Below are 144,179 nucleotides of genomic sequence, written 5' to 3'. Positions count from 1 at the left end.
CTCCAACACCACAGTTCAAAAGCATCAATTCTTCAGCACTCAGCCTTCTTCACAGTCCAACTCTCACATCCATACATGACCACAGGAAAAGCCATAGCCTTGACTAGACGAACCTTTGTTGGCAAAGGAATGTCTCTGCTTTTGAATATGCTATCTAAGTTGGTCATAACTTTCCTTCCAAGGAGTAAGTGTCTTTTAATTTCATGGCTGCAGTCACCATCTGCAGTGATTTTGGAGCCCAGAAAAATAAAGTCTGACACTGTTTCCACTGTTTCCCCATCTATTTCCCATGTTGTGATTATTATCTAAGCTTAAGGCTTATGGTAAATTTTGGATATTTAAAATTTTTTTTCTCATGAGACAAAGTAATTATCTTTAAAAGTAGAAGTGAATCACTGGTTAAAGAATTAAATCTAATGAGAAAATAAGATTGTAAGTAAAATAAGATTGTCTCATGACGAAAGTGCCAATTTGGCACAAAGTGATAATCAAGAATCAAGCATACCACTGTAACAACACTGTATGAAAGGAAAGCAAATGTCTGTAAGTTTCACAGGAGAGCTTTTGAAGTCAAGAAAGTAACAATGAGAAATATCCATTACTGAAAGTCATTTCAGTGTATCTAAGACTGCTCAACTTCTTGTATTTCATTCAGTGAAGTTGTACCATCTCTAACCTTGCACAATTACAGGATTTGGAAACAAAACACAGAAGTTCAAAAGGTAAGGAACTCAGATGTTCCTGCCTGGTGTCAACAACACAAATTTTTTTGTGAACCAAATGTAAATCGGATAATGAAAACTAACTCCTTAACAGGAGAATCCAAAGCTGTAAGTGAGGAAAAGACAAATTCTATCAGAAAGAGCTTGTTTGAGGTTCAGCTGTGTTAAATAAACAGACATTTTTGCATTGTTTAGTGGACAAGTTGTATCCGACATTGTGACCCCATAGACTGTAGCCCACCAGGCTCCTATGTTCATGGATGTTCAGGCAAGAATATTGGAGTGGATTGCATTTCCTTCTTCAGGGGATCTTCCTGACCCAGGGGTCAAACCTGCATTTCCCACAATGGCAGGTGGATTCTTTACCACTGAGCCACCAAAAACCCCAAGCTGACACGTACAGAAACGTAATTACTCTCATTTTCTGCTAGCATTTCAGATGAGACAAGTACAAGTTACTTAGCAACCTTCGTTCAAGGAACCTTAGTGTCAAGCAAAATGCCCCCCCAGATTTGCAAATAAATATCCTTGAGGACCCATACCATGCTGGGTAGCACCACTGTTCTTACCTGAAAATACACATCAAAACACATCTGGTGAATTCCCTTAAAGCTTTTATAATTCAGCTGAATGAAAATATGAATTGGCCGATCTCTGCATTTTGCTTATTTTTTATATGAAGTAATCAAAATGAACCCAAGGAAGATGTATTAGATAAAACACAACAGAGGGAAAAAATGCTTTTAGATTATGATATTGAACAACTTATAAAAAATGAACCATGTATATACTGAGGCTATAGAAAGAGTTGTTCAGATAAAAGCAGTTACTGAAACATGCTGGTGGTCACTGCACTTGTGCTCAAAAGTTGTGCAGCAATTCTGGAAGAAGTTGGATAAAGCCATAAAAACTGTCAAATTTATTACAAGTCTTAAAATGTCCCCAGTCTTAAAACTGGGGACATTTCAGAGTTACTTTCATGATAAAGGTGGTAAGTTCCAGAATGCATGTTTTAACACTGAACATTTTAGTAGTTTCAAAACAAGGTTCTGGTACAGATATTTCCAATAAAAATATAAATTACTTATGTATTAGAAAAGTGTTGTTAGTCACACAGTCGTGTCTGACCCTTTGCGACCCCACAGACTGTAGCTTGCCAGGCTCCTCTGTCTATGGGGATTCTCCAGGCAAGATTACTGGAGTGGGTTGCCATTCTCTTCTCCAGGGGATCTTCCGACCCAGGGATTAAACCCGGGTCTCCTGCTTTGCAGGCAGATTCTTTACTGTCTGAAACACCAGGGAAGCCCTACACCTCCATTAAAGAAACATCTCCTGAATATAACCTAGTTGGACCAGCTGGAGTAGCTGGACACTGTTTTCAACCAGTTGAAAGGGTTCCTTTGGATTTCATGCTCCCTCCATTACGGCTCACAATAGCAGAAACAACACTATTTTCACTCTTTTGAAATTCTGAAGGAATGTGACAGGACACGTCACTAGTGAGATGTTTTCAAACGGTGCCATTAAACTCGGGGTATGATGACGTTGGAAAACAACGTCAGCCAAATATAATGATGATTTAAGCTTCCTCCAGAGTCCATTTATCAACTCCTTTAAAAAACTGAGCCCTCTCCAATAAGGAAGGTGAGTGTTATTCAAGAAATTGTCAGTAATTTAATGTTGATGCGTACATTTTCCCACGTGGCTCTTTCAGACCTTGGGATCAGTTTAACTGAAGGGATCAAGATTGAGACTGCAAAATGACATGTTTACATTAAAAAAAAAAGACCATTTATATTTACTGATTAGTGTGCACCAGTATTTTTCTCCACGTGGTATTACCAAAAAAACACAGAAGTGAATTGGTTACTAGTGTCAATACAACCTTGCAAGTGTCATCTGTCACTCTTATTACTGTTGAATTGATCCCCCCATATGATAGGTTGAAATCCTAAACCCCAGTTCCTGTTAATGTGACCTCATTTGTAAATAGGGTCTTTATATTAAAAAAAAAAAAAAAATAGGGTCTTTGCAAATATAATTAAGGTGAGGTCAGGTTCAGTTGGAATGGGCCCTCAACCCAATATGGGGTCCCCTGTTGGCTCAGATAGTAAAGAATCTGCCTGCAATGCAGGGGACTCAGGTTGGATCCCTGGGTCAGGAAGATTCCCTGGAGAAGGGATTGACTACCCACTTCAGTTTCTTGCCTAGAGAATTCCATGGATAGAAGAGCCTGGTGGGCTACAGTCTATGGGGTTGCAGAGAGTCGGACATGACTTAGCGACTAACACTTTCACTCAACCCAATAACTGATGTTCTTAGAAAACAAACACAGAAAAAAGTTCTCCATGTAAAGACAGAGACACAAACACAGAGGAAGGACAGCCATGGGAAGATGAGAAGACACTGGAATTATGTTGCTGGGAGTTGAGGAATGCCTGGGGTGGCCAGAAGGTGGAAGAGGAAAGGGAGCATCCTTCCCCAGACTTTGCTAGGAGCATGGCCCTGACCACCCCTTGATTTTGGACTTCAGCCTCCAGAACTGTGAGGTAATAAAATTTCTGTTGTTTAAAACCATAAGTTCGGGACTTTCCTGGTGGTTCAGAAGTAAAGAATCCACCTTACAATGCAGGGGACAGAGGTTTGATCCCTGGTCAGGGAACTAAGATCCCACATGCCTCAGAGCAAGTAAGACCCCTGCCACAACTAATAAGCCCATGTTTCTAGAGTTTGTGTGCCACAAGGAAGATTCTGCAAGTTGCAACTAAGACCAGATGCAGCCCAATAAATAAATATTAAAAAAAAAAAAAAGATACCAGCAGTTTGTGGTAATTTGTTACAGCAGCCTTAGGAAATTAATATGACTCCCATTTCAACTGTTAAGGCTCAAACAGCCTGTTTTCATGGCTTAACTCTCTAATTAAGATTAACTTAGAATTCATGTATTATCTTTTATCTAAATGATGTACTAGAGTTTATGTAAGTTTACAATTTGATAAGAGGACACTGCAATGGAAAAAAGAACCACAAAATTAAATCAAGTTTAAACTGATTTAAGCAGGCTCAGTTTTAACCATATCTTCATACTGATCAGTTCACCACAGGGTAAAGAGAAAGGAAAAGATTCGCCCAGAAAGACAAAACAAATTTGCAGTAGGTATTGAGGTCAGCTTTTACATCTCTTGATTTCTAATCCAGAGTTTCTCCCCTGCCCTTCTGCAATGAGGCTTCACTCCCCAGGGCAGGAAGCCAAAAGTGGTTTGGGAAAGCACAGAAATATTTAAATAGCATGGTTCCCACAAAATGCTCTCAAGAGATTGCCTTTCATATCGCAACAAGTGTACATTCTTTACCCTAGACCCATCTGAGATTTGTCATAAATTTTAAAAATAATTCTCACGTATTTGGGTAGAGAGCTAAATTCTGATTTTTATGACAACAAAAGCAAACTAAAAACAAACAAAAAATGCATCTATTGAGAGCAGAGGGAAAAAACAGCGGGGGGACTTACGATGGTTACCATTTCCAATATGAAGGAAAGAATTATCTTTTTTCACCCTAGGATATTACTGATTAAAAAGAAAAAAAGTAGTAATATTCTCATGTTTTTTTATTACATTTGTGTCGCTGAGAGACATGGCTTTCAGGGGTTATTTGGGTCCTTACTTGGGATGATAGAAGCCCTGATACTGTGTTTTGGATGCTGTTCAGAAGTTTGATCCGGTTAAATTTCTTGGCTGAGGTCTTGCCTTTGTTGAATTCTTGCCAAAGGCTGAGATCATAGGGCCCTCACTAACAGCACGCAGCCATCTCTCCAAACAGAGGAAAGACTCAAATTGGGAAAAGAATGCAGAGGCAGCGATGCCTATTTGATTTCTACAAATCATCAGTGATACAGAGGGTCAAGCTAGCAGGGCAGAGCTGGAAACAGTGTGTTTCCATTTAAAGAGGAATGTTAACAGCATGGGAAAAACTCGCAAATATGAAGGTGGGCGGACTTTTACTGAGACTCTAGGATTGAAGGCGGAAAGCTCCCAGCAGCATAAGATATTGATACCCTAAGCAAAATAGAACTTGTAAACGAGGCTGCTGCTTCAGGAAAATGTGAAAGAAAGTGAAAGTGTTAGTCACTCAGTCGTGTCCAACTTTTTGCGATCCTTTGGACTGTAGCCCACCAGGCTCCTCTGTCCGTGGAATTCTCCAGGCAAGAATACTGGAGTGGGCTGCCATTTCTTTCTCTAGGGGATATTCCCCACCCAGCGATCAAACCTGGGTCTCCTGCATTGCAGGCAGGTTCTTTACCACTGAGCCACCAGGGAAGCAAGGTATGGAGGAAAAGGTATGGAGCCCAATGTGATAAAGGAAAAATAGTTCAGTCCTTGGTTAGAGAGAAAAAAACCAAAATTCCCAAAACCTGCAAAGTAGCTTGTTTCCCTTGTTTTTGAACTGCCGACACTCACAGTTCTGAACTTGAACATGCCCCTGAGAGGCTGGTGGGTTACCCCCAGTCTGGAAGTCCTAACACCTCATTTTTTGAATCACGCTGTCTTCCAGCAGATCTAGATCTTGCTGTAGATCTAAACATCATCACTGCCACCTGGAAACTGGACAAGTTGCCCAGAGAAGCAGGCTTTCCACACCGTTTGGCTGTATAAGGGCTGCCGGCGCTGAATCTGAGTTTTCAGGCAGGCTTCACGCACTCCGAATGAAAGGCTGAGGGGGATGGCCATGAACACAGGTTAACATTGTTTCATCCTGGGCTTCTTCTGTGTCTCAGTGGTAAAGAACTTGCCTGCCAATGCAGGAGAGGGGGTTCAATCCCCGATCCAGGAAGATCCTACATGCCTCAGGGCAGCTAAGCTTGCGGATCACAACTACTGAGCCTGTCCACTAGGGCCCGGGGGCTGCAACGACTGAGCCCATGTGCCACGACTACTGAAGTCCACATGCTGTAGAGCCCATGCTCTGCAACAAGAGAAGCCACCACAGTGAGAAGCCACAACTAGAGCGGCCCTTGCTCATCGCAACCAGAGAAAAGCCTGCACAGCAATGCAGGCCCAGCACAGCCAAAAATAAATAACTTTTTTTTTTTTAACACAAAAGATTATCTCCTCTTTCTTTCAAGCTTTCAGAAAAAAGCTTGTCACCAGATTTGTTGAAGGAGATTCCATCTCACGTAAGGGATTCCTTGGCATGAAGAACCTTTTCTTTCATGTTCTATTAAGAGTGTGTGTGCCACATTTCTTCAAAGGGCAAGTTTTTCCTCTCAAATAGAAAGCAAGCTCACAGAACATATAACGATCCTAAGCAAAGCTACATGTGGGCATCCCAGTCCCCTAGCTTTAGAAAAACCTGAATTATTAATACATTTACATCAAACATCAAGGCTTCACCTGAATATGTCCATTTTTTTTTTTTTTTTTTTGGCTAATAAGAAACAGTCTTTGCTTTTTTCTTTTTCAGTCTTTGCTTCTTTTCACCTGAAGTCATCATTGGGCTTCTGAGGTAAAACCAAAGATGTGATGTAAAAAAACAGACACGCAGCTCCTGGGAAAAATTTTCAGATTTTTGTTTTGAAATTAATTTTACTCCTCCACAAAAAGACTGTGAGGAAAATGGGATATCATTCTACTACAACTGGTGCAGACAGAGCAGCCAAACATTTTATTTAGCAATTCCATGATCTAGGACTAGACCATTTATTTAGATACTCACGTAACACCAAAATATATTCTATCCAAATAAAAACTAAACACCAATTGGACACAATCAGTTTTTCCCACCACAGCAGCTAATACTGGATTCCTAACAGTACTGTCATTCTTGCTCAAGTGACCCAGGAAAGTGAAAAGTGTGTTAGTTGCTCAGTTGTGTCCGACTCTCTTGTGACCCTATGGGGATTTTCCTAGCAAGAATACTGGAGTGGGTAACCATTTCCCTTCTCCAGGGAATCTTCCCAACCCAGGGACTGAACCGGGTTCTCTTGCATTGCAGGCAGATTCTTTACTGTTTGAGCCACCAGGGAAGCCCAGCGATCAAGGAGTACAGCACCAAATACCTCATCAATGAACTAATCACATGCCATAAGCTCAGAATCAAACTGCAGCCCACACCTTCCCTGATGAGCTGCACCACACCTCTCTCCAGCTTTGTCTTGGGAGTCAGGAAATAGCCACCATTATTCATGGCAACTAGAAACTGAGTTTTAAATGTCTCCAATAACAAAAGCCAAGAATACACGAGCCAATAACATTTTTTGCAACTCCAGTTTGTTGTGTGCCCATTAGGTGCCAGATGACATAAACACCAGAAGGGGAGTGGGGAGGACAAGAGAAATAAAGCTCTTAGCTCCGTCGGACTTCTACTCCAGAGAAGACTGGAGCACTGATACAAAGGTGGACACAAATATGATCGGTATTTTGGCGCCGATCCCAACACAAGGCAGTCTCACCAAGAGAAGGGCACCAGAGAAGGCTGTGCTGAGGAAGTGGTGCTCAAGCCAAGATGAGAAGGATGGATGTATGATCAAGGCCAGGTAACCAGGAGGAAATGTATAGAAATGTCCCAGGAAGACGGAACAGCATGTTTACAGACACAGAAGCAGAAGACGGCAGGGAATGCTGGAATTAACAGAATTAAGTGCAATAGGGCTTCTCTCCATGAGCCAGATACTCACCTCGAAAGGACAAGAGAGCAGAGAATCCCCATGTAATCCATATGCCAAGATTCAAGATATTTATTGAGCTTCTATTTATAAGTGCTTAACTAGCTTTAGTTTCCCAGGGCCAGACATTCTGGAGTGTGAAGTCAAGTGGGCCTTAAGAAGCACTGCAGTTAATAAAGCTAGAGGATGCGATTAAATTCCAGCAGAACTATTTGAATCCTTTAGGGATGATGCCATCAAGGTTTTGCATTCATTATGCCAGCAAATCTGGAAGACCCAGCAGTGGCCACAGGACTGGAAAAGGTCAATCCTCATCCCAATTCCCAAGAAGGGTAGTACCAAAGAGTGTGCTAACCATCAGGCAATTGTACTCATCTCCCATGATAGTAAGGTCATGCTTAAAATCTTGCATGCTAAGGTTCAGCATTATGCCAACCAAGAACTTCCAAGATGTCCAAGCTCGGTTTAGAAAAGGAAGAGGAACTAGAGATCAAATTGCCAACATTTGCTGGATTTTAGAGAAAGCAAGGGAATTTCAGAAAAACATCCTGTTCCATCAACCATGCTAAAGCCTTTGACTGTGTGTATCATGACAAACCGTGGAAAGCTCTTAGAGAGCTGGGAATACCAGACCGTCTTACTGTCTCCTGAGAAACCTGTATGCAGGTCAAGAAGCATCAGATAGGACCCTGTATGGAACAGCTGATTGGTTCAAGATTGAAAAAGGAGTACAACAAGGCTGTCTGCTGTCACCCGGTTTAACCTATGCACTGAGCACATAATGAGAAATGCCGGGCTGGATGAGTTACAAGCTGGAATCAAGACAGGCAGGAGAAACATCAACAACCTCAGATATGCAGATGATACGACTCTAATGGCAGAAAGCGAAGAGGAAGAACTACAGAGCCTCTTGATGAGGGTGAAGGAGGAGAGTGAAAGAACCGGCTTAAGACTAAATACTAAAAAAAAACTATGATCAAGGCATCTGCCCCATTTCATCATGGCAAATGGAAGGGGAGGTGAAAGCAGTGACAGATTTCCTTTTCTTGGGCTCCAAAATCATGGCAGATGGTGACCGCAGCCATGAAATCAGAAGACGATTGCTTCTCGGCAGGAAAGCAACGACAAACACAGTGTGTTCTCCTCCAACAAAGGTCCCTATAGGCAAGGCCATGGTCTTCCCAGCTGTCACGTACAGTTGTGACAGCTGGATCTTAAAGACAGAACGCCTTCAAACTGTGGTGCTAGAGGAGACTCCTTAAGTCCCTTGGACAGCACGGAGATCAACCCAGTCAATCTTAAGGGAGATCAACCCTAAATACTCACTGGAAGGACTGATGCTGAAGCTGAAGCTCCAGTATTTGGTCAGCTGATGAGAAGAGCTGACGCATTGGAAAGGTCCCTGATGCTGGGAAAGATCGAGGGCAGAAGAGGGTGTCAGAGGATGAGATGGCGGGATGGCATCACTGACGCAATGACCATGAACTTGGGCAAACTTCAGATGTTGAAGGACAGGGAGGCCTGGGCAGTCTATGGGGTCACAAACAGTCAGACGTGACTGGGTGACTGAACAACAACTAGTTTTACAGGCTTCCCAGGTGGCACAGCAGTAAAGAATTTGCCTGCCAATGCAGGAGACTTAAGAGACATGGGTGCAATTTCTGAGTTGGGAAGATCCCCTGAAGAAGGACATGGCAACCCACTCCAGTAGTCCTCCTTGGAGAATCCCCTGGACAGCAGAGACTGGTGGGCTACAGTCCACAGGGTCGCAAAGAGTCAGACACGACTGGGCAACTAGCTTGCCCAACACACATACACAACTAGCTTTACGTAGCACGTAGTAAGTGCTGTGAACATAAGTGCTATGAAAGTACAAATAAGTAAATACATACCTAAATCCATAAATGCATCACTGGTCAGCACCTCAACGTAGACTATTCATTCACAGATGACTTTTTAGGAACTGCTTAAAGGAAAGAAGAAATATCCTTATCTGACACTATGACATCCTTGAGAAAGTAAAAATCAAATTGCAAACCTTACTGGAAATAGATTCATTTTCCTGCTTCCTTCTGACCTAATTAAGCTTTAAATAATTCCTGCTGCTGCTGCTGCTGCTGCTAAGTCGCTTCAGTCATGTCCAACTCTGTGCGACCCCATAGACAGCAGCCCACCAGGCTCCCCTGTCCCTGGGATTCTCCAGGCAAGAACACTGGAGTGGGTTGCCATTGCCTTCTCCTAAATAACTTCTATCTCATCATAAATATACTTTGGCTACTGAGACACACTGGTTGTTCAATGCTACACATTTAGAATCCTTGTTAATAGAAAGACTTTATACCCTTTAAAATTATTTACATACAAAAACTAGTAAATGTCTCAAATGTTAAGCAAAATATGCAGAAGTATAACCACTACTTTCTAATTTTTCATCATGCTGTATTGGTATAAAGGGTGAAAACTGCTTCTTAAAAACTGTTAATTTTAGGAAGTCTCTTATCTTCATTCATTAACAATTTATTAAAGACACTGTAGCATGTAAAACATTATGGTAGAGACTGAGAAATAGAGACATGAGATAAAAAGTCAGTTGTAATCACTGAAAGTATTTTGACTTTAGATTTTGGTGACAAATGTGTGGTTCTATCACTGACAAACACTCTGGATCAATGAAATCATTAACTGATGCTTCAAGAAAATAATGCTCAAAGACATCACTGCATTAAAAGGGAAATTCCATTCTTTACCTTTCCAGCCCTTTCTTGCTTCTTCCAACATGTATGATAATTGAGGTTTTCATATTTATAAAAATGCTTCTACGAGTAGAGGTTAGCAGTTGTAACAGAGACCATGATGTCCTCAACATTAAAAAAAAACAAACTATTTTTATACAAAAGAAGTTGCCTGATCCTTGTCCTTCATGATGTGCCCTTAGTCTCCCCTCACTTGCTGTACTACACTAGTACAAACAGAGGGGAACAGGTACCTCCGAGGTTAACTGACTGGCCAGAAGTCACAGAGCTGATTAAAACCAGCAATTAACCACCACCTTCCACTCACTCGTCACCATTCATGTTCACTCAAGAGTCTCACTGGCTTCCAAGCTTACTGCCTTGGTCTCCTTGACGACTCTGATGATCATTCTGACTCCAAAATGCACATAATGGCTCGCTCCAGCCTCTCAGTTCCTGGACTTCCTGACATCCAATTGCCACATCCTCAGTCATATCCATTACTCACTCTCACGGCCGTGTGAGAGTGGTAGCTCACACAGAGAGTGAGGGCTCTGTGGTAGCAATTAATGCCTCAAGAGCAAAATTTGACCGAACGCCTGCTTTTCTATTTCACTTCCTCCAGTAACAAGGAGTCCAACAATTCAACTCCACCAGGACCTATGACCTATTCATTTTTCACTCCCCACCCCAACTGGAGTCCACAGACCACATACTTTCCTAGGACTCACTCCCTTCATTCTACCTGCTTAACAAAATCCAAGTTCAAGTTCAACCCAACCCTCCAGTAACTCCACACCTGCACCCACCCAGCTCATCATGGCTGGGGGAGGACGTACATGGTAATGGCATCTACTCTCGCTACAGGCCTTGTGCTATTTCGGGGCTGTCTAGTATTTCTCTTTCCTTATTCCATTCACTCTCCCAGATGATTTGCACACCTCCTCCTCTCCCTGGAAGAGTAAGAGTGGAACACATCCAACTGCCTGTTCAATTCTAGCACCTGGATGTCTAACAGGTATCTCAAACTTAACCACACTTGGTTTCTCCACAAAATCCCATCCTGGTGAAGTCTTCTTGAACCTATCTTTTCATTAAGTTGCTCAAATAGTCTTAGAAGCCTCTACACACACACACACTCACTCAATCTCATTCGCTCTTCATCTAACACCCCTTCTTGACAATGCCACTGCTGCCGCTGCCTCAGTTCAAGCCACCATCTCAACTCACACAAAACCCCCAGTTGCTTTCCCTGCTTCATTCTTGGTTAGAGAAAATGTCTGTTCCCCATGAAGCAACCAGTAATCCTTTTAAAATTAATCCTCTCACTTCACTGGTCTGCTCCTAACACTCCAGTGTCTATGATTATATTTAGACTAAAACCCAAAGCGCTTTCCAATGGCCAATGAGACCCTATGGTGAGAGTTAGCAAAGTTCAGCCAACATGCAAAATCTGGTCCAGTGCCTGCTCCTATAAATAAAGTTTTCCTGGAACACAGCTGCCCGTTTGTCTATATAATACCTATGGCTGCTTTCTTGCTCCAACGGCAGGGACCTTAAAGCCCTCATAGTTAAAAAAAAGGTTTTTTTATTGTTTCTACAGTTTGCCGATTCCTATATGCCAGGCATCACCCACTGGGTTCCAGCTTCACCGACTGGCTTTCCATTAATAATTGGGCCAAGCCTCCTGCCCCTTCAGGCCTCTGCATTGAACCTTCTGCCCAGAACACCTCTTTCTACACACCCGCATGCCTTGACCCCTTGTCAGAAAGCTCTCTGGTCAAAGGTTACCACCACAAAGGGGCACTGCCTGGGCTGTGCTGACTTGAACTGCACCCTCCCTTTCTCATGGCCTCATCACTAACTCCATGTATTTGTTTAACATCTCCACCCTTTCCTCCCCATCAGCTTGTGGGTTCCAGGAAGACATGTTCAATCCTGTATCTCCGGAACACTGCGCATAGTAGGAAATCAGTAAGCACTGAATTGATGAATTTTTTCGATCCTCATTGGATCCCTCCTTTCCCTTCAGGTTCTTCCATTTCGGAGTGCAGTAGAGGGAAAACTTAAAAATCATGGAAAGAAAATAATGTTATTTTATCTGAGAATGCTTAATGTAAGATGGTATAAATCATATGACATACAGTCTGAAAACACAATCCTGATCCTTATACATGCGTAACTCTCATAGTAATGAAGCCAAAGCAATGGATGAATCATGAGCAAGATCAAACCAGTCGACCCTAAAGGAAACCAGTCCTGATTATTCATTGGAAAGACTGATGCTGAAGCTCCAATACTTTGTCCACCTAATGTGACCAGCTGACTCACTGGAAAAGACCCTGATGCTGGGAAAGATTGAGGGCAAAAGGAGAAAGGGGCAGAAAAGGATGAAATGGTTGGATGGCATCACCAACTCGATGGAAATGTTGACCAAACTCCAGGAGATGGCGGAGGACAGAGGAGCCCGGTGGACTACAGTCCATGGGGTTGCAAAGAGTCAGACACAACTTAAAGAGACAGAGTAATGATGACAAATTCATTTCTAATGAATTAAACTTCTCATTTCTGGTCTGGCATGTAAGGAAGTTGGAAGTCGTCATTCGGTCCTAACAAGTAAAAATCTGGATTGTCAAACAACTCTTCTTAGAACCATCAGAGAACTGTGATCACAGGGCGAACCACTGCCCCTGAAACTGGAGGGACAGGCAGATACAAAAAAATCACAACTCAATTGAAGCAGAAGCCTCCACAGACCAATACTGGGGTAGGAAAACCCAGACTGTAATTGGCAAACTGCTAGATGCTCAGTGTGGACAAGTTTGAGAGCTATAAACTCCAATGAGACCTAGTTTCAGTGGGCCTCTGTCACATTTTTGTTGAGTTTTACCTTCAGTTCTACTAGACTCTCCATAATGAAGACAGAGAAAAGCCCTCTCTTGCTTTTCACAGGAGAGGAAAGTAATCATTTTGAAATATAGTTGTCCCAGGAACCTGCAGATACCAAACTCATATAAATTTGCATGTAAGTACACATATCCTCCTCTATGTGTTATATCATCTTTAGATTACTTATATCTGCTGCTGCTTCTAAGTCGCTTCAGTTGTGTCCGACTCTTTGTGACCCCAGAGACGGCAGCCCACCAGGCTTCCCCATCCCTGGGATTCTCCAGGGAAGAACACTGGAGGGGGTTGCCATTTCCTTCTCCAATGCGTGAAAGTGAAGTCGCTCAGTCATGTCCGACTCTAGCGACCCCATGGACTGCAGTCTACCAGGCTCCTCCATCCATGGGATTTTCCAGGCAAAAGTACTGGAGTGGGGTGCCATTACAATGTAAAAGCTGCATGCATGTGTGCTAAGTCATATCTGACTCTTTTGCAACCCTATGGACTCCTACCAGGCTCCTCTTTCATGGGATTCTCCAGGCATGAATACTAGAGTGGGTTGCCATTTCTTTCTCCAGGGCATCTTCCCCAACCAGGGATCGAACCCATGTCTCCTGCATTAGCAGGTGGATCCTTTACCACTGAGCCTCCAGAGAAGCCTGCATAAAGGCTGCATAAATAGTTGCAAATGCAAGGCACATGCTGTGTAAATAGTTGTCCTGAGTATGGAAAGTTCACATCTTGTTTTTGGAACTTGCTGTAATTTTTTTTCTTCTGAAATATTTTGGACCCATGGTTGGTGGAATCCAAGAACGTGAAACACATACAGAGGGCGAAACTATACACCCAAAGCATGCTGCGATTCTTAACAAGGCCCGCCCTTGAGAGAAGAAACCACTTCACCAGAGTTTAACCCTCCTGGAGTTTGTTTTCAGACACTTATTATTTTTTGGCCATGCCATATGTGGCATCTTAGTTCCCTAACCAAGGCGTGAACCTGAGCTCCCTGCAGTGGAAATCCAGAGTATTAACCAGTGGACCACCAGAGAAGTCCCCCTCCTGGAGTTTTATCAGAGCCTTACTGACCTCGGAAAATCTTCCAGGTGGGAGAGGGAAATTCCCAACTCCAGCTTCCTCCAGGCACCCTGCCCTATTTAGGAAGAGAAAGAAACCCAGCAGCACTCCCAAAGGTCACAGCCTGGGGGCACAGGTTCACCCACTCAGAGGACAGGATCCAGGTCTTCGGTCATAAGAAGTTTGATGCAAGCAGTTTCACCAGACAACTGACCGTAAGACGATTTTGCAGTAAGAGACAGAATAACTGGCTGACAGTTTGGTTTGACAATTTGGTTTCGATGGTTTAACAGTTTGGTTTCAGCTCGTTAGCAGTTTGGTTTTGCTTCTCTATTGAGGCAGTACTCCATTTTTATATAACAGCAATCTTGGGCCTCAATGGTCTATACAGTGGCGAGTAGATATGGAAGTCTTAAGATGTGGACGATAACAGTGTACCAACTTGATTAGAAAACTTACTGGTGGTGTGAGATAAGACAGCGCAAAGCCCCAGACTGCACACTTTAGTACAAAATAACAAATTGGGTTTGCAGATGCTTTTGGTGAGCACCTCCACCCTCCCACTTGTCAAAACCAAAAGCTTACCAAGCTATGGCTAATAATTCACAAGTCTTCAAGCACATTCATTCTTGACTTTTTAGTTAATTGAGATCCAGGAGTTTGTTCTCTAACACCATCTTTACCAGATTTTTCATGTAACATTAGATGTTGGAGACAAGAGAGGAAATCAAGTTCCTCTGATTCCCCTGCAAAAGAAATGGTTACGTGACTCCTGTTAAGTTTAAGATTCTTCAAAATCATCAGTCTTTTGCTATTTGATAGTGAAAAACATGTGGCGGCTGGAATTTTGGTAGTTGGCACAGAATTCAACTTAGATGATTCAGTGAAGTATAAGGACTGAGCATGTGACAGAACTTTTAAAGGCAGTCCAGACAGGTAATACCACTTACATATGCTGTGCGTGCTCAGTCACTCAGTCATGTCCAACTCTTTTCAACCCAAGGACTGTAGCCTGCCAGGCTCCCCCATCCATGGGATTTTTCAGGCAAGAATACTCAAGTGGGTTGCCATTTCCTCCTCCAGAGGATCTTCTTGACCCAGGGATCAAACCCACATCTCCTGCCTTGACAGGCGGATTCTTTACCACAGAGCCACCTGGGAAGCCCTTGCATCCATCCCATGTATGAATAAGAAACAGCAGCATCCCTGTTTGTTTACTTCCAGGGAAATGTGAATCAACTCAAAAGTGGATTTCCTTATATCGTAAAGAATTTATGTCTACAGTAAGATTCTGCATCTTTATGACTGACTTTAAGAAAGACAGTGTAAGAAATTCCGTGGTACAGTGGTTAGGACTCCACATGTCCACTGCAGGGGGCTGGGGTCGATCCCTGGCCATGGAACTAAGATCCCACAAATCAGGCAGCATAGCCAAACACAGAGAATAATTTCTTTCCAAAAGATATACCCACATACAATCATAAGCATGAATCTGTGCACATTTTAAATGTATTCAAATATTTTGTTGTTTTTCACAATATTTTAAAATTTGCGGTTGATTTTTTCATGTTTTATTATATCCTTTTTAATGTGCCTCTTTTATTTTCAATTATTTTATCTTTCAGAGCATAACTGCCTTATGGCCAATGAGTGACATGGTGAAGCCACTTGCAGTTAAAGATGCTTGCAGTGAAAATACTGAACATGCACAGAGGACTAAAGAACACTTCACACTGCTAAAAGCCACAGTTCTTTATACCAGGTACATCCTGTCCAGCTTTCAACAAATACATGGATACTAAAATGCAAAAAAAAACCCCGACATTTTAAAACAGAGCAGGCATTTTGCAATTATCAGACTGAGAATTTAAAATAATTAAAGTTAATATATGAGAATAAGTATTCATATGCTATGAAGAAAGCAGACAATATTCAAGAATAGATGAGTAATGTAAGCAGAGATGGAAACTAAAACAATCAAAAAAAAAAAAAAAAGAAATGCTAGAAATGAAAAAAGACTGACGGGCTCAGGAAAGCACCTGTGAGCTAGGGGACAATCAATAGAAACCTCTAGAGCTGAAAAGCAAAGAGAAGAAAGGGAGCAAGCAAGGAAGGAACAGAATATCCAAGAGCTATGGGACAACTACAAAGGTATAATGTATCTGTAATGAGAATACTTCTAAGATAGAAAGGGCCAGAAGAAATAACTGAAGTGATCAAGATGGAGAACTTTCCAAAATTAATGTCAGACATAGGTATAGGAAACTCAAGAAAACAATAAGCAGGATAAATGCCCCCAAAAATCTGCCATAGAATATCATATTCAAACTGTAGAAAATCAAAGAAAAAATCTTGGTAGAAGCCAGAGGGAGCGAAAAATACCTTATCTTTTAAGGATCAAAGAAAAGAATAACATCAGATATCTCCTCAGAAACCATGCAATCAATGAAAATGGAATGCAATATTTAAAAGTGTTGAGACAACAACAAAAACCCCAACCAACTAAGAATTCTGTATCCTGTGAAATTATTCAAAAGTGAAGGAGAAACTTTTTCAAACAGAAGTTGGGTAAACTCATTGCCAGTAGACCTGCCTTGCAAAAAATAGTAAGAGTTCTTCAGAGAGAAGGAAATGTCACAAACTCAGACCTGCGTAAGTAAAGAACATTAAGGAAAAAATAAATGAAGATAAAATACTTCCAATGGTTTTATACAATACTTACCTTGCTGTTTGTCATAAATTAAAAGTAATTTCAATCCTTAGGCAGAGTTGCATTAAGTGGAAATTGTTTGCAAGAAGACAAGGAGAAAGATGAGCAAGACTTGGTTAAGATCTCCTTGACAGTAACTAAGATGTTTTCTTTCAGAGATACTTAATTCTTTTAACAGAGCCTTGCAAAATACATTCAAATATCAATAATAAACCACTTATCCAAAAGGCATAGTTGTAAAACCTTTAGGTTTAGAATCAGAAAAAAGTGGTTCAAACTCCAGGCTCAGCAACTTGCTGGCTGTATGTAGTTTTGGGTAAGTTGCCTGAGTAACTCATCTGTAAAACAAAAATGATGAAACCCGTATTTCATATATTAGTGTAAGGATTAAATACAAAGGATACGCAAATTCACCTAGCCCTCTGAACAGCTAATTCTAAATGACTGAGCTGTAAGCAGTATGAACCTAGACTTTCCCCTTACACTAGTTTCACAATGAGCTAACAAGTTTGTGGCCAATCTCTAACAAATGTACAAAATTTCAGAGCATGCATTTTGGGGACATCACTTGACCTGTATTTTGAAGTTTTTCCTATGTGTTATGTTTATTATTAATAGTTTTTGAAAACATTATCTTGCTTTGGAACAGTATGAAACCTTTTGAAACAATTAAGAGAAATAAAAAGATAAAAGACCAAGCCAACAGTTTCATATTTTCTCCAAGGAATGGATGAAATAATCCTCAGAAGTATCTTCTAGAAGCACCTCAACCGCCAACCTTCAAATATGGCATCCAAGGCAGGCCCGCTGGCCATGTTCCCAAACACAGGATGCCTACTGCACACATATATACTGGTCACTATGATTAACTTCTGTATTTTGCTCCCTTCCCCACTTTTTCCCTCTGGGAAGGATTAAACTTCAATTATTTGATGTTTACCAAATCAGCTTGAATATGTTTCATGTTCAAATTTCCTTACAAACATCAACAAACCTCTATATACAATAAATACCATTCCTTATTTTAGGAAACATTCCCTAAATTGCTAAGCTCCTAAGTGATTTGTACAATGTCACAAAAATTCAAGAAGAAGAAAAAAACCCCAAGTTAATTCTTGGCTCAGTTCAATGTTAATGAGACTATGCTTCCCCCTATTTGTAAATTTATCTAGGTAGGACTTGTCTGCCAGTTTGAATATGGTTTTCCATAAAGGCCAAGGCCAACTTTTAAGTGCTTTAAGGACATTTTTGATGTCTTACCTCTCACATAGATAAAATGGGCAATGTTCTGTACTCTGTACTTTATATCCCACTTTAAAAGAAAACATGTAATGGTATAATTAGAGCAACATATAGAGTTAAAAGGTCACTTAGTTCAGTCCCCACCTTACCCGAGACAAGTCTGAATTTAATAGATAAAACTGTTTAAGGACTGTAAGAACAGAACATATATTAACCACCCCAGTAATGAACTATTTTCAAATCTTGAAAAGGTACTTTTCAGGTACTTTCAATACATAAAAAATGCTTTGAAAACATACACTCCTTTGAATATTGTGATGTTCTTATCTCTCCCTCTGTGGAGAGTAAGGCACACCAGCAGCGTTTGGACTAGTTGTCCCCCACCAACCCACCAGGCCCAGCTTCTCATGTACTACTAGGCACAGTGACCAAAAAAAGATTCTGACCATTAACTTCCTTCCAGAAACCTTGAACAGTTTCTCACATCTTCCGTAGGAAACCCAAACCATGACGATGCATGGTAACAAGACCATTATCACCTCCACCACTCCCTACCTCCTCTTCACCACACTCAGGCTGTTCCAGGGATTGGGCACATGGAGCTTCCTCCATCCTAAACCACTCCATCTCACCCTCCACTCAACAGAGTCCCAAGTAATCTTTACAAGGTAATTCGGAGTTCTCTTCCAAGGGGAGCCTGCCCTGATGCTCCAGGGTGACCAAATGCTCTCAGTACTTTCACGATCGTCCAGGCAAGCCTCCAGCACAGCCCTCCACGCTGCACAGTGGTCATGTTAATGCCACTGTCATCTTCTTCCTCCTCTCAAGTCTGGAAAGTATGAACAGAACCCCTTATTCATTTTTATTCAAAGTACCAAGGACATGCTTGGCACTAAATAGTTGCACCACTGTTCAAAAAATTTTGGTCTTTTTTGCACATGCGATTTCCTCTGGCAAAGGTCACTACACCCTTCTAAGTCAAGTTTGAAAATCACTTCCTCTGGGATATTATTCACAAACTGCCCAACAGATCTGTCCAAATGATCACTATGTAATCTTGGAAACATCACTTAACCTCTCTGCACCTGCTTTCTCCACCATACAATGCATGATCCCAGCTTTTTAGAGCTATTTTTGAGGATTAAATTGATCAGTGCACCTAAGGAACTCAGAACAGAATCCAGCAGTTGGTGTCTCAAAAGATGTTCACCATTCCTGTTAGTACAAGTGATAATGCCCACTTAACCCACACTTTGCCAAAAACATTTAAGATAATTCATTTAAATCTGTGGAAGATCTAGTTCGGTTCAGTCGTTCAGTCGTGTCCGACTCTGCAACCCCATGGATTGCAGCACGCCAAGCCTGTCCATTACCAACTCCTGGAGTTTACTCAAACTCATGTCTATTGAGTTGGTGATGCCATCCAACCATCTCATGCTCTGTTGTCCCCTTCTCCTCCCACCTTCAATCTTTCCCAGCACCAGGGTCTTTTCCAATGAGTCAGCTCTTCCCATCAGGTGGCCAAAGTACTGGAGTTTCAGCTTCAACATCAGTCCTTTCAATGAATATTCAGGATTGATTTCCTTTAGGATGGACTGGTTGGATCTCCTTGCAGTCCAAGGGACTCTCAAGTGTCTTTTCCAACACCACAGTTCAAAAGCATCAACTCTTCGGCGTTCAGCTTTCTTTATAGTCCAATTCTCACATACATACATGACTACTGGAAAAACCATAGCCTTGTCTAGACGGACCTTTGTTGGCAAAATAATGTCTGCTTTTTAATATGCTGTCTAGGTTGGTCGTAACTTTTCTTCCAAGGAGTAAGCATCTTTTTATTTCATGGCAGCACTCACCATCTGCAGTGATTTTGGAGCCCCCAAAAATAAAGTCTGGCACTGTTTCCACTGTTTCCTCATCTATTTCCTATGAAGTGATGGGGCCAGATGCCATGACCTTAGTTTTCTGAATGTTGACGTTTAAGCCAACTTTTTCACTCTCACTTTCATCAAGAGGTTTTTTAGTCCTTCTTCACTTTCTGCCATAAAGGTGGTATCAACTGCATATCTGAGATTATTGATATTTCTCCCAGCAATCTTGATTTCACCTTGTGCTTCTTCCAGCCTAGTGTTTCTCATGATGTACACTGCAGAGAAGTTAAATAAGCAGGATGACAATATACAGCCTTCACATCCTCCTTTTCTTATTTGGAACCAGTCTGTTGTTCCATGTCCAGTTCTAACTGTTGCTTTCTGACCTGAATACAGATTTCTCAAGATGCAGGTCAGGTGGTCTGGTATTCCCATCTGTTTCAGAATTTTCCACAGTTTATTGTGATCCACACAGTCAAAGGCTTTGGCATAGTCAATGAAGCAGAAATAGATGTTTTTCTGGAACTCTCTTGCTTTTTCAATATAAAGCGTATGCAACTGTCTTTCTGTGCCTAGATTTTTCTTTTTTTTTTTTTTAATCACAAAGGAGGCTCAGCTGTAAAGAAACTGCCAGCAACACAGGAGATGAAGCTCAATCCCTGGGTAGGAAAGATCCCCTGGAATAGAAAATGGCTATCCAATCCAGTATTCTTGACTCAGAAACCCCATGGACAGAAGAGCCTGGCGGGCTACAGTCCATAGGGTCACAAGTGTCAGACACAACCCAGCAACTAAACAAGACTCAAAAGGAAGCTTTATAAACTCTTCACTGGAACTGAAATGATAAACTCACCCTGATGAATGTTTAACTTAACCTAGATGTCAATGGAAGTGTGTAAACTGCATTCATAGTCTTCGATTTTAAACCATTTCCACTGTACGTTCCTTTCTGACTCACACACTACTACTTGGATGTCTAATAAGCAATCCAAGTGTAAACCACTCAAAGCTTAATTCACCCTCCAAATGTGGAGTCATTCTAGAGTCACTCACACCTCATCCACTCTCAGCAAATCTAACTGCCAATTAATACCTAACTTTTTACCACCATTCACTCTGGTTCCAGCAGCTGCTTATTTTAATAGTCTTTTAACTGCTCTTCTCGCCTCCTCAAACATGAAGTCCTTTTGCATCAACCCCAGCCCAACAACACATTAAGCTTTATTAAAACACAGGCTCCAAGAAGCTGAAATAATTCTTTTAGCGCTTTGTTCAAGGTAGCATCACCAATGCTTGGGATTATGCTGGGATGAGGTCAAGTACTTGATATATGTATTTGAAATGACTGCTCTTGCCTCAAGGGTTTTTAGACTTGCTATTCTCTGCTAGAAACATTCTTCCCTGAGATACCTTAATCTATATTAAGGCTCTGAACTTAGTATCTTCAGGGATTTGCTCTCAAGTCACCTTATCAATAAGGTTTTATCAACTACCCCACTTACAATGCATCACAAATCCTCTTCCATCTTCGTTTTTCTTCACAGCGTTTACACCACATAACCCACTGTATATTTCATTCATTCATATACTGCCTTTCATCTCCCATCCACAGTTTTCAATCCCATGGGATCAACAGTGGCAAGCCCTTGCCCTTTACACATGCACTTAAGATTTTACTTTCTACTAACATTTTACTAATTTTGTATGTAAACTTCATGACATTCTAAGTGTGACAGCCCTATTTCTTTGCTAGAAATATTTATTCTCACATCTCCAATGTAAAGAAACAGCTAAGGACTTCGATCCTAAGTCACACAATACCTTACGTGTTAGTCGCTCAGTTGTGTGTGACTCTTTGTGATCCCATGGACTGCACCCCACCAGGCTCCTCTGTCCATGAGATTTTCCAGGCAATGATACTGCAGTGGGTTGCCATTTCCTTCTCCAGGGGATCTTCCCAACTCAGGGATCGAGCCCAGGTCTCCTGCATTGCAGGCGAATTCCTTACCTACTAAGCTACAAGGGAAGCCCCAACTACTTTAGAAACAGATATAAATTATGAAATTATAATTAAACCATTTGTTTTAATAAAAAACTGTCTTAATGTGTTTAATGCTACCCAATTATATTTAAGAAGTATATTGCATTTATTCACTATTAATAAATCTTAATTAATAATCTGGTCAGAAGCATTTAATTTTCAATGTTTCCAATGCCTACTTAGAATACAAAGACAAAACACGTGTTTAATGTCTCTAGATAAACAGAAAATGTAAATACTTAAAACAGTATTTGCTGATCCATTTCAAAGTCATTACACTGAAAGAAACCAGACACAAAGGAGTACGTGTGTGTGTGTATGATTCCATTTATACAAAATCTTAGAAAATGCAAACCAATCTGTATTAAAGAGAGAATACTGATCAGCAGTTGCCAGAGGCTGGAGCAAGGGGAAGGATGAACTGCACAGGAGGAAACCTACAGGAGGTGACTGACACGTTCTGTATCTTGATTGTGTTGGTAATTTCATAATTGTGAGTGTCTGTCAAAACACACCTAAGAGAACAGGAAAAATTGCCTAAGATAAATACTTCATGAAATCATTAAATGGCTAAAATGACTTTCTGAAATTTGGGGAGCTTTTTTTACCCAAGCATAATCAGAAAAACTAAGAAAACTAAATGAGATTTCTTCCAATGACAACAAAAGACTGCATCCAGAGTGGGCTTGAAGGGATCATAAGAAGATATAAAAATCCCATGGACAGAGGGGCCTGATGGACTACAGTCCATGGGGTTGCAGAAGCCTCAGACACGACTTAGCAACTAAACTGGAAAACAAAGACCTCTCATTACTCACCTACTGTCAGAATCAAAAAGCTTTGCCTGAAGAACATTATTCACTACTTCAAATGCATCAGAAAAGGAAATCAAACACAAGAAACCACAGTAACATAGTATCACAAGAAGAAAACAATTCTCCAAATACCGAACTTAAAGTCACAGAATACTGTAATCTGATTCAGAAGGGCTGTCATGAAGAAACACAATGAGCTACAAGAAAATTCAGAAAAAGTATTTTAAAAATTCATGAGCAGAAAGAACACTTTAACAAACAGATTGAAACTGTTGAAGAGAACCAAATGAATTCTGGAATTAAAGCACTCAATAACTGAGATGAAGAACACATTAGAAAGCACTGGATATAAAGCAGATGGTAGGGAAGAGAGAATTGCTCTTCAGGTGAGTCTGAAAAGAGAAATCTAGAAATGATACAGGTAGAAAAGGAAAGAATAAGATCTAAAAGGAGAAGAAATTCTACGAGAACTATCAAGTTATAAGAAAAATGGGTATCCCAGAAGAGAGGGAAAAGAGAATTTATTTAAAGAAGTAATTGCTGAGAAGTTCCCAAACCTGGAGAAAGAACTGGATGCACAAATCTATGAAACTAAGAGACACCTAATACCCTCAATGCAAAAAGACCTCTTTCCAGATACATCATATTAAAACTGTCAAAAGCCAGTGACAAAGAGTTTTAAAGACAGTCAAGGTAAAAAAAAAAAAAAAAAAAAAAAAAGAGTAACCTACGAAGAAACTCCCATTAGACTACCTACCAGCAGCATTCTCAGTATCAGCCTTCACCAGTGGCTCAGTGGTAAAGAATCTGCCTGCAATAATGCAGAGACCCAGGCTCAATCCCTAAGTTGAGATGATCTCTTTGAGAAGGAAATGGCAACCCACTCCAGGATTCTTTCCTGGGAAATCCCATGGACAGAGGAGCCTGGTGGGTTACAGTCCATAGGATTGCAAATCAGTTGGGACATGGTTGAGCTACTAAACAAGCAGTTTTCTCAATAGAAACACTACAGGACCGGAGAGAGTGGAATGACATACTCAAAATACTGAAAGACAAAAACTGTGAGCCAAGAATACCCTATCCAGCAAAGTTACTCTTTAGATATGAAGGAGAAATAAAGGTTTTCCCAAACAAAAGCTTGATGAGGTTCATGACCACTAGGCAGGTGGCACCAAATGAGGGTTGGATCCTTGGGTTAGGAAGATCCCCTGGAGCAGGAAATGGCAACCCGTCCCAGTATTCTTGTCTAGAAAATTCCATGGACAGAGTAGCCTGGTGGGCTACAGTCCATGGGGTCACAAAGAGTCAGACTATGATTCAGCACACACACAGACACAGGACTGCCTTACAAAAAGTGCTGAAAGATCTTCCTTCTGAAATGAAAAGACACAAAACTTTGAGTAAGGTAATAGAATTTCTAATTCTAAGAGAATCAGAAAACTGTAAATTCTGTACTAGAAGACGCTGTTAAACATTTAATTACAACATAAAGGTTAAAGAGGAAAAAGAAGTAAAAATAACTAAAGTGATGTCAATTTGCTAAATAAGAATAATTTGGGACCACAAAAATATTGCAGAAAATTCCTATAGGCAAAGGAAGATAAGATGCTATCAGCAGGAAAAGAACTACTTTATCTATGAGAAATTTATACACATCCCATGGTAACCATGCAATATAATTCTACCGCTAAGTCACTTCAGTTGTGTCCGACTCTGTGCAACCCCATAGACGGCAGCCCACCAGGCTCCCCCATCCCTGGGATTCTCCAGGCAAGAACACTGGAGTGGGTTGCCATTTCCTTCTCCAATGCATGAAAGTGAAAAGTGAAAGGGAAGTCGCTCAGTCGTATCCGACTCTTAGCGACCCCATGGACTGCAGCCAACCAGGCTCCTCTGTCCATGGGATTTTCCAGGCAGGAGTACTAGAGTGGGATGCCATTGCCTTCTCCGAATATAATTCTAGGTAAGATACAAAACACAACAAAAGAGGAACTAAGAAAAACATTACAGAAAACCACCAAGCTAAAATGGCAGACAGAAATAGACACACACAAAAGAAACACCAAAGATACAGAATAACCAGAAAATAAAAGATAAAATTAATAGTAAGTCCTTATTCATCAATTGTTAATACCACCCTAAATGTAAATGGATTGAATTCATCAATCAAAAAGATACAGGGTATGGGAGTTCCCCGGCACTCCGGTGCTTAGGACTTGGGTGCTTTCACTGCCGTGGCCCTGGTTCAATCCCTGGTCAGGGAACGAATACCCCACAAACCACAGGCTTCAGACCAAAAAAATAAGAAAGATACATACATGCTGGTTGAAAAGATTAAAATAACAAGACCCAACTATATGTTGCCTCCAGAAGACTCAGCTCTAAAGACAAACATAGGCTCAAAGTGAAAGAAAAGATGACGACATTCCAAGCAAACAGCAGACAAAACAGACCCCAAAAGGGTAATGAGAGACAAAGATGGACAGTATATGATGATAAAGGGGACAATTCATCAAGAAGGTATAACAGTTAATAATATATATGCAAATTACACAGGAGCACCAAAATACATTAAGGCAATTAACAGACCTACAGAAAGAAACTGAGAGCAACACAGTAATAGTACAGGACTTTAACACCCCACTTACATCAATGGACAGACCATCCAGATAGGAAGCCACAAGGAGACAGCAGTCTTCAGTGAAACAATACATCAGATTGGACTTGATAAACACATATATAGGACATTTCATCCAAATGTCACAAAACACACATTCTTCTCAAGATCACATAGAACATCCTGAAGAACAGACCATATTCTGGAATGTAATACCAAGACTCAATAAATTAATTAAGACACAGATCAAACATCTTTTCCAACCCACAGAAATGAACTATAAGAAAAAACTGGAAAATTCACCAAATATGTGGAGACTTAACAACATGTTACTGAACAACCACTGGGTCAACCAAAGAAGAAATGTTTTTATTACCTGAGGACAAATCAAAACGTAAATACGCCATTACCAAATCTACGGGATGCAGCCAAAATGGTATTAAGAGGGAAATTCATAGCAATACAGGCCTACCTCAAGAAACAAGAAAAATTTCAAATAAAAATTCAAATCTTACACCTGAAGGAATTAGAAAAAGAGCAAAGTCCAAAGTCAGTAGAAGGAAGGACATAAAGATCAAGAGAAATAAATCAATTAGAGGGTAAAAAAACAATAGATTTAAAAAAAAAGAAAACTGACAAACCTTTAGCTAAACTACGAAAAAAGTACCTGATAAATAAAACCTGAAAACGAAAATGAGAAATTACAACAGATACCACAGAAATACAACAGATTATAAGAGAATACTATGAAAATTATATGCCAACAAACTGGACAATGTAAGAGAAATGGATAAATACTTAGAATCATGGAACCTTCTAAGACTGAATCATAAAGAAACAGAAAACCTGAATGGGCCAATCATTAGACCAATTGCTAGCAGAGAAATTGAAATACTAATCAAAAACCTCCCAAAAAATAAATGTCTAGGACCAGATGGCTTCACATGTGAATTCTACCAAACATTCAAAGAAAAGCTAGACTCGGACTCTTCCAAAAAACTGAAAAGAGGAAATGCTTCTAAACTCATTTTACAAGGCTAGCACAAGGACAATACAAAAAAAAAAAAAAAATACAGACAGTGTCACTGATGAACACAGATGCAAAAGCACTCAACAAATATTAGCAAATCAAATACATGTGTGGAAGAACAAAACAGGTAAAGCAGGTCAACTGGTATTAGACTGAAACTCAACTTTTGATGATGAGCAAACTGCAGTGTGTCAAAATGTAATGTTATGGGAAATCTTCTGACCTACTGTTCTGCAATGCTCAATGATGTTAACACAAAACTACTTGCACTGGGCCCAGCAACCAAGAGTAAATGCTCACCATGCTCACATTTTACAATCTTAGCTATACACTAAATTTGTGTAACTTAGCTACAAAAATTTGCTTTTCTAAAAGTAAAAAATTCCCTCAAACATGTAATAATCTTATATGAGTCTTATTAGGCATTCCAATATAAATGAATTCCTGAAATGGCTTTCTTTAATAGGAACATAAAAACCTTTAGCAATTTCATAATAAATTTGTAAGACTTAAAAAATGTAGCTCTCTCACTAGCAGGGTCTTATAAATACTGAAAAGGAAAAAAGGTCCTTACAATGCTGTAAGATAAAAACATTAAGATAAATTAATCAAATACTAGGTAACTCCTTTAAAACAGTGTTATTACTTCAAAACATGTTACGCATACCATAAATGTAACTGAAGTCTTATTATTTTAAAAAGGGCTTCTACAAACATGTGTGTGTGTGTGTGTGTGTATATGAATCACTTTACAGTACACCAAAAACTAACAAAACATTATAAATCAACTGTGCTTCAATAAGGGGAGGGGCACTCTACAAAAATGAGATTGAGAACATTTTTCACAAAAGTAAACAAACTAAAAATACTATTACAACTGAGTATGCAAAAATATAACATCAATAATTCTTTTCATTGAGAATGTTCAGGCAAACTGTAGTTCCCTTTATAATAAGGTTCAAATATAAATATTACCACAGAGTATCATTTAAGACAGTGTGCTTCAGCCATACTCTCCAAAATACCTTTCTGTAACAAGTAATTCACCTATAACACTCATTCAATAAATATTTTAGAGACTAATTTTGTACCATGTATTATGTTAGAGACTGGCTATGGCTGAAACACTGAAAACAACTTTGTAGTGGTATTACAACACATTTATTTTCTCTTTCACACTGTGAAAAGCCATTTGGTATAGTAGAAAGACTATCGACCTAGAAAAAAAAATGGGTTGCAATTTCTGCTCTGTTTACAAGTCCTTTTTAATTTTCACAGTAATATAGAACCATGTGTTATATGCCATGCAAATCTGACTCAGAGAATGAACTGGACTATGTAAATATGTTTTAAAATGTTTAATTTAAAGTAATACAGCACTTGTTACATTCTCAAGGCTACTGAAGCTCATAACCATTAGTAATGACAAAATACTCTAAAACCATTAAAAAACAAAAAAACTCCTCAGACTTTATTGGTATTAAAGCTAGTGTTTGAATTGCAAAATGTCTTCTACTAGGTCAGATTCTTTTAAGAATTAAAAAATAAAAATATATAAGACATTTTATCTTAAAATCTTACCTTTTAAGAAACATTTCTTACATTTTAAAAGTAGAAAAATACTATTCATTAAAACAAACAAACAAAAAAAACCACTTCTCTCAAAAAACAAAAAACCCCCAAGACATTCAAATGACATATATGATTGTACTCTTTTTAATAAAGGCTTTATATATAAGCATTCCCTTGTAGGTGTGCAACCCCCAGCCTTGCTATACATATAAACGTATCAGTTTTTCCAATAGAGAATCTACCTAAATAAGAATTTCTCTTTGTCTTTTAGAGAACATATGAAAAGGTATTAGACTATAAAAAGAAAAGAAAAAAGTTGTAATCATATAGGAAGCCCCCATCAACTATTTTAAAGACTTCAACTATATTTACCCACTTTTATACTTTATTCAAATATCTAACACTTTTGCTAACCAACCATATGATATTTTTAAAAGAATTCAAACAGCAAACAATAAAAGATGTATTAAATAACTGTGGCAAATTCTATCCTTTTATGAGTACTTGCATATTTAAAATATTTTATTAAGGTGTAGAAGGAGAAGTTTCACAAAGATTTACTGATATGATTATCAATGCTTTCAATGAGAATAAAACAGATCTTAAAATACGCATTGAGAGTCAACTACTGTCCACCTTAATTTTCCTTCGTCTGAAGTTCAGAGGTAATGTGTGTCCACTTTAGGGAAGATTTATATTTGAAAAAGTTTATTAGAAAAATAAACATCTTTAAATTTTACAATACTTTCCACTTCCAAGAGTCTTTCAGATAGAGAAGATGAACCTTATGATTTAAACATGATCCGATTTACATAATCTCATTTAGTCCTATTGAGTAAAACAAAATACAATAACAAAGGGGGAAATATTAGTAACTATTAAGAACTCCAATGTAAGAGTTAAAAAAAAAAACACAAACACCATTTGTTGCATGTATCTTAGTCTGGCAGTATTTATACTCTCATGTATATTAAAAAGCTTCACCAAAATTTAATGTGCTGCTTTATTACCAAGATAATACTATCATATTAAAATATAATTTGTGCAATCTAGGTTTATTTTATAGAAAAATTTATCAGGGATTGATATAGAAAAATTAACCAGGGATTGACAAATTTTTCCTTAAAAGGTCAGATAGCAAACATTTTGTGCTTGCAGGTAATAAAGTGTCACTACTTAACTCTGTCACACAGGAAGAAAGCAGCCACAAGTAAATGAATGGGTATGTCTGTGAGCTGCTGTTTTGCCTGCTGCTGAAAAGACAATGTATATTTTATATATATATGGGTGAGGGGAAGAGATGCAGAAGGGTGGGGAATACAGGGATAGGGATAATATATATGGATAGCTATTACTAAAAAAACAGCATAAAGTAAAAATTTCCACACTTATTTCCCAATCATAATTGCATGTGTGTATATATGTATACATACAAGTTATAAAACTATTTCATTTTAATTCCATATTCTTTTTGGTGTGTGTAAATAGTATCAGAACAAAGTCAGATAAGCAGCAGAGTATCATGAGTGACTGAGTACTCAGAGGGTAATCAATAACCATGAAATTTGGTTTTGACCATCTTAGTATTTATTTCTACACAATGGGAAAACTAATTTATCTGCTGGGCCCCTGAAGAAAACATTAAGTGTATAATTCAGATGTCGTTTTAAAACTTAATTGAATTGTTACAATTCTGAAACTAAATGTGATTTGCTTTGTTTTATTAGAAAAAATACTCAGGCAAGGTCTACAATCATCGGTCAATTAAGAATGACTTACAAGAACATGAGGCAATAAAATAAAAATACAGGTACAAACTATATATCTGAAACACTATTTGGCAATTTTATAACAAATCAAAATTTAAAAAGAACAAAGGAGATTGCAGATTACTTCATAGATACAGAATAAAGCAACTGATGAAGTGCTTAAGCAAAAGAAAACAAAAAATAGTAAGAGAACACACTGCTTTTCTTTTCAAAAATAAAATCACATTTGCTACAGATCGTATGAATAATACCCTTATTAAACAACCATTCCAGAATGTCTTACAGAAGCAGTGCTTTTATTTGCACTTCATTTAACTTTATATGACTTACTTCATGTATATAGTTCTTTAACCCCATTGTTAACGAATAAAGCCTCCCATAATTTTTATCATTTTTTTAAATTTTTTTAAAGTAAATGAGAAATGATTTATGTATCATGGAACCTTTCCCATTTTGGAACCAAAAGGCTTATTAATTCTATATTTTTGTCTATTCTTTCTTTAAAAAATTTTAGTGTAAAAACTGCTGGTTTTTTTATATCACTGTAGTAAAGTGAAAACTCCTCAATCAGGAGTAGTTTCTGCAGTTTGACTGCATATAACCACATACTTTACAATATGTCCTTCCAACAGTAAGGAAATAATTGATTTCACGGTCACTGTCAGAAATGAGTGCCATAATTCTATTATGGGTAATAGGTCCTCCCTCAAAGACTTTCTGGAAGGATGTTCAATGTGTTTTGCTCTTATAGATATTAACAGTAGTACATAGTCCCTTAAGTCTGCAAAAGACATTTATTGTTAAAGAAGGTGCTTTATTAACAATTCCTCTGGCAGCACTAGTGAATTACAATATCCTTCAATATTATTTCTACCCATAATATATACATTTAACTTTTCATGCCTCTAGAAAAACATCTACAGTACATTTCATAATATAAAAATATATTACAAATCTGAATTATTTACAAGCAATGTTCTATTAACTCTATGCAACATTTGTTTGATACAATACTAACAAGTTACACATATTTCCATTTTTGTAAGTTAAAAAAAAAAAAATCCATATGGCTTCTTGCTTACCAAGCAAGAAAGTGATTTTATTTTCCTTTTCAAAACCAACTTTGGTGCATAAAGGATTCAGTTTGAAGATACTTGTAAAAAAAATATGATTTTTCTTATGTTAAGAAAAAAACAGCTCACAAACCAAATGCTTTCCTCAAAAAAAAAAAAAAAAAAAAGAGGCTTATTATATAGGTTAAAATGAAAATATGAGGATTATCCAAATAATTTGAAATAGAGGTTTTTCAAAAACCGTTAACAAATTAGTTATATAGGTAAATATTAACATACTGTACTCCATGAGAAAAAACCCTACTTCTGAAAGGGGAGCCACCAGACATTCTGCAACACTCTTTAACAGAAATTCTCAGCCCTAATTCGATAGACGAATTTTTAGTTGATTGCAAATGTCGTTCACTGTTTGCTTAAATACAAATTGAACACTTTTCTTATCAGAGTTCTGCAAAAGAACACAAATGGCAACCAATCACATCTATTTATCATAATTGAAAGGTAAATTATCTCTCGATAATTTTCATTGTCTAAATATTTCCTAATAAGACTTCAAATCAATAGACACTGTCAAGACAAATATCCTTACAGTGCTTTTGGTATTTGTAAGGGCACATGTTGTAATTGGTTTTCTTTCCAATATCAACTACTGTAATCACTAAAGGGTTTAAAAAAAAAAAAAGCAGCTTAAAGCAGCAAGCATGCAAAGCCTTTAAGAAGCTGTTCCACTAAGTTGCCAGAAGAGTGTTTGCTCAGTCTCCCACAGTACCACTCCATGAAAATGTGGATATACAGTAATATATTAATATATTCCACAGAAGAGCCTACTTCATTCACAGAATGTTTACACTAAGCATAAATATTCTAAATACTGGATTTAAGGGAAAAAAAGGAAGGGGGTTGATTCTAATGTGCAACTTTTACTAAAACCCATTGTCAGTGACTAAGACTGCAGGTGTCCCCGCTTGTTTGCTTTTTATGTATTTATTTATTTTTTACCTCTTCAACCTCTTCTGCGGCATTGTTCTAGAAAAACAGAAAAAGGGATAATCTTTTATTCAACTGAATGAAAAATACATGAAGTGCTTCAAAAATACAAATATGTATAAGAAATAGAAAATGTGACAATCACCATGAAAATTTATTTCCTAAGCATTCACATGGTGGATATAAATTTAGTTACATAATATACATCTTTTTAACAAATCCTTCTCATGTAACCTATTAATGTGTTTCTAAAAAAGAATCTCATGTTTAAATGTATATGAAATTTAAATTAGTGTTTAGTGTTTAAATTTCATATAAGTATGTCCTTTTTACTGCTACTTTTGAAGTTAATATATTTTTGGAATGTTTGTCATGCTTTCATTTTGAGATGTTCATAAGCTGCAAACTTTTTCTCCTAAAACAAATTAGAATAATTGCTTTCTTCCCCTCGTAATTTCACATGCTTTCCTACTCAAAGTCCAAGCATTGCCAAGCTGCTACAGCATGGCAAATGTAGGGGGTTCTGTAACTCCGCACCACTTTAGGGTAGATTTGATTCTAATTTCCAGAATCGTAGAACCATGAAAGTTTATAGACTCAAGATTAAATGTTAAGATGGCTGGAAGATGGTTTACAACTAAAGAAAATTAACTTCACAGAAGTACCAAATACATCTTAAGAATGTGTATGTTCATTACCCCAGAAATTAGTAACAATTGCAGAATTATACCCTGAGAACAGGCGATGCAAGTCCTATGCACTTCTGGACATCAGTTCTGAGCTTGAATGACTTTTTTGTCACTTTCACCAAAATATCTATATTGCTTCCTATATAGCATAAGAACAGCAAAAATAAGCTGATTCTGTGAAAAAGGAAGACTCTCATAGAGAGTGGGAAGTAGAATGCAGGGCAAAAACACAAAAGTTAGTCTCAACCTTTTATTTAAAATTCATGCCCCTTTATCAACTCACTGCTTAAGGCATGTTTAGGACCATTCTTGGTTCTCCCAAAATACCACTATTTTAGGATGCTAGTTTTAATCACTCCCTTCAAAGAATAAGCAGAAATAAGCCCTAAATTAGGAGCCAGTAAATAATGAATATCCAATTATTTTTCTTTAATCCAATTATTTTTCTTTAAAAAGAGAAAGGTAAATCATTTAAGGTTATTTCACTGTTCTCTCTGCTAGCTAGTTTCTTGATTAACCTAGTTCATTCCACAAGTTTTGGAAAAAACACAAGTTTTCATCAGACTTAGCACCTTCACCAAAAGATGCTTTTAAAGTCTGGAAGCATCTCAATGTCTCCTTGCAGCAAGGCCCATTATGTGAGAATCTCACTCTCAAAAGATGTCTCACATTCCAAGAAGTTGAGTCGTGGAATGAACAGAACATTCAAATTAAAGTCTTTGTTTCAAATTTTGGCACAAGACATAGTACTTTAGGACAGCTGAAATTCACATTTGGGATTATCAATCATTTTGTCACTTTATTCTTATCCAACCTACTACTATATAAAGTATATACTAAAATAGAATTCCTTTTTAAAATACAGAAAGTTCACTCATTAAGAGTGCCTTTTAACCATTTTCAACCCCTTTTTTCATCACCGTAGTATATGTCATTTGCACAGATGCAGGATGGAGTTCAGTCACACCCTAGCTGTGTCACTTTGGGCAAGCTATGTACCTCTTGCCTCAGATTTCTAACCTGTAAAATAAGACATAGGAACATCTACTTCACAGGCCTGCTGTGAGGAGGAAGTGTTATGTAAAGCACCCGCACAGTGACTCAGCAAATAGACAGAAATGGTGGTCTCTTCTCCTTTCCCCACTAAACATATTCCATATGCACGACACACAAAAACAAAGGTAAGATCAAAAAACTTAGAAATGTGAACACTCTAAGCTACCTCTTAAAAACAAGCACAGTAATATTTGAACTGCTCTTTTGAAAAGTCTGGGAAGAGCTTAAGTTTAAGAACTTCAACTATTAATGGTATTCAGTGAACATGTGATATATGAGCAGGTCTACATGTTTGGTATTATTAAAAAAGAATTACATACTTAAACAAAAGGCACTTATTTTCAAAACACTCTATATCACAGTCTAAGCTACTCAAGATAAATCTGGAATTAACCGGGCATATAAACTTGACCAAAATATTGCCCTTCTAGAGTTTACAATGTATGTATCACTGTGATGTTATTTCCATATACAAAGCTCCAGAAAGCAAGATGTGCTTGATACTGAAACTCAGTACTTATAAGTCCTGACCTTATATCCAAAATTTAAGATTTATGATTACAATTCAAAGTGAAACATCAAAACAAGGATTAAATTACCTGTATATGTTTGGGTCCAAAAGCAAGGCAGTATCTTTGGGTAGCTTTGATAAATGAACTACTTTAGTTTTTAATTGATGTCGTTCACTTTCATTCACCCACACATCAGGCAGACTGTGAATTTAAAAAACAAGTCAAATATGAAATAACATTAAGATTAAATTTATCCTTCACATTACTCACATTACCCAGCTTTTTCTGACTTGTCTGACTGGGTCACCTAGGTTAACAAGCTTATCAGACACCAAGGAAACTCAGTAATCTAAGTACGGGGATGTAAAGACCCAGCCAGAAAATGGTATGGTGAAATTTTAGACATAAGTCTGGAAATGAATTTTGATGGCAAAGTCATCCTACAACTTGGAAACACATATTAACACACTGTCTGTCTCTTAGCTTGCTAAGTGAAATTAGAGCATGATGTGATAAAAAGCTGAAATCTAGTTCTTTATAAAAAAAATAAGAACTAAAAACCCCACCAGATTTTCACTTCGAAAAAAATGAATTTCAGAATAAAAGCATTTTGATATTTGGATTGATCGATTTCTAAAATATTAAGACTACAGACATCCAAATATAATTTTTTTTAAGGAACAGTTATAACCTTACTATAAAAAGAGCTCTTACAAATCAGTATGAAAAAAGTGAACTCTCATTAGGGGAAAAAGAATAGGGGAGACAAAGGACATAAACCATTAATTCACTAAAGATGTAGTTGCCTTATAATCAAAGAAATGCAAAATGTAAAAACTCCAAGAGCCAGTGTTGATAGAAAGTCAGAAGTAAGCTCTCTAATGTCAGAGATGATATTAGAAGCTGACACAAACTTTCAGGAAGGCAATGCCTATCTCCATAACATCTTCCATTGTAAATAAAAACAAAGTTTAATGTTTTTTAAACAGTGGAGAAAAATGGGTAACTTTAAATGTTCAGTAAAAAGTTCATTAAATAAATTTTACATGGACATTTCAAAATATTTGAGTGGCATTTTTTAAAAACCTGGAAGGGAGGCGGTAAAAGGAAGTGGAAAGGATGTCCTACACTCACAGACATTTGATAATCACAGGATTTTTAAAAAGTTAAATAGATTGCTTTACTTCAATATGCTAATGTGCACTATAAACTCCCAAATCTATTTTTTAAATTTATTTTTAGCTGGAGGATAACTGCTTTACAATGTTGTACCAGTTTCTGCCATACAACGTGAATCAGCATGTACATGTGTCCCCTCCCTCCTGAACCTCCCTCACCCCTCACTCCATCCCAAATCTATTTTTAAAGCTCTTAATTCATATCATGTTTATTAACATCTCTTTGGACTGGAGTTTGGGAAATGATGCTGTAGAAAAATATATAACAACAAGAATAAGTATGGACCACATCTTATTAATTTTTAATGAGATTCCATTCATTTCAATTTATTATATTATTGGTGCTTTTCTATGATATACCTTCATTTACCTTTTGCAACAACTAAAAAAATTTTTAAGAATAAAAGGAATATTGAACATTAAATATCCAAATTAAGGAGCACATGGGTCAGAACCACTCTAATAAAAGGGTATTAAAACTCAAAGAAAAATGTTAACACTCCTAGAAAACTCAGCAATTGCTTTTTTCAATAAAATATCATTAATAATGTCCTGAAAAATGTTTAGAAATTGTTAAAAATAATTGTCTCAAAGGCATAACTAAGGTTGTTTATGCCCTATCCTACTTGAAGGTTATTAAAAGTTCTAAAAATAATCACATTCTAAAAATGATTAAAAATTGCTATGACAACTTACATTAAAAAAAACTATTTTAAAAGTTAATTTTAAAGCTTATACCTTGAGCCAGGTACTCTTAAGAGCCTTTACAGATTATCTTTTTCATGGTGACAACCTCAAAATGTTCTGTGATTTCATTCCTGTAAGTCTTCTATATTTGAACCCAATAGCTTAAGTGATTTTTGAGTAAAAGACTTTAATAAGAATAAGACATCAGTCTATTAGTTATATATGCGGTATTCCAAATACTTACATGTCTTCAGGCATCCAATGAAGCAAAAGTTTTATCTTTCCAGAATCCTCTTTTCTCTTAGCTATTACCTAGCAATGATATAAAATAAATTACAAAAACTATGAAACATCATTCTAATGTGCTTTTAAAAAGCTTTCGGTCCTAATCAAGAACTGAAGTGTTCATGTCTGGGACCAGATGTTACCACCACCACATCTTGTCCTGCCCTAGTTCACAGCAATTTCACCCTTGATCATCTATTTTCACAAAAGAAAAAGAAGAGAAAAAGTGAAGTAGCTTTATACAGCCAAAGAAAAAAACCATATTATCTCTTAAAATGCTTTTTATTTTACTAAGTTTTTAGCTGAGCCAGAATACCAACCAAGAATCCACATTGGCTAAAATGGGTATTTTGGGGGCGGGGGTGGGGGTGCTGGTGAAATGTGTTTGAGGAACAAATGAACAGTGAAGGAAAAAATAACACTGGGAAAGGACAAGTCTCCTTTTTATGATTAAGGTATTTGTCATTTGTGTGGAGGCTTTTTGTTTGTGGGTTGATTTGTGTTATTTTAAATGAAACATTAACCAATCAGTGTTTAGGTTTGATTTTAAGGAATTTGGTTTGATTTTAAGGTGTGATTTGATTAAGGAATCTAAGTTAAGGTGTGGATCAACTAGAACTATAAGGACCTATGTAAGTGTAAAAACAAACAAAATGCTTGTCTTCCATTACCAGATTCTAAAAACTGAAATAACGATTCTTAAAAATCGATCAAAATGGCATTTTATAACTCTGAGAACTTCCATATTAATGAAATTAGAACACTAGTGTTTTAATAATCTACATGTCAATATTTTTACCAAGTTTTTAAGTTTCAAATAGCCTCACAAAGTAATGTTACGTGTCATCCTCAAAATATATTAGAAGTAAAAGCAGTACTTCAAACAAATACAAAACACTTTCTAGCCTCATTATTTAAAACTCTATAGTTAAGTACTCTAATTCTAGACTTGGTAATGGGATTAATTAAAAAGCCCAAAGACAGATCTGAAGACATTAAAACAAACTATCTCTACAGACAAAGAAATAAGATATAAAAATAATACAATGCAACCAAGTATAGCAAGTCAACTGATTGGTAACTGGGATTCTGCTGACCTCTTCTGGAGAAGGCTCAAAGAAAATGTTTCAATTAAGGAAGACAAAGTAGGCAAACTGAACAGCTCAAGTACACCACGTAAATATTCTTATGTAAAATGCTTCACTATCAATACGGCTATCAAATTAACTATAAAAGCTAATTTGATACTAGAAAACTTCTATTTACAGTTAGTACTGAACACTGTCTACTAACAGAAATGATTCTGTTTAATACAAACCACCTTCATCAACCTTTCTCAGTCAGTCATGGAACTTACAAGGATTTCCTCACCTAGCCCCTTTCCTTTCTATTGTGTCCAAGGAAGACCATTACCCATCATGGATGCTTCTTCCTTCCAATTCCCCCAGGAAAAAGCATTCTTCAGATTATATTACACCTTTGTTACTTCTCCTCAGTCAAGGTACCTCTGCCACCACAATGTCGCTTGGGGTGCAACATCACTCTTATTTCTAGGTTTTTAAAAATTTATTGATAACAGCTATCAATCATGTTCTTAAACTCTCACAGATGTTTTCTACAAATGGAAACCTTTTCATTTTCATAGACTATGTTAACAGAGTAAATTTTAAGTTTTCTTCCAGACTCCTAATACACATTTTTAGTTCCTCCATTTTTTTATCATTTTACTTCTCCTGTGGTCAATTAAGGATTTCATCTCAAGGATTGGCTCTAATGAAATCATGTGAAAACCGATGCTACACTTTTTAAAACAGAACCTTAACTATCATCGTCGCCTCTATTCCCTAACAGGTAGAGGTCCCTGTTAAATATTAGACCATTATTTCATCAGATTTATTACCCTTTTAAGTCATTAAATGTTGATAGGTCCAAACCTCAGTCCTTCAATTTCTTCTCTTTTCTATTTAATATGTCCTAGGTGATCTTATCCAGTCTGGTATCTTTAAACACCCTAATACACGAGTAACTTCCATTCTTATCTGTAGTCACATCTCTCCTCTAAGCTCAGACTCATAACCACCTGCCTACATGACAAAAGCATTAGATTCTTCACAGAATGTGTTGAAATTACAGCTCTTGCTATTCCCCTCTCCTTCAACCTGGGCTTCCCTCGTGGCTCAGTGGTAAAGAATCCAGCAGCCAAGCAGAAGACACAGGTTTGATCCCTGGGTCAGGAGGATCCCCCCCGAGAAGGGAATGGCAACACACTTGAGTATTCTTGCCTGAAAAATCCCATGGCCACAGGAGCCTGGCGGGCTACAGTGGATAGGGTTGCACAAGAGTCAGACATGATTTAGCAACTAAATAACGACTCCCTCAACCTGCTCATCTCACAGACTGTTAAAAGGCAACTCCATCCTTTTGGCTAGCTGCCCAGGCGAAAAACATTGGAGTCATCTTATCCTCTTGTTACCATACCTGATCCATCCAAAATTCTCATCAATACTACTTTCAAAAGACATCCAGAGCCTAACAATTTTTAGAATCTCCACTGCAACCACTCTGGTCTTTTCTCACTTGAGATACTGAAAAGACTGACCCCTTCTCTCCCCCACACTGACCTACAATATGTTCTCAATACAGAAACTGAAGTGAGCACATTAAAACCTGCATGAGAGGCAAGAGACTGGTGAGTTCTCTAAGGCAGAGGGCAGAGACAAAGATGAACACACAAAGCTACACCAGGAAAGTTTAACTGTGGTGATGGTGGTGGTGGTTTCATTGGTAAGTAAAACTGTCAAAATTCAGAGAATTGTATACTTTTTTTTTTCCTCCTGGCCACACAGCTTGCAGGATCTTAGTTCCCAGACCAGGAACTAAACTCAGGCTCCAGCAGTGAAAGCACGAAGTCCTAACCACAGGACAGTAAGAAATTCCCCTGTATACTTAAAATGGGTGAGGTGAGTTTATATTTACTACACCTGAACAGAACTTTTATTTAAAAAATCACATCAGAGCATGGCTACTCAAACTCCTCCAATGGCTTCCCAACACATACAGAATAAAAAGCCAAGTGTCAGTCCAACCAGATTCTCCCATTACCTCTCTGACACTTCTACTCTCTCTGCCTCAATCATTTCCTCCAGCTACACCAGCCTTCTGAGTGGTTTCAAACCTACCTGGCATATTCCTACTCTAGGATTCTACACCTGCCTCTGGCCATGATGCCCCTCCCCTAGTAACTGAGTGGTTCATATCCTCACTTTCAAGCTTTTAATTCATTTACCCTGGTTATCATGTATCCCCTATTAGAGTGTAGGCATATCTGGTTTCTTGTTTTTCATCCATTTTGTTCACTTCTGTATCATTAGTACCTGGCACGTGTAGCTGCTTAATATTTAAGTAAATAAACAAATTAGCCCTAATGCCACACTCCTTTTGAGTCTGGGACCACATCTTACTAAGCTTTAAAAAAAATTATAATAAACTTAGAAGGTGGAAAGGGGGAACAAATTAGAAGTATGGGATTAACAGATACAAGCTACTATACATAAAATAGATTAGGAACTAGAATTTATTGTATAGTATGGTAAATAATCTGCCTGCAATGCAGGAAACCGGGGTTCCATCCCTGGGTCAGAAAGATCCCCTGGAAAAGGGAATGGCACCCCACTCCAGCATTCTTGCCTGGAGAATTCCATGGATAGAGAAGCCTGATAGGCTACAGCCCATGGGATCACCAAAGAGTAAGGACATGACTGAGCAACTAACACTTTCACAGGTAATTATATTCAATATCTTATAATCTATAAAGGAATATAACCAGGAAAATAACATATGTATATAACTGAATCACCTTGCTATATACCTCAAACTAACACAATATTGTAAATCAACTGTATTTCAAGAAAAGAAAAAGATCACATGGATAAAATTTAAGTAACTTATTTTCTATCTCACATGCTTTTTATTCAGCAAAACCCTTAAAAGTCTACTTTATCAAATCATTATGAAATATTTTTTATGATCAGTCAATCCTCAGGCTTCTTTTTTAATTTTTTTTGATGTGAACTTTTTAAAGTCTTTATTTAATTGATTACAATATTGTTTCTACTTTATCTTTTTTGGCTCTCTGGCCCTAAGGCATGTGAGATCTTAGCTTCCCAACCAGGGGTCAAACCCACACCCCACTGCACTGGAAGGCCAAGTCTTAATCCACAGGACAGTCAGCAAAGTCCCAATCCTCAGTTTATTTCAACTTGTAAAATGATTAATACTTTCTATCTCCTGTATGTTAATACATAAAAGTAAACCTGGATAATAAATGTTAATTTCAACTTAAAAAAAAAAAAGAACAATTATAGACCTACCAAATCATAAACCTATGTTATCAAATTCCAAAGGAGGACTTAAACCATCACTGCTGAGCAAGCTCTTAATCCTGCTGAATCCCAACAAAATTTCCAGCACAGCCATTTTAACTTTGTCTTCAAAGCCTCTAATTTTCCTTCTGACCCTTTCTTATTTAATAAATGTATTTCCAACATTCTTTAAAAGCACATACGTATGGCAAACCTTTCCTTAAACCCAACTCACACCTATTATGTACTCCAAGCTCAGAAAAGATTTCCTTTCCTTGTGTCTAATCTTCTACTTTCTTGTCTTTAACTTTGGGAATCAAAATCAGGGACTGTGAACTGAAGTAGTCATAGAAAAAAAAGTGAAAGTACAAGAAAACCTTATTAGTAGAGGAGTTGGGAAAAATAAAAGATTCAAACCAGTAGAAATATCCATACTGATCTTTTATATTTAAATTCTCATGCATTTTTATTAGAATATATAAAACATAAATTCTATTTCAACTGCCAAAATTAAAGAAACTCTCTTTCTAGGGATTCAAATCACTGAGTCTGATCTAAAGTTTATCTCTACTAACTCACCTACATCAAAATACAGCAATATAAAGATAACTGGATAATAAAATGGCAAGGTGAATGAGAAGAAAATAACTCTCTATTAACTTCTAGTTAACCAAACTAGTTATTTTTTTTAATTTGATATTTTGCTTTTTCCAACACTTATCCAACAAATATACACACAATTCTACATGCTTCAGATACATCCACAGGAAAAAAAAGAAAGATAAAAATTCCTTCTTTCATGAAGCTTTCATTTGATAACCATTATCTTATTTTCTGTTTAACACTAGCTTTAGATGTGCATTTTAGGGGAGACAGACAGCATACAGAAACACAGACAGGGATGTACCTTAAAGGAAGTCTAATGCTCTAACATTACACATAAGGAAACCGGGTCAGAAAACACACCTAGTTTACTTAAAGTCAGAGACGGATCTTCAAATGCTTAGTAACCCAAATACCATCCCAATTTTCCAAATAGCTCAAAGTAAAGGCTAAAAAACTTCATGTGATCTTTTAAACATAGAACTGTGGGCAATATTTGAAAAATAAAATAAAATCAGATACTTACAGTACTATGAAAAACAACACTGTGTCCCTTTCCTAAACTTTCTATATGAGCTGAGAGGTTAAAGCATATGGCTCGATGTCTTATCGCATCCAGTGTTTGTGCATCGAAGAAATCATGCGGTCGTGCTAAAAGTCAATACAAAAGCAGTAAAGAATATTTAGAAAAATGTAACTGTCTCAGAACAGCCATAATTAGTGATCCATTTTCCACAAAAATACATACTAAGTAGAAAAGATTGAAACAAAAAAAAAGAAAAGACTGAAACAATTAACTATCTATCTATCTAGTGTTTAAATGTCAAGATTTTCTTTGCTTTCAAAACAGAACCAAGCTGACAAGGTTAAGGGTGTAAGAAGCAGAACTCTAAGAAGCAAGTGTGGTTTAATTCTGCTCCTTGGTGTGTGAGATTTTAACCTTCAACCTCATGATTATACACGTTAGCTACTCTCTTTTTCATAGTTTTGCATTTTACTCCAGGATCCCTCCTGAGCACCAGTCCTGCGTTTCCAACAATATGACAAACGTCTTCATCTGTGCACTACAAGATCTCATTCATCTTGGCCCAACATATGAAATACATTTCATGAACAGTTTACATTAATATGTAATAAAAATTTCCTTCAGATTTGACAAAGTAGTAATACTAAAATTTAAAAATTTTTGACAAACAGTTTCCTGATTATGAGTAACTCTTCTAATGATAATCTAAGAAAATTATAAATACATTTAAATGCCATTGAGTCGTCCAAAATTCTTTCAAATACCCAATCCCATCAGTTATCACCTATGTGACTTTGCACAAACTGTCTGATCTTTCTTAGTCTGTTTCCTAATCTGAGAAATGGAAATGCAACAGCTATAGATGATGAGTAAAATAAATGCACAGGAAAAATGCCTTAAGCCATAATGCAATTACACTGATACGCTTAAGTCATTTTTTTAAAAAATGGACAAACCTAGAGTAAGCAATCTTTCAGTATGATCACAACAAAGTTATACACTAAAGATTTGATAGGATCATTTTTTAAATTTCTATTTTCATCCCATTAATAACTATAAATTGTATTGTTTCTATTCCTAATAACACTGTCCAAAGATAGGAAAGTGCATTTATTATTTTACAATTGTGGGGCTTTCTAATACATGTAAAATATCTCAATATCATCTGTAATTAAAAATTAAATTTTACTGACAATAAAAGAAACAGCCTAATTTCCTGGTACAGCATATTCTAAATTACATATATGCTAATTTACCACACTATTCTGACTTAACACATGGGCAGACTGAAATTGTCTCTACTACTCACGTACACCTACACATCTACCAGTTGGTATACTCAATAAAGCAATCTGAATAGCTCTTTTCTCATTGGATTTTTGCTCAAGAGGAAATAAACAGAACACCAGCTAGTAATAAACTAACAGAACCCACAAGATTAACAATGCAATGACAATGGGAAATCAGTTTTTAAAAACTCAATTTATGAGAGGGAAAAAGTCATGATTTTACCTAATGCTAAGAAACAAATCCCCTTCCTACTTCATCTGCTGCTACTGGGTGAAAAAATGCGTACTTTCTCCATACTCTCCAAATATGCTTTCTCTTGAGAAGAATAAGCTTATTAACAATGACTCACCCCTCTAAATCACTCAAATCTATCACTCCTCAACTCAAGATTAAACAAACACAGAGGTCATCACATGAATTAAATTTGGAATAATAAAAAGAGCCCTCAAATTTCAGATTCTATGCATCAGACCTTAACCTTTTTATGTCCACTACTAAAGGATCAAGAATACTAAACTAGAACAATCGTCTCCAAAGCAGGTGTGTGTCATGATCCACTATCATGAGGAAGAAAATAATACAACTTCTTTCTTTTTCCCATTTCTATGTTTTTCAGTATTCCTTCTTGTCAGTGTACACTAGCAGCATTATCTCTATACACCGTAAGTACACCAAGTTAAGACTGAATGGCCAATCATTTTTCTTAGTAAATTATATAATCAAAAACTTTTTGTTTGAAGACCACAAAAATAAAGACTATTTTCCTGTGGTTCAAAAGTACACAATCATCTAATTATGTTCTGTCCTAAATATGGAGGCTACATCTAATAATCTTGTAATTAAACACATAAACACTATACATATGCATCACAATAGACTGTTAAGCACCGAGACACAGACTACCCTGAGTTTCCCTATTCACACACACACCACTTTGGAACAGACAGGTTACTTTATTTTTACCTGATTTTTACATCTTTAAGAAGTTCAAATTTTCTAAAATATTGTTACAAACAGGAACACTGTCGTAATTTAAATTATCTTAATTCAGAATTACTGCTGCTGCTGCTGCTGCTAAGTCGCTTCAGTCGTGTCCGACTCTGTGCAACCCCATAGACGGCAGCCCACTAGGCTCCTCTGTCCCTGGGATTCTTCAGGCAAGAATACTGGAGTAGGTTGCCATTTCCTTCTCCAATGCATGAAAGTGAAAAGTGCAAGTGAAGTCACTCAGTCGTGCCCGACTCTTAGCAACCCCATGGACTGGAGCCTACCAGGCTCCTCCGTCCATGGGATTTTCCAGGCAAGAATACTGGAGTGGAGTGCCATTGCCTTCTCTGATTCAGAATTACAATAGTCCTCAAAATCTAGTTCTATAAAGTCTGTACTCTAAGTCCACATATACTGCTCCCTTAGCTACTGAAGGTAAAACATACATCTGAATTCTCACATGGACAGACCAAGATCCTATCTGTTCATTACTATTAACAAAAACAGATAAGCAGAGTTGAAGAATGGTAGAAGCTGAATTTGCATGAGAGTCTAAGATAAAAACTAAACCATCTGACACACACTGCCTTTCAATGTGTATTGAATACTTACGTAATGAGCGTCGTCTTTTGTTCTTTAATTTCCTCCTTTTGTTCATTCCAGCTTTAGAAGGAGATTCTTCTTTGGCCTTTGGCTGGCTAGAGACTTTTGAGGAGTTCTGCTGACTGAAGTGTGTGGGTACATGGCGAGCTAGCCCTCCCTGAGAAGCAAAGCTGGCATTGCAGCCACCGACGACACACTGAATAAAAAAATAATAATAATAATAGTCAGGGATGCACTACATAATGCAAGCAAAACAGAAGCGAGTATATATTTTGTATTTTCAGAAGTAAATCAGTAACACTACTGAAGTAATTCCAGAAAGGATCTATGATCCATGGACAGAGAAACCTGGTGGGCTATAGTCCATGGGGCAAACATGACTTAGCAACTAAATCTCACTACCACCAGTCTTCTGTACTTGCAAAACTGAGAAAACAAGGTCTACTTAACTGCCCAAGTCTCCTGGCAACTGCTATTCCAACAATGGATGCAGAGTGTTTGCAAATCACTAAAATTACAATTTAAGTCAGATTTCTAGTTAGATCTTAAAAAATAGTATTTTCAGGTCTTCTAAGAAATGAATGTTACTAACTAAAACATTTTCTAGAAGTGATCCTCAAACAGTGAAATCCACACTGGATTGCTGGGGGGTTTCCATCAGTGATTTACTCAAGTTGTTTCGTTTCTGACTTGACAACCAAACAACAAGTAGGCAAATTTGCCATGTATGTCACTAAATGTATCCAACACATTATTCCCAGATGGTTCAACTTACATTTCTCTAGATTAATACCACAAAAAACTCCCCATGTTTCCACAATACTGCCCTCTAGTGTGTGTATTCTTTCAGTTGAGATACCGCTACCATTTCAAACTTCTAAAAGCACAATACAGCCAGAGAGAGAAAGAGAGAGAGAATGTGTGTGTGCATGCGCGCGCACGCAGAAGCAACCGAGTCTTTGCAACCCCATGGACTGTAGCCCTCCAGGCTTCTCGGTCAATGGGATTTTCCAGGCAAGAATACTGGAGTAGGTTGCCATTTCCTCCTCCAGGGGATCTTTCAGACCAACAGCCCTCTATTAGTAAAAATCGTAACTTTATTCACAAAATCTCTTTAAATCTGACCACGTGAAAAGAGTTCACCCTCCTGTGAGGAACATCCTCACACTTTCAGATCATAATTAGATAATTTATCCCAGCCCATCTTTTGCACGCATTTTTAAGGCAAGAATATACTTTTATGAATATATACATTACCAGGAGCGTCCTACAAATCATAGCTATCTCTAAATATACTGGCTTACAGATTCTGATAAAAATCAGTGCTGGCTGAAACACTTCACAGCAAAATCCTTGCATAGTACCATTAAGAATTATTCTACTCATTTCACTATATATAGAGACATGTTAAGCACTCCAACGGTACTCAGTATTGCTAACAAAAACCTTTGACCATTCTAAAGTGCACACTAGGTTAAGAGAAGGCAATGGCCACCCACTCCAATACTCTCACCTAGAAAATCCCATGGACGGAGGAGCCTGCTGGGCTGCAGTCCATGGGGTCGCTAAGAGTCGGACACGACTGAGCGACTGCAACTTCACTTTCACTTTTCATTTTCATTCATTGGAGAAGGAAATGGCAACCCACTCCAGTGTTCTTGCCTTGAGAATCCCAGGGATGGGGGAGCCTGGTGGGCTGCCGTCTATGGGGTCACACAGAGTCGGACACAACTGAAATGACTTAGCAGCAGCAGCAGGTTGAGAGAAGAATGACCCAAGATTTTAGTTCAAATACTTATCTATTCCATATTCGGTACTATTAACGTTAGATGCTAGAAGTGTAAGGATGGATAAGAGATATACTTTTTGCAGTGAAAGTGCTTATATGTGATCAGCAAGACATATATATATATATATAAAGCGACAACTTCAAAGGACTGTGATCAAAGGTAAGGCACAAAGAGTTATGCAACCTTGAAAAGAAACAATCAGACATATTCAGGGCTTCACAATTCATTTAATTCTTACAACTCTTATCAGTAGTGTGGTCCTCGGATTGCCTACATCACAGAAGGCTCAGCTACAGATTCTGACCTTGAGAAAGAAGCTGGGCATCTGACGGTTGCTGAATTCTTAGAATCTAAAATCTTACTACACGTATTTTCAGCACCAAAAAAGAATGCTTTTTAAAGTTTCCATCTTCTGCAGATTACCACACTGCCAGAAAACACCACCATCTACTACAGGACCCACTAGTCAGATGCTGCTACTTACCACTATAAATAAACGCTACTAGAAGAAACTGAATTTTTATTTTTATTTAATTTTATTAATTTTTTGAGGTGAATTTCATATAACATACCATTTTAAAGTATATAATTCAGTGGTATTTAGTGTATTTACAACCTACAAACAAATACAAGGTTTATAAGGACAGTTCCACATCCTTGCCCAGACTTGTCATTTTTCTTTTATTTTATTAAAACCATCCTAGTGAGTATGAAGTGGAATCGCACTGTGGTTTTCACTTGAATTTCCTCAATAATCATTTTAATTTAAAACCTAATAATTCCTTCTAAATACCGAAAAAAAATTTTAAATGTGGTTGGAAAACATGAGTGTGTGAATCTACTTCTGCAACTGCAAATTTTATGAAATCTAAATATAGATGAAGATAGGGAGGGAGGGGCAAATTAGGAGGAGACTGGGATTAACATACACACACTACTATGCATAAAACAGATTAACAACAAAAACCTTCTGTTTATATTCAATGTCTTGTGATAACCTATAATGGAAAAGAATCTGAAAAAGAATATATGTATGTATGTATGTATAACTGAATCTGTTTGTATACCTATACCTAACGTAACAGTGCAAATTAACAATACTTCAATTAAAAATGGTTAAAAAAATAAAATAAATATAGATGCAAGTGTTCAGAGACTGAATTAAGAGTGCTGAAGGAGAATCACCCTGAAGAGTTAGTTTCGCACTGTTCAATACATGCCAGTCATTAGACACATAGAGCTACTGAGTCCTTAAAATGCGGCTAGTTCAAGTTTTTTAAAAAGTGTTAAGTATAAACTCCACACCAAATTTGGAAGATTTAGTACCAGAAAATGCAAAAGATCTTATTAACTATGTATACTGACAAGATGCTGAAATGATCAAATAGGTTAAGTCTAAGATGTTATTTAAATTATTTTCATTTGCACTTGTTTCAAGTATTTTAACACAGCATTGAAAAATTTTAAATATTAAATAACACATTCAGTTCACAAATCATTTCTGTTAAAGTGTACAGTACTGCCATAGACTAAGACATGCACTACTTATTTTTCTTGCTTTTCCATTTTAAAAGATATCACCCCTGTATTTCCTAACACCTATTCTAAAAACATACTTTATTGTTTATTTGGCTGCATTGAGTCTTAGTTGCGGCATACGGTATCCAGTTCCCTGACCAGGAAGAGAACCCAGGCCCCCTGCCTTAGGAGCTCAGAGTCTCAGCCACTGGCCCAACAGTGAAGTCCCAAAAAAACATACTTTGGGTCAATTACATATTTTGTGCCCCGTGTGACAGATACTTCAAGGAAAGCAATAAATAAAACAGTTTTCCCCTTAGATTCTTGCCTAAGTACTGGTTATTCAAACAAATTTATGGACAAATTCCACATTCCAAATTTTAGAATTGCTACTTGACTACAGTTAAGGCAGCAATGACAATAACTGTTCAGACCCAAGTCCCCAGGTTTAAATTTCTAGGGATTTTGTCATACAAATCCACCCAGGATTATCCTTAATTACAAGGATTCGAATAAGCTAACAGATTTATTTTGTCCTGGGTTCCTTCAAAACTGCAAAAAATAAGCCCTGGTAGTACCTAGAACTAAGAGAGTAAATATCTCAAGTTTATTTTAATCATCAATGATTCAATGCTCAGGAAATAAAATCAATAATGAGAATTCTAATAGAAAATTATTTTATCTTTGGTTTTGATTATTCATCAATCAAGAATCAAAAAATAAAGAATCAAAAACAAATCCTAAAAAGAAAACATAAAGTAAACGAGAATTTAGAATGACAGAAAAGAGCACTTTTAATGAAAACAAATACAAGAGAATCACACACCTTTCACTAAAACACAAATTCATTTACCCTAACAGAAAAATTTTAAATGTCACTAATCAATATTCCACTCATTTAGTGTTTATCACAGAGAACAAGGTCAAAGACAAACCTGCTGCCTCAAATGGTCTTAGTGCATTCACTCCTCTAAACACAAGCATTTCACGGTGTTGAGTGATTTTACTGTTCAAACAGTCAATGTTTCATCCACACATACAGCAATGACCACTGAACATAAGCTACCACACCCAGTGCTGATTAAAAAAAAAAAAGGGCAAACCCATTTGAACAATCAGGGGAAAAACTGGTGGGTGGATAAGTGTTTCAAATGTTCTATCTTCCGAATCCACGGAAACATCTGTTAGCTGCTATTGTGGGCAAGTAGCTGTTATAAAGTTTGAAACATGGAATGACAGTTTTTTCAAACAGATTTGTTCGACTGAAGCAGCACCAAGACTGTCATTCATAGTCATATTCCCATAAGTGCTATAGAAATCTACAAGAGGCTACTGAAACACAGAGCAGAAAACAGAAGACACAGGAGTATTTATTAGCAAGTAATCTAAAAGAAAACAAAAATTCCAGGTACAAATGTTGGTTTCTTAGTTTTGACAAATGCACCACAGTACGTGAGATGATAACATCAGGGAAACCAATGGGGTGAAGGTATATGAGTACTCTCTGTCCTATCTTTGCACATTTTCTGTAACTTTAAAAATTTTCTGAAAGTTTTTAACACTCTCTAGTAGAAAGCACAGCCTATACAAAAACCACAAGGAGGGCAAAAGGAGATCCATTTGAGATGTACAAGTAGTTCAGTATTTGGCTGGAACACAATTCCTATGAAGATATATAGTAAAGGAATGAATGAGAAGAGAGAAGCAGATAAGTATCAGATATGATATTATACATCATGCTAAGAAATATGGATGTTTTCATTTACAGAGACGGAGGAGTTACCAAGGATTTCAAATAGCAATAACTAAGTGATCCTTAGAAGATGAACTGGGAGATGAATAATAAAAGAGCAGAATGAGAAGTAGTAATGGTATTCAGAATACACCAAGAGGCAAGCAAATTGACAGGATTTGGGAATGCATGTGGGGGCAGTATACGAGAAGTTGAGAGAAGAATCAGGAATAATGCAGGACTCTTAAAGTCAGGGTAACTGGATCGAAGATATTACTATTCACTGAGTCTAAAATAGAACCATGGTTGAAATGGAAAACCAAGCTTCTGTACATATTAAGTTCGAAATGCTCCATAAGACATCCAAGCTGAATATTCTATTCTGGAATCCAAGAGGGAAAATTAGGGCTAGATGTAAACATCTGGAAGTAAGCAGAATATACAGAGTATTTAAAACCAAAGAACTTAATAAGATAAAAACACTTCGGGTGACAGTTTTTGACAGCACTCTCCAACATTCAGAAGTGAGACAGAACAGCAAAGCAGACTCCAGAAGGAACAGCCACTGAGTTTTGGCGGGGATGAAGAACAGGCAAGTGTGGTATCAAGGAGGCCCAGGGAAGAAAGAGTAAGTTAATAAAAACCAAGACCCCTATGCAGCATGCACAGAGTCAACAGAGCATACATCTTTCTTCCCTGTGCTTTTCCCCCTCCTTTCAAAGCGCTTTGAGTTGATATCCTCATTTACTAGAGAAATGTTTAATTATCAGTTTTTGTAACTAACCACGTTCACCCAGTGTTGTAATAAGTGGAACTTCTCTTACAGGGTCCACTCATAAGAGAAAAACTTTGTAAACAGAAGTTCTTGGATTTCCCTGGTGGTACAGTGGATAACAATCTGCCTGCCAATGCAGGGGACATGGGTTCAATCCCTGGTCCAAGAACATTCCATATACTGTGAAGCAACTAAGCCTATGAACCATAACTACTGAGCCTGCTCGCCTAGAGCCTGTGCTCTGCCTGCAACAAGAGAAGTCACCATAATGAGAAACCCATGCAATGCAACTAGAGTGGCCCCCGCTCGCCCCAACTAGAGAAAGCCCACATGCAGCACAAAGATCCATCGCAGCCACATAAAGAATTCTTAAGTGCGGGTGCACATCCAAATCACCAGGAAGATTTTTTAAAATAAAGGAGCGACCCGTAGCACATCAAAAAGATTCTAATTTAATTGGTCATGGGTGCAACTCAGGCACCAGAATTTGAATACCCAGTGGCACAGCTCATATAGTCAAGAAAGAATGACCTCAAGACTCTTCTTAGATTTCCAGATAACCAGATCCCTACCATTCCCCACCAGTGGACCATTTAGCTTCATGGGTGGGTGGGTGGGTAGGTGCGTGTGTGTTAAGGAATCATGTTTTGTTTTTCAGTATCATCATGTTCATTACACTTATTTTCCTTATTTATACTCAAATTGTACCATCTTTGGTCAGTGGAAACCTAAAATCTGGCTGCCAAGGCTAGGGAAAATGAGTGCTTCAAACACAGAGACACAAAAAGGCAAAGGAGAATTAAAGACAGAACAGGGTGCTAAAGTCTTAAATTATTACAGAGAATGTTGAAAAGTAAAATATTCTCACCCCCCCAAAATATACATACATATATAATTTAATATATATATAAAATATCTGTGAAGTGATGGATGTGTTAACTACATGGATGGAATCCTTTCACAATTGTAATGCATATCCAATCATCACAATGTGCACTTAAAATATCTTAGAATTTAATTTGTCAATTATATCTCAATAAAACTGGAGGGAAAAAGCAAAAAATTTTTTGAATTATCAGTATCAACTACCATTATCAAACACGTTACAAAGGAACTGAAGAAGGAACTTTTTCATCACCCGTCACAGTGAATGATGTAATACTGGCATCACTGTGTCTTGTAACAATGACTACAATTTGCTTGTATGCACAAGACACGCACAGTTAACGAGGATATTTAATAGTTTAATTCTGGTCTGATGAAATTTCTTTTTTCTTTATCACAATTTAGGCTACATTCTTGACTCCAAAACATTTAAAAGGACTGGCTATTTCGTATATCAGGTCTGAAAGAAAGTCTTAAGTTTTTCAAGCAATACTCTATCACAATGAGAAGTCATTCAGCTATGTCACTATTATGAAAGAACACAATCATATTGTGCTGTGGGAGACTAGCTGCTGAGGAAAAGCTTTAATAAATACTATAATAAATACACTGGCAGACGCTTTAACCTCTGAGCCACCAGGGAAGCCCAATAAACATATTAGCCCATGACAACTAAGTGACTACAAGTACTGTGTTCAAAGTACACAGAAATACTAGAGTAGAAGAGAAATGTGTAGGAAGAAAAAGGAAACTATGGAGACTATCTAAAAAGTACAACTATGTAATTTCTTCCACACTATACAAATTTGTCCAGACAAGTAACTGTCACACTGGCAAAATGGAAATCAAAATGATCACCAAACATGCTGTGTATAACTAATTTTTATTTTCTTCAGTTAAGTAAAATATTACTAAGCATGGTGAGCTGAGGTCCATTAGCCATGATAAAGCTTAATACCAAATGACCAAGGAGAATAAAAATCACCATTAAAAATAAAGACCAGAGAATAGCACAAAGAATTTCAAAATCCTAGTCCTATTAACACATGTAATGTTTTTCAAACTTTAATAATAAAAGGTTTCACTACATTTAACGAAATGGCAGCAGCAACTCCCCTCACACAAACTCTAAAGGCACATACAAAGCAGGGGTATATATACAAGACAAAGTGAATGTGGCAGGGAAGGGGGCTGCTTATTAAGGAATAACCTTTGCATTTTCATTATACAAGACAAACATTATTAAAAGATAAAAACCTATATCTGCATTTCAGGAGTATGATTTTATAAAACTAAAATGTGATAATGAGCTAACAAGATTATTTTCACATGACATTAACTTTTTTATTATCAAGCGCAAAACAAGTAAGTACAGGAAATATAAAATTCAGTTTAAACCTAAACGACACATCCGTGACTTTCATTGATTTCCCATATCAACTCAATTACGTCTTTCTGGACTTTTTGTTTCCAACCTTTGCCATTACCAAAACTCCAACAGACTTTCATCATCTGAATCTTTAATCTTCAGACAGTTGCCCCAGAAGCCACATGAGCAAAAACTGATAAAATTCAATATATAAAAATCTGTATTGGATGAGGATCAAAATGATAGCCATGTATTATAAGCTTAAGAATAACATAATACATGAGTCCATTCTGTAGCTACATGATAGAACAATGGGTAGAAAGCTCTGAAAATAAGAGTACCAACTAATAAATTCAGATGGGAATAAAGTTAGAAAAATACTCATTTTGTAACCACCCTCATAGTAATAAATGATTCAGGCAAGAAACATCAATGGATACTAAAACTAGTTCTAATGGGGAACAATATTATTTATATAGATTCAAAGTGTCCCTCCACAAATTGATTATTAATTGTAAAGGTACAAATGAAAAGTTTGTGGTAGAGAACCTGGAAATTCCACCTTAACCAAGTGATGCTAGGTAACCTCACCCATGATGGAACAAACTCTCATCAAGTATTCCCTGAAGTGATAATAGTGAGAATTTTTATTTTCTCCCAAGACATAAACTGAATTTGATCACATCAAATAACTCCCAAATAGGAAATATACTACAAAATAAAACATTTATACTCCTCAAAAATATTACTGCCATAAAACATAGAGAAAAGCTGAGGAAAGTAAGTTTCAAAGAGTCATGAAAACTAAATATAATGCATGATGCTCAACTGAATTCTAAACAAAGAGAAAAAAATAACTATGAGGGACATTATTGGGACAGTTAGTGAAATCTGAATAGCTAATAGCATCAATGTTAAATTTCTGGACTTTGGTAACTGTACTAAGGTTATGTAAATGAGTATTCCTAGGAAATACACAATTTAGGGCTACTGCTTCTCTTAAATGGCTCCTCAAAAACAGTGTAGTATGTAAAATGTGTTTGCAAGAAGCAAGGGAGGAAAGAAGAGAGAGAGATGGGAGGGAGGAAGACAGATGGAGAGATGGATATAGAGAAAGCAAATGTGGCAAAATAGTACCGGTGAATCTGGCTGAAGGCTATATGGGAGTTCTTTACACATACATGTGAGAGAGAGAAATATATGGGAGTTTTCCCATCTTTTTTGCAAGCTGAAATTGTAAGTTTAAAAAATTTTCATTTTAGAAAAAGGTCAAAATGGGGAAAATATTTAACTCCTATCACAGGAGGGAAATATTTTTCCTACTCTATAAAAAAGAATGAGTAAGCTCAATAAATTTTCCATCCTAAAAATACAAAAATAATTAACACGGGGGAAAAACAATGTGAATATACAGAAAAGTATTTATACTGTATTTACATTATACGTACCTGCATGGTATCTAAGTAGAAAGGTATTACCATACACTGGCAGACTGGCAAAATAAAATGGAATAAATAACAAGCCTCAAGAAGGCTATTGGGAAACAGGCACTACTATATTCTAACACTGCTGGTGAGAATATAAATTGGTACGTTTTTCTGCAGAGGGAATTTAACTATATCTTTCAAAAGCAAGCTTAGACATATACTATTTGACTTAGCAAAAGAGTTTCTAGGAATTTATATTAGTTCACCAAAGTAGTATATAAAAATGAGCTCATAGGTTATATTGTGAAAAACTGGACCAAAAAAGCCCATTAAGGAATGATTAAATAAAATATAGGGAAACTATTACACAGAAATATTGCATAACCTGAAATGATGTCCAATACAAAACTAAAAAGGTAGGCTAGGGAATTCCCTGGGGACAGTCCAGTGGTTAGAGAACACCATGGTTCCACTGCCTAGGGTATGGGCTCAACCTCTGGTGAAGGAACTAAGATTCTCCCAAGCATTGTAATCAATGTGCAAACTGACATACATATATGCTAAGAAGTCAAATATAATAAATGTTAGATTATATTTACACTATTTAAACTTTTCAAAATCAAATTCCTTAAAATGAAGCAAGCATGACTTTTGTAACACACTTATTTCCATCTGACAGTGCAGGAGAAGAGCAAGAGACAACTAGCAATTAAGAAAAAGCTTTGTTGGCTGTGTATGGCCACAGTCTGTTGTAGCCAGCAACGCTACACTAGCCCTTTCTTTTCCTATCTTCCATCTCTTCTCTCTCTTCAGGCTTCATTCTAAAGAATTAACCAGAATTGAAAGAGACACGTGTACCCCAATGTTCATCGTAGCACTGTTTACAATAGCTAGGACATGGAAGCAACCTACATGTCCGTCGGGAGATGAATGGGTAAGAAAGCTATAGTACATATACACAATGGAATATTATGCAGCTATTAAAAAGAATGTATTTGAATCAGTTCTAATGAGGTGGATGAAACTGGAGCCTATTATACAGAGTGAAGTAAGTCAGAAAGAAAAATAACAATACAGTATAATAACATACATATATGGAATTTAGAAAGATGGTAACGATGACCCTATATGCAAGACAGCAAAAGAGACACAGATGTAAAGAACAGATTTTTGGACTCTGTGGGAGAAGGCGAGGGTGGGATGATGTGAAAGAATAGCATTGAAACATGTATATTACCATATGTGAAATAGATCGCCAGTCCAGGTTTGATGCATGAGATAGGGCACTCAGGGCTGGTGCACTGGGACGACCCTGAGGGATACGATGGGGAGGGAGATGGGAGGGGGTTCAGGATGGGGGACACATGTACACCCCTGGCTGAATTCATGTGATGGTATGGCAAAACCCACAATACTATAAAGTAATCAGCCTCCAATTAAGTAATTAATTTACAAAAAAAATTAACAATTTAAAATGCTTTCAGTAAACACAGTGTCCATTTCTAAAAATCCTTCATCAAGATGATTCTATCAATTATCCCACACATAAACCACCAAACCAGAGCAGCCAACATCAAGGCTGCTTAAGATAGGAATAAAACTGAACTCCTTGGCAAATGCTTGAAGCATATGGTAAATATAAAAGACAAAATAAATAATGTAACTCCTTGTAATAACTGGATTCCAGACTAAAAGATAGTAAGATAATAAAAGTATGGAAAGACAACATTTTGCAACCAACTGCTTTTATACTTAGTTTCTAGACAGTCCAAGCTTACTAGTCAGAATTTTTTTAATGATTTCAAATTGCCACCATAAAGTATCACTGAATATATAAAACTGTATGTTATTCTTTAAATAGTTCACTTACTCTTCTATGCTTGTCTTTTTTTCAAAATCATGTATTTAAGTAGCAGTGATACTCGCAGAAACCTATGAATACACTAAAAACTACTTAATTATATACTTGTTAAGTATTAAGATAAGCAAATTATAAACTTCGACAGCATACTAAAAAGCAGAGACACTACTTTGCCAACAAAGGTCATGTATGGATGTGAGACTTGGACTATAAAGAAAGCTAGTGCCAAAGAACTGATGCTTTTGAACTGTGGTGTTGGAGAAGACTCTTGGGAGTCCCTTGGACTACAAGGAGTCGGACAGGACTGAGCGACTGAACTGAACTGATAATATATACACACACACTTCTTGAAATGATCCCCTCTATCACTATAAGACAAAACTCTTCTCTGTAAGATCCTCCTCGTCTTCATATACCGAGGATTGGCAAAGACTTTTTAAACACAATACAAGAAACACTAACCATAAAAATATTGATAGATTAGACTTCACTATAACTAGAAACGATTATTCAAAAAATCCTGTTAGGAAAAGGTAAAAAAGATAACCAAAGACAGACTGGCGTTCAAATACACATATCTGTCAAAGTACTTCTATCCAAAATACATATAAAATTTTATATAATAATAAAAACAGATCTTTCGGTAAAATAAAAAAGGGCTTGAATAGGCACTTCACCCAAAAGAGGAAATTCAGATAGCCAAAGCCTTTGAAAATGTGTTCAACCTATCATTACTCAGCAGGGAAGTAAAAATTAAAGTCACAATGAGATACCACTAAATAGACACCAGAGCGGCTAAAATTAATAAGATGGCAAATATCAAGATCTACTGCAACTAAAACTCGCATTCACTGCTGGTGGGAACACAGAATGTATGACCAATTTGGAAAAGAGTCTGTAGTTTCTAGAGCTAAATATATACTTATCTGTGACTCAGTAATTCCACTCCTAACTACACAACCAAGAGAACTGAGTACATGTCTGCCATCAGAAGACATGTGGAAGAGTATGTTTAAGACAGCTTGATTAGTAACAGCCAAAGACTAGAAACAACCAACTTGCCCATCAGCAGGAGAAAGAATAAACTGGTTTACTGTACAGTGGAATACTACACAGCAACTATTTATTTAAATGACTGGTACACAGGGAACTTCCCCGGTGGCTCAGCGGTAAAGAATTTGCCTGCAGTGCAGAAGACATGGGCTCAATCCCTGGGTCAGGAAGATTCCCTGGAGAAGGGAATGGCAATCCACTGCACTATTCTTGCCTGGAGAATCCCATGGACAGAGGGGCTGGCGGGCTACAGTCTATGGGGTCGCAAAGGAGTCAGACACAACTTAGACTAGGTAAGAGTAACAACCTACAACAGGACAAATCTCACTGTTATTCTGTTGAGTGAAAACAGCCAGACACAAAAGCTCATACAACTAAGTCAAGATGACAGAAATCATAATCTGGTCTAGGGGAAGGAGTGAAAATATTCCTCATCGGAATGGTGGTTACACAGGTACATACAAACATAGGAAATACTTAAGTATACTTTAAACACTTTAATGTACACTGTGATATGTTACAACTAAAAAAAAATTTTCCCAAGGAAGTTGTCTCAAGAATCAGCACATGATCCCCTTTCTGTAGTCAACTCCCACTCAACTTCTACTCCTATTTCCCAGTCCCATTAATTGGTTACTAATCCATGTTTCCAGAGAACCTTTTGACAGACATTTATTGGCACTTAACATTTTATTAGATAGTGGAGGACACAGGAGCCTGGCATGCTGCAGTCCATGGGGTTGCAAAGAGGCAGAGATGACTTAGCAACTGAATGACAACAAATCAATGATTTTGTTTATTTTCTAGGGCTCCAAAATCTCTGCAGATGGTGACAGCAGCCTCGAAATTAAAAGACACTTGCTCCTTGGAAGAAGAGCTATGACAAACCTAGACAGCATATTCAAAAAGCCGAGACATTACTTTGCCAACAAAGGTCTGTCTACTCAAAGCTATGGTTTTTCCAGTAGTCATGTATGGATGTGAGAGTTGGACTACAAAGAAAGCTGAGTGCCAAAGAATTGATGCTTTTGAAATGTGGTGTTGGAGAAGACTCTTGACAGTCCCTTGGACTGCAAGGAGATCTGACCAGTCAATCCTAAAGGAAATTAGTCCTGAATATTCACTGAAAGGACTGATGCTGAAGGTGAAACTCCAATATTCTGGCCACCTGGTGCAAAGAAATGACTCACTGGAAAAGACTCTTGATGCTGGGGAAGACTGAAGGCAGGAGAAGGGGACAACAGTGGATGAGATGGTTGGATGGCATCACCGACTCGATGGACATGAGCTTCAGCAAGCTGCGGGAGTTGGTGATGGACAGGGAAGCCTGGCGTCCATGGGGTCGCAGAGTCACAATTGCACTGAACTGAAGACATTTTATTACTAAAACCTACTTAGATCTGTAAAATCCTAAAGAAAAAAAGTTCTCTAAAGGGCAGAGGTCTCCATTCTTATTCACCCTGCTTTCCAAATGCCCAGCACTATGCTATGTAATGCAAACATCAACAAACGCTTTTTTGATTCAAATGGTTCCTACGATTTACAGAACAATGCCTCACTAAATCACAACCTTTAACTTCTGTCTTTTAAAGACAGTTTCTTTCCCCCTCTTCAATGAGACTCTTCTACAGCTTCTAAAAAGAGATTTTGGGGAAAAAATCCATTTCTATGAACTGTGAAATTAACTTGAACATCATAACCAACCAGCAAAAGAAAGGCTGCCTTAAAGAAAAATATATGGAAAGGAACACAATGGGAAAGTAAATGATTCTCTTACTTTTAACAATAAGCTCTTACATTTACTATATAGTGTACAGTTCTATGAGGTAACCACTATTACCAGCTGTAAGTTAGGGAGTTCAAAAAACTGTCCCAGGTCACGTGAGGGCCAGAGGCTGCAGTATGAGAAGAGGGAAGACTAGGAGGTTAACATTACAGGACACACATGACAACAGAAAGCTCAATGAGACTATTTTTAAGAGAATTAAGAAAAAGAAATCCAAATGGTTAAACATATGAAAAGATGCCCGACTTCACTGATAATAAAGGAAAACCAAATTAAAACTACATCAGGGGAGGGAATTAATTCCCTGGCAGTGCAGTGGTTAGAATTTGGCGCTTTTACTTTGGGGGCCCAGGTTCAATCTTTGGTCAGGGAACTAAGATCCCTGAAGCTGGGAACTTCCCTGGTGGTCTAGTGGCTAAGAATATGCCTGCCAATGCAGGGGACAAAGGTTTTATTCCTGGGCTGGGAAGAGCCCACATGCGGCGGAACAACTAAGCCTGTGCTCTAGAGCCGGGGCTCCACGAGAGAAGCCACATGAGCAGCTCAAGCACTGCAGCAATGCGCAGCCCCACCCCTGCACCTTCCCGCAACTAGAAAAAGTCCATGCGCACCTAGGAAGACCCAGAGTAGTCAGAAAAAGATAAATCAATCCTGTGCTGTGCTGTGTTAGGCTTAGTCGCTGAAATGAGTCTGACTCTTTCCCACCTCATGGACTGCAGCCTGCCAGGCTCCTCTGTCCTTGGGGATTCTCCAGGCGTGGGTTGCCACGCCCCCATCCAGGGGATCTTCCCAACCCAGGGATCAAACCCAGGGATCAAACCCAGGTCTCCTGCATTGCAGGTGGATTCTTTACCAACTGAGCCACCAGGGAAGACCAAAATAAATATTAACGGGAGGAGGGGGACGCAACTGATGGGACAACCACTACATCAGGATGCAATTTCTCATCTATTAGATTGGCAAAAATATAAAAGCTTGACAAAACCCTCTTAACAAAGCTGTGAAGAAGGCAGACACTCTAACATTGCTGATAAAGGCACAACCCCCAGTGAGGCAGTGTGGCAATATTTATGAAAAGTATTAATGGTTATATAGTTTTTGATCCAGCCACTCTCATTATTTTGGGAACTTTTCCTACATTTATAATTACACATGTACAAAATGATATATATCAAAGATCCATCACTGCAGCACTACTTGCAACAGCACAGGACTGAAATCAACCAAGGCAGCTATGCAAGTCCGGTTAAATGAACTGCTACAGCCACACGATGGAATACTAAGAAGCTGTTACAAAGAGAATATTCTTTATGAACAGATATGAAAAGATCTCTATTACAAAGCATGGTACACAAGCAACGTACACATACACACAATAAAATTCTTGGTAATGGGAGAAGCTTGGTACAGGACATAAGGGAGCTCTAATCTTCGTAATGTTTCTGTAAAACTAAAACTGCTCTAAAATATAAAGTTTATAAGAAATAAGATACAGAGAGTATGTATTTATTAGATGTTGTGTAAGCGGAAGGATAACGATACTACATATGAATCTACTTGTAGTTCCATAAAGAATTCACCAGTAATTAAAAAGAACAACAACAAAAAAAAGAACAGCTATATATTCAGGGGAGAGAAAATAAGAAAGGTAGAAAGATTTCTGAATATAAATTTTTTTCTTTATAATTTCTTAAAATTGTTAATGATTGTCTTTTCCAAGGAAATTAAGTAATTAAAAAAAAACTGCACACGAATTACTTCCTCCTCTAATGAAACCCAAAGTGAGTTTCTGGCACAACAGTGCTTATTAATACATACCAGTAGACATTGCATTTAACAACTACTAAACTTCTTTAAAGACAAACTTTTCATCTCTATGATATATGCTTTCCATAGTTACAAAGCAAAATATTTTAAATTTTTATGAGGATAAAAACGAAAAATGGTTTTTACATGAAATTCCTCAGAATTCCCCAAATACATCTATTTGAAACAGTAATTTATGACCAAGCTTAGTAACAAGATCTCAAAGTGAGGGAAAGAAATCAAATCCTTTAATTCTCCACAATTTCAAAATTTTTTCATGTAATAATCAGGACTGTTCGCTAATTAAAAAGGCTGAAACCTATGACACTGAGAAAACATAATTAGAGTACAAGGTACTAACCACAACCAAGCAATTTTAAAGACATCCATTCAAGGTGCTACTCTGTCTACTAGCTGTTTTCAAGACCCTACCTTCACACTGACTTTTTTCTGGTCTTCAAATTATAAAAGTCAGATTAAATTATCTTTACCTTCATCTACTTTATAAAATCGCATGCATCTACAGGAATATTAAAACAAATGGTTCTTTAAAAAATTTTTAGGAGGGCAAAAGTATGCCTATTAAGAAACATGTCAACTTGAACTTAAGAAAAATAACTCATATACACTTACTTACCTTAAAAGGCTTGTCTCCGCTGTGTGTCAGCATGTGCCTCTGTAACCAACTCTGGCTGGTTGATGGAGTGTTATATACTTTACAGCCTTTCCATAAGCAAACAAACACCTGTTAATAGAAGAGCCATAATTATTTTCATCACTTTTTTCAACAGGGACTTTTATTCCCTGTAAATTCAAGTAAACATGCTGCAAGTCTTCAATTGACAAAGAGATATTGAATGTACCAGTCAATCAAAATGCTTACTGTAAGTACTTTCTGAACCTCCCACATGAGGCACAGTTTTAACCGTTCCCCTTTAAGGCTGCTGTACACTCCCTCAATAAGGAACTGATATACCAATCCCAATGAACCATTCAGAAGGAAATATACAAAATATTAACAATATAGTCCTAAGAACTAGAATGATGGACCATAATTTAGTTTTTTTGTTTACTGCATGAAGGAACAAGCATGTACTAACTGTAAATATTAGGAATATATAAAGGTATAAAGAAATGACGACAATAAATCAAAACAGTCAACTGGCAGTTACTGATAGTTTCACCTTCAAAAAATGAGTGAACAAATTTTCCAATTATAATTTTGCTGCTCTTGATTTCCTATTCCCAAATGCATACCAATATGTTTAATTATATTTATATTGTTTTGATTTATTTAAAGTGATTTCCAATTGTCTTGATTATGAAGCAAAATCTAATACAGAATGCTAAAATTAATACAGTTGCAGAAGCTATAACAGCAGTTACTCTATAATGAGACCCATATTCTTGGGTTCAGGCAGCCGAGTATGACTGGGTTAACAACTACCATGATTTTTACCATCTTCCTACCACTGAGATACCAATTTTTTTTTGACTGATTCTATTTTTATCAAACTGAAAACTGCTCCCCATCATCGGTAAAAGTAGTATGAACCTACAGTAACCATTACATTCAAAGAACCATTTATAGGCTCTGTTCTTTTCTAAGTTTACAACAATTATAAATAGAGCCACACTTTGAAGATTATAATGTACTGCATATAGAACAAAACAAAGATACACACAGGACTGAGGGAACAATCATTAAACAGTAAGTTTAAAGGAAAATTTTAAGAAATCTAGAAAAACAGTCTAAAATAACTGAGATCAATTTTTACTCAAAACCATTTCACAACGAGACAACACTGTTATTGCTGTTGATGTGCTTAAAGCATTTGCTAATTTCTTTTAGTTAAGCAGATATCATATCACATTTCCTCCTGAATATTTAAAATTCCTTAAAAAAAAAAAATTCCTGACCCTAGTACATGTTTATAAAATGATTCCTAAAGTTCCCAAAATTAAAAGCCACTTTTTAATGAATGTAGAGAAGTCTTTAAAGGTACACCAATATGCTGTGAAGACTAATTCAGTCTTTCATAATCATATGTGGATATCAATCCTATCAACTTCCTAACTCACGACTACAAAGACTCAGTCTTAAATTTTCAATCCAAGTAATAAACAGACTGGTTTAAAACGCTTTCACAAGTCATACACAAACAGGTATGTCCTAAAGCAAGTATTTGGGAACAAAATTAATCTCAGTTATGCAAAAAAAAAATTTAACAGTAAAGAATTGTTGTAACACTTAAGAAACACCTGTGCTGAGTTACTCTCAAAGAAACAACAAGATAAATACTCACATTCTGTCCCTACTCAACAGCTACAGTTGGGAGAACCAACCATGTCTGATTTCTAATCCTTTTTCCTCTGAACAAGCACTACTAGGAGGCAACTGCCGGCCCTGTGACTCCATAAGGTAACAGCCTCTGGGGTGAGCAGGTATGGGCATCCTTCTAGATGGAGTAACGTCTAGTAATACTATTAGGGCACCAACACCTTCAGGTTCAAAGAAAAACCATAACCTTCAACCTAGTGAATTTTATAGGAAATGAGATAAGTGTAAAGAGATCAAAGCAAACTATGTTTAGCTATATTCGGGTAGAATATTAATACCTGAAAACTACTCTGAGGGGAAAGGGGAGAAGTAAACTTGCATAAGGATAATTTTGATACACAACATGGGCACTGAAAATCCATTATCAAGTATTCCCCAAAACCACAAATCTTTAAAAAGCTAAATTTCCTAAAGTCCAGTCCAAAATCTGACAAAGGGGTATTTGACCTGAGACTTTCTGTATGCACAACATATGAAAAACATTTTTATACTCCATTTTTAGAAACTTTCTCATTGTAAAAACTGACACTGAAAACATTACAGGAGTTCAATATGAATGGAATTATTCAAGAACAAAATCTAACATGGTTCCTTTAAACTATCTTAAAATGAATTAAGATCTAACTATGTTAATTAGAACACTGAGGTTCATAGTCCAGTCTTTCATGATAAACTGGCTTAGTTAAAACAGGTTGTATTAGAGATAACAAACAGAACAAAAGTAAACAACCTAAAATCTATCCAGCCCTTTCATATTTTGCAGCTACACAGTCTTCAAAGAACCACTAATTTAAGTCTCTATTTCCTTTGTCACCAAATAGATGCTATGAGCACACACCTGTTCTAAGTCCACAACACAATGAAAATACAAGATAATATTTTCTCTCAGGACTAGTTAACAGAAAACATGGGTTTATATTAGACACTGGAGGTCCCTTCTCAAAATAACTGCTGCACATTTTTTTTCTGCCAGACTGTCCAAGGAAAAAAACAGCACACGGCCATTAAAAGAGTATTTTTCCACTCCCAGCTTCAGGTTTATAACGACCTAACTTGTAAGATGAAGACGTCTAAAATTTCTATGTTAGAGGGACGCTCAGGCTTTCTGTTAAGAACTCCTTGCCCATTACCGTCAGAACAAGTCAGCTTTACCGTCAGGGGTCCCCTCCAAAAGGCCTAAAATGAAGAAGCTTGTACAAACCAAGGGTAGTCCTAGTCTTACTTTGGTCAATTTTCCTGAACTAGAGTATTTACCTGAATGTATGCATGGGCTTTCCTGGTAGCTAAGACGGTAAAGAATCTCCTGCAACGCAGGAGACCTGAGTTCAATCCCTGGGGTCAGGATGATCCCCTGGAGAAGGAAATGGCAACCTACTCCAGTATTCTCGCCTGGGAAATCCCACGGACAGAGGAGTGTGGCGGGCTACAGTCTACGGGGTCACAAAAGAGTCAAACACAACTAAGAGACTAAACAATAATAACAACACAAGTTCTACACCTATGATGGATTGTGTGACAGTAAAAATAAATGCACTTACACCTGATTATCAACATATCATACATGAAGTGCATAAATGAATCCATCAAGAAATTAAGTGAATTTTAAGACTCACTGCAAAATAATACAATGCAACCTAACAAAGTCTAATAAGCACGTATAAGGAAATTTCTGTTACTACTGGTAAAGTAAAATCAGCCTAATACTCTATAAATAGAGCCGGTAAGCAATATAATTTACATCCTCAAAGGGAGTGAAAAAAGCCTACTTTTACTAAATAATTAGATTCCTTCTGTAGTAAAATGATACAAGAAGATTTTATATTAAATAAGAGACAGACAATCTAAAATAAAGTCAGGAAGGGGTTGAATGGATGATCTCAGGGTTCCTTTAAGCTCTTAGAAAAAATTAGTTCAGTTTTTCACCAAATGTGAACATATAAAAGAGAAGTAAATGTTTTTTACATCTCATTATTTTGTCTCTAATCAGTCTACTCTTTCAAGATCTAAAATGAAGGCTATAACTTTGGATTCTGTAATTTTTAGCCACATTAAATGTGTTAACATTTTCAATTTCCTCTGTTAAAAGATATTTAATAAACAGAGGACAACTATTCAGTAAGCTCTCACAATACAAGGAAAAAACATCCCTCATTTATTGCAAAAGATATGCCCAATTTCATGTTATGTTCAGAATCTAGTAATATCAGACTGGCAATCAAAACTCAAACTGACCTCCTAAGATTGACCCCATTTCCTAGCAGCATTCAATGCAACCATGAAGAGTCTACAAGCCTAATTTTATGTAACATCAAGGTAACTCTTTCAACTCTCCAAATAGTAATACCCTGTCATCACCTCCCCCAAAATATCCCTCTGGCCCTCTTGCCTCAAGCGCACCAAAGAACATATACAAAAGTAAACTTAATAAAAATAAAACGTGTAAGAACACCCCTGATAAACAGATTTCTTTCTGGCAACTGTTTTTAAGGTGAGAAATAGTTAAGACAAGGGGGAAGAAAAAAAAAACAGTACACTAATGGATCTTACTGAACCACTGAAATCCTACAAGATGAAGTTCCCCTCCTACCAAGACTTACGTGTGTAATAAGAGGACACAGGCCTTTGAAATTTGACTAGCAAAATAGCTCGGTCTAGTTTCTGAAATCCAGTCATGCATGAAGTATGAACCCAAGAACACAATTCTGTTTTACTGAACAAAAAAAGATTAAGTTTTTCTTGCTTGTCTTTATTTTTTAAAGAAAGTACTTTCATGACTTAAAAAAAAAAAAAGGTATATTCCAAAAAAAAAAAGGTGCTTAAATGATAAGTTTAACTTTTACTACAGGATTAAGTATCCACCCACTTTGACATATGAAAAGGTCAGGAAACCTTAAAATTCCACTTGCCTTCAGCCTCTAAATACAATTAAAGTCCACATGACATGGCAACATAAATAGCTTAAGGCATGTAAAGAAGTTACTGAACTGTTATAGTTTTTGTTTTCCCTGGGTGAACAGCAGAGTGGGATGAGAAAAAGAACAGGAATTAATACAGGATGTAGCTCTTGCTACCTTACTGCTCCAGAAGAACTGTCATCTTTCACTAATTAGAAACATAAAATCCTCTAGAGTTGCCAATAATTTTCCTCGTTTCTGTTCCACTGTGACAGTTTCACATTTGGGATAGAAAGAAGAGAATTAAAAACTCTTTAAAAATGTCATCAAAATCAGCTGTTTTCCACTATACAGGAGAGCGAGCGAGAATAGTCAAATTTAAAGACAGAAAGTAGGACCATGGTTACTAGAGGTTAGCAGAAGGGAGGATTAGGGAGGTATTATTTAATAGGTAGATTTCAGTTTGGGACAATGAAAGAGTTATGGAGAGGGATAGTAGTCATTGAAGAGCAATGTGAATGTACTTAATAAATGCCACTGAAGTGCACACTTAAAAATAATTAAAATGATTTAAAAAAATTTCCCTTCAAAGAGGTCACTTAAAAAAAAAAAAAAAATTAACAACTACTCAATTGTAGCTGAAATCAGGCGTGTTCAGGGTGGTATGGCCATAACGTAACTACTCTATTTTAAAGCACAAACCAGACTGAGATTTCCTAAATTATCTAGTAGTAATCAAGTTTGGGGCTTCTCTGGTGGCTCAGTGGTAAAGAATCTGCCTGCAGTGCAGAAGACACAGATGTAGGTTCAATCCCCAGGTCAGGAAGATCTCCTAGAGGGCATGGCAACCCACTCCAGTAGCCCTGCTTGGAGAAGTTCATGGACAGAGGAGCCTGGCAGGCTACACTCCATGGGGTTGCAGAGAGTTGGACAACTCCATGGGGTTGCAGAGAGTTGGACACGACTGAAGCAACTGAGCACACAACACATCAAGTTTTCAAATTCTCATTCAAACTTTCATTCTGAAAGCTTAAGTCTATACATCAAAGACTGATATGCAAAAATAATGGGAATGTAACGAAATGTATTTTGTTCATTTAGCTGAGCCTTTAAGTCTGTAGTTTAGCAACTAATGTCCTTCAAAGATCAGAACTCCTTTCTCAAGTCAAAATAGAATTACTCTTAAAATTAGCCAGAGAATCTTATTATTTGTAATAAAGTAATTTTATGAATAAGCATTCAAGAAATGACATGGGGGGTTTCCGTTTCAACATGTTTAAAGTATAAATACCAAAACTTCATGCCTGGCTCTGTAGTATCAGTAAGATACATGCAGGTGCAGTGATTACATTACACATTCAGTCTGTAACTCCTTTTTTCCTACAAATCTGTAAAAGGCTGAAAACATTCTCATAAAGGCTGTGTGCCAACTCAACTTGTAGGATCAAGACTTAGAAATGTGAAAGTCCCCTATTACTACTAAGAGATCATGCCTGCAGAGCCTGGGATCCTGCATGTAGCTGCCAAGTCAAGTGACTATAAAGCATCATGCCATGGTTCACAGGACTGCCTTGGTGATATAACAAGTGATTCCAAGCACTGGTTTACAAAAAGCAACTCTGTAATGACCAAGAAACCAAGGGATATACATGAGGGGGAAATAAAGACTGTTACCAAAGCAGCTTAACCACTGAGCTGGATTATGCAGTGAAAATACCATATGACGGGCAGAGTTCATTAGCAACTTATTGACCAGAGATGTCTTTTGTTACCCAAATGTTACTGACCACAGTGTTTCAATATTCACTTACATAACACATTGCCAACCATACACATTAAGTTTCTGCAAAAATCCCCCAGTCAATAATATGTTAATACACCCTCTGATATCTACCCAGACCCCATATGTATTAAATCTAATAAAGAGACAAATGTTCACTTATATAAGTTTAAGTAATTGAAATACTACTGAAACATTATAACATATTGTGATAACAGTAAATATTTTTTTAAAGAAATTTCAAATGCAATACCAATGGTAAAAATATTAGGAGTCCCTATTATGGCTGCATGCTTTTAAAAAAAAGATCAGTAATACAATCTAAATATTAATACTACCTTGGAAACAGTTACCCACTTACTTAAGAAGATTTTAATCATGTTAGTATCAGTGTATCTCAATAGTGATACCATACTGACAGGCAGTGTGTGGCCTAATAAATTACCTGTACTTAAAAATGTGACATTGAATTTCTAAAAAACATACTAAGAATGGTTAACTATTCAAGACAAAAATCTAGATAAAGTTGAAAAGTATGTATTATGCTATCAATTTTACAAATATTTTGGCCCATTATGCTGTGACTTACCTAATTTGCTTTAGCTCTTTACTTACTATTCAATAAAAATTATATGAACTGACATGACTAAATGGATTCCTAAAAGTTTATAGGTCAATACTAAATGAGCTCTGACAAACCTGGGAAAGATGATCAGTAGTCACAAATAATGAGTACAGATAGCCATTTAACAGGATTGTATATACTAATTCTGATACCAATAGTTTCTCCAGTTAATGTCAGCATCAGGGACAATTTAAGACCACTCTAACAACGGAAATCCCTAAGAGTGCCAATTCCTAAAAGCCTTCAACTAGAAACATCAGAACCTTGAAATACACAGTATTCATTACAATACTCCCACCATATTTTAAAAGGTCTAATTTCTTCAAAGTAATATACCTAAGAGCAAATTAAAATCCAACACATAATATGTTCTATTTAATTTGATTCAAATATGTAGAAAGTAAATAAAAGGGAAAAAACATTTGAAAAAATAAAACATTTGAAAAATAAAAATTTTTCAAAATTACTTAAAAAAAAAAAAAAAGCCTAACTAGAAAATACAAATTAATAAAACTAATGAAAACAGGGAGTGAAAAAAAGAAATGACAAAACCAACCCCTCCTCGCTGACCATCTACATGTATGGAACGGATGTGATCTGCCAGATCTGGACTAGAGGTGAAGCAAGCCTGGCACTGGTCCCAACAACAATTATAGGCAATATTTTTGCTTGAAGAAGTAGTGCTTCCTTGTCCATTCATCATTGCTGGAGTTGAACGCCCACTGGAAATTGTGCTGTCTACATCCATTATAGTACTGCTTATGCTACAAAAGAAGAAAAAAGGCTGTGTTATTCCTAGAAGTTCACTAACATGAATATGATCTTATAAATAATTAAGATTACAACTTGACATTCTGCCCCATAAAGCATACGAACCATATTTTCCACCAGAAAACAACATGCTTTAAAATTATTTAGTTTCAAATAATTATTCTCTAAAACTAAATTTCAAATAAATATTATTTGCAATAAATTGCAAATCAAGGCAAAAAAAAACTAGTACCTCAAACCAGCCATGGAATAATTTAAGCAACTTCTGGCAGACATGAAGTCCCCAACACCATACCCCACAGAAAACAAACCAAACCACACACACACACACACACACACACACACACACACACAGAGCTCACCACATTCTACCTTTTCCAGAGTTCTCTAAAAAGCATGATAAAATAATAAAATTTCCAGCTGCAAATAATTTAGAATCAAAAGATTATCTTTACAGTGTTGCAAATCACTTGTTGATCTTTTCTTCCATTCACTAATCTGAGAATACAACTGCTACCACATCCTACCTCTTTCCATCGCAACGCAGTTGGGAAATTTTGCTGTATTTTCCCTCTTGATAAAAAAGCAAAAGAGAGAACTAAGGGCAAAAGTTTCTCTGATTTTACCAAAGTCCAAAAAGTACTTTGCTGGCCCTCAATTTTTTTCAAAGTCTTATGCACCTCAAACTCTTACTTTTTATTTAATAAAGTATTATATACTACTAATTTTTTTATTTTCTAAAAAATACTAGTAATAAAAGTCATTAATAAAAGTGAGTAATTTTTAATGTTAAGAATTTCACATCATAAAAAATGTAACACATTTTGCCTTCATCTTAAGAGCAATTCACTTTATTTTCTTCCTTCGTATCTTCTCAATAGAGAAATTACATGGAAGTAGTATCAATCACAGAACGACCAACAGTAAGAATGCTTAAGACTCTCAAACCTATTAAAAGCTAAAACTGCCTGTACTTAATTTAAGTACCAGTAAATTATACAATTCACATTAACTTTTAAGGGGCATGCTTCCCCATTCCACTAAGTTTTTATTATAGAAAATTTCAAAAACACAAAAAAGTATATCTAAACCTGAACTCAGATACAGACTAGATACAAACTCATGGTTACCAGTAGGGAGCAGGTAGTGGGGAAGTAAAGACAAGGGGGAGGGATTAAAAGGTACAAGCCACTGTGTATAAAATAAACAGGCTAGGAGAAACAAGCATATACTATACAACACAGGGAATATTTTATAACTAATAAATGGAATATAACTGTAATCAAAAGTGGGGTCCAGCTGCTCTGCTTGCTGCTCAAAAGCAATCAATAAAGAGGCCAGGCTGGTAGAAAGTCAAGTTTGCTTTCTTTTGGATGGGGGTGGGGTGGGGCAGGGCGGGAGTGGGAGGGGACCTGTCTAAAGGGCCGAGACCTTCCAATGACCATCAGTGGGCTGAGGGAGGGGGTTACATGTAGAAACAGTACAGTCAGCTCTGACAGTCATACAGAAATTGGTCATCTGTGGTCTGATCAGAGTCATCTTGATTGTTTTAAGAATAGTTCAATTCGGTTCAAGGGTCCATTTGTTTCCATTTCCTGAGGCCAGTTGTCAAAACTGTGGCAGCTTATGTCATGGCTACAGTCTGGTTATCACATAAGTTAACTTCTCTACCTGGTGAGGGTTTCAGTATCTGTAAGACTGCTCGCAGGATATGGCTCAGAGGATTACCTATAGCCCTTGAGAAGGAACTAAAGGTCCTTGACTATGCACACAAACTACATTATTTGGTGCTCTCTGTTTTCCGTTGTTTCTACATTTTCACATTTGTGATTAAACTTTTTCTTTGGCTAAAGTTTTTTCTACAGAAAAAAGGCAGGCAGAGGATATCTTCATAACCTTTAAAAATTATGAATCACTATGCTGCACACGTAAAATATATAATATTGTACCATCAACTATACCTCAATAAAAATAATTAAATCTGAACTCAATAATAACACTGTCCTGTTTGCTATATATAATTTGTCTTTCTCAATCATCCACAGGTTGCAAACATGATACTTGAAAAAATATCATGATACTTTTTATCATGATGAAAGTATCATGATACTTTTCATATTTGAAAAGACCCTGATGCTGAGAAAGATTGAGGGCAGGCAGAGAAGGGGACGACAGAGGATGAGATGGTTGGATGGCATCACCGACTCAATGGACATGAGTCTGAGTAAACTCCACGAGTTGGTGATGGACAGGGAGGGAGACCTGGAGTGCGGCAGTCCATGGGGTCGCAAAGAGTCAGACACAACTGAGCTACTAAACTGAACTGAAGTCCTGAACCATTTCCCAGTCAACCTACAGATTCTAAATTTCAGCTCTAACACTTCATTCTAAAACTCCGTAATCTCTAGAAAACTCTTAAATGTGAAATCTCTAGAAAACTCTCAAATGTGAATCAATTCTTGAACATCTGAAATTTTACTTATATAATGTCTAAAATCCACCCCACTCCAGTACTCTTGCCTGGAAAATCCCATGGACAGAGGAGCCTGGTAGGCTGCAGTCCATGGGGTCGCTAAGAGTTGGGACACGACTGAGCGACTTCACTTTCACTTTTCACTTTCATGCACTGGAGAAGAAAATGGCAACCCACTCCAGTGTTCTTGCCTGGAGAATCCAAGGGACGGCAGAGCCTGTGGGCTGCCGTCTCTGGGGTCACACAGAGTCGGACATGACTGAAGTGACTTAGCAGCTGCAGCATTGTCTAAAATCAAATGCATTCATTTTTCAAAGGTAACAAAAATGTTTTTAGGATGCTTCAGATATGAAAAATAGGAACTTCCCTGGTGGTCCAGTGGTTAAGAGTCCACACTCCCAATGTGTGGACTAGATCCCCTAATGCCACAACTAAGACATGGCACAGCCAAATAAATAAAGGTTTTTAAAAAGATAGGAAAAATGACTCAAGATTTCTCTTTAAAGGATATTCATGTATTTAAGTTCTTCTGGCTAAATATCTCCCAGTCTATCTACAGATTCTAAATGTCAGCTCTAACCTTTCATTCTAAAACTCCGTAATCTCTAGAAAACTCTTAAATGTGAATCAACTCTTGAAGATATGAAATTTTATTTATATATTGTTTCTGCAGGAATAAACCGTAAGTATGGTTTATACTGAAATACAAATTTTTACTTGAGCCCCAGAAATTCCAAGTTTCATGAGACCCTTAACAGCAAAATGGTTACCTATTTTCCTTGCCACTTCCTTCATATATTTTAAAACATTTCCCCTATAAAGTTCATACTTTCATAAACCATACTGATTAACTCCAAAGGCAAATAAATAGTAGTGTTAAATGAGCAATCCATCACACTCAATTTATAAACAACCTCAGAAAAGAGATAAATCTCAATGGCCTACTATGGTACAACCTTCAAGTTAAAAAAAAAAAAAAAAAAAAAAAGAGCCACAGAAGTGCAGGGTAGTACAGTTACACTTTGTATACCTAAGTGGAGGCAGACATGGAGATACAGCCACCCCTCAAGGCAAACCTCTTTTCAAGGATATACAAAGTGCTTCTGTGTTGGGGCAGATGGGAGAAGCAAGACAGACTTTAACTGTAAACACACTTCTGTATTATTTTAACCACATATCTCCATTGCTTTTATTTGAAAGTCCAAAAATAGCTGAAAGTGAAACCAAATTAATTTTCTTTAAATTGAACAAAGTAGAACAAGGTCAAGAGACTCATACCCTTGCAATAAATCCAACTAGCAATAGAGTCCATCTACCCAGTGCGTAACATGTTTTGCTTATGAACTTCACCCCAGAAGGAGAGCCTTCTGAATCCAAATAGCCATGAACACTAAGCAATAGCGAAATACTGCTCACATGCAGTATTACTCATTTGAAAACCAGTTCTTCATGTGGATGCAGATCCTCATGAAAGGAAAGCATACTGCAGGTATTAAAGCACATGAACTCTGTTTACCATTGGCAACAAGCTGCAAATGCAATGGTGCAGGACGTTAAGGGGCATGTTCTCTGCCCTGAAAGACAGAGACACTCTACATCTGGGTGGCATCCCCACAAAGCCTCCCGTTGCCCAACAGGACAAAGTGGAGTCCTGCCACATGACCCCTGCTTGGCACCTCCAACTGCTAGAAAGAGTCCAATCCTAAATCTCCAGGCTCTCTTTTGGTTCCAGATTCACGCCAGAATCAGTGGTTCCCTCCAGTCTTAAGACTGATAAAGACAACAGTTTTAATACAGGAGAGCAAAGGAGACAAATCCTAAGTAATTTATAATCTTGACAGGACAGATACAGATTTCATAGAAAGCAGTGTTCTTCTTCCTACTGTATAACAATATGATCAGAACTAAAAACTGACTTTCTACTTCCACCCAATCTTATGTCTAAGTTTAAGCATGTATTAAAATCTTTCATTCAGTCAGTTCTCCTTCCCAATGAACACTTACTGATTCTATAAGATGTGAACAAAAGCAGCCTGGGATATGGAAGAAAACCCGAGCCAGAAAAAGCACTCACTCTATTCAGATAGTTTCAGTAACTTAAAGCAGTGCTTTTCAAACTAATATGTATATGAACATCTGTGATCTTATTAACTGCAGATTCTGATTCAGCGAGTTTGGGGTAAGACCCAACATACTGTGTTTTTAACAAGAACCTACTTGATGACGCTGCTACAACATTTTAAGTAGCAAGACTCTAAAAGATCTCTTTCATTATTATTACCCAACTGAGACTGACCCAACTAAGGAATTGTCTCATACTGTAGAAGAGTAAGCTAAAGCAAACACACATACACCATGACAAGTGAAAATCCTTAAGTTAAACCACACACACATTACTAACGATTCCTATGCAATATTTAGGGAAGGGCATAAGCCATTTTGGGGCTTCCCTGGTGGCTCAGATGGTAAAGAATCTGCCTGCAATGCGGGAGACCTTGGTTCGATCCCTGGGTTGGGAAGATAAGCTGGAGGAGGGCATGGCAACCCACTTCAATATTCTTGCCTGAAGAATCCCCATGCAAAGAGGAGCCTGATGAGCTACAGTTCAGGGTTGCAAAGAATTGGGACACGACCGAGCAACTTTCACTTCACTTCTACAAGCTATTTTTAACATAACAACATTCCCTTTTTCCTTTTTTTCCCATGGGTCCTGTTAAGAAACTATCTGGCAGATCAGACTCTAACATTTAGAGTAACCAACTACATGGATTTTATGAAAATGGGTTCCTTTGGAAATTCAAGGGCCAACTCACACATACATATAATAGCCTCTTCTTTGATAACTCAAACTACTTCCAAGCAAAACATGTTTGGTAGACATGACCACTGCCAATAAGGCTGTCAATACTGAGAAGACAGGAGCAGAGGAAGCAATCAATGGATGCTACCTTATCATTATGGAGAAGGATGAGACAGTGGTCTTAAAGTAACGCAGTAAGAGAAGTTCGTTGACATGGTTTCAGATTCTACACTGCAAAGTCTCTTAAAAAACAAACGAACTGTTAAGTTCTGGCAAATTATCAAATAGCCACACAATTAACTTTAAAAGTCTATTAAAATACTTCTTTTTCCAACTAAATATTTGCATGAAGCCAGATTTTCTTCATATGGCTCGACTAAATCACTTCACTGCATCAGGCTGAATGCAGAAGCAGACATAAGAAATAGTTGTTCAGCCAGACATTAAGCATAAAACAATGTCACTTTTCTAATTTAACTGGAAAGTAGTTTATTAAAAAAAAAAAAACTTATTTTTAATTGGCTTATTTTAAAATTAACAAATTTTTTTATGTTTTTAATGTTCTCAGTTTTTATTTTTGACCCTGTAATAGTGGTAACTGTAATCTACATAAACAAGCTCTTTGGTTTCTTCAATAACCTTTTTAACAGCCTCAGCCGTGTCCAACTCTGTGCGACCCCATAGACGGCAGCCCACCAGGCTCCACCGTCCCTGGGATTCTCCAGACAAGAACACTGGAGTGGGTTGCCATTTCCTTCTCCAATGCACAAAAGTGAAAAGTGAAAGTGAAGTCACTCAATCGTGTCCGACTCTTAGCGACCCCATGGACTGCAGCCCACCAGGCTCCTCCGTCCATGGGATTTTCCAGGCAAGAGTACTGGAGTGGGGTGCCATTGCCTTCTCCATTTAACAGCTTTACTGAGATATAATTTGTATTTCTCCATACTTAAGAAAGCAAAGAGGTCCTTAGCAAAATGTTTGAGAACCACTGATCCAGACTGTATTTAAAGCAAAGTTTCAAGGTCTCTCTGAAATAGCCTGGAAAGAGTATGTTTCTGACCTGGAATATCCTGATTTTATTCTAGGGTTAAATAGAATCTGAATCTGAAATTCAGTTTGAGGTGACATGGATGGGGGCAGTCTTATCTGCAGTCGTCTTTCCAGTTATCTGTGAGGAAACTCATCTGGGGTATGAATTTTCCTCATTAAATCTGGGTCCTTCTCCTCTTTCTAGGCTACTGAAATGTGTAACTTTACAAGAGGGTTGAGGATGAGGTGTCATTATGATTATGTATATACATACACACACACTTGATATATATAGCAAATGTATAACATGATATGTAAGTATGTAACATGAAATCAAATGTATTTTATTCTTATCAAAAAACTAAAATATAAGAATTTCAGAATCTCCTGTAACATTGATTAGCAAAGCTGCAGCTCTGCACTGGTGCTTCTCCAACCCTAACTTAGGCCTCCCCTTGTCCACTCTGATAAAAGTTAGGTCTGTGAATCACACACTTTATGCTTTACCCAGTTAAATGTCTCCCCAAGACTCAATTACTTGCTGAATGCTCTCCTGCTAGAGGACTAGCCAGGTGGCTGCTATCAAATCAAAGAGCTGTCATGAAACAATATTTTTTATTGTTTAAACTTAAGATTCCTATCACTGTTGTATTTGCGATATGAAGTAAAGACTATTAAGACCAACCACTAACTAATGGTGTCTTCCAAACAAGATTTCCCTACTGGCAATTCCCTTTCACAGCTCTCTGCCGGGAGAATTATAGTGTAAATACAGGCTAAAGACAAAGTGCCCTTATCCACAAGTCACATTTTCACAGCTATGCAGCCAAAACAGAAAGAAAAAAACTGGATGCTAAAAACTGACATAAACTTGTATCACCCACAAACCTCACATGAAATTTAGGTTCATTTCAAAAAGCTTTCCTGTTTTAATTGACTTGACAAATTGTTAAATTTTTGAACTTACAAAAAAATAGTAACACCATTTTAATATATCTTATGCATTGGGGTTACAAATAAAAATCTGTAACAACAGACCTCAAAACTGTCAAACTACTAACTTTTATATTAAAAGGTTAAAAACCACTGAGCTCTATTATATACAGATCGAGTGTCATAAAAATGGAGGAGGAAAACAGAATGATCAAGGCATCCAGCCACTTTGTTCAAGATTTGGAAGTTACTCATGGAAGTTACACAAAAGAACCCCCTTAATCTCTAAGGATCAAGGGTGTTTTATTTTTGTTCTATAAGTGAAAATTCATAATCTTTAGGATGTCTTCAGCTCACTGTATCTGAATTACTACAAAAGAAATATTCTGTAATTTTAACTTTTACTCTATAAACGTAATTTTTTAAGAATGAAATATTGTTCCCTATATGGACTGAAGAAAGTGACGAGTTAGACAAAAATTCTATTACTCTAAGGAACACTTAAACAGGGACAAAAATTATAAACTTTGTTTAATTTTGTTATTGGTAATAAACTTTGGATAGAAATTAGCTTTCAAAGTACTTATCAAATTGTAGGTAAACGTAACTACACACAGGGAATTCCTTATCTAATCATATAACAGGGTCAATTATTATTTGGTTAAAAGATGATGCTCCTTTCATCCATAATAAAACTGCCACTCACTACTACAAAGATTACTGTCTCCCCTGCACCTGCAATCAAATTACTAGAAATTAAGATTCAAAAACAGAAAAAATATTTAAGATAATCTTTTATTTTTAATTCAAATAAATTGATTTTAATTAATTTACTAAATTAAAACAAAGACCATATTTTCTGTTTTAGGCAAACTAAGGCATATGTGGAGGAGACGGTAAGTCCTTACTGATGTCAAACTGTTCCAGTTGCTGGTCAATCAATGACAATTCTGTATTTTTGAAAAGTCTGAAGTTGTATGCCTGATATCACACAACTTTAAGATATTACACATCTTTACTTCAGTTATTAATACCACTCCTCACGTCCTTTTGTTGGACGAGACTCTCATTTTGTGCCGGCTCTTTATTCCAGGAATTGACAGAAATTAAAAGCTAAAACTGAACCAGTTAAAAGAAACAGGAACTTCAGGAAAACTATGAACTGCCTGCCTATTACATTTTATGACTTCACCCTAAGGAAAAAGGAGATTATGAAAATTTGTCTCACAAAAGTAAGACTCTAATATATTTAGACGACGCCCCACTCTTTACCACAACTGTGAACAAGCGCTACTCCGTGCCCTGCCATGTCTGCTGCATGCCCTGCCTTTTTCTGTGCACTTGTGTCAGACTGTATTTTCCAAAGATGTCCACGCCATGCTCACACCTTCCCACATCCTCTTCTTACAACATGGCATCAAGAAATGGGGGGCTGAGGGCTGGGGTGTCTAGCCTACCTCCTCTGAATCTCAGCAAGCTAACACTCTTGTAGAAGTGACACTGCAGAACTTCCTAGGCTGGGTCATCAAAGACAATCTAGCTCTTGGGACACAGCGTGGGAGCCCTGAACCACACTCACTCACCCAGTAGAGAAATCTGGCTCTCCGGAAGCCACTATGCTGAAGAGACCCCAGGAAGAAAGTACACAGAGCTAGAGATGCCAGAGCCCCGGCTGTTCCAGCTCCAGCTGTTTTGAGTCTTTTTGGTCCATGCCTCACACATGGGACAGCTTCGTGAGTGAGCTTTCTGGTGACTAGTGTCCCCAGACTCTATGCTCCTCCAAGCTGACACCAAGCAGAGCAGGAATGATCTAATCATGTCAAGCCCTGCTCAGACAGGAGATTTGTAAGCAAAATAATGTTTTAAAACCACTAAATGCTGGTGTTGCTTGTCATGCAGCCCTAGTAACTGGAACAATGCCTGATGTGTATTAACTCATGTAGTGCTTACAACAACCACATGAGGTAATCACTATTTACTAATATTCAATTCCCTGGTGGCTCAGATGGTAAAGCGTCTGCCTACAATGCAGGAGACCTGGGTTCGATCCCTGGGTTGGGAAGATCCCCTGGAGAAGGAAATGGCAATCCACTCCAGGACTATTGCCTGGAAAATCCCATGGACAGAGAAGCCTGGCAGGCTCCAGTCCATGGGATCGCAAAGAATCGGACACAACTGAGCGACTTCACTTCACTTCAAGTATGAGTAGCCTCATCTTACAGATAAGAGAGGCTGAGCAAAAAGACTGAGCAGATAGAAGAGACACAAAAATTATATGACTTGTCCAAAGCACTAATGCCAAACAATCTGTCACATTTATATGAAGGACAAATGTGTCAATTACTGACTTCAGAAATACTGAACTGTTGTCTATATTACACATCAAGACAAGGTGACACGGTCTCAGCTGGTGTGTACCCATAGGGAACTATTTCTTTGCTTTTGTATCTACAATGCATACATACACGCAGAAGATATTTAGCATCTACATGTAATTTGCCTCGTTTGAACAGATGGCTTTACTAACAAGATGATGTATTAAATTTGATTTCTACAAGTCAATTAGTTTCATAAAAAAATTAACTCAAGGTCAGTCATAGAAAGCAACACTATTCTCACATAGAACCTGTCCCAAATTTAGATAGTGGCCCACGGAACCAGATCATGAACCTAACAATATCAGTGTAAAATTCAACTCCAAAATACTTGCTCCAGGGACAAGGAAGCGCTCACTTTAGTTTTCACATATAAAAAACAAACAGTCAGTTTTGAGATTAGTCTTAACCAGAATTAAGGAATTTAGACTACATCTGATTTCTCTAAGACTGCTTGGTTTTGCCTTCCAAAATGCCATGGTCCTATAGGCTTTCAGAGCTTTAAACTCAGAAGCAATTAGGGGGGATAAAGTAAAGGTAAGTGCCTCGTTTATTTTACATGCTATATATGCTCAGGTCAAACTTCCCTAAGGTCTTTCTTACTCATCTAAGATGGAGGATCCGGTTGATTTGTATAAGATGAGTCAGTCACCTATAAACCTCTTATTCAGGTTGAACTCCTAAACCTAGCTGGTGCCTTGCACGTGGGAAAAGCTCACATTTTAGTCACAAATTTAAGTAGGCGTTTTAAGGCAAGTAAAATATATGGCTTTGTCACACTGAGATAATCATAAAAATTAATTAGAGGCACACAAAATCATTGGCCAACACCAAGATATTATTATTACGATTATTACTGTAATTACAAGCTATTATCACTGTAATTTAAAAAGCTAAATGGATTTTTCTAATCAAGAAAAAGACTACTCTCTATCCCCACAATTATTTCTCTGAATAAAGACAAAAGATTTTTCCCCAAGATCCAGCAGTATTCACCAAATTGGCCAAAAGGGACTTTATGCAACGATGATGAAATATAGTTCTTGGAAAACAAGACATTACATCTTGTATCACCACCATGCACTGTGCACACTATTTTCAATTGTTTCTCATCTCCAGTCTATTGCCCTTTAAGATTACTCCACCCACATTTTTCATCCAGCTTAAGACATCAGTAAGCAACTATCTTCAGAAAAACTGTAATACTAGAAACATTTCTACTTCAGTAAAATTACACTAAGAGTTATCTTTTACCTTCTTAAAAAGGTTTCCAAAAAAATGTCTATACACAATGATATATTTAAAAATCTGCTATGAAAAACAATACTCATTTTATACAGAAGCAATCACATAGTCATTTTGTGTTTAAGTGTTAAATCATGAAAATGATTTTATCAGATGACTTCAGCCTAAGAATGACTACAGTAGAATCCAACACCTCAAAAGACATGTTTGAATGACTGCTAACAGCAATTTAAATCACTAAAAAGTCTACTGCTCATTCATCCCACCCTCAGTACTTTAACAAGTATTTATAAAAAGTAATGACAAACATTTTATAACTTAGAAGTGAACTAGTTAGTGGGCTTCCCTGGTGGCTGAGTAAGAAACAATCTACTGCCCAAAGCAGGAGGCATGGGTTTGATCCCTGGTCTAGAAAGATCCCATGTGCCGAGGAGCAGCTAAGCCCCTGCACCACACGACTGAGCCTGTGCTCTAAAGCCTACATGCTGCAACTACTGACCCACGTGCCACGCAATGAGAAGCCGTGCCCCACAACTGCAGAGTAGCCACCGCCCGCCTCAACTGAAGAAACGCCAGCACAGCAACGAAAACCCAGCACAGGCGTAAAGAAATAAATACGTACATAAAAGGGAAATGTTAAAAAAAAGAAAAGAAAGAAATGAACTAGTAAGTGTATTTACTAAGAAATACTAATATCCATCTAAAATCTTTGTTTTCTCTAATTGGTTTAATACTTTATCTTTCTAGAAACTCGAAATATAAATCAAAACCAGAAAACAAGTCAAGGACTTTGAAAAGTGTTACAATTAAAGAAAAAAATGTCAATAAAGACTCTACCCCCCTAAAAACTGAGTAACTACAATACTTCAAAAAAATTAACTTCTGTATTTCATAGTCTTATAAGGAATCTAGGTTACAAAGTCTAACTATACGATTACAAACAGAGACTAAAGCCCAGAAACGTAAATGAGCTCAAGCACTGAAGACACTCTTTGCAAAAAAGACAGGATGAATATTAAAACAGCCAATAAATTTTAGTTAAGCTTCCCTGGTCAAAGCTGTTAAAACAGTCCTACAGGCAGTGTAGCAGCTAAGACCCCACCCAGAGCCAGCCCGTCAGCCTTCTCCAGGGGCTGGGTGACTTGGCGCAGGGTACAGTCAGTGTGTACTTTCTCACCTCACTGGTTATGTGGACGCAGTTATCAAAGAAAGAAAGTGAAGTCGCTCAGTCGTGTCCAACTCTTTGCGACCCCATGGACTGTAGCCTACCAGGCTCCTTGGTCCATGGAATTTTCCAGGCAAGAGTACTGGAGTGGGTTGCCATTTCCTTCTCCAGAGGATCTTCCCAACCCAGACTGAACTCAGGTCTCCTGCATTGCAGGCAGACGCTTTACCATCTGAGCCACCAGGGAAGCTATGAACTTAATCATAGCTTCAGTGAACTATGTGGATGCAGTGAACTTCATCAAATCCTTTCAATAAGCTCAAGCCTCAGATTCTTAAGCAAACTAGACAATCAATAGTGGTTTTCTTCTAAAACAGTGTGTCGATCTATTTTTTTCTCCTGAGAAACAAAATTTAAGTTTGGGAATCCTGCTTTTTAAAACTATTCAAATAATCACAACTTTTTTCAAATAATGTTTCCCCTTATGCTATTAAAAGGAACTGAATATTCATTGGAAGGACTGATGCTGAAGCTCTAATACTTTAGCCACCTGATGCAAAGAGCTAACTCTTTGGAAAAGACCCTGATGCTGGGAAAGATTGAAGACAGGAGGAGAAGGGGACAACAAGAGGATGAGATGGTTGGATGGCATCACTGACTCGATGGACACGGGTTTGAGCTCTAGGAGTTGGTGATGGACAGGGAAGTCTGGTGTGAGTGCTGCAGTCCACGGGGTCGAAAAGAGTCAAACATGACTGAGTGATGGAACTGACTTGATTAAAAGGAACTAGGGGAAGACATAAGGGACAGAATGGTTCTTCTTGTTTCCTGCAGCCACACAAATGACAGCAAGAAAGAAGAAATATGTACACCCACAGTTGGGCTTCCCTGCTGGCTCAGCAGTGAAGAATCCACCTTCAGAGACATAGGTTCAATCCCTGGGTGGGGAAGATCCCTTTAAGAAGGAAATGGCAACCCACTCCAGTATTCTTGCCTGGGAAACCCTGTGGACAAAGGAACCTGGCAGGCTACAGTCCATGGGGTCACAGAGTCAGAAACGACTTAGCGACTAAACAGCATCCACAATCAGCTGAATTCAACGAATTAATGAGTTACTTTACTCAGAGAGTGTAACATGTGAGTGTGGTATAGCTAAGTGCTGGAAGTATAAAGATAAATAGGACCTGATTTTAAAATATTATAGCCTACAGAAGACAAACACAAATGGATACTTCAAAACAACACCATAAATATGAATTAGAATTACGGTGACTTTTGAACCCAGAAGAACCTAAAGTATCTTTGAGATCTTGGATATAGCAAAGACACAACCTACAATATTCTGGGTTTGTCTAAAGGACAGGAAATACAGACACACTGAGGATATATCAACAGTTTCCTATTCTCAGTGAACACACATTCTAACAACAGATGAACAGTAAATAACTACTCCAATTGTGACAGGGCTAATGCAGAATTTGAAATGGACAATGAGTCGAACAAAGTATTGGGGATAGTTTGCCTGAGAAATTGTTCAAGATAAGACCTAATCAAGACAGGAGTTACTATATTTATCTCCTGACTTCCATTTAGAGCACTTGCCAAATCATATGTGAGTTCCAAACCACTTATTATTATTTAGTCCAAAACCCTCACTTTTAAGAAAGAGAGTCAAACTGAAGTTCAGAGAAATGAAATCAACTGCCAGATTTCCTGCAGGCAGTCTCTAGTAATGCCAGAGCTACAATACTGATTATTCTCACTAGCGTATTCTTTCCACATTTTACACATGAGAAATGGGAGGATAAAGAACAATATGAATTGATCACAGCCCTAGGCCCTTTACATATTCCATCTCACTTAATCAAGATATGTCTCCTGTTTTGAAAGGTAAGGAAACAACTTCTGAGAAGATAAATTATAAGACCAAGGCTTTCTGACTTACGGGTTCATGCTCTTTCACTACCCAATGTTCCTTTCATTGTTTCAGTGATAGACGTGTCTACAAAAATACAGTAAGATATTGTTCCAATAAAATCCTCAAGGAAAAAACTTTTTACTCGGAAATAGTAACACTATTTCTCTTATTCATCACTCCAGAGATTAGCTTTTCTTTCCTTTAAGTCAATTTCCCAAGTGTGACTTTTTCCCCAACTTGACCCCTCTCAAAGTCTCTTCACTTCACACCTGTACTATTCCTTCTACCTCCTAATTGGTCTCCCAGCTCCCAAGCTTTCTTTCTCTACCTTTGCCACGTGTGATTAATTTTCCTGTAACACAAAGTTTCATCATTCGTTCAAAATACATTTTAAAATACCTAAAATAAATATTAAGCACTGTGCCAGGTAATGCAGATAGAGCAATGATCAAAACAGACGTGGTTCCCATTCTCAAGGAGCACATTCTCCCAAGAGCGATGAGCAGTAAATCATCACTCAAATTGTGATACAGACAATGCAGAACTTGAAGTGCAAGCACTATGTATCTAACAAAGAATCAGGGAGAGGCTGCTTGAGAAGATGTTCAAGGTAAAACCTGATCATGATTGGAGTTACAAAAACAGAAGTCGGGGAGAGCCAAAGAAACCAATTCACCAACCTACAGTGAGAAAGATGGGCACACCTGTGTTGGCACAAAAGGCCACACTTTTCCCATTCATTATTTCCCAGTTTTCAATGTGGAACCTCTTGTCTCGGCAGGAAGTTTCCTGAATACACTAGGCTCTTTCCTTCTTATGCTTCATTTAAGCTTTCTAGAAATTTTCTTTTCATCACTCAACTAACCCTAAAATCCAGTCCGTTTCTCTCATCAAAACTTTAGTTATCGACTACAATACTCTACAGTTTGGGCTTTTTTCTTTTAAATATCACCATTTTATCTATTTTTGGTTGCCCTGGGTCTCTGTTGCTGCGCAAGGGCTTTCTCTAGTTGCAGCGAGCAGAAGCTACTCTTCCTTGTGGTGAATGGGCTTCGTTGCTCCACAGCATGTGGTATCTTCCCAGACCAGGTATCAAGTCTGTGTCCCCTGCACTGGCAGGCAGATTCTTAACCACTGTACCACCAGGGAAGTCCTCTACAGCTGTAACTTTAATATACTAGGTCACAAACAATTTACAGAAAAACCAGAAAATGATGGCATCGTCTTTTTACTCTCCTTAAAAACTAACCAAAAGGGAAGAAACACATGTATATTTCTTATCACTAAACGGTTCAATGCCAACCATCAGTCAATGCTCAACAAATATTTTTTAAACACCCAAACATCCACCTGATCTCCTATCCATGCCCAAAACTGTTCAGTTAGTTCTAAGGTCAATGTCATTAATATTTCCACAAATGTATACCATCAGTCACAAAAATGAACTCGACCTGTGGTAAAATTAATTGCAAACCCATTACCATTACTAGAAAACATATCCCAAAACCCTTTAGTAATAGATCAGCAGTGTTACATATTACAAACTATTAAAAATGAAAGGCATTAAGAAGCCTTTTAGGTCAACCATATATGTTAAAGTAAATGATTAAGATGTAGATTTTGTAATAAAATCTTTTGATATGGCATATCCGTTTGCAAGTTTCTGATGCATTCATTTCAGATAACATGCCACATATTTAACAGCTTGTTTAGGACTTCTGGGGGCTTCCCAGGTGGCTCAATGATAAAGAATGCACCTGCCAATGCAAGAAAAGACACAAGTTCCATCCCTGGGTCAGGAAGATCTGGAGGAGAAGACAACCCACACCAGTCTTCTTGCCTGAAATATTCCAAGGACAGAGGAGCCAAAGGGCTGCAAAAAGTCTGACACAACTGAGCAACTGAGAACTGCACATAATTAGGTGTGGCTTCCTAGGTGGCTCAGTGGTTTAAAAAAAAAAAAAAAATCCGCCTTAGATGCGGGTTTGATCCCTGGCTGGGAAACATCCCCTGGAGGGGGAAATGGCAACCCACTCCAGTCTTCTTGCCTGGAAAATCCCATGGAGAGAGGAGCCTGGCGAGCTACAGTCCATGGAGCTGCAGAGAGTCAGACACAACTCATCAACTGAACAACAGCATAGTATCTTCTGGCATTTCAGATCTTAAACTGCTTCAACAAGAGACCAATGTCAGCTTAGCTACAATTGGCTCAAACGCACAGTCTGTCCCCCCTGCCCATGAGGTCAAGTGCTTTGTTTCAGTCACTGCCTCGTGTACCCAACACCTAGAATAGTACCCACAAAATGGGGCTTCTGCATACATCTGTGGACTAAATGCCTACCTAGCACGTAATAAATGCTTACTAAAGTGTGTGCCAAATACTGCACATTTAATCCCCACAACCACCTTACAGGAAAGGAACTATTAATGTCCCTCTTCTGCAGATAAAAAACCTGAAGTAGTACTAAGATGTTAAATAACCTAAATGACTGTCCCACGGTCACCCAGCTTCAGTGACAGCCAGAATTCAAATCCAAGCGTTCTGACTCATAGTGTACTCTTAACCACTTCTCTCGCTATCCTTCTCTCATTAACTTCAAATTTTCCATTTGCCTTTGATAAAACGTTGGGCATCTTTCTACTATAAATGCTTCTAAACAGTGGTTAAAATAAAAACAAAAAACCCCAAGTGTCTATCCTTTTTGGACTTTTCTACCAACTTATTTTGTAAATATGCTCTTTACAGAAATTTACAGAGCTTCCAATCATTTAAAAAGTCTTTATTAGGCACCTCTGGATTGCCTCTAAACTGACAGTTCTTAGCTTAGACCAGACATTTCCGAGACTGATAAAAACTACTGACATCTTCTCAGAGAAACGTCCACATAAAATTTTCCATTCAATCTCACTGACCTTACTAGAGTATGCCCCCAGAGAAAAAGTTGGCCTTAAATCACTATACCAAATACAATAATCCAACCAAAGGCATCAATTCCTGGCCCTCACTTTATAGTCTTCCTTATACAAATTCTACTGCTGGTATTTCAGTTTAATTCTAAGAACTGAGTACACACCGTAAGAACATACTGTTAAGACACTACAAAGATGGAAATGAGCTAAACTGTCCCTGCTCTCAAAACTACCATGTTACAACAAAAAGGATGAAGCAAAGCATTCAAATAAGAGGTCTTCAGAATAGTCGACAGGGCTCCTTAATAGAGAGTCATGTAAACCTTAATAAAACCTTCATGGGAAAACCTAACCTGGTCTTACAGTTAAGGAATTAAGGGTCAAAGATGTTAGCAATACTAAGATTTGAATCTTATCCTTTGACTCTTGATTACAGGCTATTCATGTTGCAATATTCTACATCCTTCCATCTATATAGAACAGAGCCACAAACTGGGAGGAAAAAGCAAGGAAGAAATACAAATATGGTACTAAGAGCAATACCATATTTCCTTTTAATTAAAAGACCACATTTTCCTTTAATTAAAAGAAAGACCATATTTCCTTTTAATTAAAGGGAAGAAGAAATTAATATCGTTTAAAAAGACCTAATCTGTCATGGTATTTTGAAGGGTTTTGAAAGGCTGTCTCCATCAACAGAAATTTGAAGCAATTATTTTGTATCATAGTATGAATAAAAAGAAAAGTGGGGAAAATGTTGTCTGGTAAGTGAAGATGTATGAAGGAAATGTGAGCGGATACATTTAGGTCATAAAATCCTTGGCTCTCTTTCTCTCAGAAGACTTGCTCTGAGGAAACTAGTTGCTAGGTCCTAAGAACACATAAGGAGCCTTATAGAGATACTGGCCGGGTGAGTAACTGAGGCCGCCTGCCAAAAGCTATGTGAGTGAGATGGTTTCCAGCCCCAGTCAAGCCTTCAGATGCCTGCAGTGCTGGCCAACACTTTCGCTGCAATAGGAGACTAAGCCAGAACCACCCAGCTAAGTAGCTCCCTTCTTAACTTCTATAAACCACATGTGATACTAAATGTTTGTTTCTTTAAGTTGCTAAATCTGGAGCATATTTGTTAGACAGCAATAAATAGCTAACACAATAGTCAAGGTGTGAAATCGCTAACTTTGGAATCAAAGTTTGTGCTAATTAAAAGTTTCAGAGCAATATGCAAGACATCCGGATGAGAGGAAAGCATTTTGTCTCTCTCACCATATCCAATGGAGTCCTTCCTGCACATGGTAAATACCTAAGCTTGGTAACAAACTAGCATACACACAAGATTTCCTAACTGACCCAATGAAAATAGCCTCAAAGTTTCTTAAAAGTAAAATGGTTCCCTTGAATCTTTCCATATAAGTTCAATCCTGAAAGCTGTAGTTTTACTGTTGTTTACTTTTTAGCATAGAGCCATACCTTCCTTAACTGAGAATTACAATACGTAATCAATGAAAACTGAGACTAAATTGTTAGCAGCTCTTCTCTAGATTTAGTCAAAACTAAAAGGTAGCTTAAAAGTGGTTCCGGAGCGACTATAAGCAGCTGCTTCAGAGTTGAAAGGCAAATAGTGAAAAGCAGTTCCATCATGAAGTATGAGCAAAATACTTTTATCAGTATTTGATTGTCTCAACCATACAGAGCCTTAATAGATCTTGATGATAACCTCAGCATGAAGCTTTCTAGTATTAATCCAATTTAAAAGTTTAGCCTCCATACTAGAAAAAAAATCTTCCCAATCATACTACTGGGCAAGTGGGCAACATAACCCTGTTTTCCCAGCATCAAAACGATCTTAATTAAACCTCAAAGTTTGCAACCCATAAGGCTGGGAATCCAAATGTTAATTCTCAAAACTGTAAGGGCCTGTAGTCTATGCTGATCATTAAGCTTCACACTAAATGCCCTTCCCTATATGCACCCATCACTTGACATCTGAATTTACCTAGAAAGGCTGATAAAAGTGGCTTTTTCAAAATAAGTCATACCTTATATTCTAGCTGGGGAGGAAAAACTATAATACAAAAAAGAGACAAATAACCACAAAATACAGGCTGTTATTATCAGTTCACTTATACAGACAAGCAACTAAAAATATAAACTAACTTTTACACTGAAAAAAAATTTTAGAGGCATTTCAAGTTCTAAAATTCTATTTAAAAGTCAACTTAGGCTCTGAAATTAGCTTAAAAGGTGGTAACTTTTTAAAAAGTACTTAAGCTTAGATTCAAAGTAAAATAAAAGCTAGTTTTTAGTGGCCTCACATGGCTAAATATTCTCCCCAAAGAAAATTCCATTATCTTTATAACCGAAGTTAACAGTAAACTATATATCAACTTTAAGGTTTCCTAATCTTACCAAAATAAACATCAGTACACTTAACACTGGTTTTGAATAACTTTCTCCTGGGGAAAACAATGTTTTTGGAATTGTGTGACTTAATCATTTTATAAGTTAATCATTTTCACAACACTTCAAATTATGTGTTGTAAACTGACTCCTTGGATCACAAGCCTTATATCCAAATCTTTACAGTTAGTTCTTTCTTCAAAAGAAGCACTTAAAGTTAAAAATATTTAAGATATTTCAACACGTTCTAAAGAATGTTACATAAACTCAAAAGTATAATCTTATTTCAACATGAACGCTCAATAGACATTCTAACAAAAGAGTAAATTCTAATGATAATAAAATCTTTGCAACAGGAATGCCTCATGTTTTTAAAAAGCACTTTAAAACCACGATATCCTTCCATCAGTTACAAATATAAAGACTTCCTACCATGAAATCAATCTATAAAATCCACAGATTGATGTAATCCGCATGGCAGTTTATAAGAATTATGAATCCTTTGCAAACTTAAAATAACTCTCAAAAAAAAAACTGAAAAGCAAAGGAGGGGGGCATTTCAAAGTTAATATTATCAAGATCACAACCAGTTTCACTAGCAATAAAGGTTTTTTCATACAAGTGATAAATTCATTACCCTGTAATGGTAAAAAGGTTATAGTATTTTGTAGTCTCTAATTTTAACCTTATTTGGACTTGTGACACCAGCATCTTACTCCTTACTCTGAAATGAGGTAAGAATTACATATTCAAGTGAGCATCTAATAAAAATTACGTCAAAACTCCACTTGCTGAAGTATTACTGGACCAACTACTCAGTTTCCTAAAATGAAATAGTAGACGGACATTAAATTAAAAAAAAAAAACAAAAAAAAAAAAACGAAAAACACAAAAATCTGGCACATACTGCTTATAGCTTATTTAAAGAGAGTAATTCTAACTCTGGTGAAGTGGAACTAGCAGGGGACTTGAGAACCTTTGTTCAGATCCAGCTCCACCACTTCCATTCCATAGGTACTGTTTTGAGTAAGACACTTAACTTGCTTCTGTGTTTAAGCCTTGCACCAGAGTTGTGAAAATGAAATGATTGGCACATTTAAATCCTGCAGTGCTACTAGGCAAGTTTGTGTGTATGCTAGGTAAACAGAACAACTGTGGAAGACGCTGAATTGTATGAACTAATGTCAACTTTTAAATATCTACTGGTACCAATGAAGGCGTATACGGTAAAACGACAAATAATATATGCTTCGTTAGGCAGTTCACACCAATTTTTCATTTTCTTAAAGACATGCTCCTTCCTATCCTGCCTACATAGTTCAGGACAATTTTTTCAAGGTTTGCAGTGTATTTTACCCCATTCAAGGTTATTTCCTTAGATATTAAAATAAATGTCAAATAGAATTTGATGCTGTATTTTCAAAATATTTAGGGCTGTGAATTCTTCATAATACTAAATATAAGCCAATGTGTTCATTTTTATCAGTTAACAATAGAATTCCTAGAACTTTAGAATACTTAAACTTTCAAATCCAAGCCAATATCGATTGTTAAAATTCTACTGCTCATCCAAACATTAGCAGACGGTCAAAATAACTGCTAATATCCTTTGATGCAGTACAATATGCATGACGTGGTTCTGTTCTATCAAAATAAAATACATTAACAACCAATTAGTTAAAATATGAAATCTTCCGGAGATGAAATTAATGACAATAACATCTGAAACACACCGTAACAATGAGTATCTTAAAACCCCCAGAAAATGAAGCGCATTTTTGTCAGTCTCCGCATTCTTTCTAAAAAGCTTTAGAAAACTACTACTAATCCCTTCAGAAATCTCGCCAAAACATGACCTTAAATATTATCACCTAAAATCACGACTCATGCTGAACCATTAGCGTACACAGATTTTAAAACGCATACTAACATGTTGTACCTTAAGACTGCATTTTGTTACTACTGCAATTCTCTTCGGCTCGGTAAAGTTACCTTAAACGACACCAACTCATTATTCTCTTACACAACGATGTGTACAGTTTGAGAACTTTCTCCCCAGTTTGACCACCAACCAAATAAAGAGAGGTTATTAAAATCATTTTGGAGACCAGGTTAAGGAAGATATGAGGAATTCTGGAAGCGCTAGTCAAATAGAAAAGAATAGTCTTTTTTTCCCTAAGTAAAAGAAAAGTGATGGTTGGGGTCCCCCTCCCTGAACAAGGAAGTTCTCTTACATCCAGGCGAGACCAGCCATGTTGGAAAACACTTGTCAGTTACAGTTGTGACAAGTCTTCGCCAACACCGCCCGGGGAAGCTAACCTTGTGTACCGAGGTGTGTACATCAAGGCCCTCTTCGGCTCCGCCGGAGGTTCTGGGCCTACTTTGGGGATGGTTTCCGAGTTGGAGCCGTCCTTCGGTCCGAACGGAGTGCAGAGCCGAGGGGGAAAGAGGGCGGGGAAAGGAGAGTTGGGGGGAAAAGGGTTTTGAAGAGTTGGAAGCCGCTATCCGCAGCGAGAGGGGCGCGGCGGCAGGGAGAGGTTTCCGAGTTGAGAGCCGGGGGGGTGGGGGGGAGGGGCCGACGATTCGGGGAACAGGGGGGACTCTCAGCAGAAAAGTCCCCCTCGGAGGGGCCCAGGAGCGCCAGAGGAGGAAGGGAAGCGGAGGAACGCTTCGTGGTACTGACCTGTCCTCCGAGTCCATGCGGCTCAGGGGTTCCCCATCCGACGACATCTCCAAGCTGCCTCGCCGGCCCCCGGAGGTCGCGCTGCTTCCGCCTCCCCCGGTCCCGTAGCCCTCGTCGCCGCCGCTGGAGACGACGCTGCTGCTGCTGCTGCCGCCCCCGCCGCCGCCCTGGCTGCCCCGCGGTCCCTTGGGCTCCTCCAGGCCCTCCTTGCCGTCCCCATCCCCGCTGCTGCTGCTGGCGGCGCCGGGGCTCAGCGAGCGCGTCTCGTCGCTGCTGCTCCCGCCGCTGCTGCTGCCCACCAGGCTCTCGGCGCTGCTTTCCTCCTCGCCCCCGCCACTGCTGCTCTCGTCCTCCTCCTCCTCGTCGTCGTCCTCCTCCTCGTCGTCGTCCTCCCCGGCCTGGCTGGCGCTCTCGGGGCTCGGCTCCGACATCGTCTCCGCCTCGCCGCCCCCCACTCCGCCGCCGCCCCCACCGCCGTTCAGCAGCAGCGCCGCCACCGCCTCGGCCTCCGCCTCCTCCTCCTCTTCCTCCTCCTCCTCCTCCTCGGGGGGCTCAGCCCGGCCCCGCGCCGCCGGCCCGGGGCTGCCGGGGGGCAGAGGGCTCAGGCGGGAGAGCTCCTCCAGGTCGGCCATGTCGGTGAGAGCGGCGGCCATGGCGGCGCCTGCTCCTCCTCCTCCTCCTCCTCTGGCTCCTCCGCCTCCCCGCCGCCGCCGCCGCCTCCCTCTCTCGACTCTCGCTCCTTCGCCCCCCTCCCAAACGCCCCAAACTCGGCCGACGCCGCGGCAGAGCGGGAGGAGGGCCCGCCAGCTGCGTCAGCCTGCACACGCGCTACGGAACCCGCGCGGGGACAGGCGCGCCACTGCGCTCACTCACGCGGAGACGGCTGCGCGCCTGCGCGGCGGCACGCGGTGGCGCCTCCCCTCGGCTGCGGGCTCCGCGCCCGCGCCCCCGGCCGCGCCCCCTCTGGGCCCCCGCCCGGACCCGCCGGGACTCAGAGTTTCCGCGGGGCCTGCCCACGCCTTCCCCGGCCGCGCGGCGGGCGGGACACGCGGAACGAAAAGCTGGGCGTCGGACGTGGATTCTAACAGCCCCCGCCCCGAGGGCTCACGATCGAGTCATTCATTCCGGGAGTGTTTGGGGAGCGTCCCCGGCGCACGGGCGCTGAGCCAAGAATCGAACAAGTCCCTAGGTTCCTGAGAGCTGACAGTCTAAGAGGAGAGGCGAGGAAAATGAGTAAAAATAAATAGTACAGTGCTAGGTACTGAATCCATACGCGCGACGCACAGCCACAGGTTTTTATCTAGCCTACGTTCGAATACCCCCGAGGACTGGTTAAATCACAGTCTGAGAGCAAACATCTGTGTGCAACATCTTCAAACTTTTTAGCTCTTGAGCCCTCTGAAACGATTTTGTACATCTTCCTACATCCACATGTTTAAAGTGACATCCACATTTTTTTCCAGCCTCATATTTTACGACTGTCACACTTTTTTAAATGTAGTCAACCAATGAATCCTGAATTCCATACGGATTTAATACCCACCAATATCTTTTAAATACAGTCTCGTTTATACTTGGGCAATTTCCATCCTTTATCCTCTGGAGTTCATTTACATTTTACATCTCCTCCAGAATTTTATCCTAATATTTTATATTTGAACTGTTTTATTATTCATCTTATATATTTCCTGTATACATCTATATACACAAAAAATGTGTATCGAAATTGAAATTCAAGGGTTCTTTCTAAATCTCCTGAGATCATAACACTGTTAACACTTATTTCAACTGATCAAAACAAATATATTTCAAATATTTACAGATAGATATTAAACCCAAAAGTTGGCAATGCATCTTGCAGAGATGAAATTGAATATTTTTTAAAAGCTAGATTATTATCAGTGGACGAGTATTTCTAGAATGAAAATGAGATGCTTCCATTCAGTTCAGTTCAGTCCAGTCGCTCAGTCCTGTCCGACTCTTTGCGACCCCATGATTCGCAGCACGCCAGGCCTCCCAGTCCATCATCATCTCCTGGAGTTCATTCAGACTCACGTCCATCAAGTTGGTGATGCCATCCAGCCATCTCATCCTCTGTCATCCCCTTTTCCTCCTGCCCCCAATCCCTCCCAGCATCAGAGTCTTTTCCAATGAGTCAACTCTTCGCATGAGGTGGCCAAAGCACTGGAGTTTCAGCTTTAGCATCATTCCTTCCAAAGAACACCCAAGGCTGATCTCCTTTAGAATGGACTGGTTGGATGTCCTTGCAGTCCAAGGGACTCTCAAGAGTCTTCTCCAACACCACAGTTCAAAAGCATCAATTCTTCAACACTCAGCTTTCTTCACAGTTCAACTCTCACATCCATACATGACCATTGGAAAAACCATAGCCTTGACTAGACGGACCTTTGTTGACAAAGTAATGTCTCCGCTTTTCAATATGCTGTCTAGGTTGGTCATAACTCTCCTTCCAAGGAGTAAGAGTCTTTTCATTTCATGGCTGCAATCACTATCTGCAGTGATTTTGGAGCCCCCCAAAATAAAGTCTGACACTGTTTCCACTGTTCTCCCATCTATTTGCCATGAAGTGATGGGACCAGATGCCATGATCTTCGTTTTCTGAATGTTGAGCTTTAAGCCAGCTTTTTCACTCTCCTCTTTCACTTTCATCAAGAGGCTTTTTAGTTCCTCTTCACTTTCTGCCATAAGGGTGGTATCATCTGCATATCTGAGGTTACTGATATTTCTCCCGGCAATCTTGATTCCAGCTTGTGCATCTTCCAGCCCAGTGTTTCTCATGATGTACTCTGCATATAAGTTAAATAAGCAGGGTGATAGTATACAGCCTTGACTTACTCTTTTTCCTATTTGGAACCAGTCTGTTGTTCCATGTCCAGTTCTAACTGTTGCTTCCTGACCTGCATATAGGTTTCTCAGGAGGCAGGTCAGGTGGTCTGGTATTCCCATCGCTTTCAGAATTTTCCACAGTTTATTGTGATCCACACAGTTAAAGGCTTTGGCATAGTCAATAAAGCAGAAAGAGATGCTTTTCTGGAACTCTATTGCTTTTTTCCATGATCCAGCGGATGTTGGCAATTTGATCTCTGGTTCCTCTGCCTTTTCTAAAACCAGCTTGAACATCTGGAAGTTCACGGTTCATGTATTGCTGAAGCCTGGCTTGAAGAATTTTGAGCATTACTTTACTAGTGTGTGAGATGAGTGCAATTGTGTGGTAGTTTGAGCATTCTTTGGCATTGCCTTTCTTTGGGATCGGAATGAAAACTGACCTTTTCCAGTCCTGTGGCCACTGATGAGTTTTCCAAATTTGCTGGCATATTGAGTGCAGCACTTTCACAGCATCATCTTTCAGGATTTGAAATAGCTCCACTGGAATTCCATCACCTCCACTAGCTTTGTTTGTAGTGATGCCCTCCAAGGCCCACTTGACTTCACATTCCAGGATGTCTGGCTCTATGTCAGTGATCATACCATCGTGATTATCTTGGTCGTGAAAATGTTTTTTGTACAGTTCTTCTGTGTATTCTTGCCATCTCTTCTTAATATCTTCTGCTTCTGTTAGGTCCATACCATTTCTGTCCTTTATCGAGCCCATCTTTGCATGAAATGTTCCCTTGGTATCTCTAATTTTCTTGAAGAGATCTCTAGTCTTTCCCATTCTGTTGTTTTCCTCTGTTTCTTTGAATTGATCGCTGAGGAAGGCTTTCTTATCTCTCCTTGCTATTCTTTGGAACTCTGCATTCAGATGCTTATATCTTTCCTTTTCTCCTTTGCTTTTCGCTTCTCTTCTTTTCACAGCTATTTCTAAGGCCTCCCCAGACAGCCATTTTGCTTTTTTGCATTTATTTTCCATGGGCATGGTCTTGATCCCTGTCTCCTGTACAATGTCACGAACCTCATTCCATAGTTCATCAGGCACTCTATCTATCTGATCTAGTCCCTTAAATCTATTTCTCACTTCCACTGTATAATCATAAGGGATTTGATTTAGGTCATACCTGAATGGACTAGTGGTTTTCCCTACTTGCTTCAATTTAAGTCTGAATTTGGCAATAAGGAGTTCATGATCTGAGCCACAGTCAGCTCCTGGTCTTGTTTTTGCTGACTGTATAGAGCTTCTTAATCTTTGGCTACAAAGAATATAATCAGTCTGATTTCAGTGTTGACCATTTGGTGATGTCCATGTGTAGAGTCTTCTCTTTGTTGTTGGAAGAAGGTGTTTGCTATGACCAGTGCATTCTCTTGGCAAAACTCTATTAGCCTTTGCCCTGCTTCATTCCGTATTCCAAGGCCAAATTTGTCTGTTACTCCAGGTGTTTCTTGACTTCCTGCTTTTGCATTCCAGTCCCCTATAATGAAAAGGACATCTTTTTTGGGGTGTTAGTTCTAAAAGGTCTTGTAGGTCTTCATAGAACTGTTCAACTTCAGCTTCTTCAGCGTTACTGGTTGGGGCATAGACTTGGATTACTGTGATATTGAATGGTTTGCCTTGGAAATGAAGAGATCATTCTGTCGTTTTTGAGATTGCATCCAAGTACTGCATTTTGGACTCTTTTGTTGACCCGGATGGCTACTCCATTTCTTCTAAGGGATTGCTGCCCGCAGGAGTAGATATAATGGTCATCTGAGTTAAATTCACCCATTCCAGTCCATTTTAATTCTCTGATTCCTAGAATGTCGACGTTTACGCTTGCCATCTCCTGTTTGACCACTTCCATTCAGTTACAATCTTTTAATTACCTGGATGTAACCACTGAAAAAACTTGTTTACATTAATAAGTACATGAGAATGAATGGAGTTTTGTCAGAGCAATGCAATTCGATTCTTTGAACTCTTTCCAAATTGTATGTCCCCCCAAAATCACATAAAAATCTAACAAGGAAAAAAATACTTTTAATGATCTATCTGTTGACAACTCTGACTAGGTTCTCTTTCAACTTTGTTGAAAGCAAGTAACTGAAAACCACCTGACTTGTAAAAAGATGTGTTACTCATTCTCATTCACCCTTAATTGTTCCTTTTGGGATTTTGCATACCCTGCTAGGTAGGTTAGGAAGATGGGTGAGGCAGAGTTATGCCTTTCTTTTGTAAAGTAGCAAAGGGTCCCTGGGGATAAGGGAAGCTGGAAAGGAGCCCACCTTACACCTGACCCCGAGGCACATTTTCAGACAGATCAATTCTAGGTGTAAGAGAAGGGAAAATCAGAGAACTGATTGCCTTAAAATAGGCTCTGCGCTCAAACACATCTTAGAAAGTCATCATACATCATGAATACCCCAGCATTATGTCTACAGCCTTAGGCCTTTGGACAGCTTTGTTCCATATGTTGCCTCAAAAGAAAGCAAAAATAAAAATAATAAATAATAGCATGGGGCATTACGGCTCACAGATACCTTCACAACACTCATACAAGGCAAAATGCTAATCACAAACATTTCAACCTCAAAGCCAATCTTTGAGATAGACTGGGAAAGTATTTTCATCCTCCTGTGTTGTCAGTTAAAAACTATCACAGTTTAACTGAAAAGCGTGTATTAAGAGAATGTGTCAAGCACTGTATTAAGACCTAGAGATTTTGGCTGTGTTTGGCTGACTTACTGAAGGAAAACATCATGAAGAATGCAGGATTTGAACAGCTGTGTACGTAACATACAGTACATCTACAGTGGAGCCAGATCTTGAAGGTTGAAGAGATTAGAAATCTGTGTGAGGGGGAATTCTAGGACTGAGACATTGGAAAAGCATAAAAATTTGATTTGTGACTGTTAAGCATGAAAAAATGAAGCTACAAAAGTGAGAAAGACTTCAAGATGAGATCACAGAAAACCTTGAGTAAAAAGGTTTACTTTGAAAGATGACAGTGTGTGTGTGTGTGTGTGTGTGTGTATATATGTTTGTATTCAGAAAAATTTTTAAAGGTGTGATATGATTAAAGTTATGTTATAAGGTTATCTAATGTTACAGGTGATATGGAGAAAAACGGGAAAGGATGGAAAGGTGCATGGCAATTAGATAAGTGGAAATGGCAGGTATCAAACCCACAAACGAATGCTCGGACTGCAGTATTTATACTTGAAGACAAAAACCATCTTAGAACTGGCTTTCTGGAAAAAAGAAAACAACTCTGTTTCCCATCACTGGAGTGGTTTTTTTTTTAATTGCAAATTTCTTGAAAAATTGAAAGAACTGGATAATAATAAACACTTGTACACCTGCTTGCCTCTGTGTGTGTGTGTGTGTGTGTGTGTTACTTGCTCAGTCGTGTCCAGCTCTTAGCCCACCAGGCTCCTCTGTCCCTGGGATTCTCCAGGCAAGAATACTGGAGTGGGTAGCTATCCCCTTCTCCAGGGGATCTTCCTGACCCAGGGATCAAACCTGGGTCTCCTGCATTGCAGGCAGATTCTTTACTATCTGAGCCACCAGGGAAGCCCATAAACCTGCCAACATTCATCAATCACTAATATTTTGCCACATTTGTGCAGCCCGTGTCCCTCTGTCTCTGTTTCTTTCTTTCTTTTGGTTTAATTGCAGATTAATTACTCTGCAAGCATCTCCTTAGAACGAGGTCACAATGTCACTGAGGCATTCATGAAGTGTTTGGCCAGAGGCAGTCCTCTGGGTGATAGAATTTTTCAGGTGGCTTCAGGTGAGAGGCTGGATGAAATGAAAGCACCATGGTCTGTAGACCAGTGCCCATCCACTCCCTGGTCCTTACCAGCCAGCAGCTAGCTACAGGAAATTAGCTTCAGGAAACCTTTTCTAAATATTTATTTATTTATTTATTTGGCTGCATCGGGTCTTAGCTGGGACACATGGGATCTTTAGTTGTAGCATATGGGATCTAGTTCCCTCACCAGGGATTGAACATCAGGAGTGCCGAGTCTTAGCCACTGAACCACCAGTGAAGTCCCAGGGAACTTCTATAACAACTTGGCAGAGTAACTTTATATCTGCCAAACCTAATCATCAAAAAGAGGCTTTTTTTTTTATTATGTCGCCAGTTTATTTTTTTTCTTCTTAATCTGGTAATTTTCCAAAAGTATCAGTCCCCTGGAAAGTAAAACACTGTCCTTCATAGACTGAGAATCACTGCTGTGTATTTCCCACCTTCCTGCCTAGAGACTGTGATTCTACCTGTAATTACGTTACCTAATAACACACCATTGCATACTGCTGCTGAGTCGCTTTAGTCATGTCCCACCCTGTGCGACCCCATAGACGGCAGCCCACCAGGCTCCCCCGTCCCCGGGATTCTCCAGGCAAGAACACTGGAGTGGGTTGCCATTTCCTTCTCCAATGCATTAAAGTGAAAAGTGAAAGTGAAGTTGCTCAGTCGTGTCTGACTCCTATTGACCCCACGGACTGCAGCCTACCAGGCTCCTCTGTCCATGGGATTTTCCAGGCAAGAGTACTGGAGTGGGATGCCATTGCCTTCTCCCACCATTGCTTAAGAGCTATTTTATTAGGGATAGTATTCAAACTCATCAGCCACAGTACTAATGAGGTCAAATTAACAATGATAACTTGAATTTCACTGGCACTTCCACCTACCAAGCCTACTAACATAGGCAGCTCACCCCCAGTTTTCTGGGAGCCCCTGGGAAGGGGGAATCTCTCCTTTGCTCACACCCCGCTCGCCCAACGGCTCCCTCCCCAGTTCTGCTCCTTCAGGAACTGCAGATTCCTATTGAAACAAGAGGGAAGGGAGCAGGGCACAACTTTTGAAAGAATGACATAGCCCGAGGGCACAACATAAACTGATTGGAACCAAATGGGTCCAAGATGGTAGACAAGTCAACTTGGACTAGACCTTGATCTTCAATCAGCAAGCTAAATGACATACCAAGAGGTGCCAGGGCAGTTCCAAGGCACTGTCAAAAAACCAAAAAGTGGGCAGTGTCCCAATTCCTGGAAATCTCCACCCCTTTGCCCCAAAAGTTCAAATAATCCTCCTATTCATTAGCCTATGAAATTCACCCAGTCCGCAAAAACTAACCACTTCCCCCACACCTCACTCACCCTCTGAGATGGCCCATACTCTATCTGCAGAGTGTGCTTCTCTGAATAAATCCAGTTCTTACCCAACACTTTGTCTCTCACTGAATTCTTTCTGCGATGAGACATCAAGAACCTGAGCTTCATTAGGTCCTAAAGCCAGGTCTATGATCTCAGTTGGAAGACCATGAGTCTTGGCTGGGTTTGAGTCCCAGCCACATGGGTTCAAGCCCCAGTCTGAGGTAAACGGTTTTACTACCTGGACCTGTAATACAAGCAAAACAGCCAAAGCCACAGTGTAGCCTGAAGAAATGGAGATCACTGTGTTGACCTCTTTTAGGGGAACCCTGGAGCAGACTGCTTCGCCCACACGGTTTTCAATGAAATAGTTCTTTATGTTTTTACTCAGAGATCTGTCTCTCTCAGGAACCCAGACATGCTTTCATGAACCTAGACTGGTGACAGAGTTGAGTAACAGCTACTCCTAGCTGTATTGATTACTCCCCATCCAATGACTAAGTCTTTCTTCTAGGGCTTCTCTGTCTAATTCTCTTCCATGAACATGAGTCCTGTTCCAGGAAGCAGTCTCAGCCCCCAGGTCAGCAGGCTTCTTTCAGCCCTACCTGAGCAGTTCCCAGACATGCCCAGACAAGCTTGAACCTCAGCAGCACACCCAGCTTAGAGTCAGGCTGAGATTCCTACAACATCACACATAATATATTTCTGAAAAATTCTCTAAAATACGCAGCCAGAGCAGGTTGTGCGTCTTTATTCAAGATTCCTCATTCTTGTTAACAATGTCATGGTGAGCAGAATCAATAACAATGTAATGACCTCACTCTCTGATTGACTTGACATCTAAAGAAAATATATGTGAAAAGAGACAATATCTTATTGGAAGATGGAATGATTAGATCTTCCCTGGTGGCTCAGACGTAAAGAATCTGCCTGCCAATGCAGGAGATGCGGGCTTCATCGCTGGGTCAGAAAGATCCCCTGGAGAAGGGAATGGCTACCCATTCCAGTATTCTTGCCTGGAGAATCCCATGCAAAGAGGAGCCTGACAGGCTACATCAGACACAACTGAACGACTAACACGCTAAAGCTGAAAATAACTCAAAATCTGATGAAAGCTTCTCCAATTTGTAGATTGTCATCCACCAAAACACAACCAAATAATGATGATAGTTTTTCCTTTCATAGAAGTATCTTACATTTACTGTAGCACATTCTAGTTTCTAAAGCTTTGTAGCATCCCTTATCTCATGAAACTGGAAAAGCTGTGTGGCATGGTGCTAAAAGCATGAGCTTTGCGACCAAATTGCCTGGGTTCAAATTGTGTTTCTTCCAGTTATTACTTGTAACCTGGGCAACTTACTTGTGTTCTGACCTGTAAAAGGAGGTTTATGAGAATACTTCCTTGAGGGTTGTTGTGAAGATCAAACATTGAGTATCCATGAGGGGCTCAAAAGAGTATATGTTAGTTACTATCATTATCATCATCTTCTTGAGGATTATAGGGTGTTTTTTTTTTTTTAAATGATTTTATTTATTTACCTATGGTTGTGCTGCATATTCTTGCTGCACAGGCTTTTTTCCATTTGCAGTGCTCAAGTTTCTCATTGCATGGCTTCTCCTGTCGCAGCACGTCGGCTCTACAGTACAGGCTCAATAGTCATGGCCCATGGGCTTAGTTGCTCCCAGGCATATGGAATCTTCCCATATCAGGGATCAAACCTATATCTCCTACGTTGCAGATAGAAAGTGACTAAAAGTCACTCAGTCGTGTCTGACTCTTTGTGATCCCATGGACTATACAGAATTCCCATGGAATTCTCCAGGCCAGAATACTGGAGGGGGTAGCCTTTCCCTTCTCCAGGGAATCTTCTCAACCCAGGGATCAAACCCAGGTCTCCCGCATTGTAGGTAGATTCTTTACCTGCTGAGCTATCAGGAAAGCCCACAATTAAAGTTTTTTAAAGGTTCTGTTGTCAGTAGGACCATTTAAAGATGTAACTGCTTTTTGGGTGGTAATTTTCTACCATAAGGAGATCATATACATGTCTGCTATTTTTGAATAGTTTCTCATTGTTAATTTAGTAAAATGCTTTTCCTGTAAACTAGCAATGAAAGGATAGGAAAAGTATGAAAAGTAAATAATATAAACACCATGGTTTTGACGTTTCATGTAATTTATATCTAACTTGCTAACCAAGTAACTTTTTAAAAACTTTTTATTGAAGTATTATCGATTTACAACGTTCCAAATAACTTTTTTCAACATTCAAAAGTCTCTCAGTTATTGAAACTGAACTTGATGGATTAGTTATTGTAACATACAAGTAACAATACCAGTTAGCACTTTATCCATCAAATCTCTAAGAAGGCAGGGAAGAGTCTAAACAAAATATTTAATATATGACATATATATTTTAAAAAGTTGAAAATTCCCTGGCAATCCAGTGGTTAGGACTCTTCACTTTCACTGCCACCCCAGGTTTGGATTCAATCCCTAGTTAGGGAACAAGGACCCTACAAGCCAAGGGGCATGGCCAAAAAAAAAAAAAAAAAGACAGCCTTGAGCTTGTTTTAAAAAAACAGCATATCAGCAGTTTGTAAACAGCCTCAGTTTGAAGTCAAAATAAAAACAAACAAACGAAAAAAAGGCAACCCACCTCTTCCTTTCCTGTTTTGACTACTAATCTTAATCATCCTCTTTTTCTCTTTCCTCTTCCCTTTCTCCCTTATTTCACTGCTTGCTCTTATCTACTTTACAGTCCTTATATATCTTGGTAAATTATTTTTTCAAGTGAATTTGACTGAGTTACTCTGGTTTTGTTTTTGTAGAACCTACTAAGCCTCCTCCCTCCTCACTCCCACCATGTGGATCTGCAGGGCATATAACCTCCCAGCATCACAGACAACTCGGTTCGGCTATGTGACCAAGTTCTGACCAACGAGCTGTAAGCAGAAGGGATCACGAACTTCCAAGGAAGCTGCTTGCCCTCCCTTATTTCACTCTTTGCTCCTTAGGAGAAAAGCTCTGACAAACATACACAGCGTAGTAAAAAGCAGAGATATCACTTTGCCAACAAAGATTCATATAGTCAAAGCTATGGTTTTTCCAGCAGTCATTTACGGATTTGAGGGTTGGACCACAAAAAAGGTAGTGTGTTAAAGAATTGATGCTTTCAAATTGTGGTGCTGGAGAAGACTCAAGGAGATCAAACCATTCAATCCTAAAGGATATCAACCCTGAATATTCATTGGAAAGACTGATGCTGAAGCTGAAGTTCCAATATTTTGTCCACCTGATGCCAAGAGCTGACTCACTGGAAAAGACCCTGATGCTGGGAAAGACTGAGGGCAAGAGGAGAAGAGGGCAACAGAGGATGAGATGGTTGGATGGTATCACTGATTCAATGGACATGAGTTTGAGCAAACTCAGGGAGATGGTAAAGGACAGGGAAGTCGGGTGTGCTGTAGTTCATGGGATTGAACACAACTTAGCGACTGAACAACAAAAACATTTCACTCTTCCTGTGCCCCATCCTTAGGTTAGAACACAGACATGGTGGTGGGGGTGAGCCAGCCTCCACCATGCCTACCAGGACCACACCCTAGGATGACAGGGCCCCAGCCAGCATGACTTCAATGCCACTCACCCCCATGGATTAACATCTCAGACTCTCTTGTAAAAGAGAAATAAATCTTTTATCTAGTTTGTCATTTCTAAACTGGCCAAATCAATATCTTAATTAATGCATGTAAAATAAACAGACAAACATACTTTCCTGTTTTCCAGCAATTTGATGCTCTGGTGAGTAAAATCCTTCAATTTCCTGCCTCTCCATCTATAAACTCATCTATACCCGCACTTATTTATCTGTCCCTATCCTAATCAAGGTTTATACTATTGCAGAGTCTTAGGTATCTTAAAAAAAAAAAAAAAAAAAAAGACCGCAAGTGTATATATGGATTTTTTTCTTCCACTTCTTGGGCACACGGCAGCTCAGGTGGAGATCATGCTTCCCTAGCATCCTTTATGCTCCCTTACACCCAGTTCATAAACCTAAGCATATCTGGTCAATCCAAGCAGTGGATTCTTTGGGGTGGAGAGAAGCAGTTACCAAAGAAATGTGAATATAACCAGTTCTATAACCTTGGGTGAAAATCTAGCTCCCTTTGTACTTTTAGGACAAAAGTTACTTGCCAAATGAACAATGACTTTAGATACAGAAACATTTAAGGAGCAGGATTCTATGCCCTTGAGCTATTATGATGAAATCAGAAATCCTGGCTCAACAGAGAATGGCTTAGGAGTCATTGCTAAGGGCATCAGACAGCAAAGTTACTGTTCATGAAAGCATAAGACAAGTTTCCTAACCATTACAGATAATCCTCATACCTTGAGTAACTTTAATTTCACTCTAACATTCACATTCTATTTAACAAATCACCAGCTTCACCAATACCAAACCCATTTTTACAGTTAGTATGCCAATTAGCAAGGCTCATGGAGGTATTCATCATAGAAGAATGTGTTATCAGCAAGCTCTGGAGTGTGTCCCTTTCTGATCTAATGCTGGCAGAAGACTATTGAATTGAGTGTTTTTTTAAGCATTAGCTCACCCGTTACAGAACTAAAGCTTACACTGTTGGCAGATATATATAACATCACACTAACTATACTGAAATACACTATTTTTAAGTGAATTACAGAAATGTTATCAGTGAGTGGTAGTTCCATGACTAAATCCTCACCAGGAAAATATGAGCAGAGGTGATGAGTACAACCGTCACCTGAAGCGCCCTTGACTTTCTTTCCCATGTGCTTGAACAAGGCTGTGCCATCGACCCAACGTCAACATGCGATGATGGCGAAGCAACTAGATGAAAGGAATATGAACCCCTGACTGATTTCATGGTGCAAAGCTTCATGCCTATCTAGACTTACCAGACTGTTATATGTTGTCAGAGAAACAAGCTTCTATTTAAGCTACTATATTTTAGGGTGACTTTTTTTTTTCTTGCTGTACTGGTCTTCGTTGCTACACAAGGACTTTCTCTAGTCGCAGTGAGCGGGGTTCCTCTCTCTAGTTGCAATCTGCTTCTCATTGTGGTGGCTTCTCTTATTGTGGAGCTTCTGTATTGTGGAGCACAGGGTGTAGGATGCATGGGCTGGAGTAGTTGCAGCATATGGGCACAGTTGCCCCATGGCATTTGTGATCTTCTTTGTTCCTTTTCAACAAGTGGAAATGTAGTCCTTGGGTATTTTCCTACGATAAAATGGCTGTGTACGATTTTTATGGAGAGATGATTTTACAAATAAAATATGCCGTGTCTTTGTAGCTATTAAAAAAAAAAAATGTCCCTTGTATTGGCAGGCAGATTCTTAACCACTGGACCACCAGGGAAGTCCCTGAGGTGACTTTTTTTACAATGGCAACTTAGCCTTCACTGAAATTAACAAACATTTACAACTTAACCCATCAGCTTCCATTTCCTCTTCTGAGTCTTCAATCCCATCCTTTTTTTTTTTTTTTTTTCTTTTTTTCAGTTCATAAACATGATCAGGTACTTTTGTGGTTATAAAGTAAGTACTGATTCCATTTTCATCTAAACATCCAAAAATGTGAACTGCACTTGCTTGTTCACTCTCTCACCTCCCGTATACTGTCTCCCTACTGCACAACAATGGGCTTCCCTGGTAACTTGGTTGGTGAAGAATCTGCCTGCAATGCAGGAGACCTGGGTCTGATCCCTGGGTTGGGAAGATACTCTGGAGGAGGGTATGGAAACCCACTCCAGTATTTTTGCCTGGGAAATCCTATGGACGGTAGCCTGCCAGGATCCTCTGTCCATGGGATCGCAAGAATTGCACACAACTCAGTGACAAAACCACCACTGCAAAATGGTATCTGATCTCACTACATGTTCATAAACTACTCTCAGTAGAATTATTAATTGTCAAACCAGTTCTGACCTTACAAATATGCTATCATATTATGATGCAAATAAGTCTCAGATCAAATTCTGCATTGTGCATGCATTTTGTGGCATATCTTCCTCTTCTCTCTTGATTTCTCTGATGCTACAAAGGAGTACATTCAAGGCTGTATATTGTCACCCTGCTTATTTAACTTATATTCAGAGTACATCATGAGAAACACTGGGCTGGAAGAAGCACAAGCTGGAATCAAGATTGCCAGAAGAAATATCAATAACCTCAGATATGCAGATGATACCACCCTTATGGCAGAAAGTGAAGAGGAACTAAAAAGCCTCTTGATGAAAGTGAAAGAGGAGTGAAAAAGTTGGCTTAAAGCTCAACATTCAGAAAACAAAGATCATGGCATCCAGTCCCATCACTTCATGCCAAATAGATGGGAGAACAGTGGAAAAGGTGGCAGACTTTATTTTTTGGAGCTCCAAAATCACTGCAGATGGTGATTGCAATCATGAAATGAAAACATGCTTACTCCTTGGAAGGAAAGTTATGACCAACCTAGACAGCATATTAAAAAGCAGAGATATTACTTTGTCAACAAAGGTCCATCTAGTCAAGGCTATGGTTTTTCCAGTAGTCATGTATGGATGTGAGAGTTGGACTATAAAGAAAGCTGAGTGCCGAAGAATTGATGCTTTTGAACTGTGGTGTTGGAGAAGACTCTTGAGAGTCCCTTGGACTGCAAGGAGATCCAACCAGTCCAACCTAAAGGAGATCAGTCCTGGATGTTCACTGGAAGGACTGATGTTGAAGCTGAAACTTCAATACTTTGGCCACCAGATGTGAACAGCTGACTCATTTGAAAAGACCCTGATGCTGGGAATGATTGAGGGCAGGAGGAGAAGGGGACGACAGAGGATGAGATGGTTGCATGGCATCACTGACTCCATGGACATAGGTTTGGGTGAACTCTGGGAGTTGGTGATGGACAGGGAGGCCTGGAGTGCTGCAGTCCATGGGGTTGCAAAGAGTTGGACGCACTGAGCGACTGAACTGAACTGACACTCATCTAGATTGCCAATACCCTTCATCATTTCTTTTTGCTCTTCTGTTCTTTAAATGTTGGTTCCCAAGTCTATATCCTTAGCCAACTCTCTCCTTATTTTACAGTTTTCCTGGTAAATAACATCCAGTATCCTTATTCTGATGCCTTGATGATGAATCTCAAGAGTCTCTCAGATTCATTCTCTACATGGCTGGACAGCACCAATGCCTCCCTAACATACAGGATCCTTCATTTATACGGCACCAGTAGAAAAAATTGTATGTTTGTCTGTCCCACAGTTTCCTCATATATTACCAATTGACTTCAGCTTTTTTGTGTCCTTCAAGAACTGTCAGGCTCTTTGAGTGAACATCAATAGAGGCCACTAATTGAATCAGGAGGAAGCTATGAAAGCCCCTTCCCCCACCCAACATTCACATCAGATAGTAGATTACAAGGCAAACAAGCCTTAGTCCAAATTCTTTGAAATGTATAAATTTATATTTGCAAGTGGACAAAAAAATAGTCATATATGCCCATTTAAGGTTAAGGAAATCCTCACTCTCTGTCCTAAGGTATTCCTAAAGCATCTTGTATGAGAGGCTCACTCTGAGGTGGGTCAAGCAATGTCCAAACAGCAGAATCAGCCAACTTTCTACTCAGTCTTCCAGGAGACACTCCAAGAATTGAATAGTAGGTGGACCTAGAGATTATCATACTAAGTGAAGCAAGCCAGACAAAGACAGACAGATATCACACGATGTCACTATATGTGGAATCTTAACAAAATGATACAAGTGAACTTATTTATAAAATAGAAACAGGCTCATAGAAATAAAAAATTAATTTATGGGTACCAAAGGGGAAGTGGGGAAGGGAAAAATTAGGAGTTTGGGATTAGCAGAAACAACTACTATATATACAGTAGATAAACAACAGTTCAGTTCAGTTCAGTCACTCAGTCATGTCCAACTCCTTGTGACCCCATGAATCGCAGCACGCCAGGCCTCCCTGTCCATCACCAACTCCTGGAGTTCACTCAAACTCATATCCATCAAGTCGGTGATGCCATCCAGCCATCTCATCCTCTGTCGTCCCCTTCTCCTCCTGCACCCAATCCCTCCCAGCATCAGAGTCTTTTCCAGTGAGTCAACTCTTCACATGAGGTGGCCAAAGTACTGGAGTTTCAGCTTTAGGATCAGTTCTTCCAATGAACACCCAGGACTGATTTCCTTCAGAATGGACTGGTTGGATCTCCTTGCAGTCCAAGGGACTCTCAAGAGTCTTCTCCAACACCACAGGTGAAAAGCATCAATTCTTCGGCGCTCAGCTTTCTTCACAGTCCAACTCTCACATCCATACATGACAATGACCTACTATATAGCACAGGGAATTATGTTCAGTATTTTGTTATAAAGTATAATGGAAAAGAATCTGAAAAAGAATATATATGTATGAGTGTATGCTTCCCAGGAAGCTCAACGATAAAAAATCCACTTGCCAATACAGGATACATGGGTTTGATCCTTGGTTCGGGAAGATCTCCTGGAGGAGGAAATGGCAACCCACTCCAGTATTTTTGCCTCGGAAATCCCAAGGACAGAGGAGCCTGGCAGGCTACAGTTCACGGTGTCGAAAAGCTGAACACAATTGAGTAATTCAATACACACACACACACACACATATATAACTGAATCACTTTGCTGTATATCAGAAACTATTAATAATACACTATAAATCAACTTTAATTAAATTTAAAAAAATAAAAGAATAAAGAAAACAAAAGACACTATTTTTTAAAAAACTGAACAGAAGGCATTGGGGAGAGGTAGATAGCACAGAATCATGTAGAATTTACATTGAGAAGGCAGTAGGTTGCTGGGCTTTCTAGCACTTATTCACCATACATCAGATCTATGAGTGTATCCTAGGTATCAGGCAGTGTGCTCAGCACTGATACAGAGCTATGGGGGGTAAATCCAAGAAAAATTCCTGCTTTCATAGAACTTAACTCTCTGATCAGGTGTTTCCTGTACCTTATTCTCACAAGTATGACAGGGCTCTGAAGTCTTTCTGGCCAGCCACATATCAGGAACACCATTCATTTCACCAATGAAAATGTATTTCTAACATCCCTTATGCTAATTAATGAACCTTCTGATATAAATTTCAATAAAGATCCTTGAAAGGCTTAAGTAGCCACCTGGGGAGTATGGATTCCTGATTAGGGCACTTCAGATGATAACTAACCACCTCTGGAGTGTGAATTCCTAATAGGGTAACTCTAATGATAACTAACCTCCCCTAGAGTGTAGATTAGAGTTAATTTACACACAAGTACATTACACTGTTTAGAAGGAAGTATTTTAAAGTAAATTATTACAGAGGCAATATGACAACATGGCAGGAAGCATGGTTGCTCAGAACTCCGAAGTTTCACACAGAGCTTTTAAAATTCTGAAGCATGCTACCTCCCTAGGACTCCCAGATCCTCCTCAGGATCCAGCAACTACAGGATCAAAAAAAGGCATCAGGAATCAACAGGCCTCGCCTATTGTCTGTGGTTTGTACCCATCCTGAATGGCCAGCACCCACACAATTCAAATCACTGAATAATTTTTTCTTTTTTGTCTAAGAAATATATATATATTCTTAACACCAAATTTTGCATTGGGTATAGCCGGTTAACACTGTTGTGGTAGTTTCAGGCGAAAAGCAAAGGGACTCAGCCATACATATGCATGTGTATGTTCTCTCCCAAATTCCCCTCCCATTCAGGCTGGCACATACCATTGAGCACAGTTCCATGTGTTATACAATAGGTCTTTGTTGATTATCCATTTTAAACATAGTAGTGTGTACAGAATGATCTCTGTTTGCTTCCAAGGCAAACCATTCAATATCATGGTAATACGAGTCTATGCCCCAACCAGTCACACTGAAGAAGCTGAACGGTTCTATGAATAACTACAAGACCGTTTAGAACTAATACCCAAAAAAAGAGATCCTTTTCATTATAGGGGACTGGAATGCAAAAGTGGGAAGTCAAGAAACACCTGGAAAACAGGCAAATTTGGCCTTGGAGTACAGAATTAAGCAGGGCAAACGCTAGAAGAGTTTTACCAAGAGAACTCGCTGGTCATAGCAAACACCTTCTTCCAACAACACAAGAGAAGACTCTACACATGGACACAACCAGATGGCCAATACCGAAATCAGATTGATCATATTCTTTGCAGCCAAAGATGGAGAAGCTCTATACAGTCAGCAAAAACAAGACCGGGAGTGAACTGTGGCTCGGATCATGAACTCCTTATTGCCAAATTCAGACTTAAATTGAAGAAAGTAGGGAAAAACAATAAACCATTCAGGTATGACCTAAATCAAATCCCTTATGATTATACAGTGGACGTGAGAAATAGATTTAAGGGACTAGATCTGATAGATAGAGTGCCTGATGAACTATGGACGGAGGTTCGTGACACTGTACATGAGACAGGGATCAAGACCATGCCCATGGAAAATAAATGCAAAAAAGTAAAATGGTTGCCTTAGGAGGCCTTACAAATAGCTGTGAAAAGAAGAGAAGTGAAAAGCAAAGGAGAAAAGGGAAGATACAAGCTTTTGAATGCAGAATTCCAAAGAATAGCAAGGCAAGATAGATAAGAAAGCCTTCCTCAGCGATCAATGCAAAGAAATAGAGGAAACCAATAAAATGGGAAAAACTAGAGATTTCTTCAAGAAAATCAGAGATACCAAGAGAACATTTCATGCAAAGATGGGCTCGATAAAGGACAGGATTGGTATGGACTTGACAGAAGCAGAAGATATTAAGAAGAGATGGCAAGAATACACAGAAGAACTGTACAAAAAAGATCTTTATTACCCAGTTAATCACGATGGTGTGATCACTCACCTAGAGCCAGACATCCTGGAATGTGAAGTCAAGTGGGCCTTAGAAAGCATCACTGTGAACAAAGCTAGTGGAGGTGATGGAATTCCAGTTGAGCTATTTCAAATCCTAAAAGATGATGCTGTGAAAGTGTTGCACTCACTATGTCAGCAAATTTGGAAAACTCAGCAGTGGCCAAATAACTGGAAAAGGTCAGTTTTCATTCCAATCTAAACCAAAGAAAGGCAATGCCAAAGAATACTCAAACTACCACACAACTGCACTCATCTCACATGCTAGTAATGTTCAAAATTCTCCAAGCCAGGCTTCAGCAATACATGAACTGTGAACTTGCAATGTTCAAGCTGGTTTTAGAAAAGGCAGAGGAACCAGAGATCAAATTGCCAACATTTGCTGGATCATCGAAAAAGCAAGCGAGTTCCAGAAAAACATCTCTTTCTGCTTTATTGACTATGCCAAAGCCTTTGACTGTGTGGATCACAATAAACTGTGGAAAATTCTGAGAGAGAGGGGAATATCAGACCACCTGACCTGCCTCTTGAGAAACCTGTGTGCAGGTCAAGAAGCAACAGTTAGAACTGGACATGGAACAACAGACTGGTTCCAAATAGGAAAAGGAGTATGTCAAGGCTATATATTGTCACCCTGCTTATTTAACTTATATGCAGAGTACATCATGAGAAACTCTGGGCTGGAAGAAGCACAAGCCGGAATCAAGATTGCCAGAAGAAATATCAATACCCTCAGATATGCAGATGACACCACCCTTATGGCAGAAAGTGAAGAAGAACTAAAGGGCCTCTTGATGAAAGTGAAAGAGGAGTGAAAAAGTTGGCTTAAAGCTCAACATTCAGAAAACAAAGATCATGGCATCCAGTCCCATCACTTCATGGCAAATAGATGCGGAAACAGTGGCAGACTTTATTTTGGGGGGCTCCAAAATCACTGCAGATGGTGACTGCAGCCATGAAATGAAAAGACGCTTACTCCTTGGAAGGAAAGTTATGACCAACCTAGACAGCATATTAAAAAGCAGAGACATTGCTTTGCCAACAAAGGCCTGTCTAGTCAAAGCTATGGTTTTTCCAATAGTCACGTATGGATGTGAGAGTTGGACTATAAAGAAAGCTGAGTGCCACAGAATTGATGCTTTTGAACTGTGGTGTTGGAGGAGACTTTTAAGAGTCCCCTGGACTGCAAGGAGATCCAACCAGTCCATCCTAAAGGAGATCAGTGGGAGTTCTTTTAAGGACTGATGTTGAAGCTGAAACTTCAATACTTTGGCCACCTGATGCGAAGAGCTGACTCATTTGAAAAGACCCTGATGCTGGGCAAGATTGAGGGTGGGAGGAGAAGGGAACAACAGAGGATGAGATGATTGGATGGCATCACCGACTCAATGGGCATGAGTTTGGGTAGGCTCCGGGAGCTGGTGATAGACAGGGAGGCCTGGCGTGCTGCAGTCCCTGGGGTCACAAAGCCTCGGACACGACTGAGCGACTGAACTGAACTGAAGTGTGTGCAGTGAAAGTGAAAGTTGCTCAGTTGTGTTTGACTCTTTGTGACCCCATGGACTATATAATCCATGGAATTCTCCAGACCCTTCCCTTCTCCAGATCTTTCCAACCCAGGGATTGAACCCAGGTCTCCCGTGCTGCAGGCGGATTCTTTACCAGCTGAGCCACAAGGAAAGCATGTAGAGTGTGCACAGGACCTTCCCAAAGTCCGTAACTTTCTCCTCCCCCAGGCAACCATGAGTTTGCTTTCTAAGTCTTTGAGTATCTTTCGGTTTTATACGTCACTGCAGCACTGTTTACAATAGCCAAGACATGGAAGCAACCTAAATGTCCGTCAACAGAGGGATGGGTAAAAAAGATGTGGTACATATATACAATGGAGTATTACTCAGCCATTAAAAAGAATGAAATAATGACATTTGCAGCAACATGGATGGACTTAGAGAGTGTCCTATTAAGTGAAGTAAGTCAGACAGAGAAAGAGAAATATTGTGTGACATCCTTATATGTGGAATATAAAAAGAAATGAGACACTCATGCTCAAATCTTTAGCCATGAAGACTCTAACAAGACTGTCTGAATCTCATCCCAATTACCTTAGGGAAGGAGTTATAATCTTCCCAGTTTGGTCCTGGGATCCATGTCCAAGTTGATTGGCACTAGCCAGGTCACAGGACATTTACACTCTCCTTGGGCAGGATGATGGGGATGCTTGCAGACCTCGTGTAGGAGTCCAAGACAGGTACACTGGATTGCTCCAGTGTCAGCGGTCTGCTAGGAGGGCAAGTCAAAAGGACAAAAGCCCAAAGGTGTTGAAGATGTAAGCAGGAGAATGGATAACAGAATGCAAGAGGGTAGAAAAGGAACTAAAAGCAGGACTTTATTAAACTGGTTACAGTATTTTAATCTTATATCAATGAAATATTGAGGGATTTCTCTGGTGGTCCAGTGGTTAAGAATCTGCCTTCCAATGCAGGGGACTTGGGTTCAATCCCTGGTCAGGGAACCAAAACCCCACATGCCGAGGGGCAACTAAGCCTGCGCACTGCAACTAACACTTGACACAGCCAAAACAAATGAATAAATACACAAATATTTTTTAAAAATTAAAAAAAATATAAATAAAATATTGAATTTTATTTATATCAAAAGAGATGACAATGTATACTTGAAATGCTATAGGCTCTGGGCTATGCATATTAATACATATATGTAGTTCCACAGATGACCTGAGCGTGTAAGCAGTGTCTTATTGTGATATTGTGACATAATAAGAACATATATTTTGGTGCTTCTGCCTGACTACTGGCCAAAGCTCCTAAAACTATTATAATTTCTTAAGCAATAAAGATTCTTGAGAATAGATTGGACAACAAGGAGATCAAACCAGTCAATCCTAAAGGAAATCAACTCTGAATAGTCATTGGAAGGACTGATCTTGAAACTGAAGCTCCAATACTTTGGCCACCCTATGCAAAGAGCCGATTCATTGGAAAAGACCTGAGGCTAGGAACACTTGAAGGCAGAAGGAGAGGAGGGTGACACAGGATGAGATGGCTGGATGGCATCACTGATTCAGTGGACATGAACTTGGGCAAATTCCGGGAGATAGTGAGGGACAGGGAGGCCTGACATGCTGCAGTCCATGGAGTTGCAATGAGTCAGACGTGACTTAGTGACTGAACAGCAACAACAAGCAATAAAGCTGTTAGGAGCACATTTTGTTTTAATATTTAAAAGTTCAGCTCCTGACTCAGAGCTATAAACCATGTGGAATATCCTGGATGATAGAAACATCTTTTGTTCTAATGATGCAACTCTTGGAGGGCTTTTTGGATAAATCAGGATGGGGGCCTGTCAGCAAAAACCAAGCCCTGATTAGAAGCTTGAAATTTTTGTCCCATTCCCCTCTTCCAGGGAAGGGAGAGGGGCTTGAGCTTGAGTTAGTAATCTATCATGTGTATGTGATTAAACCTCCATAAAAATCACCAAGATATGGGGTTCAGACGCTTCCAGGTTCATGAACACATACCTGAGTCAAAAGGGTGGTGCTTCCCAGCTCCTAGGGGAGAGAAGACCCTTCTGGTTTACACTGTATATCTCTTCATCAAGATGTTCATCTGTGTCTGTGATTATATCCTTTATTATATAATAAACTGCTAAATATAAATGTTTTGATTTCTGTGAGCTATTCTAGCAAACTATTAAACCTGAGGAGGAGGTCATGGGAGCCTGACTGATAGCCAGTGGCTCAAAAGTACAGGTGACAACTTGGGATTTTCAATTGGAGTCTGAAGTGGATCAGTCTCATGGAATTGAGACCTTACCTTGTGAGCTAACTTCAGGCAATTGTGTCAGAATTGAACTGAACTGCAGGACACCCTACAGGTGGTTAGAGTCAGAAGTATCCTGAGTGTGAAAGGAAAACACAGTGTGATTTTCTTAGACACTTAACAGTAACAGGGTAAGTAAAATGCATCCTTGACCTCAACTTCTGCAGACTACAGAGAGATTGGATTTTCAAGGGCATCGTGTTGTTCACTGGTCATTTGGTCATATGTCAATGTCCATTTTACATTATGTCCATTTCTTTTCAATGGAAGGAAAGCTGCATTGAAAAGATCTAGCTAGTAGTTGAATAATCAGTTTAGGTGGAGTGTGTAGTAAGTGAAACAGAGCTTAGAACATTGATGTTTTGTAAAGACAGCTAAGAAGACAACATGTGCCCCAGATTATTTACAGCAACAGAAGTTCAAAACCGGGACATGGAAGTGGTGAGCAAATACTGAAAATCTACTATGTGCAAGTCCTATTCTTAAAAATGAACCTGAGTCAATGTGAACATGTGCAACTTCTAGGTTCTTTGTAGTTGGTACAATCAGCCAAAAAAAAAAAATTTATCTTCCAGTAAAAGCCAAGATTCCAAAAGGAGAATTCGATCAGACACCCAGAATCCTCCAGTGTTCTTGGTGAGAGACCCCTTGAAGGAATTAGCCTAGGGCATCATTGCTCAGGGGGCTTCCCTGGTGGCTCAGATGGTAAACAATCTGCCTGCAATGCAGAAGACGATTCTGCAGTTCCAGTCCCTGGGTAAGGAAGAGTTCCCTGAAGAAGGGCATGGCAACCCACTCCAACCCATTCTTGCCTGGAGAATCCCATGGACAGAGAAGCCTGCAGGGCTACACCCCATGGGGTCACAAAGAGTTTACAAGACTGAGTGACTAACACACACATACACACATCATTGCTAAGGGTAGAGACTACAAGCCTCTTGTACACCCTACTTAGACAATGGGAGGGAGTATTTTTAGAAAAAAAAATCACATATCAGGGACTTCCCTGGTAGTCCAGGGGTAAGACTCCACGCTTCCAATGCAGGGGGCACAGATTCATTCCCTGGTGGGGGACTAAGATCCAGCAGTCTACACAGCATGGCCACAAAAGAAAAGAAAAATCATTCAAGATATCTTGAATATCTTTATACTGTTCCATAGGCCATTGATTTTACCAGTAAAATCCATTTCTCATGTTTAGTTGACAAATTACACTTTTTTTTTCCTTGGCTGAACCACGCAGTATGAGGAATCTTAGTTCCCCAGCCAGGGATCAAATCTGCACCCCCTGCACAGGAAGTGCAGAGTCTTAACCACTGGACCACCAGGGAAATCCCAGCAAGTGATAAAGTGTCATGGTTTAGTCAAGACATTGGTAACAGAAGTGTTTACAAAAGCCAGAAAACTACCCTTCGTGGACTGTGTGTTTTATTATTTTTTAGCTTTTCATGATGAACATACAGAAAAGTAGAGAGACTAGTATAATGAATACCAATATACTCATCACCTAGACTTAATAATTCTTATCATCTTTCATAATAAATCTTAACATTTTATCATATTTATTCAAGTATTATATAGTTGATTATAAGCATCATGGTATTTTCACCCTTTAATTCTTTTTTTTTTCCTAGTTTAATTTTATTTTATTTTTAAACTTTACAATATTGTATTAGTTTTGCCAATATCGAAATGAATCCGCCACAGGTGTACCTGTGTTCCCCATCCCGAACCCTCCTCCCTCCTCCCTCCCCTCACCCTTAAATTCTTAATGATCCATTTCTAACAACCTAATACATTTCCCCATGATCACAATACCACATCACACTGAATAAAATTAACAGCAATCCACAATATCCTCTCATGCTCAATCTGTACTCAGTTTTCCATATTTGTCCCCACAATGTCTTTTACATTTGATTTTTAAAAATCAGACCCAATGAGGCTCTTGCCTTGCATTTGGCTGTTACTGGCTTGTACCGTCTAGATTAGAATGCTGGTAGCATCTAAATCACTGCTTAATCTAAATGGTGCACACATAACAACAGAATCTATGTGTTAAAATATGTTAAAGAAAATCACAGACCTCATGATGACATTACTAGATATTTTACCAACATCTTCTCATTTATCCCTTTACCCAAAAGGACAAAGAAGGTTTCCAAAAGACTGAACCAGGCTAACATGCATTATCTGCAGAAAAGAGGTATCTGCCTTTCCAATTCAATCTGAGAATTCTGAAGTTAAGGAAACAGATGATTCCAACACCACACGTGGAGAAACACTGGCTGGTGGTGTAACATGCAAACTCTCAGTTATGGTTCTTGAAGGCTAAGATTTGGCCCCAAACCACTTTTCCACTGCCTTTTGTCCACACATAGGTACCCAGATTTATTCAACTTCTAGGTTCTTTGTTGATAGCCAAGGACAAGGGCAAAGAGATTTTCTAGCGCAGTCACAGAAAATGACTGGGACAGGAGAATGCCATGCCTGTGCTTGAAGGTGTTCAGTCGCTAAGTCGTGTCCGACTCTTTGCTACCCCGTGGACTGTAGCCCACCAGGCTCCTTTGTCCAGGGATTTCCCAAGCAAGAATACTAGAGTGGGTTGCCATTTCCTCTTCCAGGAGATCTTCCCAACCCAGGGATTGAACCTGCATCTCCTGAGTCTCCTGCATTGGAAGGCAGATTCTGTACTACTGAGCCACTTTGGAAGCCCATGTTTGCATGAAGCCTCCTTAAATTTTGTGTCCTGGGTACCTCCCTCACCTTGCCCTAGGCCCTACCCTGAGACCTCAGGCACCTCACCTGTACAAACAATGTCAGCAAATCCTGAAAACGCATTGAGTCTGAGATTCCCTCTTATAAAGACTTTGGAAATCAAAGCATTCTCAGCAACTGTTTGTAGTTTACTTGAATTTCGGCACCTTAAGATTTGAGACTCCCAGGGCCTCTGGGAGTCAAGAGAAAGCCTATGTGTGACTTCAGAAAGGTGCTTTGTCAGGACACGACTCTGCAGAGGGTACCCACTGGACAGGCAGTGGCCTGGGGAAGCGCAGAAACTGCTCCTCCCAAATGGCAGGGATCTGTGATCTGTACCTCAGATGTGGGTGATGAAATGGGTACTGGAGAGACCTTTCCTAATCCACCCAAGACATTTGCCAGGAAACTTTGGGCTTCACCTGACTCGGTCATGCCAGTTTCCTCATCCCTAAAATGCGAGTAATCATCATTATTTCTTTAGCATTATTGTTAAGGAGTAAAAGAGTCATCTGTAAAGCACTTTCTGTCTGTAACATAGTTGTGTGTGTGGGAATGTGCGTGCTGTCATGTCCAACTCTTTGGAACCCCATGGACTGTAGCCCACCAGGCTCCTCTGTCCACGGGATTTCCCAGGCAAGAATACTGGAGCAGGTTGCCATTTCCCCCTCCAGGGGATCTTCTGGATGCAGGGAATTGAACCTGCATCTCTTTCATCTCCTGCATTGGCAGGCGGATTCTTTACCATAGGCGGTGCTCATTGAATGCTAATTTCTCTGGAAGAGCTCAATAGAAAGTTAATACATCTGGTTCCTTCAGAAGACGTTCCAGCAGCAGTGCTGGTCTGAGACCTGCCAGGACCTGAGATGATGATGAAAATAAAAATAATACTAAGGAGGAAGGGGAAGGGAAGAGGAAGGGCTGGTAAATGGGGCAAAGGTGAAGAGGAGGGAACTGGTGATGGAGAGGAAGAAGGAGAATTTAGTGTCTTTGCTTCTGCCAGATACTGTTCTAGGAAATATACATGGTTTAATTTATTTAATCCATGTATATAAGAGGGGCTTCCCTTGTGGCTCAGTTGGTAAAGAATCCAGCTGCAATGCAGGAGACCCCCATTCGATTCCTGGGTCGGGAATATCCTCTGGAGAAGGGATAGGCTACCCACTTCAGTATTCTTGGGCTTCCCTTGTGGCTCAGCTGGTAAAGAATCCACTTACAATGCAGGAGACCTGGGTTAGACCCCTGAGTTGGGAAGATCCCCTGGAGAAGGAAAAGGCTACCCACTCCAGTATTCTGGCCTGGAGAATTCCATGGACTGTATAGTCCATGGGATCACAAAGAGTTGGACACGACTAAGCAAGTTTCACTCACTCACTAACTCAATCCTCCCGACCATATGAGGTAGTAATTCGTAAAATCCTGGTGTAGAGATGCAAAAGAATCCTCTCCAGAGTCCTGAGGCTCCTCTGGCTCAGTAAGAGCTAAAAACCAAAGGCAGAAGAGTAAATTTTCTTTGTTTTTTTCTCTCTAGTCCATGTGGATATCTGTCCAAGCTGGGTCTCCTAACCTGGCCTGTGGCAGAGAGGTCAGGGTATACACACTGCCTGCCCAGGGGGGTATCATGCTTGGACCTCCAGCATGAACAGCCTCCCTTCGAACAGTTTGTAATATTGTGAATTATCACACAAGTTGTGCTGTTCTTATAACACTGGAGCTAATGATGAACATTAGATGCTTAGATGATTGCCTTTGTGCTTTATAAAAGAGAAGAGATTGCTTGTTTACTGGAGTTTCAGAAGATCCACTCCCAATTTGTAGTCCAAGTTCCCACATGCTGACTTTCAATCATTTGCCAAAAGTCTTGCCAGTTCTTCATCTGTGAGCAAAATGGGTGTGTTTCATAAATGGGTGTGTGTTTCACGTCTTCAGCATCCCTGAGAACTTTCAGTGAACCTAGTCATTTCTGTCATCAACTTCTTTGCACCACTGATATGGAAATGCACTTTAAGGAACAAAAGTCAGTTTACCCAAAACAAATGATGCATTTTAGCACTTGTAAAGCGTGTCCTGCTTTTTCTCCACTGCCTCCCATGCAGCTTTTTACATTGTTAACGTAATCACTGATGGATCTCTTCAAACTCAAAGCAATGAGAAGTCCTTTAAAATGCTTCCAGCCCCAGAATTCTCTGCTATCAAGATCCACGTTGACAGAGTTTTGATCATTTCCAGCCTTCCGGCAAACAGGTCACATATATCATAAATCGGTGTTTTTACTTATTCAGCAAATATTGACCGAACACCAACAATGTGCCGGGATTTGTCGAGTCTGGCAGAGAATTCAGAAATCGTCTTCAGTGTGGAATAGGGGATGGAGAAAGCCTAGAAACAGCAGAGAAGCAATTCCTAGAGGCACGGGGAGGCTGTGGAAAGAGCAGGGCACTCGCAGGGACTCCCTCGGCTGGAGAAAATGTCTGTGAAAGCATGACACAATGCAGGTTCTGTCTCAAATATTTGAATCTATTCCATCAACACCATTTGGCTGGCAGGAAGTCCCTGCTCTCTGTGGATTTGCTAACAGGAGACACAAACCTCTGACATAATCAAGTGGCAGGAGGCATGCTTTACTCCAGTTTCCCCTGAAGGGAGAGAAGAGTAGCTAAAGTCACTTCCGTTAATCCCAGGGCACACATTTTCGTGTGGGTGCGCTCGCTGGTATGCAATTGTCTCTCAAACCCAATGGGCTTCAGCCAACTCACTCATATTTTCAAACGATAAGAAAAAGGTGGCTCACAGCGAAGTGCGAACATTGGGCTCTTTCTTAGAATGAGACTGAAGCCTCATCTCTTGGAAGAGACGCTTTGCTGTTTTCTCACTCTGCTCTGCTCTGTTCTTGTACATTTTTGACCCTGTACACAAACAAGCTACAGGTTGAAATCAGTTCCCTTGACCATATTTAGCTACCAGGGAATCTGGGAGAAACTCTAGATTTTAGAAGACAATAATTCAGAAAGTTTGCTTTTAAGGAGAGGCAATGTAATTATTGCTCAGAAGAAAATTTTCATGCAGCCCAAAGATAATTAGCTACAAAACCTAAATGAGCTGAACTACTTGCTAAATCGACTTTCTGTAACTTAGAAAACAGGATTCTTCAGCAGGGCTCACAACATCGTAAAGAAAAAAGCCATCTACGAAGCCTGGCCTGATTGACTTGGTCAAATGGTATATAAATTAAATCCATCTGAAGAATCTGATCTCCAAATGGGATTTTCAATTCCATAAGACTGCAGTTTAAAAATGTATGTGAAGTAAGAAAGAGTAAAACCATTCCCCCTCCCCCCTCTTCCCCAAGACTGGCGAACTTGGCAGTCCACATGGAAAATGAGCCAGTTCTTCCCCTGCTGAAAAAATCCATTCAAAATGATTTCATAGCTTTCCTTCCTTATCCTTTGGAATGTGGAAGCCATTTTCCAGTGGGTTTTAAGAAAAAAAAAAAAAATTCTGAATTTAACCCTTTGAGAGAAGATTCTTTTTTCTCTTTTTTATTTCTCTAAGGGTATATAGAATAACGCAATGGAGTTTTTTGGATTTTTCTTTTTTAAGCACAAATGCTGTAGGCAGAAAGTTGATTTAACCTTATTTAACGAGGACCCAAGGGAAATAGTTGTGCCTAATACAATGCAAGTTCTATAATTGAACTAATGTGATTCTGCAGCCACCTGCCAGGGAAATATCAACGCAGGTAGATTAAATGATAGAGAAAGCATTTTTTTTTTTTTTTTTTGGCTTTGGTGTTGCAGAATTAAATAAGCTAATTCAAAATCACTAGTTGATGCAACCACTATGGAAAACAGTATGCAGTTTCCTCAAAGAAAACTAAAAATAAGAGTTGCCATATTATCCAGCAATCCCACGCCTGGGCATATGCCCAGACAAAACTCTACTTTGAAAAAATACACGCACCCCTATGTTGACAGCAGCACTGCTTGTAACAGCCAAGACACGGAAGCAACTTAAATGGCCACAGACAAATGAATGGATAGAAGATGTGGTACAAATATGCAGCGGAATATTACTCAGTCATTTAAAAGAAGAGGTAATGTCATGTGCAGCACCATGGATGGTGATCCTACTAAGCGAAGTAAGTCAGAAAGAGAAAGACAAATGCCATATCATATCACTTATATGTGGAATATAAAATATGACCCAAATGAACATATCTATGAAACAGAAACAGACTCACAGACATAGAGAACAGACCTGCGGTGGCCAAAGAGGAAGGGGAGTGGGAAAAGGATGGAGTGGGGATTTGGGATTAGCAGATGCAAACTATTATATACAGATTGGATACGACTTCCCTGGCATTGCAGTGCTTAAGAGTCCACACTCCCACTGCATGGTGTGCAGGTTTGATCCCTGGCGGAACTAAGATCCTGCCTGCTGTGCAGTGCAGCAAAAAAAAAAAAGGGGGTAAACAACAAAGTCCTATTGTATAACACAGGGAACTCTGTTCAGTATCTTGTATAAGCCATAATGGAAAAGAATATGAAAAAGAGTATGTGAATAACTGAGTTACTTTGCGCTACAGCAGAAACTAAAGACAAATTGTAAATAAACTATTCCTTATAAAGCTTTTCTTAAAAAACATCACCAGTTGAAGACTGCTATCTTTTGTAGTCAAGTTGGAGTCTTTCTGGAATGCCTTTCTTCCCTTGTCTATTGCCTATCCTAAGCCAAACTCTACTCCAGGTAGATAAATACATACTTGCTTATATATACACAAAATATATGTTACAGAAGAGAAACAAACAACAACAAAAAACTTTTGCTTTTTTTTTTTTTTTGCTGCGCTGTGCAGCTTACAGGATCTTAGCTCCCCAACCAGCGACGGAACCTGTGCCACAGAAGTGACAGCAGTAAGTCTTAACCACCGGACCCCACGGGAATTTCCCCAATCTTTACGTTTATATGGGCTTCCCTGGTGCCTAAGACAGTAAAGAATCCACCTGCAATGCAGGAGACTCGGGTTCAATCCCTGGGTTGGGAAGATCCCCTAGGGAAGGAAATGACAGCCCACTCCAGTATTGTTGCCTGGAGAATCCCATGGCCAGAGGAGCCTGGAGGGCTACAGTCCATGGACTCACAAAGAGTCAGACACGACTGAGTCACAAACATGTTCACATACTTGTGTTTATACAAAGGGTAGCACAGCAAAATATTAAATCTGTGCCTTTTTTTTTAAACTCAAGATATACATTTGACAAAGGCACTAAGTCTGCAACAACTGGATATTTACATCCAAATAACATGAATCTAGACACAGACTTTCCATCCATCATAAAAGTTAACTCAAAATGGATCACAGACCTAAATGTAAAATCAGTTCAATTCAGTTGCTCAGTCGTGCCTGACTCTTCATGACCCCATGGACCACAGCCTGACAGGCCTCCCTGTCCATCACCAACTCCTAGAGTTTACTCAAACTCATGTCCATTGAGTCAGTGATGCCATCCAACCATCTCATCCTCTGTTGTCCCCTTCTCCTCCTGCCTTCAATCTTTCCCAGCATCAGGGTCTTTTCAAATGAGTCAGCTCTTCACAACAGTGTAAAAATTCTAGAAGATAACTTAGGAGAAAACCCAAAAAACCATGAGTATGGTGAGTGCCTTTTTATTTATTTATTTGGCAGTGCCTTGAAGCTTGAGGGATCTTTGTTCCCTGACCAGGGATCAAAACCATGCCCCTGCTGTGAAATTAGGGAGTCTTAACCACCAGATGGCCAGTGGATGTCTTTTTCAATACAACACTGTAAACAGGATCCATTAAAGAAAAAACTGATGAGCTATTTTTCATGAAAATAAAAAACTTCTGCTCAATGAAACACATTGCCAAAAGAATGAAAAAACAAGCCACAGATTGGGAGAAAATATTTGCGAAAGATGATATCTGGTGATGGACTGTTATCCAAAAAATATGAAGAACTCTTAAAACTTAACAATTAAGTGGGTATCATGAAGATATATTGGGTCTTTGCTCCCAGTTTCTGACACAGAACTCCTAAAACATTAGGGATTTTCTCAGTAATAGGAGTATCTTTTTATTTATAATGAGCACCTTTCACTACAATGAATTTATGCTAATGAGGGGCTCATAGAGGGGCCCTTAGATAACCTAGACCTAATGATTAGAGGGTCGTAGCTTTCAGCCCTCCCCACCCACCTTGGGAGGAAAGAGATTGAGCTGTAGAAGAGTTGATGAATCTATTAAAGTGCTAGGAGGGGGACTTCCTTGGGGGTCCAGTGGCTAAGACTCCCTGATTCCAATGTAGGGAGACCAGGGTTCAATTCCTGGTCAGGGAACTAGATGCCATGTGCCACCAAGTAAGAGTTCATATGCTACAATTCAAAGATTCCTCGTGTGGATCTTATATGCCACCACTAAGACCCAGAGCCACTAAGTAAATAATAAAAATAAATGAGTATCTTTTTTAAACAGTGCTAGGAGGGTGCTGCAACCCGCTTCCGTGTTCTTGCCTGGAGAATCCCAGGGACAGGAAGCCTGGTGGGCTGCCGTCTATGGGGTCGCACAGAGTCGGACACGACTGAAGTGACTTAGCAGCAGGAGGGTGCTGCATACAGAGTGGGTATGGAAGCTTTGTGACTCTTCCTACCCTTACTCTTTACCCTATGAATCCCTCCCTCTGATTGTTCATGAATTGTATGCTTTCTAATAATGGGGGAACATAATTAAGCATTTTCCTGAGTTTCTTGAGCCATTGTAGCAAATTATTGAACAGGAGAGTGGTTCGTGAGAATCCCTGAATTTGTCATTCATCAGGTAAAAGTGTAGGTAGCCTGGATACTTCATTTGCAGTTGGCATCTGAAGAGGGGCGGTCTTTTGAGCCTGAGCCCTTCAACTTGTGGGATCTGATGCTAACTCCAGGTAGACAGTGGCAGAATGAATGGAATAGTTGGGCGCCCCACTGGTGTCAGAAAACTGATAGTGCTGAAAAGATACCACATATTTGATGAAAAGACACCATGGATTTCATGTCTGGAGGGGAAACGCCTCACAATTAAAAAAAAAAAAAAAAAAACGAACAAACAACCTGATTAAAAATGCACTGGATGGGAATTCCCTGGGTGTCCAGTGGTTAAGACTCAGGGCTTTCGCACAGAGCCTTGGGGTTCAATTGCTGGTCAGAGAACCAAGATCCTGCAAGCCATGTGGCATGGCCAATGAAAAAAGAAAAATGGACTGGACTTGAAGAGAGAAGATATACAGATGGCAAGGAAGTTGGCTTCAGAGACCTTTTTCTTTTTTTGCCATGCCACATGGCATGCAGGATCTCAATTTCCTGCTGCTGTTGTTCAGTGACTAAGTTGTGTCTGACTCTTTGTGACCCTATGGACTGCAGCAAACTAGGCTTCCCAGTTATTCACTAGCTCCTGAAGTTTGTTCAAACTTATGACCATTGAGTCGGTGATGCCATCCAATCATTTCATACTCTGTCGTCCCCTTCTCCTTCTGCCTTCAATCTTTTCCAGCATCAGGGTCTTTTCAAATGAGTCAGTTCTTCACATCAGGTGACCAAACTATTGGAGTTTCAGCTTCAGCATCAGTGCTTCCAATGAATATTCAGGGTTGATTTCATTTAGGATTGACTGGTTGGATCTCCTTGGGACAATTGCTGTCAGCGATTCCCTGACTAGGGATCAAATCCAAGCCCCCTTCAGTGAAAATGTGGAGTCTTAACCACTGGACTGCCAGGGGAAGTCTCCCCAGAGACCTTCCTCTTAACCATGAGGCCATGAAAGTGAAAGTTAAGTCTCTCAGTCATGTCCGACTCTTTGTGACCCCATGGACTCCCTACTAGGCTCCTCCTTCTATGGAATTTTGCAGGCGTGGGTTGCCATTTCCTTCTCCAGCATATCTTCCCGACCCAGGGATCGAACCCACATCTCTTATGTCTCCTGCACTGGCAGGTGGGTTCTTTACCACTAGCACCAATAACAACAACAACAACAATAATAATAACCAATCTGGTTATTACTGGTATTTCAAGCTTTCTATTACTCCTTCGCCACATCTTATATTGTCTACAAATCTGCATTACTTATGTATCCATTCATCTGATTTTTAGCTGAAGGTAAATAAATCTTGTAATCAGAGCTTCCGGTGAGGGTGATGCATCAGAAATATCACATTGACACATCTCCTTTCGCTCAAAGCAAATAACTTGACATTATAGTTAACCCATGAAGTTGTTTTGCAGAGAAATTTATTTTCCTTGGACTTTTAGAAAATGGCACAGTGGCCTCTTTTCATTCCAGCATCTTAAAGTGCTCTCCTCTCATGAAAAGTGCTTAGCAGCACTTTCTCCTCACTCTACCATAAACCACTTTTTCTTTTTTAACAAGTGAGTTAATTTTGACTGCACCAGGTCGTAGTTGCAGCACCTGGAATCTCGTAGTTGTGTCATGCAGGATCTAGTTCCCTGACCAGGGATTGAACCTGGGCCCCCTGTCTTGGAAGCACAGAGTCTTTAGCCACCGAACCACCAGGGAAGTCCCTATAAACCACTATTACTTTAATATTTACTGCCATTTGTTACAGAACAGACACTATCCTAAGAGCTAAGTTACAATGATGAACAAAACAGCTATGGTCTCTACACTTATGGGAGATTTTATTTTATGTGTGAGACAGACGTTAATAAATAGTCATCCAAATTTATATTGGGGCTTCCCATGTGGCACAGTGGTAAAGAATCTGCCTGCCAATTCAGGAAATGTAAGAGACACAGATTCAACCCCTGGGTCAGGAAGATCCCCTGGAGGAGGAAATGGCAACCTGCTCTGATAATCTTGCCTGGAGAATTCCATGGACAGAGGAGCCTGGGAGGCTACAGTCCATAGGGTTGCATAGAGTTGGACACAACTGAGCACAGCACAACCTAAATTTATATTGATGAACTGGGATAATTGTTCTGATGGAAAAGTACATTGCTCTGAGATCCCATAACAGGGCAGTGGGTTTAGTTCTGATGTGTGTTGAGGGGAGGGCATTGAAAACAAAAATCCCTCAGGAAGTAATATCTGCAGCAAGAGCTGCAGAAAGCGGGGACAGAGGAGGCATACTCAAGGGCCCAAAAAGACTCTGGGGTGCCTGGAGCACTGGTGACCGAGGAGAACAGGTGATAACTGGGCAGTAGGAGTAGCTATCAGCCAGAGAGCACTCAGCACTTTGTGGGACATTAAAGGATTTTGGTCCAAAACAATGGCAACGCTTAGAAGGATTTTGGGCATTTTTTCACTTCACCATTTCTTTTTTTTTTTTTTTAATTAAAAAATGCATTTATTTATTTTTGGCTGTGCTGGGTCTTCATTGCTTTGCATGGGCTTTCTCTATTTGCGGTGAGCAGGGGCTACTCTTTGTTGCAGTGCTCGGGCTTCTCATTGCAGTGGCTTCTCTTGTTGCGGAGCACAGGCTCTGGGCATGTGGGCTTTGGTAGCTGTGGCGCAGGGGCTCAACAGTGGTTGCAGCTCTTAGGCCCGAGGTGCGCAGGCATGAGTACTTTTGGTGCATGAGCTTAGTTGCTCTGCAGTGTGTGGAATCTTCCTGGACCAGGATTTCTGACGTCAATGAAATGTGCAACAATTCAATTCTGACACTATCTATCCCAAGTGAAAGTAAGAGCTCACAGATTAAAGGGCTCAGTATCACAAGATTGCTCTCACCTCAGACACCAACTATAATTCCAGGACACTCTTACTACTGAATGACCAACTATAACTTGTGTTGTTCAGTCGCTCTGTCGTGTCTGACTCTTTGTGATCCCACAGAACACAGCAAGCCAGGCTTCCCTGTCCTTCACTATCTCTCAGAGTTCACTCAAACTCGTGTCCATTGGCTCCGTGATGCCATCCAACCATCTCATCTTCTATTGTCCCCTTCTCTTCCTGCCTTCAATCTTTCCCAGCATCAGGGTCTTTTCCAATGAGTCAGTTCTTTGCATCAGGTGGCCAAAGTATTGGAGCTTCAGCTTCAGTATCAGTTCCTCGTGAATATTCAGAATTCATTTCCTTTAGGATTGACTGGTTTGATTTTTGTGCAGTCCAAGGGACTCTCAAGAGTCTTCTCCAACAGCACAGTACAAAAGCGTCAATTCAGCTGAGTACAACTCAGCCTTCTTTAAGGTCCAACTCTCACACCCATACATGACTACTGGAAAAACCATAGCTTTGTCTAGACAGACCTTTGTCAGCAAAGTAATGTCTCTGTTTTTTAATATGCTGTCTAGGTTTGTCATAGCTTTTCTTCCAAGGAGCAAGTGTTTTTTAATTTCATAGCTGCAGTCACCATCTGCAGTGATTTTGGAGCCCAAAAAAAGAATTGAAGTCTGTCACTGTTTCCCCATCTATTTGTCATGAAGTGATGGGACCAGATGCCATGATCTTAGCTTTTTGATTGTTGAGTTTCAAGCCAGTTTTTTCACTCTCCTCTTTCATCTTAAGAGGCTCTTTTGTTTCTCTTTGCTTTTTGCCATAAGGGTGGTGTCATCTGCATATCTGAGGTTATTGATATTTCTCCTGGCAATCTTGATTCCAGCTTGTGCTTCATCCAGCCTGGCATTTCGCAAGATGTACTCTGCATATAAATTAAATATTAGCCTTGGTGGCTCAGCCTGTAAAGAATCTGCCTACAAGGCAGGAGACCCAAGTTCGATCCCTGGGTCGGGAAGATCCCCTGGAGAAGGAAATGGCAACTCACTCCAGTATTCTTTCCTGGAAAATCTGATGGACAGAGGAGCCTGGCGGTCTATACCCCATAGGGTTGCAAGAGTCAGACAAGCTTCTTAACTATAAATTAGGGGTTCTCATAACCATCTTCTCAGATTTAAGAAGTGACTAGAATGACTCACAGAGCTCATGAAAGTGCTTTCCTTGCTGTTGAAAAGTGAAATTGATGGTCACTCAGTCATCATGTCTGACTCTTTTTCGACCCCATGGACTATAACCTGCCAAGCTACTCTGTCAATGGAATTTTTCAGGCAAGAATACTGGAGTGGGTAGCCATTCCCTTCTCCAAGGGATCTTCCCAACCCGGGGATCGAACCTGGGTCTTCTGCATTGTAGGCAGATTCTTTAGCATCTGAGCCACCAGGGAAGTATTTCCTGCTGTTACTGGTTTATTGTAAAAGATAGAGCTCAGGAACAGCCAGGGGAAAAGATGAGACAGGCAGGATATGAGGGAAGGGGCTTACAGCTTTTGAAACAAGGGGGAAGGGGGCAGGGCCATACAACCTTTGAAAGAATAACTTAGCCCGAGGACCCAACATAACCAAATTAGAATCAAATGGGGCCATGATGGCAGATGAGTCAACTTCAATTAGACCTTGATCCTCAGTATACGATCACTGTAACACATCAGCAAGCTAAATGACACACCCGGAGTTGCCACGACAGTTCCAAGGCTGACCATCAAAGACCAAAAAGTGGGTGGTGGCCCAATTCCTGGAAATATTCGCCCCTTCCCCAAAATAGTTGGACTAATCCTCCCACTCATTAGCCTATGAAATTACCCAGCCCATAAAAGCTAACCACATCACATTTTGAGGCCACATTCACCCTCTTTGACGGCCCACAGTCTGTCTGTGAATGTGTTCCTTCAATGGACATTCTTTTTTTAAAATTCCTTCTGTTTTTTATTCATTCTCTGTATTCCAGATTTTAAAAGATCATTTTGAGTGTTTCTATCGCAATCCATGACATTAGCATCCTGCTATGTGACAACTTTTTATTTCACGGAGCTCCATGTGAAGCAATCAGTTAATTCTATTTTTTCTTTAACATGTTTCTGTGTTTTGGCTGTACCATGGTTTCCAGGATCTTAGTTCCCCCAACCAGGGACCAAACCTGGTCCCTGGCAGTTAAAGTGTTGAATCCTAACCACTGGACCTTCAGGAATTCCCAGAAAAGACAATCTTATCACTGCAGAGATTCTAAGGGTTTTAGGAACTATATGCCAGGGACATAGATGGAACCAGGGACAGAGACTAAATGTTTCTTCTTCTTCTTACTTGGCCATGTGGCTTTTAGGGCTTCCCTGGTGGCTCCTGCAATGCAGGAGACTGGAGTTCAATACCCGTGTCAGGAAGATCTCCACTCCAGTATTCTTACTTGGAGAATCCCATGGACAGAGAAGCCTGGTGGGCTACAGTCCATGGGATCGCAAACAGTCGAACACAACTGAGCGACTAACACACATGCAGCTTTTGGGGTCTTAATATCCTGACCAGGGATCACGTTCCCTACAGTGCAAGCGCAAACCACCAAGGAATCCCCTAAATCTTTATTATTCATGATACTACAGATTTTAAGTTCCACTTCCAGGATGTGCTCAAGTTTTCATTTTTGAAAATATCTCTGCACATGGTGGAAAGTGGACTGGGACAGTAATAAAGTGAGTGTTGATGGTGGTTTGATCTGCGAGAAGAAGGAAGAGTTGAAGAGAAGAGCATACATCTGAGAAATACAAAGGTCCAACAGCAGGACTGGGAGGCAGATGTCGAAGGCAAGGCAGGAAGAGCTTGACAGCGATATCTCCTTGGGGTCCGTCTATGCAGCTGGACAGAGAGTGATGCCAACCATGAGGTCAGGCCTGGAGGAGCACTAGGTTTAGAGCGAAAGTGTGTGAATGCGGCTTTCAGCACATCGTATTAAGGGTGCTTTAGAGACATTCTAGTAGAGATGTCAGACAAGCAGCTGGAAATACTTGCCTGAGAAGGTGATGTGCTTCCAGATATTTCTGTTTGCAGCTCATTCTGAGATCATTTGGGGACAAAATATAAAGTGAGAAAAGCTGGAGGCTGAAACAATGTAGTTCATGAACTTGACCAAATTCTCTTCTTCCACTCATCATTTGGTTTCTAATAAGCACAGAATCGATGCTTAAAGAATAGAATCTTTTAATATTTTTCAATGATTATTTAGACCTCATCCTGGGCTGGTCAGAAGAGCAAGTAAAACATCAGTTGATACATCTCCTTCCCTTACTCCATTACACATTTTTCAGGGAGTGGAAAGAAGGCAACACTAAGAATCATTTTTATTTATTTATTTTTGGCTATGCTGCATGGGCTTTTCTCTAGCTGCAGTGAGCAGGCTTCTCATTGTGGCTCCTCTGGTTGTGGAGCTCGGGCTCCAGGGCGCATGGGCTTCAGTAGTTGCAGCATGGGGGCTCAGTAGTTGTGGCTCCCGAAACCACTAGAGCACAGGCTCAATAGTTGTGGCACATTGAGCTTAGTGGCCCTGAAGCATGTGGGAGCTTCCCAGATCAGGGATTGAACCAGTGTCTCCTGCATTGCCAGGCAGATTCTTTACCACTGAGCCACCAGAGAAGCCCCATTAAGGATCATTTCTTTAGTGTCTGGTTGTAGCACAGGAGAACAGAACTCTAACCACCATCCTTTACCAAACCTCACTGCCATTTACTCTGGGAAATCCTTTCCTTGTGCTCCACATCCCACAGGAGAAAAGCCCATCTTTGGATCTCCCTATAAAAAAAATTGAGGGCAGGAGGAGAAGGGGGCAACAGAGGATGAGATGGTTGGATGGCGTCATTGACTCAATGGACACACGTTTGAGCAAACTCCAATAGATAGTAAAGGACAGGGAAGCCTGGTGTGCTGCAATTCATGGGGTCGCCAAGAGTTGGACATGACTTAGCAACTGAACCACAACAAATATGGAAGATATACTTTCATGAGAGCAACTCACATCATTCCATTAGAGCATCAAGCATTTTTTATTACTGGTCTGTCTCTCTGCAAGACTGTGAGTTCTGGCAAATATGTTGTCAGAATCCATTTTTCCTTTGTATCTCTAAAACACTGCTGAGCTCAAAGTAGGACTTGCCAAGCAGATTTCTTTTTTAAATCAATAAACTTTAGGGGCTCCCCTGGTGGTCCAGTGGCTGAGACTCCATACTCCCAATGCAAGGGCTTGGGTTTGATCCCTGGTCAGGGAACTAGATCCCACACGCTACAACTAAGACATGGTGCAGCCAAATAAAGAAATATTTAAAAATAAATAAGCTGTATTTTTTAGGGCTGTTTCAGGTCCCCAGCAAAATGGAGCAGAAAGTACAGAGTTCCATATTCCTCCATTCCTGCACACACATAGCTTCTCCCACGATCTAGCATCAGCATGCTGGTGTGCTTGATACAATCGATGAACCTACATTGATACATCATAATCACCCCAAGTCCACAGTGCATGTTAGGGTTCACTCTCGCTATTCCAATTTCTACCACTTGGACAAATGCGTAACAACACATATCCATCACTGTAGTATCACACAGAATAGTTTACTGCCCAAAAATAATCCTCTGTATACTTCCTGTTCTTCCCTCTCTCCTAACTCCTGGTAACCACTCATTTTTTTACTGTCTCCATAGTCTTGCCTTTTTTTCCCCTCTCTCTTTTTAAAATTTTTTAATTTATTTTAATTGGAGGATAAGTACTTTACAATATTGTGATGGGTTCTGTCATACATCAACATGAATCCACCAGAGGTATACACGTGTCCCCTCCCTCTGAGTCCCCCTCCCCACTCCATCCCTCCAGTCTGTCACAGAGTGCCGAGTTTGGGTCCCCTGCGTCATACACCAAACTCCCACCAGCTATCTTTTTACATATGGTAATGTGTATGTTTCAATGCTATTCTCTCAAATCATCCTACCCTCTCCTCCCCTCCCCCAACTGAGTCCAAGAGTCTGTTCTTTACATCTGTGTTTCCTTTGCTCCCCTACCTGTAGGACCGTTGGTACCATCTTTTTAGATTCCATATATATGCATTAATATATGATATTTGTCTTTCTCTCTCTTCCCTGGCAGCTCAGATGGTAAAGAATCTGCCTGCAATGCAGGAGACCCGGGTTTGATCCCTGGATCAGGAAGATCCCCTGGAGAAGTGAATGGCAACCTATTCTAGTATTCTTGCCTGGAGAATTCCATGGACAGAGGAGCCTGGAAGGCTACAGTTCATGGGGTCGCAGAAGAGTCGGACATGACTGAGAGACTTCTAGCTTATTTCACTCTGTATAGTAGGCTTTAGGTTCAACCACCTCATTAGAACTATAGTCTTGCCTTTTCTAGAATGCCGTCTAGTTGAAATCATACAGTATGTGGCCTTACCAGAATGGCTTGTTTCATGTAGTTAATATGGTTTTAAAATTCTCCTGTCTTCTCATGGCTTTGATAGCTCATTTCTTTTTAGTGCTCAGTAATATTTCATTGTCTGGATGTGCCACAATTTATTTATCCATCTACCTCTTGAAGGACAATTCAGTTGCTTCCAAGTTTCAGCAATTACAAATGAAGCTGCTATAAATACGTGTGCATGGTTTTTGTGTGAACAGAAATTTTCAGTTCATTTGGGTAAATACCAAAGAATGTGACTGCTGGATTGTACAGGAAGATTATATTTAGTTTTCTCAGAAACTACCAAGCCATCTTCCAAAGCGGTTGTACCATTTTGCATTCCCACCAACAATGAATAAGAGTTCTCCTAGCACTACCACACACCTATTAGAACAGCCAGTATCTTTTAAAAGTTTTTAACTTTTCTACCTAAATGGACAGATTATATTTATTGGTAAGGAGATGTGAAGTACCTCAGAACTAAGAATTACTCAGTGATTTCCCTTTTAGGAAAGTCCCAAATTCAAACTTCTAAAACTTTGTGAAAATTAGATTAGAAAATGCAGCTTTTATTTATTTAGTCCCAGTTTATAAAAAGCATTTGCTATATTTTTATAAAAAGCATAACTTGGGGAGACTAGGCTTCCCTGGTGGCTCAGATGGTAAAAAGTCTGCCTGCAATGTAGGAGAACTGGGTTTGATCCCTGAGTCAGGAAGAACCCCTGGAGAAGGAAATGGCAACCCACTCCAATCTTCTTCCCTGGGAAATCCCATGGACAGAAGAGCCTGGCAGACTACAGTCCATGGGGTTGCAAAGACTCGACACAAAGGAGCAACTTCACTTTGGGAGATTAGTAAGAACAAGGAGGAATTATCAATAATTACTGAGTATACCTACATGCTGATTAGGAGGGAAATCTAAATGAACAAGTTAATTAAAATTTTAAAGGAACACTTCAAGGAGTGTATTAATATTTGCTGATTAAAATAAATGACACATTAGTGTTACTCAGTATTATTTGGGAAGGAACAGGACATTAGGTCACTCATGGTTGCCTATTTGTAAGATGAGCCCAAGTCGTAAATTATGTCTCCAATGCTGTCCTTATTCACTTGAAACGCCCTTTAATATCCTACTAAGAAACCTCCTATCCAATTACTTAAGAACACTTCAACTTCATAAATTGGGAGCTGTTTGGACAGGTTGATTCAATTAAGAGTATACCAAAAAAAAAAAAAACCCATACAGCTATTGTCATAAAATTCTTTAAAATTATGCAAAAGCCACATGATCTTCCTGAGGTAAAACTGCAACACAAACAGAGCTGTTTTCTTTCTACTCTGCGTTATTATGTTTAATTGCTTCATTCTCGTGATTGCTTTTGAAAGAGGAGGAATCAATCAAGCTTTCACCAAAAGCAGATACCACTGCATTATGTATGAGGCTGGCTAGGGAAAGACCTGTGACCACGAAGGAAATCAGGATCTAAACCACTTACAAATGTGAGGCTCTTACGTGTGCAAGTCTCCTTTGTCAAGAGGCAAGCTGACCTTGAACATAAATTTCAACATTAGAAACTTAATGTAAGTTTCTCAAGTTTATTTTTTAAGATCTGGCAGGCCCTTGTGAAAAGGATGCTACTGATACATGAAAGAAAATATAAAGACACACTTTCCCCTAGGAGTGTTGAAAATGTTCTGTCTACACTGCCTCTTCCAAATTCCTTGGGAATTTACAGCATTGTTCTCTGAGGTGACACAGCAGGATTAGGGGGTGGTGATGATGGAAGAAAATGTGCCTGTGTTTTGAATCTCCTTTTTCCCTTGGGGGAAGTCTTTGGTCTCCTTGGCATCAAGGTTCAACAAGCTGTGTGGGTTGGATTCTTCGTTTAAATGCAATTATTTCATAGCTGTATGTTTTAAGTGAGATGCTAGGGGTAGAAAAATAACCCTTGTGTTTCTCTCATTTCTTTTTTAAAAATTATTATTAATTTATTTTTTGGTTGCACTGGGTCTTCATTGCTACACATGGACTTTCTCTAGTTTGGTGCACAGGTTTCTCATTGCAATGGCTTCCCTTTGATGAAACAATAAAAGATAATTTTATGCAATCTGTCATTCTTTCAATGATCTTTCTTTCCACAGCATTTCAATATTCTGTGTGATGAAATGGGAAATATATGTACTTAAAGCGTTTCTGTTGTATACCCAAGTATTAATGGTTGTCTCAGGGAAAAACACATGCACGGTTATGAGTTGCAAGCTGAATTAGCTCCTTTTTTTTTTTTCCCAGTCTCTAAGGTTTTGTTTTGAAAAGCAGAGACATTACTTTGCCAACAAAGGTCCGTCTAGTCAAGGCTATGGTTTTTCCAGTGGTCAGGTATGGATGTGAGAGTTGGACTGTGAAGAAAGCTGAGCACCGAAGAATTGATGATTTTGAACTGTGGTGTTGGAGAAGACTCCTGAGCGTCCCTTGGACTGCAAGGAGATCCAACCAGTCCATTCTAAAGGAGATCAGCCCTGGGATTTCTTTGGAAGGAATGATGCTAAAGCTGAAACTCCAGTACTTTGGCCACCTCATGCGAAGAGTTGACTCATTGGAAAAGACTCTGATGCTGGGAGGGATTGGGGGCAGGAGGAGAAGGGGATGACAGAGGATGAGATGGTTGGATGGCATCACTGACTCGGTGGATGTGAGTCTGAGTGAACCCCGGGAGTTGGTGATGGACAGGGAGGCCTGGCGTGCTGTGATTCATGGGGTCGCAAAGAGTTGGACACGACTGAGAGACTGAAATGAACTGAAGGTTTTGTTTTTTATTTGGTTTTGACTGCACTGGCTCTTCATTGCTGTGATTGGACTTTTTCTAGTTGCAGCACATGGGGACTACTCTCTAGTTTCGGTGCATGGTCTTCTCACTATGATGGCTTCTCTTGTTGCAGAGCACAGGCTCTAGGCGCACAGGCTTTAGTTGCTCTGCAGGATGTGGGATCTTCCCGGACCATGGATGGAACCCATGTCCCCTGCATTGGCAGGTGTTCTTATCCACTGTATCATCAGGGAAATCCTCCCCTCATTTCTGAATCTGGCTACACATTAATGAGTTTGTTTCCTTGCTGTAACAAGGGGTCACCACTGGGAACTGCTGAACATTCAGTGATTGATCTGAGATGTACACATAACATATACGTATATATATAACATTCACAGAGTTTTAAACCCATGTTACCCTCCAGCATAGTTTCTGAGCAACTTCTCATATTGAAAGCCTTCTCATCCAACCTGCCAGCAAGACTGGGCTTCATTAATGTGTAATTTTTTTGTCATCTTTGTAGACAAAATGCAACAGGTAGAAGAAACAGCTAGCAAAGACAGGGTATCTATGTTGGGGTGAAATCTTTGGAGGGAAAACAAGAATTTGGAAGAGAAAGCATCTTTTAATGGCCTTTTTCTCTAGAAAAGTCCCATTGTCTTCTGGTCTGAAGAGGTTTAGAGATTTGATTCTCTAATCATTATAGTTCCACTGAACCTAGATATCATTAACAAACAACTTAAAAGCCATGTTTCTACAAAAAGGTGTTTTTTTAATAAGTCTCTAGTTTTTCTTTTACTAAGAATACTTTTTGTCTATCAAACGGTTGGACTTGGAGCTGGGCTTCCAGAACAACACAGCCCTTCTTTTACAGTCTTTGGAGAATGGAGAGGAGGCCAAGGGAACTAGAATTTTTTGAGCATCTCCTTAGTGCCAAGTTTAGGACTGGGAAATTCCTCAACCTCCTTTATATACAAAGAGGAAACTTTGGGAAAAGTTAGGGTGTCTGAATATAGGCAGATGGCTGGGTAGACCATAAGCAGGGAACACAGTTTGGTTCATGCCACCACCTCTAGAACCCTTCTGAAGAACTGGTTCCCTGGGAGGAAGGGAGAAAAGGAGGGCGCATTGTCATTCAACTAGAGCAGGTAGAGCAGAAAAGCAAAGAAGTTGTGGGTGTCCTCTTGGCCAGTGTTATTAACAACAGCGCGTTCCTCTGTGCTGTAACTATGTTTCATGCAGCCATTGTGCTCAGCACAACACCGGAAATATGGTGGACCCTCAAAGGAGGGTTCTGGAATTAAATCGCATTATCATCCTTTAAAGTATATGTCTAGGACTTTACTGGTGGTCCAGGAGTCAAGACTTCTCAGTTCCACTACAGGGGGCGTGGGTTTGATCCCTGATCAGGGAAATTACACATGCCATGCGGTACATCCAAAACAAAACAAAATGAGAAGCAATAATAGTAATAAGAATAATAATAAAACAAAAAATACCAAAAGCATATGTTCAATGTCATTTTACATTACTGCTGTAAACAGATTTTGGTCATCATTTGAATCCATTTCCTCAGACAGATAAACACTATTGCTGGATTATAATGACATAAGCAAGGGCTGAGTTGTGAGCTCTCACTGTAAACCCAGTGAAAACACTATTGTTATTTATATCACACTAACACCTCAGGATTTGGGGGAGCCTGGTGGGCTGCCATCCATGGGGTCGCACAGAGTCAGACACGACTGAAGTGACTTAGCAGCAGCAGCAGCTGCAGTTTTTGCTTTTGGAGAAGGCAATGGCACCACACTCCAGTACTCTTGCCTGGAAAATCCCATGGACAGAGGAGCCTGGTAGGCTGCAGTCCACGGGGTTGCTAAGAGTCAGACATGACTGAGCGACTTCCCTTTCACTTTTCACTTTCATGCATTGGAAAAGGAAATGGCAACCCACTCCAGTGTTCTTGCCTGGAGAATCCCGGGGACGGGGGAGCCTGGTGGGCTGCCGTCTCTGGGGTCGCATAGAGTTGGACACAACTGAAGTGACTTAGCAGCAGCAGCAGTTTTTGCTTTTAACAAAAAAAAAAATGTTTCTGTATGACTTCTTTTATTGCAGAGCACAGGCTCAGTCGCTTCGAGGTATGTGGGATCTTCCCAAACCAGGGATTCAACCTATGTCCCCTGCACTGCAAGGTGGACTCTTAATTACTGGACCAACAGGGAAGCCCTCTAACTTTTCTTTCTTGGCCACACCCTATGGCAGATGGGACCTTGTTCCCAGACCAGTGATTGAACATGTGCCCCTTGCACTGGGAACATGGAATTTTAACCAATGGAGCATCAAGGAAGTCCCACTAGTGTCTTAGTCTTAATTAAAAGATACTAGGAGGAGAGCAAGGCAATCCACTCCAGTATCTTGCCTGGAAAATCCCATAGATAGAAGAGCCTGGTAGCTTGCAAATTCGGACACAACTGAAGCAACTTAGCACACACTGTTATTTTATTTATTTTTCTCCGCCATGCCAAGAGGCATGAGGGACCTTAGTTCCCCAACCAAGGATCAAACCTTGGAAGTGTGGAGTCTTATCCAATGGACCACCAGGGGAGTCCTTCAACCTTCTTGTGTGGATTGGAAAAAGCAAGTGCAATTATCTTGAAGGCTTTGGACAAAGTGACCTACCTGGGCCCTGAAGAGATGGGCGAGGTGGGGTGTCTCACTTTCCCACTTGAATTTGTTGCTCTTTTAAAGCCAAAGTCAGACTTTTAGAGAGCTAATGCACTTCCTGTTATTCTCTTTCCCTATCTGTGGTGAGATCCTACATTCCTGTAGCCTTGGTGGGGGGGACAGAGAGATAATAAAATTTGATTACTGGGCATATTTGAGAGACATTGCAGACTCAGTTCCAGACCACAACAATAAAGCGAATATTTCAATAAAAGGAGTGACACAATTTTCTTTTTGTTTCTAGTGCACGTGAAAGCTATATTTAAACTCTAATGTAGTTCTGTGAGGTATGCAATAGCATTACATCTAAAAAAACAGTTCTCAGGCTTCCCAGGTGGCTCAATGGTAAAGAATCCGCCTGCCAATGCAGCAGACATGGACGCGATTCCTGGTTCGGGATGATCCACATGCTGATGAGCAACTAAGCCCGTGTGCCACAACTACTGAGCCTGTGCTGCACAGCCCAAGAATCACAGCCACTCAAGTCCACACGCCCTAGAGCCTGTCTGTGCTCTGCGACAAGAGAAGCCACCGCAATGAGAAGCCTCAACACTGCAACCAGAGAGTAGCCCCTCTTTCCTGAAACTAAAGAAAAACCTGCGTGGCCGAAAAGAACACAGCCAAAAATATATATGTAAAATTTTTCTTAAAAGTGTGCATACCATAATTAAAAATTATTGCTAAAAAATGCTAATCATCATCTGAGCCTTCAGTGAGTTACATCACAGCAACATCAAAGATCACTGATCACCATCACAAATATAATAATAGTGAAAATATTTGAAACATTGCAAGAATTACCAAAATGTGACACCGAGATATGAAGTGAGCAAATGCTGTTGGAAAAACAGTGCCAACAGATTTGCTTGATGTGCATCCGGGCTAAGTCGCTTCAGTCATGTCTGACTCTGTGTGACCCTATGGACCATAGCCCGCCAGGCTCCTCTGTCCATGGGATTCTCCTGGCAAGAATACTGGAATAGGCTGCCATTTCCTCCTCCAGGGGATCTTCCCGATTCAGGGACTGAACCTGGGTCTCTTATGTCTCCTGCATTGGCAGGCGTGTTCTTTACCACTAGTGCCACCTGGGGATTGCCCCAAACCCTCAATTTCAAAAAACAAAAAAAATCTGCAAAGCACAATAAAGAGAAGCTTAATAAAACAATTTATCACAGTATTAAAAAACAGCAAACATTTATGACATACTTATTCATTCAGTGACGATTTACTATGTGCAAAGCGCTCTGGTAAGTGGTGGGGCTACAGCAAGGATACACACATCCAGCTACTGACCTCAGCTGTTACTATGTGCTGTAGCAGGGAGATGCTAAAGCTGTGAGGAACACACAAGATGAGAGTTTCACTCCACAAGGGGTGACACAATCCAGGAGGGCTTCTACAAGAATGAGGTCTAAGCTGGCTCAAAGGTAAGCAGGCATTTCTGAGATAAGGGCAGAATGTGTTTACATGCCTGCAGAGGGATGGTCTCCAGCAGAGGGAATGACCTGTCTTTGCAGTTGATCTGGATCTCTACATTCCATGAAGCATGAGCAAGCAGTCAGCTTTGAGGGGACAGGGTTTTCTGGGCTTCCCTGGTGGACGGTAAAGAATCTGCCTGCAATGCAGGAGACCAGGCTTGATCCCTGGGTTGGGAAGATTCCCAGAAGAAGGAAATGGTAACCCACTCCAGTATTCTTGCCTGGAGAATCCCATTAAACAGAGGAGCCTGGCCAGCTATAGTCCTGGGGTCTCAAGAGTTGGACACAACTGAGCAACTAATATACATACACACACCAGATCTCTACATTCCAAGAACCTTGAGCAGTCAACTTGGAATGGACTATGCTTAGTCGCTCAGTTTTGTTCGACTCTTTGCAACCCCATGGACTGTAGCCTGCCAGACTCCTCTGTCCATAGGATTCTCCAGGCAAGAATACTGGAGGGGTTGCCATTTCCTTCTCTAGGGGATCTTCCCAACCCAGAATCGAACCCAGGTCTCCCGCTTTGCAGGCCGATTCTTTACCGTCTGAGCCACCAGGGAAGCCCCAGAAGACTTGAGTGGGCTCAAGTTCTCCAGGGGATCTTCCTGACTCAGGAATCGAACTGGGGTCTCTTGCATTGCAGGTGTATTTTTTACCAGCTGGGCTACCAGGGAAGCCCTTTGAGTGGACAGGGTAGTGAAAAGATTACATGTCCTATCTCTGAAGCTCTTTTTTTTTAAATTGTGGTAAAATACACATAAGATAAAATTTACCATTTTAACTATGTTAAAGTGTGCAATTCAGTGGCATTAAGTACATTCACAGTATCTTGAGTAAAAATATCACCACTATCTAGTTACAAAACCTTTTCAGCACCCCAAATGGAAGTCCCATACCCATGAAGTAGTCATTTCTCAGTTTCCCCACCTCTTTGCAGTCCCTGGTAAATATTAATCTGCTTTCTGTCTTCATGTGTACACGCTCAGTTATGTCTGACTCCCTGTGACCCCTTGGACTGTAGCCCACCAGGCTCCTCTGTCCATGGAATTTTGTCTCCATGGATTTGCCTACTGTGGATAGCTCATATCAAGAGATTTATATAATATGTGGCCTTCTTTGACTTAGCATAACACTTTGTGATTCACTCATGTGGAAGCATGTATCGGTACTTCATTCCTTTCTATGGCAGAGTGATGTTTCATTGTATGGATATTCCACAACTTCTTTACGTCCACTGATGGACATTTTGGTTGTTTCCATCGTTTGGCCTTGTGAATAGTGCTGCCGTGAACATTTATGTATAGGTTTCTGTTTGAAAGCCAGTTCTTTTGGGTAAATACAAGAATAATCCAGTCATCTTTAATTTATTGAGGATCTATCCAACTGTTTTCTTAGAGGGGTTGCACCATTTAACATTCTCACCAACAATGTGTGAGGGTTCCAATTTCTCCACATCTTGCCAGAGCCATTTGCGTTTTACTCCCAGTTCTACCACTCACCAGTTGTAAAGCCTTGACAAGCAAGGCCTTAGCTTCTCTGGACCTCAGTTTCTTCATCTGTAAAACTATGAAAATCATGCTGCCTCCTTTACCAGGTTATTCTGAGGATTAACTTTAGCTAATATGTATACATTTCAGTTAATATGTATAGGGCAGTGTTTGACATGAATTGGTTGAACCATATGAAATTGTTGATTGACGGTTATCAATGTACAGAAAATGTAACTCCATTTAACTGGGTCTAGTAGCAAGTAGTTTATAACAATTTGTTTTAATTGGGTAAGGGCCAAATCAACATAGTTCACCTCCTGTCTAAAACAGTTAGGGTCCTCATTAAGGGGTTTCAAATTGGACAGTGATACATGACATATAGAAAATAGATTGAGGGGCTCCCCTGCAAGTCCAGTGGTTTGGACTCTGCTTTCACTGCATTGAGCATGAGTTCCATCCCTGGTCAGGGGACTAAAATCCCACAGGCCCCATGGCATGACCAAAAAGGAAAAAGAAAATAGATTGAAAGTAGAAGGTAACTCTGCATTTGGTTTAAGCTGGTGTAGTAATCCAGGTGGAAAATCATAGCGGCATTGGAGGTTGGAACTAAAACTGAACCAATCCTATGGGGCCCCTGGGCTTGGAAGCCTGTCCTCCATTCTCTTGCTTGGAGGGAACAGAATCTGACCTCCGTGACCTTTTCTGACTTCCAAAGGGCAGAGTCCAACCATTGCTAAATAAAGGAGGAGCAGCCAAGAAACTGGACTTTCCAGGTAGTGCAGTGGTAAAGAACTCACCTGCCAACACAGGAGGCACAACAGACAAGGGTTTGATTCCTGGGTTGGGAAAATCCCCTGGAGGACGAAATGGCAATCTACTCCAGGATTCTTGACTGGAAAATCCCACGGACAGACGAGCCTGGTGGGCTACAGTCTATGGGGTTGCAAAGAGTTGGACATGACTGAGTGAGCATGCACACACAGCCAAGAAATCACCTGAGGCCAGGAACCAGAGAAGCTCATCAAGATTACCCGAGACCAGATTAGAGGAGTGCAGGCCCTGCACACACCCTGATCTTAGCAGCAACCCCACCCTTGAACTGTTACCATAAAACTCCCCATCAAATCTTCCCGGGTTGGGACACATAGTTTTTCAGGGCAGGAGCCAGCTGTGTCCCCATTTGCTTGTCAAAGCAATAAAGCTATTCTTTTCTGCTTCACCCAAAACTCCTCTGCTAGGTCTGTCTGTATTTAAATATTGCAGACAGATTACCTACCATCCTGATTGCGCTATTTATCATTTCCTCACATATCTGTATACTTTTACAACATTAGTATCCTTTCCTAGCCACCTGATGCGAAGAGCCAACTCATTAGAAAAGACTCTGATGCTGGGAAAGATTGAGGGCAGAAGGAGAAGGGGGTAACAGAGGATGAGATAGTTGGACAGCACCACTGACTCAATGGAGACATGAGTTTGAGCAAACTCTGGGAGATGGTGAAGGACAGGGAAGTCTAGTGTCTGTGCTGCAGTCCATGGGGTAGCAAAGAGACAGACACGACTGAGTGACTGAACAACAGCAACCATATGTCTTCATATGTGTATCTGTATATTTTCTTGAATATTTTAATGCCTCATAGAGATGAAATCACATCCTGTGTGTCGTTTCTGCCTGCCATGGCTCCTCACCCCTACCTCACTTAATCTCTTATTAGTGTGAAGTGTTCATGCTGAAAGGTGTTGTCCTGGTCCATTTACTTTCCATGTAGTGGAATCTTTTCATTGCATGCATAGTCAAGAATGACACAGTTACCTATTCAAAGGGCAAATCCAATCATGTCACTCTCCTGCTCAAGATGACGCAGCAGTTTTCTACTGCTTGAAGCTGAGGACTAACAATCAAGGTCTGGCTTGATTTCAGGCTCCTTCACTGCCAAAGCCTGTCCCAAGCCTCTGGCTTCTTCCCCTCCTGTTAATTAACTCCTACTCAACTCTTTAGATCTCAGCTCGGATTTACTTCCGTGAGAAAGTCTTCCCTACCATCTCGACCACACCTGTCAGATCACCTCTTACATGCTTTCATAACAATCTTTCCAGAGCCAATAGCTACATGATTAAATTACCGGTCATACCTCCCTACCAAGACTAAAAGTCTGCAGAGGCCATATGTATTTTTGCTCACAATTACATCTCTAAACAGCCATACTGAGTCCCTGGTACTTAGTAGGTGTCCAATAAACTTGGCTAGATGAATGGGAAAAGAAGTATTGGAAATTTTTTCCTGCCTAGTACTTATATTTTTCTAATTAATTTTCCTGAATTTAAACTTGGGCTTCCCTGGTGGCTCAGATATTAAAGAATCTGCCTGCAATGCAGGTGACCTGGGTTTGATCCCTGGGTCAGGAAGATCCCCTGGAGAAGGAAATGGCTACCCATTCCAGTATTCTTGCGTTTAGAATTCCATGGACAGAGGAGCCTGGAAGGCTACAGTCCATGTGGTCACGAACAGTTGGATACAACTTGTTAAATACTGTTAAACCCATAGACAATGGACTGATCCAGTAAGCCTTTATTCAGCAATTCTTGAGTCAGGAATCATCCAATCTAGCAGATAGAAAGAAGCTCCAAAGAACTGTGCAACATGAGTGATCTTACAGACCAAAGCTAAAAGAATCAAGGAATTATACAAGCATCCTCTAATTGGTTAAAGCAGCAGCACTGCCCTCCTTATATGGGGTAAAGAAGATCTCTTGGGTGATATAACTTGTGCTGAGCAGGCAAGTGCTGACTTGGAGAGCTTCCTTTTCTGGGAGAGCTGAGCAGAGATACCTAGGTAAGTTTTAGTTTGCTGATGTGGGGTTCAGCATGAGCAATGCCATCTTGGGCCTATTTTAGATATTATGCCACTACTTATTCCAGGATTTAATCTCAAACCCTGACTGGGTGGCTGGGACTGGATACAGCCTACCTCTGTAAACTGGACGTGTGTGCAAGCTAAGTCGTGTCTTACTCTGTGACATCCCATGGACTGTAGCCCACCAGGCTCCTCTGCCCATGGAGTGGGTTGCCATTTCCTCCTCCAGGGAATCTTCCTGACCCAGGGATGGAAGCTGAGTCTCTTATGTCTTCTGCATTGGCAGGCAGGTTCTTTACCACCAGCACTACCTGGGAAGCAAATTAGTGTTTTTGTAACAGGAAGGAAGGGGACAGGGCACAAACTTTAAAAGAATGACATACCTGGAGGACATGACATAAACTGATTAGAACTAAATAATCCAAATAGTCCGAGTTGCCCTTGAACTTCAGCCTCAGTGCCTTAAAAAATGCTCATTGTAACACATCAGCAAGCTAAGTGACATACCCACCAGCACCATGACAGTTACAAGGTGGACCATTAAAGATCAAAAGGTGGGCAGTGGTCCACTTCCTGGAAATCCCATCCTTTAACTGAAATAGAATAATCCTCCCACTCATTAGTGTATGAAATTGTCCACTCCAGTAAAAACTAAAAACAGCATCCTTATGGCAGAAAGCAGAACTAAAGAGCCTCTTGATGAAAGTGAAAGAGGAGAGTGAAAAAGCTGGCTTAAAACCCAACATGCAGAAAACTACGATCATGGCACCCGGTCCCATAACTTCATGGCAAATAGATGGAGAAACAATGGAAATGGTGACAGACTTTATTTTCTTGGGCTCCAAAATCACTGTAGATGGTGACTGCTGCCATGAAATTAAAAGATACTTGCTCCTTGGAAGAAAAGCTATGACAAACCTAGACAGCATATTAAAAAGTAGATATTACTTTGCCAACAAAGGCCCATCTAGTCAAAGCTATGGTTTTTCCAGTAGTCATGTATGGATGTGAAAGTTGGACCATAAAGAAAGCTGAGCACCAAAGAACTGATGCTTTTGAACTGTGGTGTTGGAGAAGATACTTGACAGTCCCTTGGACAGCAAGGAGATCAAACCAGTCCATCCTAAAGGAAATCAGTCCTGAATATTCATTGGAAGGACTGATGCT

At 39.5% G+C, this 144,179-nt stretch overlaps 1 protein-coding gene and 1 long non-coding RNA gene across 5 annotated transcripts in view; one reads left to right on the top strand and one right to left on the bottom strand.

The window, feature by feature from the left end:
- Positions 1-29,677: 29,677 nt before the first annotated feature.
- Positions 29,678-91,791, bottom strand: AEBP2 (AE binding protein 2). 4 transcript variants are annotated; one of them, XR_003108715.3, is made up of 10 exons: positions 90,921-91,791; positions 68,778-68,985; positions 61,219-61,326; positions 44,589-44,775; positions 41,700-41,824; positions 36,169-36,236; positions 34,147-34,260; positions 32,533-32,630; positions 31,815-31,841; positions 29,678-31,263 (listed from the first exon to the last, which is right to left on the bottom strand). XR_003108715.3 is itself a non-coding variant. In XM_025283349.3 (9 exons), the coding sequence occupies exons 1-8, from the start codon at positions 91,571-91,573 to the stop codon at positions 32,573-32,575; spliced, it is 1,521 nt and encodes a 506-aa protein (XP_025139134.1). In that variant the 5' UTR covers positions 91,574-91,791; the 3' UTR covers positions 29,678-31,841; positions 32,533-32,572. The 4 variants fall into 4 exon arrangements, 3 of the variants coding, with proteins under 3 accessions (XP_025139134.1, XP_025139133.1, XP_025139135.1); XM_025283349.3 differs by having other exon boundaries at positions 29,678-31,841; XM_025283348.3 differs by lacking the exon at positions 32,533-32,630 and having other exon boundaries at positions 90,921-91,790.
- A 50,986-nt stretch (positions 91,792-142,777) lies between these two features.
- LOC123333209 overlaps positions 142,778-144,179 on the top strand; it is a 32,074-nt gene continuing 30,672 nt past the window's right edge. Inside the window, exon 1 of the long non-coding RNA XR_006550407.1 lies at positions 142,778-142,991. This is a non-coding gene — a long non-coding RNA (uncharacterized LOC123333209). The remainder of the gene's footprint in view (positions 142,992-144,179) is intronic.

The sequence above is a fragment of the Bubalus bubalis genome, chromosome 4 (assembly GCF_019923935.1).
Source record: "Bubalus bubalis isolate 160015118507 breed Murrah chromosome 4, NDDB_SH_1, whole genome shotgun sequence".
Lineage (NCBI taxonomy): Eukaryota > Metazoa > Chordata > Mammalia > Artiodactyla > Bovidae > Bubalus > Bubalus bubalis.
Note: the sequence above shows the minus strand (reverse complement) of the source record. Positions and strands in the feature narration are given on the sequence as shown.

Bases quoted from the DNA above. Each gene is read 5' to 3' on its own strand.
- AEBP2 (XM_025283348.3), bottom strand. From the start codon at position 91,573: ATGGCCGCCGCTCTCACCGACATGGCCGACCTGGAGGAGCTCTCCCGC. The intron at 68,986-90,920 runs GTCAGTACCACG...CTTCTTTTGTAG, and splicing joins CGCATGGACTCGGAGGACAG to CATAAGCAGTACTATAATGG. The intron at 36,237-41,699 runs GTAAGTATCTGA...TATCATTGCTAG, and splicing joins GTGTTGTTTTTCATAGTACT to GTAATAGCTAAGAGAAAAGA.